The sequence below is a fragment of the Astyanax mexicanus genome, chromosome 9 (genome assembly GCF_023375975.1).
Source record: "Astyanax mexicanus isolate ESR-SI-001 chromosome 9, AstMex3_surface, whole genome shotgun sequence".
NCBI lineage: Eukaryota > Metazoa > Chordata > Actinopteri > Characiformes > Acestrorhamphidae > Astyanax > Astyanax mexicanus.
The window spans coordinates 40,400,024-40,525,000 of NC_064416.1; the positions used below are offsets into that span (position 1 = coordinate 40,400,024).

Below are 124,977 nucleotides of genomic sequence, written 5' to 3' on the forward strand. Positions count from 1 at the left end.
TTGGACTCACTCCAACAGTGATATTTGTTTTAAGAACCATATTTATAATATTTCCTGCTTTGCATAATGACAAAAATGGAACAAAATACATTTTTACCTTTAAAAATCTGTCTTAGACAGGAGTGTCAAATATGGGCAAAATGAGGACTACGGAATGACACATGACTTCAGTGGTTTGTGGTCTTCAGGTACCCTCCTGCACTGGTGATGCTCCTGTACTGTTAAACATCACCTATGAATGGTAGGCCCTACGAATACAGCCTCCATCTTTAATGAAAAACCTGGAAGGTTTTATTTAAGAAGATTAAAGAATTTACTGCTGTTTTGTGAAAATGTTCACCCCTTATTTTAAGTAAATATTACTTAAATTAAGTAATTATTACTAAATTCAACAGCTGAATCTTACTAAGCAATCTAAGATTTATTAGTATGGTACACAAAAGTTCTCAAATATATTTGATATTGACCTTTCACAAAAATTATTTTTATAATGGGTGTGTCCTTCCCCCTGCCTACCAAGGTTACCTTCCCTTGGGTATTGAGTTATATATTTTACACAATGGTTGATGTTTTTATATAATGGTTATATGATTGCATTGAGGATTTGATAGCATTCAGTGACAAGCGCGTGTTGAATGATCACAACCTTATCTCACACACAAATCCCCAACTCAACCCAAAAGTATTGTTTGGAGCTCCATCATTGCAGAGAACACAGTTTCACTGCTCCACAGCTCAATACTGATGGTCTTTATACTCCTCCAGCCCACGCCTGTCATTAGTTATGGTGCCAGTAGGTTTATGGTTATCTGTGCTAGTCCTATTCTACTAGCAACACTTCTCTACAGGGGACTAGACATGCTGTGTGTGTATTGGACCATTTGTGTCAGCAATAGGTGCAACATAAAAGAGATGAATGTATTCATTAGAAGGGCTAAACACATATGTTTGGACATACAGAGGTGTAGCATTTTCAAAGGATATTTTCTACTGAAAGTAAAAAAAGCTTAATTGGAAAACTGCCCAGCAGTGTATAGAGTGACCTGTGAGACAAAGTAATTAATACTGTTAATATACATTTTAATGTGAATGTCTTACTACTTCTTTCTCCAGTATTTATACATCATGGAACACTGATTATTACTCATTGTTTGCTGAAAGGTTAAGGGAATGAATAATGACTATTGACCTATAATGTCTACACATTACATTCTTATCTGCCTACATTAGTAATAGAGCTTCAGTTGTGACCAAAGTCTGATAAAACACTATTCAAAACCAGTTACTAAAGCCCTGTGCTCCCTGTCTGCCACGTTTCACTGTGTGCTGTGTTTAGTTACTCAAATAATATTAAAGATAATTTAAGACCTCTCAAAGCACTATAATAAATTATATTATATTATTCAAAGACCAAATAAGGGCAGTAAGAGTTTTTTGCAAAGCCAAAAGGGTCACTTTAAAAAGTTTTTTTAAAAGTGTTTTTACAATGCAATACAATATAGTGAACTGGACCAGAGAGATCAAGAAGAGTAACAAATGTAACAAGACAATAAATAATTCTAAATATGAACTATAATTTAATTGACCAAAATATAAAGTTTGGACACACCTTAAATTCATTGTTTTTTCATTATTTAAAAATGAACAGAATTATTTGCTAATAAAGTCTTTTAAACTAGGAAGAAAAAACATATAGAATTATTTAAGAAACAAAAACAAACAAGAAAATGTTTCATATTTTAGATTATTCAAAGTAGCTCCTCTAGTTTAGTCAGAGACAGTTTTGCACATCTTGGCTAGATTTTCTCAGTCAGCTTTATGAGGTAGGGTCACCTGGAATGTTCAGCTTTCAGTTAACAGCTGTGCTGAACTTATCAAGAGTTAATTACTTGAATTTCTTGTCTCTTAATATGTTTGAGAGCATCAGCTGTAAAGTTGTGAAGAGGTAGAGAGTCACAGATATACAGTGAATAATAGCTCTATTTGAGTGATGTTCTAATCCAGATGTGAAGCAACAACTACTCAACTAAATAAATAAATTTTAGAAATATAAAAAATAATTTAAGAAATAAAAGTCAGTCGATCTGAAAAAAAAGAAGAAAATCAAGAACTTTGAAAGTATCCTTAAGTGTTGCCACCAAAAAGACCATCAAAACATTATGATGAAACTGGCTCTCATCAGTGTTTCTTCATAGTCTGGATGACTTCAGTACGTATTTACAATGTAGGCATTAACTTATAAGCAGTTCTCACACAGTTCCTGCAGATTTTGCAATAGAAGTGGACTGTTGACCACTTGGATGTGATGTGTGATAAATCATTCATCTTCCTGCTGATCACAGTGCTTCCACACACACACTCCAAGACAAAAGCAGGACTTATCACTGAAGATGCCGTTTTGAGTCAGCCTCTTCTTAATCTAGTGCAGGGGTTTAAAACTCTTATTTGCGGCCAGTTTCCTTTTTTGGAGTGGCCGGCGAGGTATTTTAGAAATAAAATGAAAGTTTTCCACTATTAAGCTGTTTTGTTAACAATGTGATATTCAAAGTTTGAACGCTAGGTGTCGCTATAACATAAACCCAAATTAAAAACGCTCCTCATCTCCTTTGCTTCCTTCTTTTTGCCTACATTCACAGTTGCCAGGTCCGCGGTTTTTCCGCCAAATTGGGCTTGCTTTAAAAAAAACGGTCGCACAGTTTTTGGGCTACTTTTAAAAATTACAGCGGCCACCAAAAAAAAAATCATAAAAAACAAACAAAAAAAAATCACAATGTAACCAGAAATCATCAGAAGATACGTACCAGAAAAAGGATAAAAGAGGAGAGAAGAGAGTTCAGGAGGTGCAAGAACAGAAATGAGTAAGTAAAAGTCCGTGTTTTTTAAGGCTAATTATGTTACTATTATATGTTATTGACTGGGATACAAAACTGTTACAAAAGTACTAATAAATCACGAATGTTACAACATTATTAATACCTTTAAGATAAATAGCAATATTGTTAATAATTCTCTTATAAACAAAATACACAAAAGTCGTACACTTTGCCATTTGCTTCAAACATGTGAGAGACATATTTTGGGCTAGTTTAAGCTTCTGAAGGGAGGGTTTTAGACTGACTTTAGACTGAGAGTTGGATATTCTTGTTGGATCTGGCAACTCTGCCTACAGTAATGTTCCTCAGCTTTTAAGAAAACATGACAACTCCAAAGAAACGGAAAATGGACGGCGAATGCAGAACAGTTCAGAGGGAAGTGTGTTTAATATGTCAGGAAACAGTTGCCGTAATGATGAAGTATAATAATAATAATAATAATAAGAGATATTACAAAACGAAACATCAATTTGAAAAATCTTAGTTTACACAACACTGTCAAAGATAGATAAAGATAGTCACTCAAGTAAAATGATGAGTATATGATAGTAATCAAGAAAATGAATTATAAATAGTATATTTAATTTGTTTTATTACAAAGTCTGTGGCCCGTGACTGCACATATATTTCTCCATCTGGTCTCCAGCAAGAAAAGTTTGAACACCCCTGATCTAGTGTAATATAATATAAGATACTTCAGTTGATACTTAAGATTCTTCAATAGATGTATATATACTGTAGTGTTGTGCTTCAGTAAACCCCAGGAAGAACAGCTGCTGTAGAGGCAAAAACTAAAGCATCCATTGCATTTGAACATCTGTGACACACAAACAGCGTGTTTGGTCCCTGTAGAAAAGTACTGCCAATAGAATAGGATTCTCTGGAGCAGATGATCATGACCCTGTTGGTACCATGCCTACCAGTGCCTATCAGGCACAGGCTAGAGGGGTATAAAGCCCCCCAGGCATTAAGTTGTGTTCTCTGAAATGATGGAGCTTCATTCAGTATTTTTACATGTGGAACGAGTTGGTGGATAAGGTGGGGTGGTGATTTTCCAACATCCTGACTTTACTAAAGCTTTTGTTGAGAAACACATGGTATTTCTTCTTTATATCATTTAATAAAGCTTTTAAGCTTTAGTTTTAAGGCTTCAATTCAAATCCTGGGTCATGCTGCTCACCATCGGCAGCCTGAGTGTGAGAGAGCGCAACTGGCCTTGCTCTCTTTGGGTTGGTAGATGGTGCACTCTCCTTACATCACCCACAGAGAGGATGTTGGTCAGCACAGACGTCTGTTAGCTGATGTATCAGAGTATCACAGCTAGGGACTATGTTGGAAAAGAAAATCTACAGTACCAGTCGAAAGTTTGGAGACACCTTTTCTCTTTAATGTGTTTTCTTTGTTTTATGATTTTCTTTTTAACATTATAAATTTCATACTGAAGATTATATTAAAGATATACTGGAACATGCACAGAATTATTCTGTAAATAAAAAGTGTAAAACAAACCAGAATATGTTCTATATTTTAGATTCTTCTAAGAATCACATTAATCTTTGAGGACAGATCTGCTCTCTCTTGCTATTTTAATCTCAGTGTCTTCACGAGGGAGAGACACCTGGAATAGTTTTCTCAGCATCTTGAAGGAAGGAGTTTCTGGAGGTGCTGAACAATAGTTGCTGCTTTTATTTCAAATTGTGCTCAAGTTCATCATCAATGATCTATTGCAAATATGTAATTCAGGTTTAGAATCCTTAATTTATTTGACTTGTACAGTGCACTACATGAGGATAGTGTGTAATTTGGGATTAAACCCACGTTTTTATTTACTTCTTCATGGCATGTTGATGTCTCTCCTTATAAGGTACAATCACCCAAACAAGGTTAGGAATTACATATTTGTGTCGAAAAAAAAAAAAAAAAGGGGGTAGGGAAATCTTCATAATTTTTTAATATATCTGTATAGCTTTTATATACTAAATTAAATGTGTGAATGTTTAATGTTTTGAGATTTTTCCAATACAATAAGTGATTCAATTAAATAGAGAGAGAGAGAGAGAGAGAGAGAGGGAGAACAAAAGAAGAGACGGGTTGACTCCGTGAAGACTGGTTCATAGATATATATTTCTTTTATTTTAGATCTGAATATTAAAGTCAAAAATACATAGTATGATTGAAACATATTGCACTACGTCATAATGCTGAGCACGACAGGCGTCACATGTGCAGTAAATGAAATATCAATTTAAATATTAAATAACTGACAAAGTAAATATGTAAACACTAAGCTAGTTAAGATTCTTTTCTCTATTGCAACACTTCCGATTAAAGTGGTTCGGTAACAGTACAAAAAGAAAGAAATAGTAGAATATTACTAATTTCTTTTCCAGTTCTGGTGGAGGTACACAGTGCTCTATCCAAAGTCATTTATTCTTTCAGGGTTGATTCACTTGTTTTTTTTTTTTTGTAATTTATTTATTTCTTCTTGTCATTAGAAAATAAAATGGTCCGTGTTGTTGTATTTTTTTCACTTCAGTATATTCTCTCTTTGCAAAACTGCACCAAAGCTCTGAAAACGAGCTTCAAAACAGCAACAAAATTTGTCAAAAAAAAAAAAAAAAAAAAAAAAAAAAAAGAGAGAGAAAAGTGTCCGCTGCTGTAAATCGCTGGGACAATGAAGCACCGATGATCTGATGATGCAGGTTTTGTTCTTTTTTTCTTGTTCTTCACTTTTTATTTTATTATTCATCTTCAGAGGAAATGTGGCCATTAGACTGCATGTGTGTGTTTGTGTGTGGGAGTAAATCTATCTTTTTTTTCTTTAAATTTCCCTTACAAGCAAAAATAAGAGGGATTGTGATTGAGTAAGGCCCCTACGCTGGAGTGAGATTACATTAGGTCAGATCAGATGGACTGTGGGATTGGATTAGCATCTGGCTGAGAAGGGGGGGTCGGCTGGCGACTCTGTGAAGGATTTGAGTTCGTAGGCAGCACCACTGTCCACTTCCATGGATTTGCGTGAGAACAGAAGCCGGATGTCCCGATGGAGGTAGATCTTTCCAGATTTGGAGCTCTGGAACCTAAAAGGGATTAAAAAAGAAAAGAATAAGAAACTATTTGTTTAGATCAGATATCTCACATTAAAGATCAACTTATATAAATCGGCCAGCTGATTAATTGGGCAGATAAAATGCTATTATTGGCTGAAGGCCCAATGTTATGGCTTTGGGATGTGAACAGAATATTTTAATTTAAGCAATCGAGTGGGAAAATGCATGAGCATCGTAAATTGGAACAAAATCAGAAAAAAACGTAAGGCGGCGGTATGTCGTTTTGGTGAAACTTTCGACCATTCACGAAACCCTGTTTTTTTACATGAACAATTACTTAATCGAGTGGGAAAATGCACGGGCATCGTAAATTGGACCAAATTTTGCTCAGAGACAAAACGTAACGTGGTGGTATGTCGTTTTGGTGGAAATTTCGACTGTTCACGAAACGCTGTTTTTCCCCAAAAAATCGACTCAAATGAGTGGGAAAATGCATTAGCATGTTAAATTGGACAAAATTTTGCTCAGATATGCAACAAAATGCACTTTTCCATTTTTCACCAAAATCAGAAAATTACATCAGGACACGGTAGGTCATTTTGGTAAAAATTTCGACCATTTATGAAACCTTGTTTTTTCCATGAAAATGACTCAACAGAGTGGAAAAATGCATGGGAATGGCAAATTGGATCAAATATTGCTCAGATATGTCACAAAATGCACTTTTTCATTTTTCACCAAAATCTGAAAAATACGTCAGGATGTGGTAAGTCGTTTTGGTGAAAATTTCATAAAAATTCATAAAAACCCTGTTTTTTCCCAAGAAAAATGACTCAAATGAGTGGGAAAATGCACGGGCATGCAAAATTGGATCAAATTTTTCTCACAATTACATTCCCAACAGTAAACGAGTCTCCTCCTCTGATAATATCTCAGAACGGATATTTACTCACCTCAGGTGAATGAGGTAGCGCAGGGTCCGCCCCTGTCCCAGCGAGGTGAGGGGCTTCTTGTTGTTGTGGCCGTTGGATTCACGTTTGACGGGGACGGAGAAGGTCCTCTGCCTCAGGAATGTCTGATGGCTGGATGGCATTTCCCTCAGGTCATACATCACCACAAACATCTTCACCACCGTCTTATTGGGGTTGAATAAGGTCTGAAATTTTTAAAACATAAAAAAATAATTATAAAAGGTAGTACATACACTGTCCTTACGCACAAACAAAATCTGTGTACAAGAATTAGTGTAAATATGCAGTTCACAAGCTCCACCACCAGGTGGCGCAGTTTGGCAGCATAAAAAGCTTAGAACTTCATTCTGCTGCATTTTCATTCCTGACCATACTGATCCTAATGCAGACGACACAAACAGAAGACGAAGACGTCACTATGAATCTTGCAAACTGTCTGCTACTATCTGTTATCTGTGTTGCGAAACTGCACCATGTTAGGTTCTCTACAACATGAATTTAAATGTAGCATCTCTGAACCTGAAGTCAGTAAAAGAAAGCTGCAATGCAGCCTTCCATAATGAAAAGAAATCTGATATAGAGGGGTGCCATATCGCATCGTATGCAATAATATTGCAGACATTTTTGAATATCGTGAACGATACTAGAGCCTAAAATATCAGCCACCACTAATTATCACATATTTTTTTGCTACGTTTAAGAAAGAAAAATGCTCTCATTGTTTTCACACTGCTCTCGTTTCCCATTACATATCTACTAGAGACAGATTATATCTGTCCAAAATCATTTATTTTACTATAATCCTGGGTATATGGAGATATAGCTCTGGAAAAAAATAAGAGAGCACTTCAGTTTCTGAATCAGTTTCTCTGATTTTTTTATTTATAGGTTTATGTTTGAGTAAAATGAACATTGTTGATAATTCTATAAACATTTGTCCCAAATTTCAAATAAAAATATTGTCATTTAGAGCATTTATTTACAGAAAATGAAAAACGGCTAGAATAACAAAAAATACTTTTAGTCCTCAAATAATGCAAAGAAAACAAGTTCATATTCATAAAGTTCTAAAAGTTCAGAAATCAGTATTTGGTGGAATAACCCTGGTTCCTAATCACAGTTTTCATGCATCTTTGCATGCTCTACTCCACCAGTCTTACACACTGCTTTTGAATAACTTTATGCCTGCACTCCTGGTACAAAAATTCAAGCAGTTTAATTTGGTTTGATGGCTTCTGATCATGTATCTTCCTCTTGATTATATTCCAGAGGTTTTCAACTTGGTAAAATCAAAGAAACGCATTATTTTTAAGAGCTCTCTTATTTTTTTTTCCAGAGCTTTATATGGAGTGCGTTATTAGTATCATGACATTCTGGATCATTGACTTCTGTTACAAATCTAAAAAGTCTTGTATTTTGTTTTATATATCTCATTTAGGGGTGTGCCATATCACATTGTATGCAATAATAAATACAAATTTTTATTTTGTTGCAGTAGTGTATTCCTGAAATATTTTTTTATTTTAGTCATGTTGTTTGGTCATACCACCAAGAGTATCGTTTTAAGTAAAAATACCATATATATCATGACATTGTTTTGGGCCATATAGCCCCAAAGCAATAAAGGAAAATCTGGATAAAAACAACTGGTGTAGAGAATATAAATGTTACTCTTACCACTTGAATTGTTCCTGATGGAGGCACACGGTAGCCCCTTTTACCCAGTGACTCCAGGTTTATGACACCCTGCAGGAGGAGGACATGAAAACATGGTCTGAGTTTTATAACTTTTTTTAATAGAGCTTATTTTTTAATAAATACCACTGGACAGTGCCCAAAATCTAACTAAAGAAGCTATAGTATGAGCTAGAGTTTTAGGGTATATTTAGCTTAAATGATCAAAGGGTCTTGAAGGCTTCATTTTATTAACAAGCTGTCAAAAATCATATGTCATTTTGACACTAGAGGCCATTTTATTTTTTATATTTTTAAAACTTTATTTTAGTTCAATCATTTACCTTTACGTCTTTTATTTCTTTATTGTGTTTATATTTTATTATTATAATTAATTTATCTCTTTATTTTATTGCTCTACATTTTAGCCTGTCTGTGTACCCTTTTATTCTGAATTATTTTATTTCTTCTTAATTAAACCTTAAAATTTAATTTTGTATATGATTGGCTGCATTGAAAATGAGGGTTACCCTTAATGTATTACTGAGTGGAAATAAAGGTCGACTGATTGATTGATAAGTTGCACAGCTTAATGCACAGCTTATCAAATGCTAGGTGATGCAGCTGTCTGTTGCATCATTTAAGGTAGGACAGGAAAGTTGTAATAGCTTGCAAGCTACTGAGACAAATTACAAGCAATGTCGTATGCTTGTTATGAAGAAAATGGTCATAAAAAAAATAAAAAATACACATAAAACTATGGTTATATATCTAGCCAAGAGACCATTTTATTTTTTATATATGTTTTTACTTTATTTTAGTTCATTCAAACTTAAACTTTGTTGTTTTTAGTCCTATATTCCTTTAATTGTGCTCACATTTTATTCTTCTAACTATTTATCTTTTTATTTTATTGCTTCACATTTTAGCCTTTTATTCTGAATTATTTAATTATTTTATTGTTTGCTTGGTTTTATAATTTAAACTCACTTTCAGTCCCTTTAATTTTGTAAATGCTTGACTGCATTAAAAATGCATGCTCAATGTATAACTGAGTGGAAATAAAGGTTGATTGATGATTGATTGATTACCTTACCACCTTAATGCACAGCTGACCAGATGCTAGGTATGTTGCATCATTTAAGGTGGAATGGAAAAGTTAGCTAACTTGCTAGCTACTGAGATTAACGTCTAGTGATTTTTTGTAGGATTATTATGAAGAAAATGGCCATAAAACATTGAAAATACACACAAAACTATATAGCTATTGGTTATCGTAATTTTTAACTACTTTTTAATACTCAAAAATAACTTTTAAAAAATACTTTGTGGGTTACTTTTTGGGGTCGCTTGTGCCCCCAGCTTCCCAGTGATTCTCATAACCCTCTGTTTGGAGTGTGCCTCTGGAAAATTTCAGTTTGAAGAGACATAATCACAGTATAGTTCATTACCATGTACGGGGAAGGAGCGTTATCGTCTGAGACGCTGTAGAACGACACATCCACTGGGAAGGTCATGTGACTGGGGCAGAAACTTCCACTGGCGCCGACCTCAGCAGTGAACCCTTCCACTGTGCCCAGCGGCTCCAAACGATAGTTCAGAACACACTCCTGCACACACAAATACACACACAACAGTGCCGTATTAACTACAACAGCCAAACGTACTTCAGACATAAGCAACAGCTTCTGAAGTGATTCACTCTTGAGTAAGTGATTCACTGTGTGAGTCAGTAAGTGGTTCATGATGTGAGCGAGTGATTCAGTAACAGAAGGTGTGAAAACAGTGAGGTCGACCCAAGAGCTTTGGAGCCCCAAGCAAAATGTGGTGTGTGTGTGTGAGTGTGATTGTGTGTGTGTGTGTATCAGTGTGTATACGGTACCTCAAAGTTTCCCAGAAGGCTGAGACTGGCGGGCGGGGCACTGGCACTCAAGAGCTGCTGAGGTTCATCTGCATCTTCAGTCTTCTTCAGACACATTCTACACACACACACACACACACACACACCGGTGAGTTAAACAGTTCAACATTCAATAAATAAAGAATTTTAAAAATGAAAATACAGCAGTCTCCCCTTGTGGCACAAACAATATTATCCACTTCAATAAATGTGTTTAAACTGATTAAACTAATAAAAGTATTGTTTTGTGTGTTTATATAAAAGGAAAGGTGCTAGACTAGTATTGCCTGCATGCTTTTCAGTTAATTAATATGTTAAACTGGATAAACTGTAATAAAAAGGTTAGCCATGGTGCTGTTGGTTAATTTTGATGTGTTTTTTATTAAAAGGAGAGGTGCTAGACTAGTACTGTCTGTATGTGTTTCAGCTAATTAATGTTACTAAATAATAGAAGATATGAGACAGGACTGATATGATGAGACTGATATGTCCTTTGTGTGTGTGTGTGTGTGTGGCCATGGATGGTCAGTCAGCCATAGATATTGGGTTATTTTTCCAAAATAAATAGCAGGTTCATGTTCTGATGAGAGAATAAGGTAAAAAAAAAAAAGTAAATGTTGGAACTTCATTGCCCAATGTGAGCAGGTGCCCTGAAAAATCTAGTTTTCCTAATGTTTGACTAAATTCCAGCTTTTAGCCATTTAAATTAGATCAGATAACAAAGAACGCAGCTAAGGTTGGAGGGATGTTTAATAAAAAAATATGCAACAATGTGCCATCAACTGTTTTATCTTCTTATCTGCTTAAAATATGTTTAAAATGAAAGTAACACACCTGTTCCCTGTACATAATAGTGAGCACCCCTAAACCTCTGATCCCAGAATCACCCCTGGTTACAATGTAGGCCATCAATGAATAGTTCTATTAACTAATACACACGTTAATAATGCCTGTAATATAAAACATCAGACATTTCACTCTTGTAACACCCCTGTTCTCTAACAATGCTTCTGCACAGAGAGCATATATTCACACTGCATATCCTGAGCAGCCATTTTGAGAGAGAATTCCCCTCTGAGGGCTTTTCAAACTACAGCAGAGTGTTCAGTAGATGGCACTGTGTGAGAACGGGCCTTAAAATAAAAACAGACAGATAGAGAAGCTGGCAGACAATCAGACAGAGAAAGCACTGAGGTCATACCTCTTGCTGGCAGCCCATGGCACTCCTTTGCAGCGCAGCAGAGACGTGTCTAAATCAAAGTAACCCGTCTGGCTCTTCCTCTGTGGAACCTAGACGGAAAAAGATAAAAGGGGGTCAAGCTTGGCGTCTAGCTCAGGGTCTCAACACGAGAATATCATCTTTGTCTAAGTTTGATGCTCTCTGATGGCAGAAGCTACAGGCATGAAAATAAGGCCTTGTTCTACTGCCCTGATCAGTAGAGAAATGTCCAAATCTACAAAACTCCAGATCTACAGTAGTCCAGGGTGCACTGATCTTAATTCAGAGTTAAAGGAGTGGTCCGGTATAAATTTAATGGCTGAGGAAATTGTGATCATAGGCCTCCGAGTGTGACCTGTTAAAAACCTGAAGAGCCTAGTTAAGAACTTGTTAAGGTTAATGGTCTGTAGGAGTTTGAGATTATTTGGCTTCAATGATTCTCTTCCTAGTATAAACGACAGTACAAGGGCCCTATTTTAGCAATCTATAGATAAGCCATCAGTCGCACACCATGCAGCTTGATTTAGGGCGTGTCTATGTGTCTTTGCTATTGTAACGACGGGAAAAGTACACCTTGCACTGCTCAACAAACGCAAAAGGCTTGTACTAATTCTCTTAGTTAATCACGAAGGTGTTTTGGGAGTAACATGAAATAAACCAATCAGTGTGTCATTTGCCATTCACTTTAAAAGCCAGGTGTGCTCGGACTTAATAGGCTCTCACGGGCGGATTGCTATTTCAGGGGAGCAGCTACTGGACATGTCTAATGCATCTCAGCAGAGGAAGCTGACCTGCTCGTTCACGCTCAACCATTCTGTTTATTGCTGACGATCGACTTCTGCCTAAGTTAATTTCAGTCAGTGTTTCTTGGGTTTAAATATGCGGTGTGAATGAGCAAAGACTTTCTTTGTCTACCATTCTTATATCTTTAGGTTCACAGTAGCTCTTGCATAAGCACCATGGGACGTGCCTGAGCAATAACTGCTTTATTAAAATGGTTTTATATAGCACATCAGGGGCTTGCACTTGTGTCAAAGAACCCTTTTTAGGACACCACATTTTTTGTTTTCCAAGAGTGCATTTTTAAACCATAGGAGCATGAGCGACTAGTAATTGAGTGCAAGCTGTGGGTCTTTTTTGTCTTTCTGAAAAAAAAAATGAAAATGAATAATAACAATTAAAAAAGATAAATAATTGAATTATCTAGTTGAAACCAGCTGTCAACTAACCAACTGAAGTACATTACCTACAAAACCACTCACATCAAGCCCATATAAGCTTCTAAAATTCTTCATTACAGACCAGAACTGTGAGCAATTTCGAGTAACTTTAACTGTATCAGTAAACTTCGCACAAGTCTGGAAAGTACTGTCCAAACTCATTACACCCAATCAGGGGACAGGACAATGACTACAGTGGCTGCAGTGACCCTACAGAGCAGTATATGAATGTAATAAATGTTTATGATGCACCCAGTACAAAAGAGGCTTTGATTCAGATGCTGATTTTCTAAGGAGGCCATGATGATCACAGGCTGTGTCAGCGGCAGGAGCTAAAACACAGAGCAGCTGACTTGTTCTGTGTGTGTGTGTTTAATAATAGCAGATGTGGCTCAGAGGAGGAGGAAGTGGGCTAATCCAGCCCATAATACTCCCATCAGAGCGCTGAGTCGCTACCGGCAACAGGAAGTACACACGAGAGTCTGGACAGCATTAGAGACATTGAGGAAGTGAGTCAGAGGCAGGTGAGTCACATGACACACACACATGGCTCTGATTGATTACAGTTCAGATGATGTTCATGGCCTGTGATGCAGTACAGTCAAACAGATGGGGAAGCCTGAGGGTCTCTGAAGATCTCTGGGACTGCATTTCTTTTAAATGAATAAAATATTCACGATGCTGGTTTTTAAACTCCCAAAAGGAAACCGGTCGAATCTGGAAAGAGAATACGGTTCTATTTGGTATAGAAGTAGAGCTCTTTCATTGGTTAAGCCTTCAGGAGCACGACTGAGAGTCTTAAAGGTCAGATTAACCACCCATATTATAAGATGTTAAATATTCAACCAATCACACATTGATTTCTAGGCTAATTTTTTTAAGTAAAAAGGAAGGTCACTCTTGTCCTTCTGGACATTGTAGACTCATGAAGAATGTTAAGCAGGATTACTTCAGTCATAAGACATTGGAAGTAGCCGGAAGCAGCTTTCTGCAAGAAATGTGTAAAATTGCCTTTATATTAGCTTAAATATACTGTTGTTGTCATGCAAAAACCAAAATGGCAATGAGGAAGATATCTTTTTAGCTTTCAATGCAATTTAGGGTAAAAATATTTTATTTCAGGTCATTTTGGAAGACTATTTTGGTCTATTCACTATGAAATTTTGATACAATACAAAAAAACAAAATGTAAAAAAAAACAACAAAAACAAAGGAACAAAATCTTACCGGGCTGGAGAGCAGGGGCAGGCCGGTGCACGGGTGGAAGGCTTTGGTTGCCGTTCCGTCGATAGAGTGCCTGTTCTGCTTCTTCCAATTACTGCATGGCTTCAGTGGGGAGGCGGGGCTTCTCTGTGTGATGAGATTAGCATAAAATTGATTTTCTTGCTATGAACAATTAGCTATTAGCAGGGCTGCATGTTTAAGTCCAGATAATCCATTACAATTTCTTTGTAAAAACACAGGTATACTTCTGTTATTCCTCACATACAAAAGAATACAGTTGAATTAAACTGAGAGAGAGTTGGTATATTAACCCCAAAGAGAGACTCACCAGCGGGGTGTGTGCGGTGCTGCTATGGGCTGAGTCGGGGCTTGGGGTTCGTTGGGTAAGGCTTGTAGGTGTACTGGACAGAGAAGCCCAGGGGTCCTGATTTTCATTTTGCCCACACATGGTGGACTTGGCTTGGCTATGCTTCTCTCCTCTTCTCCCACGCATTTCCTCCTGTCTGCTCTGGGGCTCGCAGAAGTCTTCAGCCCGGATCGCCCCATTGAACCTACGGGAGGTCTTGGGGCTGGTGGTGTTGATGAAAGAGTTCCAGGGCTCATTTTTGGCATTGTGTGCATGTTGGTGACTGGTCTGCATTAGCGTTCTTGCTTTAACAATGATAGGCTCTTCAGGTTTGGAGCAGGCAGCACTCGAAGACCTAGAATCACTCCTTCTTCTGGCATCTGTGCAAATGTAAGGGTCTGTGCTCAAGTCGCCATTGGAAACATCTGTGGTGGATTTGGGATGGGGTGGGAAGACGATGCCGTTAGCTTGGCTAGCACAGCCAGTGTTGCTGCCACTTAGCTGATAGTTCTGCTTCTGGCTGTTCTGTTTCTGGTGACTCTGGAGGTTCTGGCCTTGGTTCTGGTTGTTTGTGGAAGGTTTGGTGGTCGATGGCTCATGGCACAGCTTGTAGGTAGAGTGCAGGAGCTCTTGGGATTGTTGGAGCCTCTCCTGGATTAGCCGTGAAATATCCTGCACGGCTTCTGCTATCAAAGACCCTTCCTTCGGATCAGTCAACAGCAGCCTCCGGCAGGTTGTGGGTTTGGCCCTGGAGGTCCCGGACTCTGCCGAGTCGGCCTGGTCCGCCCTTGCTCGGCTCCTGGGACTGAGCGGAGTGCGTAAGAGAGAAGTCCGGCTCCTCTCTGGGTAGCCCGGGGGCTCTAGGTGCTCGGGGTCCTCTGGACCAGTTCTTTCATGTGTCTGTGGGATTGGGCAAGAGATACTTGGGTCTTTGGTCTTTTTGAACAGCCCCTCATCCCTGGTAGAAGAGTTCCAGGGTGTTTTGGGTGCCAACGGGTCGCAAGGTGCTGAGAAAAGAGCGTCTGGCAGGTGCGGCGCTGTAGGATCGCAGAAGTTAAGCCTCTGAGCAATGCGGGCAATGACTTCTTGTCTTTCCTGAAGCAGAGAACCAATCAGAGGGTTGGTTTCACCCCCTGAAGTGGGGCGGGGACTTGAGCTGGGAGAGCCAGAGGGATCAATGAGCGAGAGAGATTTGAATCCGCGTATGGGAGACGATTCTGTCTTTGCCAGGCTTTCCGCCCCATTAGTGCAGGAGCTGTAGACTTCGGATGACGGTGGCACACCCAAGCCATTGCTGGTTCGAGAGTACAGCCACTTTACAGCTTTGTTGGGTGGGACGGGCGACTCTGGGCGCTGGGGGCATTTGCGGGGGTTCAGGGGGCTGCTGCTTTTCTGAGGATTAAGAGGGGTGTTACTGTTGCATTGGGTAGGCAGTGGGGAATGTAGAGATCTGCAGAACAGAGGGGATCCCTGTAGACGGAGAGGGTTCGGAGGGTCTCCGACTGGCTCGAGTCGACGGTATGCTGCATCTCCAGGGTCGAAGGTTCGCTTACCCAAGAAGGTCAGGCCAGAGTGGATGCTGCATTTAAGAACGGGGTATTTGGGCTGGCGGGGCAGTGACTGGACCCGCACCTTAAGAGCCACACTGTGGGACACATTGGGTACGGGGAAGGCATGCTCAGAGGGGGTCTGGGAGAAGTTCCATATCAGCTCTTCATCAGCTGCACTTATTCTAAAAATGGAAACAGTGGAAATAGATGATGGACAAGCCCTAAAATAAACACATGCATTGCCAAATGCATAAGAAAACCATGTATATCTTGTGATTTGATATATTTGATAATTTAAGCTCTACACTCATGCATTCAGAGGGGGTTAAACAAATGCGCTCACCTGTAAAGGATGTTTCTGGGGACGATGCCGTGAGAGGCACTGAGCCAGGCGCTCAGCTGCGAGAAAAAGACGTAGGAGCGAACAGCCAGTAGAAGAGTTTTCTCCTCAATAAAACGATCACCACTCCTGCAGAACACAAACATGCAATTGGCTTAATCAACTGTTTTTAACAATTAATGAATTTTTAATAGTTCAATCACAGTTTTTACAATATTTACAATAAAACAGTTTGGTCTTACTTGTTGCCTGCTGCTCACGCTGGCTAGCATTGCTGGAGCAGCATTAGCATTAGCCGCTAACCACGCTAAACGCTAACTCTTTTGCAGTTCAGAATTGAGTATTCTCGGACTCTAGCCTGGAAGTTTATCGTTTTTAAAACATGTGCATTGTAAAACTTGTTTGCGTTGAGTGTGTGTAGCGTGCCTGCGTTGACAAGATAGCAATGAACATCTACATATTGTGACTGCTGAGGGTTTTAATTACTCAGTGGTGTGCCTGTGTTTTCAGGTGCCAAGATAGCAATATGGCAGAAATCTAGCTGAACCTTACTTCCAGACCACCACGCCTATGGGCAAAGATATATTTATAAGTACAGGTGCTATGTAAACAGCACAGGCTGTTAGCGAGGTGTAAGATAGCAATGAGCATCGCAATGCACCTTGCGCAGAGTGTAAGATAGGTCCCTATAAGTCCATAGATTTGGAACGGAGAGTGAATTAAATCATGTGGAGGTGTAATATGTAGGTGCCCCAATATTTTTAACCATTTAATGTACACACAAATCAATGATTTGTGTGTTAATACCAACTTTTGCTGCCATTCATACAGCTTGTGTATTCTTGTTTAAGTGGAGGCTCTTAAGGGAAACGGGCTTTTTCCCGTTGCTTTTGTTCATTTGCAGCGGTTAATCTGTCCACAGCTATTCCCCTGAGAGTCATTCAGAGCAGTCTGCTAAAGGTACTGCTTTAAAAGCCACTTAAAGGCTGGTTTTAAACCAGAGTAGCTACAACTGCGTATTCGCCATACAGGTAAACAGCACACAAGCAGCTGGGTTTTAGCGTATATATTACTACAGATGGGTAGATTGGTAAATAGATTAACAGTGTTAAAGAAGTTAGACATAATTATTTATAGTGTCATTGTGTAAATGTGTGTTTAAATGCAATACTGCCATGCTGAAGTGCTGAATTGAGTGTGTAAATGAATGGGTGGATTATACGTGAATGCATGTTTGAGTGTTTAGTGTCTTAGTAAATGCGCACGTGTGTGTACATAAGTAAACGTGTAAATGTATGCACAGGATTATTGCATGTGTATGTGAAGGGGAGCTTTGTACAGTCATACAGTGGGGTACATACATGGAAGCACATGCCTGCTTGCGTGTGTGTGTGTGTGTGTGTGTGTTTGTGTGCTGGTTTACAGACATGTGCACTTAACATGTGCTTTCACTATTTTCACATGAATTGGTGGTGTGTATGAAGTCTTCTGCTGGGGTGTGTGTGTGATGTAAAGCATCTGTGCACTGGGACAGGATGTGGGCCAGCACCTCTCCTTTTTTTTTCAGAAACAGCGCTGAAAACAGTGTCTCTGTTGAGGTTTCAAGGGACGACACTCTGAGATGCTTTTATTCACAGAGCCAGTAAAATAAAGAAGTTATACAGCACTTTATATCAAGGCTGCCCTGATTACTCAAATTAACTCAGAACCATCTATTAGCTGACATATACGACGCTGTTAACTTAACGTATTACATTTTAATGATTTTTTTTTTTTTATTATAAGTAATTTTTTTCCTATGTACACTATAAACTCAAGATCGCCTAGTTCGAATCTCTGATCATGCAGCTTGCCATCAGCAGCCGGAGTCAGAGAGAGGATAATTGGCATTGCATCTGGGTGGGTAGATGATACTATCTCCCCACATCATTCGGAAGGTGATATCAGTCGGCACAGTCATCTGTTAGCATCAGAGCTGGGGCGCTGTTCAGTGATTCTGCGTCAGTGACAGTGGGGGCATTCCTAATCAAAAATGGGAGTCATATTATGTGGAAAAACTCAAAAACAGCAAAAATCAATAAACAAGGTTTTTCTGTAAGCGCGAAGATATGCTTTTAAATTATATATTAAAAAAAGTCGCCTCAATTAATCATCAAAATAACTAAAAAGAATAACTGCACAACATTTATAATATAGGTACACATGGTATGTAGGTATATTAATCTAGGTATCTTCTCCATGCATGCGTAGCCAACACAATAAAGGTGTACCCTAAAAAATTCCTCTCAGTCTGGCATCCCTCAATATTTTAAAAGAATGAGGAAAAGTAACACATACAAAGTAGTAATACGATATTTTATGGTTTAAGGTTAATACATAAGGTGCACTGGATTATAAGGTACATTCTAAATGACAATAGAAAGGAACAGGGGTGTCACAATGTTTCCCTTCTAATTCAGCAGGTTTGCTGCTGGGTGGGTTAATTACAGCTAAACTAGGCAAAAAAAACTGTAATTCTTAAAAAAAAAAAAAAAATTTACAGTCAAACTAGTGCTAGATGTTAATCTACACAGATTTCTCTCCTGAAATCAGTTTATTTGCGTAAATAAAGTGCTTCCGTTTACTTACAGTAAGCCGACAGCACTACACTGAGAAACCCTGAGTGTTTTATCCCATATAGCTTGTTTTAACATGACTCGAGTCTGATATACTCACCTCTGAACAGTAAAAAAGCTAGCGCTGCGATTAGCGGTTAATGCTAATACTGCTCCAACCTCATTACAGAAGAAACTTCACTGAAACTCCTGTATAACGCTGGACTTCAGCGGAGTGGCTTTACTGCTCCTTAATACCTGATCGTTAGAATTCATACACAAGACGCACCAGATTATAAAGTGCACTGACGATTTTTGGGAAAATTCAATTATTTTAAGTGTGAAAAATACAGTACACATAAAAAGCACCTAATCAATGAGATGCGATTTTTTTACTGCAAAAAATTGTTACTGAAACCAGGGATCTCTAGTTAAGAGATGGTTTCTGTTTTGTGAAAACTCTACACAGTTACGGAGGAAGTGCCAAAACCACAAATGAGGGGACTAATAATAACCTGAGTTCAGACTGACTGCAATAATCAGACACTACAATGCTCACTAGGGTTTAAGCTGCAGTACTGGGAACGTGTGTTCTGGAAAAATTTGACAAGATATGGTTTGCGGGCAAAAACATGATCTTGTTTACAAAAATTCAATTATTGCTATAGTTGGTGGCGTTATGCCAAATCTATTGATTAAAAATAATCAGTGGTAAAATTGTAGGTGGATGGGTTTTAATAATGACAGAAGGGCAGAAGTGTATGTGTGATTCTGTGTCTAATACAGTGGCTGTGTTGTAATGACATATAAATGTAAAATATCTGTAATAAACATAATAAGTGGCTTAGAGTACCAGTCAAAAGTTTGGACACACCTTAAATTGATTGTTTTTTCATTATTTTAAAATGTTCTCTTTGGTAGATTAATATTAAAGTCATTCAAACCATTAAGGAAAAACACGTGGATTTTTTTAGTAAACAAAAAACTGTTAAACAAACCAGAATATGTTGTATATTTTTTATTATTTTAAGTAGCATTTCTTGCTCAGATGACAGTTTTGCACATCCTAGCTGGATTTTCTCAGTGAGCTTTATGAGGTAGAGTCACCTGGAATGTTCAGCTTTCAGTTAACAGCTGTGCTGAACTCATCAAGAATTAATTACTTGAATTACTTGTCTCTTAATGTGTTTGAGAGCATCAGTTGTAAAGTTGTGAAGAGGAAGAGTTACAGGTATACAGTGAATGTTCTAATCAATATTATGTCAAAAAAAACTCAACTAAGTAAAGAAAAAGGAAGAGCAAGAGTTACCTCTGCTAAACAGGATAACTTTATCAGAATTACCAGCCTCAGAAACTACAAGTTTACAAAACATCAGATAAGAGCACCTAAATTTCTAACCTAAAAAGAGTTTTATGGTTTGTTTAACATGTTTAAGTTACTACTATGATTCCTTACAGTCTGGACGACTTCAGTATTCATGTTCAAAGTAAGAAAAAATTAGAAGAAAAAAAATCAACCATTTAATAAGAAAGTGTGTCTTTAACTGGTAAAATTAGTTTGTAAGGGTCTTCAAGCATGTTGTCCCAATTTATTTCATGAATAATGATAGAGAATTAACTAAATAAATCAAATAACTAGAAACATCAAAGACAACTGGTAAGATGGTCTATTTCATTACACGTGGACAATGGCTGTGTGTATGAGTGTGTTTGAGTGTGTTTAAGAGAGTGAGCCTGTGTGAGGGCATACGAGGGCTGGGTGGGTGTTTGAGGATGAGCCTTACTGTCTGGGAACAGGCTGCAGGGTCCATCTCTCCAGCAGCAGAGCATCCTGCTTTATCGCCGGGTCGTTCAGGTCTGTGCCATCTGTTGCCAGGCCCTCATCGCTATAGCAACAGTCAGGAAGCAGCATCACTTCGATCATGATGGGGATGTGATTCCGCCACAGCAGCATGACCTCCGACCTCGTCCTCCTTGCCTGACGACACTATTATCACAACAAACAAACAGAAAACAAAGCAGTGTAAACAGAGCTACGATGACTGATTCACTGATTCACAGCTACACTGGAACATTTCAGTCAGGAATGAATCCTATTATTCTGCTTTTAGCTCTAGACTCTCACAGATTGTCAGACGAGCCTTACCTTGGCTTAATCAAGTCTATGTGACATCACTTAACACAATCACAAGGTTTGAAGCAAATGTATGTCATTGTTGGGGTAAAAGCTTCCATTACCTGGTAGCTACATATGTCATACACCAGGCAGGTCTGGGCTGAGGAGTCACTAAATATGAAAAGGGTAAATTATGTACCCTTTTAAGTGCTTGTGTTTTTTGTCTTTATAGTTTTAGTTTAAGCCTCATTAGCTAAAGAATTTAGCTCTGTAGTAAACAAGGCCTATCCATTTTTAGATTAAAAAGAGGGACATAGAGCGGCCTCCTGTCTTAAAGATGTGCTTTATAATCAGTACCTTGATTCCTTTATACAGAGGTGTCAAGTAATAAAGTATACATACTTTATTACCTTACCTAAGTAAAAATGTTGGTTATATAAACTGGAGTACATTAACTTTTTTACTTCTACTTTTTACATTTTCACACAACTATCTGAACTTTCTACTCCTTACATTTTAAAAATAGCCTCGTTAATCCTATTTCATTTCAGCTCGTTTTCATTCCGGCTTCTCATCCTTCAATAAAACCCCTATCCAGATAAATCTCTCCTTTATCCAGATAGAGTGAATCTGATTGTGATTGGAGGTAGAGAAGTACAAACATATATAGCTACATATAGCAGAATATCAGGAATCAATCTAGACTTATGGTTAAAGTCGGGCGTTAGCTACCTGTGGCAGTTTGTCGCTGCACTCGTGTTTGGTCAGCACGGGCATGCCAGACTGGGCGGGTGGGCAGTGAAGCCCCTCTGTCCGACCCTTCACAGAACATTCTGGTGTTCGTCCCTCAGTGATCAGGAGCGTGAGGGACACCAGGAACTCCTCAGCGTCGTACTCGAAGAACTCCTCCGCCACTTCTGGAGAGCAGAACACAAACACACATCCAAGGTCAGGCACAAATTGTAAATAGACAATATATGGTATACTATTAATGCCAACCTCAATGCTACTGGCCAGCAAATACCAAAAGTAATTGATCAGCCATTATAAAAAAATAGGTATGTTGAAGTTTCCTCCTCTGGTTTTTCCACTAGAGCTACAAAGCTAATGGTACTAAAAATTCTTTAAATTAAGCTAAACAAGTAACTTGTGAAACTTTGCAGCTCCAGTGTAAAACTAAAGAGACAAAAACAAAGTACAGACATCTTCAACACAGGCATGTATTGGATCATCTGATTTTTTTAGACAAGCTATAATGAATACGTAAGGTTTATGTCAATTATATGCTCATTTTAAAATTAGGCAAGCTGTGTTTTTTTTATATCATTTTATTTATTTATAACATTTTTTTCCCATTTTCTCCCCCTTCTAAATGGTCAATTACCCCCTATCACTAGTGATGCTCCAACACAAGGAGGGTGAAAACTAGCACATGCTTCCTCTGATACGTGAAGTCAACCACCGCCTCTTTCTGAGCTGTTGCTGATGCAGCATTGCCGAGTAGCATCACAGCGCACTCGGAGGAAAGCGCAGCGACTCGGTTCAGATACAACAGCTCACAGACGCCCTGTGTTGATCTGGATAAGGGCCACCTTCCCACCGAGAGAGAGCAAGGCCAATTGTGCTCTCTCAGGGCTCCGGTAGCTGATGACAAGCTGCATGGCATGGATTCGAACAGGCGATTTCATGATCATTGTGGCAGCGCTTTAGACCGCTGGACCACTCGGAGACTCTAAAGCTGTGTTTTTTAATTATATCTTCCAATAATCGCCCAATAAATAACAAAATTCAGGCAGTGGCACACAATCCTCAACTTCTGCACTCATTTTTATTGGAGTTTAGTGGAGTTTTCCAAAAGCTGTAATAACTCTGTCTTATACATTTACTTCAACACTCAATCACTGGCTGAGAATCTGTTGTTTTCATAACACACACACACACACACACACACACACACACAAGCAGAGGCAAAACAGCTGATTTCACACTTCCAGTGAAGCCAACATCACAACATAAAAACATCTCTGTGCTATTTGGAATGAGGCGGCCTCCGGCTGTTTTGAGTAAACACACACGCCCTTCGTAAAAGTAGGAAATGTGTAAAACTAAGCTGAGAAAATAGGCCATTTTACTTGTTAAAGGTCCTCTGCAGGAGCATTTCCTTTCTACCACACCTGGCGCAATGGCCTTTGCCCATAGCTATGCAGCAGCTGAGTGGCCTCAGGTGTGTTGGATCACCACTGCAATGGGTGTACCTGCAGAACTACCCGATCCAGCAGAACATCTTTAAAACTAGGCAGAAACATTTCTGAGGAACATCCGCCAGCTCATTTTCATACAGAGAACTGGTAACGTGGGTCACTGCAGGGTTACAGTCAACTCCTTGTTTGTAGAGGTGTATCAATATGCGCATTTGTACCAAACTGTACAGTAGGAGTATACACTGTGAATACACAGCGTTCAATATAAATGTTAAACATGATAATTTCCACCTAGAAATCTTTAGCTGTAAGCCGCGGGATTGTGGGAACTGTAGTGTTTAAGGAGAATTGCTATGTAACTGTAGTCTTGTTTTTCCCTGCTGACCCCCTCTTTTGCTATCGTGTTTAGAGCACCTTTCAGGGCCTTTAATAAAAACTGGGCAAAGATAATTTTGTACAATTGTTTTTTACAATTATTTTTTTAAATGAGTATTGAGTATTAAATGAGAAAAGAACATGAAAAACATATGATATAAAAAAGAGGAGATTTTTAGCAAACAATTCATTGGTTAACAGCTTACAGCTGGTAAGCAGCAATGAAAAGAAACTAAGCTTTGGATTTTTTTTTTTTTTACTTGACTTTTGGAAATGGATTTAAAAAAATAAATAAATGAACCAACTTGTCTGGGCCACCCTGCACTGCTAATAAACAACCAAAAAAGCAGGGTTCTTCTAAAACTTTTGACTGCTAGTGTATTTCCATGAACTCTTGTGCTGGATTGAACAGATATGTCAGCATTGTGTGTTGTGGCAATGTTGTAGTTATTAGATACAAATTTTAAAAAATAGTTTGTTGGAAAATGTTATATATGCTGTGTTCTCATGAATATGATGTAAATGAATGATGCAATTTCTGTAACGTATAATAATAAAGTTTAATAAAATTCGTTTTTAAAGAGGCAAACAATGCATCTAGAAAGCTCTGCTCAAAGCTCTATAATAAAAAGTATTTCAGAATTTCAGAACATAATTTCAGAATGTTTGGTAAATGTTTGCAAATCTTTCACACTGAATCTGAAACTGATGGACTGCGACGTCTGCTTTATTTCAGCTGATCTCGTTCAGAGCAGAACACAAAAGCTCATACTGTATGACGAGCAACATGCTGACAAACAAAAAAAAAGGAGATATTAAAGAAAATAAATAGAAGGGCTGCGATGAAAGGCTGGGGAATAATGGCGAGTTCTTTAAAAAGACTTTATGTAGCAGTTATTTATATGTAAGTTGTCTGCGTGCATCCTTGGTCTGCTTGTCCACAAAAACTATATCCTTGCTATAGGGAAGCAGAGAAGTGGAAATTTTTTAATTTAAGGAAATTTATAAAACAAAAAAAACAAATCGGACTTGATGTGCACAGGCCTGTGAAAGGTCTTTACATTGATATGTAAAGCAGGTGGAATTAACCTTGAAGCACCTGAAGGTTTTGAGTGCTGATGAGTGCTGATGAATGCTAACACATCACAACAAGGAAGAAAAATATGTAGCTTTTGGCCTGCAATTTTTTTGCACCAGTGATATTATTCTCCTCCAAATAAATCTGATAAAGCATTACTATCATATTACTGTAAATCAACATTTAAAAAAAAAAAAAAACAGCTGTTTGTATTCAGACCTGCTCAAACATTATTGACTGGTGCTGCAGATCTGGTTTAAAGCAGCACGAAAAACCAGCAGAAATGCTGAGATAAACAAGCGCAACAAGCACAACAAGCTACACACACACACGCATATATAGTATCAGTCCTTTCTACAGAGAGATTATGACCTGACCTTGCCTTTCGAGATGACTCACTGGATACACATTCTTCTGCATCATTACTCCAGATTGTTCATTTGATGGATAAACTTGCTCAGAACTCGATAACCTTCATCTAGATGTAGTGGAATGTGTGATGGAATGCAGTAGGCAGGCTTTTATGATCATTTAAATACATTAAAAAGCTTTTAAAGCTTTAAATAGCAGCCATACATGTGAGAAAGTCTAACTACTGTCACTCTGAGGACTGGTATATAGTGCTGGCTTTCAGACGTGGCGTTTACTCAGCTCAACTCATTCATTTATGACTAAACTGAAGAAATGATTGGCCGAAATCTCACATGTTCAAGACAATAGTGGTGAAGAGCAGCAGCCTGGTCTATTTCGGTAACGTGTTTGTGTGTGCTCCACCCAACCCAACATGACTTAAACAACTGCACATTAAGGTCATCAAACACTCCCTGCAGTGTGTACTGGGTTGCATGTGTGTGTTTGTATGGTGTTTCCATGGTCTTCTGCTTTTGTGTATAGTATATAAATAGTGCATAAATGCCGGCTATCTTCAATCCCAAATCATACAGCCTTACAGAGACTCCCCATTGACTTCTGCTATAAGTGAATTCTGAGTCAGCAGGTTTTCTGCCCGTTTCTAAATTCAGGAAAACACTTCAAAAGGAGCGTTTATGGAAACTGACCGCAGACGAAGCAGATCTAAAGTTGTAAAATGTTCCGACGCAATGAAGTATCCCTCTAATCCCAGTTCCCAAAAGATTATCTTTGTTTTCTTCTATTAAAAGCTACAAATTTTGTTGTGGTGAAAAAGTTCTATTGGAGAGCAGCCATGGACATGGAACCACAAATATATCAAAACACAAAAACATACCCATATATTTAGCTCTGGAGAAAAATGAAGAGACCACTTCAGTTTCTAAATCAGTTTCTCTTATTTTGCTATTTAAGTTTATGTTTGAGTAAAGTGAATATTGTTGTTTTATTCTATAAAAACTATGGACTAATAAAAATAGTCATTTAGAGTATCTGTTTGCAAAAAATGAGAAAACAAGTTCATAGAAGTTTAGAAATCAATATTTGGTGGAATAACCCTATTTTTTAAATCACATTTTTAATGCATCTTGGCATCATGTTCTCCTCCACCAGTTTTACACACTGCTTTTGGATAACTTTATGCCTTTACTCCTGGTGCAAAAATTCAAGCAGTTCAGTTTGGTTTGATGACTTGTGACCATCCATCTTCCTCTAGATTATATTCCATTATATAGGTTTTCAGTTTGGTAAAATGAAAGAAACTCATCATTTTTAAATAGTCTCTTATTTTTTTTTTATCAGAGCTCTATATACACGCAGTACAGCATGTGGATGAAAGTGTCCACTTTTTCAGTTCCACCATTCTGTTAATTTCAGCTGGTAAACGTCAGCTGCTCTTCACAGGGGCGGCCGTGTACACAGCGGGACTAAAATAAACCAACACACACACACAGACACAGCCAAACAGTCACACACCTTTCACTCCTTTAACTCTGTGTGAAGAGTCAAGTCCCCCACAGCACCAAAAAGACACAAAAGGTAACTGTGAGACGGGGTTTGACCCAGTTTGGGTAACAAATATAGAAAAATCTTATTAGCCTACAGTTAATATCATACTTTTGCCACAGGGAGGCACCAATATAGTCGAATATAGGAATTGTGAGCCATTACAAATACTTTAAAATCATAAAAATCTGAAGATACCATTACTTTAATATTTAAAAATGGTATAGGCTAGTCCATTCACACTAATTATCAAAATTAAAAACATTAAAAACATTATTTCTATGAAATTAATCTAATAAACGATTCTAATCAGCAACCTTTGTTATTAACACACGTTATGTGTGGAAAGTTGCACCAAGATCCTTGCAACATCTTTAAGCATAACTATTTCTTTCTTGTTTTATTTCTTGTTTTCAAAGCAGAAGTCAGAACATTGTCTTAATATCTTTGTCTATTTTTATGCTAGACAGGTTAACCACAATGCTAACTGCCTAGCTAGCCCCCTCAGCTTAGCGAAGCTAAACACATAACCTAGCTATCTAGCTAGCTAAATGTTTCCCCCTGTTGCCAACCACAAAAACATAAAAAAATCTATGTGAAGGTAGACAGTTTACACTTATCTGGCTTAATTATATATTAGCCTGTTTTTACTGTTTTTCTGTAATATAATAATGTTTTACTGTATCTGTGTTTTTATAGCAGTTGCTATAGCAGGGTGTTGCTTGCTGCATTAGCGCCAATCTAAGCTCACTTACACAAAATCGCTCCACTAGACAGATAACGATAGATATATTATCAGTCACAAAGTACTAAATATAGTTAAAGAAAACCCAGTTAAACAAATAAGACAAAATTAAATTAGAGTCGCGTGTTTTCAATCAATGGGAAGATGTGGCCGTTTTATTTAAAGAACATGGATCTATCAAAGATTTCTGAAAGGGTTGTTGATGCTCATCAGTTTAAAAAGGTTAGAACAAAACCATCTCTAGAGTTTAAACTCTACCAATCCACAGTCAGACAGACTGTGTAAAAATTGAGAAAATTGAAAACCATTGTTACTCTCTTCAGGAGTTGTTGACCAACAAAGATTACTTAAAGACGTGTAACAGTCAGTGAAGTCACAAGAGACTTCTTCAGTTTGGCTGTGGTGCAGGACATGTCAGGACATGTCAGGACATGATGCCAGTCTTTTTGGTTCACTGCTACACTGCTAATCAATGTAACTATTTAATTAATTCATACACTATTTTTTTAAATATACAGTACCAGTCAAAAGTTTGGACACACCTCTTCTCCTTCAATGCATTTTCTTTCTTTTTATGATTGTTTCACTCTGTAAATTCAATACTGAAGACTACGTGTAAAGCTGTACAGGAACACATGCTTAATAATTATTTAGTAAATAAAAAGGGTTAAATAATAGAACATGTTTCATGCTCCAAATTTTTCTAAGTAGCTCTGTTTAGCTTTGAGGACAGATTTTCTCAGTGGCTTTATGAAGCTTTAATGAGGTAGAGTCACATGGAATAGTTTTATCAGCATCTTGAAGGAGTTCCTGGAGGTGCTGAACAATAGTTGCTGCTTTTCCTTTACTCTGATCACAGTAGGGTTTAGGTCAGGTGGACTGTGGGCAGAAGACCATTATGTCTTTAATATTAATCTACAAATGTAGAAAATAAGTTAAATAAAGAAACAAAGAAAAACATTAAATGAGAAGCTGCATCCAAACTTTTGACTGGACTATACAGTACAGGCCAAAAGTTTAGACCAGGGGTGTCCAAACTACAGCCCGCGGGCCATTTGCGGCCCGTTTCCTTTTTTGGAGTGGCTCGCGAGGTATTTTAGAAATAGAATGAAAGTTGGCCCCGCTGTTAAGCAGGTTTTTATAATGTGAGATTCAAAGTTTGAACGCTAGGTGTCAGAAACGGGCCAAAGAGTCGGAGAGGGTGCGCATTTCTAGCGCAGAAAAACAGGGCAAAAGTGTCTAAAAGCGGAGAGAGTGCGCATTTCTAGCGCAGAAAAACGGGGCAGAAAAGTCTAAAAGCGGAGACGGTGCGCATTTCTAGCGCAGAAAAACGGGCCAAAGAGTCTAAAAGCTGAGAGAGTGTGCATTTCTAGCGCAGAAAAACAGGCCAAAGAGTCTAAAAGTTGCCGTAATTAAGGAGTTTTATATTAAGAGACATCATGAAATTAAACATCAATTTGAAAAATCTTAGTTTACACAACACTGTCAAAGATAAAGATTGTTAGTCAAGTAAAATGGTGTGTAAATGAAATAATCAGGAAAAAAGTATTATTTAAAGTGGTATATTTCATTATTTGTTTTATTACAGAGTGTGGCCCGTGACTTCAAATATATTTCTCCTTCTGGCCCCCAACAAAAAAAAGTTTGGACACCCCTGGTTTAGACACACCTTCTCATTCAATGTGTTTTCTTTATTTTCATGACTATTTAAATTGTAAATAGCTAAACATCTCTGGGAACTCCTTCCTTCAAGGCTGTTGGAAAACCATTTCAGGTGGCCACCTCTTGAAGCTCATTGAGAGAATGATGCCAAGAGTGTGTAAAGCAGTAATCAGAGCAAAGAGTGGCTATTTTGAACAAACAAGAATATACATTTTTTTTGTTTAGTTATTTCACCTTTTTTTGTTAGATACAAAACTCCACATTTTCATTCATAGTTTATATGCCCTTAGTGAGAATCTACAATGTAAATAGTCATAAAAATAAAGAAAACTCATTAAAAAAGTGAAGGAAAGTCCAATCTAGTGGCCTGAACTGTATATTTTATATCAGTTTTAATTCTGTAATCAGTCAATTACTACTAATAATAATTATAACACCAACAACAACAATAATAACATCTCTGATGTTTCCCAATCAGTTGCAAATAAGACTAAGCTTTAAATGTACAATTCCACTAAAACATTATCTTAAAAGCCACACAAATGAGTGTAACAAGGTTAAAGTCACAGCTGTTCAGTGTTGGGAAACTCTGAGAAAGGTCCTTTGAGTGAATCAAACAGGCTGCCCTCGGGAACGCTGATGTGTAGGAGCCTTCAGAATGGAAGCAATGTGAAATCCAGCTGCTAGCTTGAGGTAGCTGACAGCAGGGCATTATGCTCCTGCCTGCCTGCCTGTGTGTGTGTGTGTGTTTGTGTGTATGCATGTGTGTGTTGACCTATTCCGCAGTCATGTGGCTGTAGTTGCCAATGGCCAGTGGTGGGAACAGCTGAGCCTTGTTGTCCAGGAGACAAGAACACTGTTCAGGGCCAAACAGGAGGCTCAGAAAAAAACAACCTCGTCACCAGGGGGCGCAGCTGAACATCTACAGACCTACAGACACGGACATGCTCAGCAATGCCAAGCACATATTTACCGAGGCTTTGCTTGAGTGCTATAACATGGACATATACACTGTATATACTGTGTTATGCTTCCTGTATACTGTATTAAAAAGTCTGAATATTGATCACAGTTTTCATGCATCTTGGCATGATCTTCTCCACCAGTCTTATACACTGCTTTTGGAAAACTTTATGCCTTTACTCCTGGTGCAAAGATTCAAGCAGCTCAGCTTGTTTTGATGGGTTTTGATCATCCATCTTCCTCTTGATTATATTCCAGAGGTTTTTTAATTTGCTAAAATTAAGGAAAAACGTCATCATTAAGTGGTCTTATTTTTCCAAAGCTATATATTTGAGGACACAAATATCATTAATATGTAGAAGAATTTTCTCACTATAAATACCACCTCAAATCAAATCAGAATGAAAAAAAAAATTCAACCTGTAAAACAAGCCAGTAAAACTAAATGTAAATGGCATGTCACCACAAACTGAAGCACCAGTTTTAAAACAGGCCAAAGGTCAGGTCAATACCCTCAGAGTCTCACATTTTTAGCTCGGGTGATAAATTTCACACAGGTGACTGCCGTTAGTCACTGAACAAGCAGAGACACTGGTTTACGGTTTATCCACGAAGCTGATTACAGGTCAGCTGCTCAGCTCCTCTGCTCTTTGTTCAGCACAGACTTTGGCCTTTGTGTTTTTCTCCATTCAGGGCGTTCCTGAAGCTCCAGAGGGCTCCAAGCACCAACAGCCCAACCTGCCTCACACAGCTCATACAATACACCAACAATGACCCTCAGTCTCCTACACACTCTTCAAAAGAGGCTCTTTACTAACACAGCAAGGCTTCTATTTACCACCATGAAGACTCAAAGAACCACATGAATGCCTACATGTTTATTTGCCTGGTTACATGGTTCTTTTTCACCATGAAACCCTGCTTCCATGTGGCTCTTTAAATCCTTTTATTTATTATTTGTTTACAGCACCCGAAAGTGTTTCAATATTGTTATAAGCTAAAGAATCGTTTTGTATTTTTTTGTTATGTTACACACTTCACAAATAAAAAACATAAAAGACTTCATATCATGTCTACATCATTATATCTTTTTGGACATGATGTCTATTATGGCTCTGTATTTCAATGGTATAAATACAACAATAACGGGCAAGTTATTTTATTTTATATAATTTAACTAATGTAATCCCACTGTAATTATAGTTTTATAGTTAATCATTATAAAGATTTTAAATGTTATAATATTTAACTATTATAACACATTTAGATATTTTATAACCATGACACCAAATAGTGTTTTCAGATGTTTTGATTAATATGCAGAATGTTTTCTGTTCAATTCTTTTGAGATTTGAAATATTTTGGAATTATATTTATCTGATTGGACCTTCATTCTTTAAGTTTTGCAGCTCAGTTTTTTTTTTTATCCTGGACACGTCTTACAATGTCTTAATTAAACCTTAATTATAAATGTGAACATTTCCTATTGATTAAATTAAGCTCATCTAAAATTATCAATGCATTCTTTTGCTGGCATGGTTTTATTTTATTAAAACATTGATTGCAAGATTTTAAACACCGCTGTAATTTTCTGTTTTATTCAATTACCTTTATTGTATTTGCCTGGTTGTTATTTGTTTTGATGTCCGGATAGTCACAATATCGCTTTTTCTGGAAAAAATAAAGAGAGCACTTAAAAATGATGAGTTTCTTTGATTTTCCCAAGTCGAAAACCTCTGGAATATAATCAAGAGGAAGATTAATGATCACAAGCCATCAAACCAAACTGAACTGCTTGAATTGTTGCACCAGGAGTAAAGGCATAAAGTTATCCAAAAGCAGTGTGTAAGACTGGTGGAGGAGAACATGATGCCAAGATGCATAAAAACTGTGATTAAAAAACAGGGTTATTCTACCAAATATTGATTTCTAAAACCTTATAAATATAAACTTGTTTTCTTTGCATTATTTGAGGTCTGAAAGCTCTGCATGTTTCTTGTTATTTCAGCCATTTCTCATTTTCTGCAAATAAATGCTCTAAATGACAATATTTTTATTTGGAATTTGGGAGAAATGTTGTCTGTAGTTTATAGAATAAAACACCAATGTTCATTTTACTCAAACATAAACCTATAAAAAGCAAAATCAGAGAAACGGACCCAAAAACTGAAGTGGCCTCTTAATTTTTTACAGAGCTGTATATTCTTGATGTTCCGCAGCTCTTTTCTTTATTCTGGACATGTCTTACAATCAATGGGAAATGTTGAAATTAAACCTTAATTATAAATTTTAACATTTTCCATTAATTAGTTGAAGCTAAATAAAAAAGAATCTATACAGTCTTCTGCTGGCATGGTTTTAATTTATTAAAACATTCATTGCAAGCTTTTGAATGATGCAGTATTTTTTTATGAATGTGAGAGAAAAGAAATGGATAAGGAATTCCCTCCTTGTAAAAAAGATTGAAGAGATAATACTAAAAATCTTTTTTTTTTTAATCTAAGAACAAAAAAATTAATACTACAGAATGAGTGTGACAAAAAGCTAATTTAAAGCTCTCAGATCATGATAAGGAAATGCTGTGTTCTGAAACACATGGCTGACGTTTTAAAGATTTGTGCAGGCGCTGGTGATTATGCCTTATATCATACACAAGAGACAAAGATGAGGATGAGGACGAGGATGGCCTAATTTGTTATTTTTGTGCGACAACTGCATTAAACTGCAGCAGTGTTGCAAAAGACTGACTGACTGCATAATGTACCTGCAGAAGAGCAGAAAGAAAAAGAGACTTCAAGAGTCTTCTTAATGATTAATTCTTAATATATATTCTGTATTTTGTTGCTGGTTTTGTTATGACTCTGATATTTTACTATTTATCAATCGTTCTCTGCAGCTCCACTTCTGTTGTGGCTGTGGAGTTGCTCCTCTCTCTGCACTCTGCTCTGACGTCACTGTGCTTTGTACCAGATTCCCCCAGCACCAGCAGAGAAAGCTCGCTCAGCTCAAGGGCGGGACGTACCCCGGCTCTGGCCAATCACACGGGGCAAAGCTGCTGCCAACCATGTGAGGCAAGCTGGAGGAGGAGCTGAGCCACGTGCTGCCCAAGTCTCGGCCAGAGCGATCAGCTGATGGCAAATCTCGTGTGGTTTTGCTGAACAAAGAGCGAGAGTTGCTCAGAGACAGAGAGAGAGAGAGGGAGAGAGAGAGAAAACTCACAGTGGCCATGTCAGAGATAACTGTGTTTATTCCTTGTTTATTCCTGATTTTGATGGAACAACAAGATAATTCATGTTTACTGTTTGGCTCCTCTGAGTTCGTGGACGGCTGGATTCTGAGGATGAACAAATTAAACATATTTAGGGTTTTGCTGCACTATGCAGAAACTAGTGTGCACTTAAAAAGAGACCACTTCAGTTCCTGAATCAGTTTCTCTGATTTTGCTTTTTATAGGATTATGTTTGAGTAAAATGAACATTGGTGTTTTATTCTATAAACTACAAACATTTCTCCCAAATTCCAAATAAAATATTGTCATTTAGAGCATTTATTTGCAGAAAATGAGAAATGACTGAAATAACAAAAAAGATGCAGAGCTTTCAGACCTCAAATAATGCAAAGAAAACAAGTTCATATTCATAAAGTTTTAAGAGTTCTATTATAATATTTTGTGGAATAACCCTGGTTTTTAATCACAGTTTTCATGCATCTTGGCATCATGTTCTCCTCCACCAGTCTTACACACTGCTTTTGGATAACTTAATGCCACACATATTCTAATCACATATGGGTATTTACATATATAAATTATGCATATGTAACATATTTTCGGAAAATGTGTGCAGTTAGCTTTGCTATATGATATAAATATAAATTGTGTGCGCGCATCAGTGCTTACTGCACCTCCTAAAAGAGGCAGATTTGTTCTGTAGCCAGCTGATGCAAACCAAGTCTATACTTGGTAACTCCCTCAGCATGTATTGGAGTGTGTGTGTGTGTAAGTGCTTTTTGTAATGTACTGTGGCTTTCTTTTGTGTGCTGCTGGTGTCACTGTGATATGTGGGGGCCCAAGCGTAGGTATGTGTGATACATGGTGAGTGTGTGTGTGTGTGTGTGTGTGTGTCAGGCAGAACAGTCACGCACATTCTTCCAGGGAACTCCTCCCACGTGCTGCGTGCACGTGGAGCAACTACATCATTCAGAGAAGGGGCTGTGTGTGTGGGAGTGTGTGTATGTGTGAGTGAGTGTGTGTGTGTGTGTACTTTTTAATGAGGTTTAAAATTGATAACAGTGTTAGAGATAGAAAAAGGCTTTATCAGAGAGAAGAAAAGAAAATGAGTGTGGGGGGCAGAGAGTAGGGTAAAAGGGGCACAAAGGGGGGAGACGCTGCATAAAAGGAGATAAACTACACTCACACTATGCAGACAACACACAAAAAACAACATACAATCTCAGACTCTCTCTTTCTCTCTCCCCCTCTCTCAAGCAGTTTTTGTGGGCACTAAAAGTTTATTTTTATCTGTACTCGACAGCGCACAACACAACACCAATCCAAACCCACTGTTGATATGCTCTGCTTATGGTAGAAGGGGGGAAAAAAACTTACTTTATCAAATTTAACTGTATTTTTCACACTGTAAAGCGCACTTCACATCATTTAATTTCCCCATTTGCCTTATAATCTGGTGTGCCTTATGTATAAACTGTATCAGTCAGGTTGTAAGGAGCAGTAAAGCCACTCTGCTGAAGAACAGTGTTATACATAAGTTTTAATTTAGTTCTTCAGCACCAAGACTCAAGAATGGAACAGTATTAGCATTAGCTGCTAACAGCGCTAAGCGCTAGCTCTGTCGCCGTTCAGAGGTGAGTATTATCGGCCTGTAGCCTACTGCTATCCCCGGATAGCACTGTTCGAGCAGTGTTAGCATTAGCTGCTAGCCACACTAAGTGCTAGCCCTTTCACCATTTAGAAATGTGTATTATCGGCCTGTAGCTTGCTGCTAACCCTGGATAGCACTGTTTAAGCAGTATTAGCCGCTAACCGCGCTAAGCACTAGCTCTTTCACAGTTCTTTCACTGTTTGAGCAGTATTAGCATTACCCGCTCACTACACTGAATGCTAGCTCTTTTGCTGTTCAGATGTGAGTATTATCGGCCTGTAGCCCCTGCTTACCCCACATGGCACAGTTTAAGAGATATTAGCATTAGCCGCTAACTGTGCTAAGCGCTAGCTCTTTCACCGCTCAGAGGTGAACACGCAGCTGAACACCGGGACGAACCACTAGCTAATACCTTCCTGGGTTACCGCCACATTTAGGGTTCCGCTAATGCTGCTGGAAATCTAAGCTGACTGTGAATAAAAGAAAACTCTTTACTTACACAAATAAAATAAAAGTTTTCTGAAGAGAAATCTGTGCTTATTAATATCCAGCGCTCGTTTGACTTTGAAAAAAAAATGTTTTTTTAAGAATTACAATTTTGTAATTACAATTACAACTTAGCTTTTGCTGAATTAGAAGGAAAACATTACAACACCCCTGTGCCTTACTAGTGTTGTAATGCGCCTTATAATCCGGTTCACCTCATGTATAAAAATAGACCAGAAAATAGATGTTCATTGACAGTGTGCCTTATAATCCAGTGAGCGTTTATAGTGCTAAAAATACACTAAGTAATGCTTGACGCTACCAGTTCTCCTGTCTTCAAGTCTGCCTCTCCTAATGACCCTGCAATCAGTGCAAGCACACACTGAGGGTACCCAAACATTACCAGCTGACCATTGTGCTGCGGGTCAAAGTGTAGCTGTAACGTCTGCATCTGAGCTGTGCTGGCGCAGCTTATGTAAGCGCGAGCTATTTCAGGAAGCGTAACAGAAGCAAATCTGTATTATCATTTGTGTATATGTGTGTGTGTGTACTGGAACTCAGCCAGCAGATCAGCTGGTACACCAGAGTGTGCCCTTCACACACACACACACACTGACAAGCACAAGCACACACAATATAATCACACACATGATCACATGACAGGGGCAAAACGTTCTGCTGTGATTTGTACGCCAACACCCAGCCAAAGGAACAGCCTGGCGTGTTTGGCTTCACTGCCTTGAGTACACTCATCCATCCAAACACGCTCGCCGAGTGTAAACTGAACCCGTGGGGTCGACCCACAACAGATTTGATGAGGGCTGGACAGAATCGCCACATGGTGGTGACATAACCAAACAGCTTTATAGCCACAAACAGAAAGGTCAGAAACACAGAGTGACGGCATCACATCGTAAGAAACAGCACACCGTATAAATACATTAACCAGATAAATGGGTCACTTAATGATGCAGCATCATGACAATGTCCTGTTATGTTCATATGATCCATGATGGCATACAGTATGACAACTGATTTATTTATAAAGTGCTCAATAATGCCCTATCATGTTCATTTGATTCACAAAGTCATTCTGACAGACTGTAATACACTACAGGAAATCTAGGGGGCGCTGTATAATGTTCTATAACTTTAATATAATCATCATGGACATTCTGACAGACTGTAATACAGTACAAGAAATGTAGGGGGCGCCTCATAATCTTCTATAACTTTCATATGATCCTTATGGCCATTCTGACAGACTGTAATACACTACCAGAAATGTAGGGGGCTCTTCATAATATTCTATTACTTTCATATGATCATCATGGCCAGTCTGACAGACTGTAATACAGTACAGGAAATGTAGGGTGCACTTCATAATGTTCTATAACTTTATGCTCCTAATGGTCATTCTGACACACTAATTACATTAAAGGAAGGTAGACAGCTCACAGACGTCTTGTGCTGATGGACATCACCTTTTGGAGTGATCTGGGGAAAGAGCACCACCTACCCACCCAGCAAAGCCAATTGTGCTCTCTCAGGGCTCCAGCAGCTGATGGCAAGCTACATAACCAGGAATCGAACCAGCAATCTCCCGCTCATAGTGGCAGTGCTTTAGACCGCTGGACCGTTTTGTGCCTGTTTTACAACATTTTTGACCAACCCCTATCTAGGTTAATCTCACATGATACCAACAGAATGTTAAGATGCCACCACATATTTCCAGGCTACTTCTAACGCAGCATTATCAGAGCTCAACACGCTCACAGAACAATAACTGCTTAACTTCTTATGAATGCAGACCCCTGCAAAACAGAAAAATCAGGTCTGAGCTGGAGTAATATTAGAGTGAATATTATTAACACATTTTAGATGTGATGTCAGGTATTGTGATGTATTATCTGAAGTGGAGCAGTTTCCCATTAGGGCTAAAAAAATGATTTTTACCAGCATTCGGTATATCTGAAATTCCTTTTTGTAAAAATGTTTATGTAGTGCAGGGGTTCATGCAGGCTTTTCCTCAGCAGTGTCTGCACTGGTGAATTTGGTTCTGGCTGTGTCCCATTTGCATTGGGAAAGAGCTGTGGCAGATCATGTGCCAATCAAATCCAGTGATTACAACCTGTGAGTGCACAGGCTGACCCAGCTGCTCTTTCCCACAATGCTCTGCTGTGTGGGTCCGTCTCGCTTACTGGGTCAGAAAACAGGCCATGTTTGGACACATACATTTTCTCACACACACACACACACACACACACACACACACACACACACACACACACACACACACACACACACACACACACACACACACACACACACACAAACACACACACACACACACACACACACACACACACACACACACACACTTCCCATGTTTATTACAAAGCGTTCTATCCAAGAGCTAATCTCGCTGGTTAATCTAGCTGTGCTGTTGACACAATCAGAGCCCCTTTTGTGAAACTGCTCGGGTCGCTAATGCTGATTTGTAGCTGTGACAGACAGATTGGAGACCGAGGCTTGCGTAACTTGCGCCATGGGGTTTGGAGGAAAGCACAAAAAGCCCAGCGATGCTTCCCTGCATTTTCTGTCCTCTCCGTCAGGACTGTGCATCAGGAGACAGCAGCACAGCTTGCTTTATGTAATTATAAGGATGATTTCGAGTTAATCTCCGCTGGGCGGGAGCTTACTGGACTGTGGCGTGATTGGGTCAGTGACTGAACTCTCCATTACTAGGCCTTTGTGGCTGGATGCTTGGCTGATTGGCACAACCATGCAGTGAGATTGCGGTCTGATGTGCAGTATGGGTGTGAAGCACTAAAATTTAATCACTGAAAAACTCTGTTTGTTTAAAATTTGATTTGTCAATCGTTTAATTCCTAGACATGCCTGGTGTTTGAATTGACTATAGTTTTGCACTGTAGCTACAAAACTAATGTCCATCAGCAGACATGTTGAGTTGGGTCAACGATAATATAGCAGTAGAGGGTACACCCCACGATGTGGAGATCTGAGCAAGTGCAGTAGCCATAACAAGCCATTTGGAGTCATCTGGAGTGGTTTGGTGTGAAATGCTCCATTCTAGGAAAACTTCAGCAAGTCAGAACTGTTCTCAGTGGTGGAAAACAGAAACAGAAGCCTGAAATGTGTAAAGCCTCTAAATACTCTCTTACAGAACTTTATAGTTCTTACAGTAAACTATTATAAATATACTGCCTAATGCATTAGGCATGGTTTTACCATAGATCTGAGCAGAATACAGCTCAAAACTAATTTCTAAACTATGTTTATGGTGGAGGGATACATGCATAGTTATGCCTTCTTCACAAAGAGCCAACCAGTTTGGTGGAGGTGGGTCCATGATACTATGGCACTAGAGGGTTAACCTTCCTGATAAAGAGATCTGAACAACTGCAGTAGCCACAACAAGCCAACAAATTATTGCATAATATTGAGCCAATTTCTAAAACAATTCATGACTTCTCTGTTATTTTAAATAATTTTTTAAATGTTATTTGACCTTGTCTCCCCTTTCATAGAGATCAGACTGCCTGGTAGCATTGCAATTAATTGATGAATGAATAAAGCATAGGCTGACATGCCACATATCATGAGACATTATTTTGTGTTCAGGACTCACTTGGTCTTCGATAAGTCATGCTGCCTTGCAATGTGCACATTGGTCAGTTTTTAGCCTTACTGACAAGATAACACCTCACAACTTATGCCAGGTTCCCACTACACAACTTTTTGAGCGGTCAGTCGTTGTGCTATTTACACAACAAGACTGGTTGTGCTGTAACCGCAATCCTTCAGTTGTTGAGACTTTCACACTACATGACTGATCGGGAACACAGGGTCAAAAATGACACAATTTCTCGTTGCAGGAAATTGCAGACTCACCTGGCTGCTCTCCAGAAACACATTTCGTCATGAGAACATTCTAGATAAACTGAAATTTACAGGCATTAAATTAACAGGCATTAAAGTAGACTCAGAACAAGTACTTCATTATTATTTTAGCTCCATTTACCCCAATTCATAGAGGACTCACTTATGAGCTCCCTCTAGAGTTTAACAGTTATTTCATGATTTAAGGAGGAGGAACAGAAAGTGGTCAGATTCTCCATAAAAGGCTCCACGTTTTGGACCCATTGTTTTTTCTTTCTCCATAATTCCATTGGCAGTATGTACCCACTGCCCGCAACTCCCAGTCGCTGACTGGGACAGATATCTAGCAGAGCAAAAATTTGCCAGGCACCTGCATCTAGTCAGCAATTAGTCTGTGATGAACCGTTGAGCGTATTTCAGTAGTTCACACTACATTATTGAGCGAGCACCAAGATCCCCGATTTGCCTCAGAGTAGAGTTTTTGTTGGCGATCAACAAAAAGCTGTCTGCGACTGAGCTAAAAACTGGGCTAAAATCGTGTAGTGTGAACCTGACATTATTACAGGTTACAAATGAGTTCTGAAGAAATACCTCCTGATCAGTTTTCACACTGCTGTCCCATGACTTTTGCTGGGTAACATTTTGCACCAAAAGCCAAACTGAGCACTCATTATAGATTACTGATAAAATACTTAGTGACCGATGAGAACTTTGGCCAGTGTGTGTGTTTGATGCATTTGGTCCACATGCTGAACTGGCGCAATGGCTTGAGATTACAGGGAAAGCTGCTTACTCCAGGGCACTTAAGATAAATTTAAATGGCATGTGTATCTGTGTGACACACACACACACACACACACACACACACACACACACACACACACAGACAGACGTACATACTGAGCTTATCACGAGCCTGCACACAAAAGGTGCAGAACATGAGGAGAACATGGGCGGATGCAGGATGGAGCTTATCACGAGCCTGCACACAATAGGTGCAGAACATGCGGAGAACATGGGTGGATGTGCATGCTGATAGCTGGAGGTGTCTGTGGTCAAACAGCCACAAAAAAAAAAAAACTACAAACAGTCTTGCAGCAGAAAAGAGAAAAAGATAGAGGTAGAAAGAAAAGAGAACTGGAGTGGGGGAGGTGGCTCCATTAGCATTTTTTGCAAACTGGCCCAAAAAAAAGAAAGATAAAAAAAAAAAAAGAAAACAAGCGAATAATGCACGTTGATCTCTACCAACGCTCACCCACGCATGCACGCACAGCCCCCTGTTCACGTTCTAGTGACCTAAAAGCATGGCTCACTTTTTCCTGGATGATATAATTGTCTCTATTATTGGTTCTCTGCTGTGCGGCCTGTCGCGAGGCTATGCAGGAGAGCTAGCGTTAAAGAGGAGTTCCAATGTTCCCCCAGCAAATTCCTGCATAATTTAATGGCTTAGATGTAAACAGAGTCATCTGGAGTGGTTTGGTGTGAAACACTCCATTCTAGGAAAGCTTCAGCAAATCAGAACTGTTTACAGTGGTGGTGAATGCTAACAGAAGCTTGAAAAGTGTGAAGCCACTAAAATTTCTCTTACAGAACATCCTTACAGTAAATGATTATAAATATACTCACTGATGCATTAGGTATGGTTTACTATAGATATGAGAAGAAAACAGCTTAAAAGCTCATTTATAATATGTGTTCATGGTGGACGGCTACATGTATAGCGCTGTGCCTCACTGGTTGAAATATGAAAGGAAGTTCTGCTAACATTCAACATGGCATCTGTTTACAGATAAAGTCCCTCCCCTAATTATAAAGAGCCAATCATCTTGGTTTAGATTACATCGTGAGTTAAAGTGGGTCAATGATACTATGGCACTAGATGGTAAATCCCCCCCAATGTGGTGATCTGAGCAAGTGCAGCAGCCACAGTGGTGGTGAATGAAAACAGATGTCTGAAGAATGTAACAGTAAATGATGCCTAATGCCTAATGCTTTAGGCACGGTCTTACCGTAGATTAAAAAAAAAAAAAAAAAAAGCTTAAAGCCCATTTCTAAAATTTGCATTATGAGGTCAAGATGTTGAGATCTCATCCTCTACTCTCCAATTCATACCAAAACTATTGGATGGAGCACCATCATTCCAGAGAACACAGTTTACTGCTTCATAGCTCAGTGATTGAGGCTTTATACTAATCTAGCCCACGTCCGGAATTAGTTATGATTAGAGGTGGGCAATATGACGGTATTTTATCGCATTGTGATACATTTTGGTATCGTTTATTGCATCGTAAATTCACTTTTTTAAGCATATTGAGGGTATCATTAGTGCTTAATAAGCATTTACCCAAGTGCAAATTCCATTAAAAGAAGGATACTGTGTTGTAATTGTTAAGGATTAACTACTGCTGCATTTTGACTGCAATAAGGTCATGTGTGATGATCAATATCGTGCACTGTGCAAATATTCTACTGCCCAGTCCTAGAAGACCTGCCAACCTTGAAAGAATTTTAATGAGAACAAATTTCGACGTTATCGGCTCAACGGGCGAAAGAGGACCTACTATCTTGCAGCACTGAACTGGACACCTATTTCCAGTCATGCAAGACCAGCCTACTCTCAGTTAAAATGGGGACTGACCAAAATACTCTAATATGAAATCATAATTACCATGTAAAAACATATTTTACATCACTAATATATTCTGATAAAAACCTTATTGTTGGCTTGTTATAGCTACTGTGCCTACGCACATCTCCACTTCCACTCTCGGTAAAAGCAGCAAGCTGATTGGCTCTTTTTGTTGAGGGACAGGACTATATCCTTGAATGGAACACCATGATTAGCGTTATGAGAAACCTCATTCATAAAGCAATGGGTCCCAGCATTAATAAGGTATCTGACTAAAGCGTGAAGCTAGGAGGGGTTTGCTGATTGGATAAAATAAAAGAACTCTGCACACCAGTGCATCTCCAAATAATTTATATTGTTGAAATTATTAACCCAAAAATCAGTATCTCAGAACACCTCAATATTATATAAGACCAAAGCTTTACTTTTTTTTATTTATGTATTTATTCATTTATTTTAAATCAGTAAGATTTTCCTGAATAGTGACCTATTTATTTCCATTCAACCTAAAAAAAAAAAAAAAAAAAAAAAAGACTTAAAATACCTTAAGAAATCAGTTCCCTATTTTTAAAAGGTCATGACTGCTGGAGAAAATCCAGTTTACAGACTCGGGATGGCCTGAAAATGAAACGAGAGCTGTTATTAAGACTTACAGTCTGTCTTTCTCCCTGGCTTTTACACTAGTCAGCGAAAGGGGCCATGCTATTAATAAATGCCACAGAAGCTGATCACTGCAAAAAAAGCGGGGGCTTACCCATCAATCTCCTGTCCAGCGAAAGAACATGGAGACCAGCAACTTTGACCTAATGCTGGATCAGATGGCAAGCAGGAAAGCTGTCTAGGGACATCAACACACGCTCATGTAAACACTCGCTTCTATTCACGTGTGTGTGTGTGTTAAATGCATGGACTGTACGAGGGAGGAGTGCGTCTGTGTGTGTAAATAGGGATAGAATAAAAATACTCCAGTGTGTAGGCTGGGGTTAGTTACAGCCTTACACACCTGTTTAAGGGCCAACACTCTAAACCAGTGACTGTATATAGCATGGATTTTTATAGCATCCATTTTTTTAGCCATTCTTTAGAAATGAAGATTAAAAAGGATCTGTTTTATATGTTTTCAAATGTACAACCTGACTGTGGCAGGGCATGTCTCAGACTGCCTTCATTTAGTTTACAGTGCAGCCTAGAAGCAAGGACCAGAAGCAAAAAAAAAAAAAAATCAGATAATTTGATCAATTTTATATGATCAATATTAGCATGATTAACTAGCTAGTTGCCCAAAGGCACAACTAGAGCTCTCGCATTTACTTTGTGCAACGAGGGTAGTCTACCATAATTTTTATGGGCTAACTATAAGCAAGATGTTACAGATTTTTTTTATGAAATAAAAAACACAAATAACGTTACGTACCGCGAACAGTAGGGCTGCAACTAATGATTATTTTGGTAATCGACTAATCTGACGATTATTTTTTCAAATAGTCGATTAGTCAGCGATTATTTCTGCCATGTTCTCCATCTCTAAAAACAATAAAACAGCTAAACATGAGATTTAAAATGGCATTTAAATGTCTAGATGTTGTTTAAACGTGGAAAGTACTGATATTTAGTAAGTAAATATATAATAAGAGTTGACTTCAAACTGTTTGAGTGAGCCATTTACCATCCCTTCTGTCCCCAGCACTTTGTGTAACGCAGGACTCTTACAAATTAACAATTAGTCGACAATGAAGTTTGTAGTCGACAAATTTAAATAATCAACATTGTCGATTGTATTGACTAATCATTGTAGCCCTAGGGAACAGTGCTTCAACACGGCTGGTTTAAAATCAAACAAACAAACAAAAAAACCAGTCTACCAGGAAAAGTCGTAATGTTATGAGAATAAAGTCGTACTAATTAATATTAAAAGAGAAAAGTATTCTATTTGGGTGCCAGTTTAAAAAGCTCAGAGGTAAAGAAACATTTTCCGCTCAGGATCTGTTACAGGGCTGCTGTGATTTACATCATTTAGCTACATTCATAACCTGCTGCTTATTGATGCTCTAGTATTACAGTTAGATAACACAGTGTCCAAATTTTGCTGTGGAGGTGATTTTTGAACATTTGTTAGTTCATAACTTTTTAGAAAGGCAAGCCATCTTTCACACAGAATGAGTTTTTATGAGTGAAACAAAAACTTAAAGTTATAAAAATGTAATCGACAAGCTGATAAAATATAAAAATGTGGAATGTTACATGGTGGAGCAGAGCTGAAATTCTCTGAACAGTCAGCTGAAGAGTGAGTTGTTTACAGCAACTATATTAAGCCATTTTTGTAAACTTTTTTTTTTTTTTTTTTAGCTTTTCTCGTGAATGACACATGAGAAGTAAAAGAGAGCAGAAAATGAGAGCATAAAGCAGACAGGGAGCAGAGAAAAAGAAAGAATAGAAATTTATGACTTGGTGTGAAGGTTCCACTACGCAAAAAAAAAAGTATCCATACTCATGTATAAAAGGGCCTTTAACCTATTAAAAAACAAGGAGGCACCGAGTTCCACAACAAAATCAGGGCAGCAAACTTTCGTCTGTGCCACACTAGAGCAGCTGAGCTGCGAGTTCACTGGATCAAAGCATCAGAGAGTACGTAATCTGCTGACACCACGTCCTTCGGAGGGGTTCAGCTGCTGCGAGTCTGTCTACAAGCACAGATTGTTCTTGCTTCTTTCCCCAATCGCTGAAGGTGACACGGGTCATTACTGCAGTGGTCATTACTGCACAACAGACAGGAACAGGGAGGGAAGGAGAGAGAAAGAGATAGAGAGCGAGAGGTGTGTAGTGTCCTCACATAGCTGCGGATGATTTGACAGTATGATGTCAGAAAGCATGCCGTGGAAAGCAGAATAGCGGTACTGCAGTGGGTATGTGAGCTGAGGACACTGGGCTGCCCACAGGGTCGTACGGTACGCTGCTCTTGGCCTGGCTGCCACAGAAACACACACACACAAAAAAACACACACTCAAAAGTCCCACACAAGGCCATTTACATTGTAGTAATGGATGCATAGCAACGAGCAACCCAGCAAAATAAATTTAGCAGTGGTCTGGCACAAGCACGAGCATGAACAGTCCAGTGCTTACAAACGTCTTGCTTTTTACCTTACCGCCACCAGAAGTGGCAACCAGCCCCCCCAAACATCTGCCAGGACCAAATAGTTTAGTTTTACTCCAAACGACCTCACCTAACTGCTCTAAATAAGGCTTTTAAGAGTGTATACACTAAATTAGGACTAAAATTTGCCTTTTTGCAGTGTAAACTGAGTTTGATTTCTCAAGGTTTCAGTCGGTGACGCTGAATCAGCATTGTAACTAAAGCAGCACATTTCAGACACCAAACATCTGTTAGCTAATCAACTACATTGGAGGTACAAGTGGAAAACCACATAAGCATAAGCATGATTTCTGGCTGAACTTTCACTCAAAACACGCTTTGAATACAGCCTATCATTACAGGCACTTAGGAAATAACACAGGGAAAGGAAAAAAACAACAGTGTTGGGCCACCGTCCATAAAGTGCCATGTTAAAATGTGGACATCCCTCATCTAAAGTTCTACTAGTTGAGAAAAAAAAAAAAAAAAAAAGGGAAACTGAATTGGCGATTTTATTTGAGCTGCCAGAAAACCTTAATAGAGCCTTATAATGGACTCAAGTCCTCAGACTATAATAAGCATGTTATGGCTGTAGCTAGTTCACAATCATCTTTAGGAAAGGCTATGTAATGCAAACATAGATAGATTTAGAAGTACAACAGTCATGTGCACCTCTGAACAGATTTTTTAAATAAAATTGACGGCCACCTGTTGCCAGACAGCTTAAAAAAGATAGAGAACAGAGTGGTCCAGCGGTCTAAAGCGCTGCCACTATGAGCTGGAGGTCGCAGATTTGAACCCCCACTCATGCAGCTTTACCATCAAGCTGCCGGCACTCAGAGGGAGCACAATTGGCCCTGCTCCCTCCGGGTGGGTAGGTGGCGCTCTCCCCCCACATCACTCTTAGGGTGATGTCCGCAGCACAGGGCGTCTGTAAGCTGATGTATCAGAACAGAGTTGCTGGGCTTTCCTCCGAGCGCACTGAGATGCTACTCGGCAATGCTGCATCAGCAGCAGCTCGAAAAGAAGCGGTGGCTGACTTCACATTTGTCAGAGGAGGCATGTGTTAGTCTTCACCCTCCTGGTGTGTTGGGGCATTGCTAGTGATAGGGGGAGTCCTAGTGAGTGGGTTGGGTAATTGGCTGTGCTAAATTGGGGAGAAAATGGGAAAATAAAATTATATTTATATAAAAAAAAGACAGAGAATTATTTTAAATCAAAGCTTCAGTGAAAGTTCTAATGAGAGATTTCTAATAAAAATATATATATATTTTTAAAGCTATTAGCCTTTAAAAGACCTCTACTGACAAGCCTACTTTTACAAGCCTTTTCCTTCCGTCCTCACCAGGGGTTTTGCGTTGGGCTACAGTGGTAGGTTTGCCGAAGAAGTATAATTTGGCATTTCGTTTGTTCCCACCCATTTGTCCAGGGGGGTTTGTTGCAGCCCAGCCTGCAGGATCTGCAAGGGTCTTGATGTTAAACAACTTAGCCATGAATAGATTACAATAGAGCCTACACCAAAGACTTTTTAGACAAAAAAAAAATATTAACCTTATTGTACTTGCACACTTGCTTTAAGATTGCTTTGAAATATTTAACTGTAAAATACTCTAGAACGGAGGTGCACTATTCTACTGTGCACCGCGAAAACATGACCTTCACAGAATAGGCAACAGAAGGCAGTGTTTCCTCTGTCCTCGCCACAAAACAGCCCAGGATATTTTTTAAGGAATATCTTAACAAGCTGAATGAAGCTGACTGATGAACTTAAAATAGAGCATTTTGTCTGCAATGAATGATGGTTTGTTTGGTGAAAATAGGTAAAAAGTCATACAGAATTTCATGAAAAAAAACATTCTATTAGTAGAGGAAATAATTCGCAAATCCTCTAGGGGTGTATGACAAAACAGTGAATAAAAAAAAAAATCAACAATACACGACTGCAACAAAATGAAAATTGAATTTTATTATTGCGTACAATATGATATGGCACACCCATATTAAAAATAAAAATACAAGAATTGTATCAGATTTATACCAGAAGTCAATGATCCAGAATGTCATGATAGTAATAATAATGCACTCCAAATATCTCTATATATCCAGAATTAAAGTAAAATGAGTGATTCCTGACAGATATAATGTGTCTCTAGTGGATATATAATGAGAAATGAGAACAGTGTGATTTTATTTTATTTTTTTGCTAAAAACTGCAAAAAAGTAGTACCCTGATGTAATAATATGGTGCAATTTTTCAGGGCACAATATCGTTCACAATATACAAAAAATGTTACGATATGATATGACACACCCCTAGTGTACACTATGTTCTCTTAATTTTCTTTGCATAACTGTAGTAGATGGAAACTACTATTTATTTTACATTTTTCTGCCGAAGGTTTACCATTTCTCAAGGGGTGACATGGCTAATGATATTGTTTGTGATGAGAGAAAATGCAAAAAGAAAAAAAAAAATCATTTCAAGAGTATACTAGTGCAACAAAAGATTTAATGTAAGTATAAGCAGAAACAAAATCTTTAACTTTTTGTAAAAAAAAAATATAATTAAAGCTGCACAGTAAATAATAGGCTACTTTTAAGTCAGAACACTGCTATAATCACAATTTGGATTTTTTTTTTAATAATGATATGGCTACACTGTACTGTTGGTAACGGATAGTATAGTTTTTTTTTTGCTTAGCTATTCACAGTAACTGAAGTTCTGACTAGGGGTGTCCAAACAGAGACATGTAACTGTAAACAGCGCTGCAGGAGGGATTCTGGCTTACTGGACATCTGTACATTAATAATAGGTCCTGTATCTAGAGCAAGAGATTACCGCATGGTGCCACTCAACGACAGCCCAGTGCTCACTCACAAAGGACTCAGTGACGTAACGCAGAGAGACAGACCAAAGACCCGGCAGCACGCTCCTCTGCACGGCTGAGGGGACGGTTTAACGGAAACTACCCAAATTCCAGGACTCCAGCACATGTTCCAGACAGAGGATGACGAAGAGCCATATGCACTCCCTCCCTCCCATCTTTCTCTCTCTCTCAATGAGATATGAAGGGGGCTGGTCTACAGCAAAGGCGGGGGTGGGTCCTTCTGCATATGCACCTGCTGTAAATGACCTTGGACTAGCGCTGCACGATATTGGAAAAATATAATCACGATATTAAACAATGCAGGGCTCATAACATCACCAGCCCCACCCCACCCATGCTCTGTCCCATGTCCAGACCAAACAAACTCAAAACCCGAGGAAAACAGCAAAACAACAGTAATCAATCCTTTAATCAGAGCAGAGTTTTTCTGGGATTAAAAGAATGAATTCAGCTGTGACTGGAAATATCTGCACAAAACTGTGCTGGACTGAGGTGCACAGCTTTCAACACAGGCGTTTACAAGCATGTGTCCAACCATGTGGATGGAGGCCATGCTCGTGTTATCTCGTGTTTACTCTGTGTTTTATTCTTGCATACAATATGATATGGCACTAAGATAAAAAAAAAATACAATATTTTTTTATCAGATTTTAACAGAAGTCAATGGTCCAGAATGTCATGATACTAGTAATGCACTCCAAAAATCTTCATATATTAGATTAAAGTAAAATAATGACACAGGACAGAAATAATCCGTCTCCAGTATATATAATGGGAAATGAGACCAGTTTGAACAAAAAAGTATAAAAATCAGTACCTTAATATGATCATTAGGGGTGGGTGATATGGCACGCTATTTCAGGGTATAATATCGTTCGCGATACTCAAAAATGTTGGCGATATTATCACGTATGATACGATATGGCACACCCCTAGTGTAGACCCTGTATAAAAGTATTGCAAATAGAATAGAACCCTCCTGAGCAGATAAACTCAAACATATTGGTACCATGCCTAATTTCAGGTACAGGCTAGAATGGTATAAATCCCCCCATCATTAAGCTGTAGAGCAATGGAGCTGTGTTTACTGGAATGATGATGCTCGACCCAATACTTTTGGGATGAAATGCTGGTACTTGTTACATGCTTCGCTGGTGCATGTCAGACCTTTTCAGTATCAGTAATGCAAAGGCCAATATTATCATAACCACAGAACAAATGGTATGTTGTGTAGGCTTAACACACACACACACACACACTCAAAGGCCAACAGACCGTTTCCTCATATTCCAGAGAGATAATGAAAGAGTATGCATGAAAAACAAAAGGGAAAAAAATAAATAAATAAAGACAGGCCAGCTTTACCGGTTGACCTAAATACGTGCTTATAACTACCTGCTATAACAGGCTGTGACCAGAAGCTGACTAAACTCTAGAGGACACCGGATCCACGGCAGAGGAAGAACAAAAGGCCTGGCATCAATCTGCGTCTGAGAGTGTGTGTGTGTCAGATTGTCCTGTACAGAAGCATCGTGGCCTTTCTGACTAAGCCTCTGTGCGCGGGTCAGTAATTCCCACCGGCTGCCATGAAGACTTTGTTCACACTGATTAAATACAGAAACACAAAGAGGCCATTACACTGCCATCTACAGAGCGTTTACTGTTCAGAGTCTCTCTCTCACACACACACACACACACAAACACACACAAAACACACACACACAAACAAACTTCTCTTGGAGAAACCTAAAATCTCTTACACTAAAAGCCTTTAGTTTGTCTCCAACCATATATTTAACTAACATAAGAGCTAAACGTGTCTAATGCATGTGTTAAACAATTTCACAAGTATGATGTGTTCCAATTGAGTTCAGATTTCCAAGTTCCAAGAAGAAAATTCAACAGCAACATCAGATTTCCTACTTTGTAAATCAGAAGAGCCTCATCATCCCAAAGGTCAGAATCCAATATGGCTGCTCTGCACATCAACAGTAATAAAAACAAGAGAATTATACAGTTTATCATCACTTCTATCTATGTGTGTCTCATTAAATCAACACTATCTAAAATAGTGTTTGATGCCCCAAATACAGTACAATAAACTTTATAATTTAAAATAGCTAACAATGCTAATCTGAGATCGTACTAAAATTGAAAACCCATGACATTATACAAATGGTTTGATAATCCTTTGCTTGTGTTTTATGCGAAATCTAACCTAAATATGTCCAACTATTGTTACGTTGGACATACTGGATTTTTGTTATATTCACTATAAAATGCAAGTCAAACCAGTTGGAGGAAACTCCAAAATCTTTACCAAACTGTTTTTGGAGGTGTTTTAAGATGTTTTGAGTGTAAAAGTTGTATTTTAGTGAGACACCCAGCACCGGCTTTTGATTTCCAAGATAAATGAAACGCACCAATACACAGAAATACAACCCTTAACATTCTCTTATAGATAGATAGATAGGTAGATAGATAGGTAGATAGATAGGTAGATAGATAGGTAGATAGATAGGTAGATAGATAGATAGGTAGATAGATAGGTAGATAGATAGATAGGTAGATAGATAGGTAGATAGATAGATAGGTAGATAGATAGGTAGATAGATAGATAGGTAGATAGATAGGTAGATAGATAGGTAGATAGATAGATAGGTAGATAGATAGGTAGATAGATAGATAGGTAGATAGATAGATAGATAGATAGGTAGATAGGTAGATAGGTAGATAGGTAGATAGATAGATAGATAGATAGATAGATAGATAGATAGATAGATAGATACTTTATTGATCCCCGGGGGGAAATTCTTGAATTCACATATTACACAAAAAATATAGTTAGCATTATAATCTAGATAGGGTTAGCAGCAGGCTACAGTCCAATAATACTCACCTCTGAATGGTGAAGAGCTAGCGCTGCGGTTAGCGGCTAATGCTAATACTGAAAAAAACATTACTGAACTTTATAACCAGCACTTTAGCGGAGTTGCTTAACTGCTTCTTACAACCTGACTGGTGGAATTCTTAATTAAGGGGCACTAGATTATAAAGCGCACTGTTGAATTGTTGGGAAAATTAAAGGTTAATAAATGCACCCTATATTGCTAAATATACGGTATGTCACAGCAATATACAAAATAATAGAAAAGGAAAAAGGTAAGCGAGACTTTTTATAACAAATCTGAATCCCATACCGCAAGTTAGCCTTTTTGCTATCTAATTTTCCTACGTTTAACTGCAGTTTCTGAAAAGAAATTTGGGTAATAGCTAAATCATGTTTTGAATTAGAGTTGATTGGGGTTAAACAATCATAAACACCTCCCTCAGACACACTTTTAAACTTTAAAGGAGAAGTTAGCTTCATTGCTGCTTTGCCTTTTAAGCATATAAGAAAGCAAATGGCAGATTATGGTATTAACATAAATTTCATATCAACACACTTTTATTTACTCTGTTAATAACTTTTTAAGGAAGTCCAGGTACCACAGCGGTACACACACATACAAACCCACACAAGAAATATAGTTAGCTAAACTAGGAAACTGATACGCTTAAACAGAGTTCAAAAGAGAACAAAAGTTCTACAATTGAGACTCTAATATTAGGCTTATTAAGCTTATTTGCTTACTTAATCTAAAATATAAGAAAGAAGAACCTAATGTTGGGTCAACTCTCAGTTTTAACAGTTTAACATTAGCATTTTTTCCTCTGTTGCTTCTTTACTTCTTCACAGTTGTCTGTGAAAAGGCTGCAGTCTGAGTGCTGTGGTTTCAAAACAAAGCCATCTCGCCCTGATAGTTACCTCCCAAAAACTTTCCACTCACTACAGCTACAGCGGGGCAGACTGTGAACCCACATAGCAACAAGCCCTGCGCTCTGATTGGACGGAGGGCTCTTGCCAGAAACCTGAGAACAGTTTCCTGTCTGCGGGTTGAGAGACGGAGAGAGTGAAAGAGAGAGAGAGAGAACAAATGCTCCTTCTGCTCTGAGTGTATCTCAGCTGCTGTACAGATTACAGAAGTCCAACGGCTGGAGGACAGACAACTTTCACACAAACAGAAACACACACACAAAGCACCAAAAAATTATGGTCCAACTTTACTACCCACTATTAATCTCAGTTCCAGCGAGGACTTTTCTGTTTTAATCAAGCTGATCAACTCTCGTTCATTAGCCGCAGGACCTAGAAAGCGGGATGCCGTTTACATAATTAAACATCACTGTGAATTGAGGAACGGACGGCTCTCGCGGGAGTGAGCTCTCACACACACACACACAGCCCTGTATGGCCTCTAGTCATGGGTGTAATTATCCTAAGAAAAGTGGAGGAAGTCAACAATAATGAGTGAATGGGTTGGATCCTGAAAGCTGGATCCGCCAGCTGACAGCACTGATATACCTATATACAAGCAACCCAACACAAAAAGGCTCAGACAAGTAAATGCCAGAATCAAATCCCACTTGTTTCACTTAAGTAAGCAAGTAAAAAAAAATGGGAAATGGCTAAATATTCTAAAATCTGCACAAAAAAAATTTAATTGCCTATTTTTAATTCATCAAGGTTGTGATGTTACATAAATTTGCAACACATGATCACCTGTCCAGCCTATAGATATTTAGCTATTGAGTCTCATGTTAGTGTCTAAACTACTGGCAGCAAAAGTGGCCAAATTGTGCCCAACATGCCATTATTTTGTGTGGCCACCTTAGTTCTCCAGCACTGTCTTAACTCTCTTGAGCATGGAGTTCTCTATAGCTTCACAGGTGGCCACTGGAATCCTCTTCTACTCCTCTATGATGAGATAACAGAGCTGGTGGATATTAGACTCAAGCTTCTCCATCTTCCCTTTGAGGATGCCCCAGAGCTGCTCAACTGGGTTTAGTTCTAGAGACGTACTTGGCCAGAAAAAGGCATGATAAAATATTTCAAAAAATGTGAGGGATTAAGTCCCACCCTCTCAGCCTGCATCAGTTTAGTCCAACTGATTCCGCTTGAAGCATTTTAGTCCCAAGTATTTAGATAACAGTTTAGTCCCACTTACGAAGCCAGCAGCAATTTAGTCCCACCATTCGTCTTGCAGCTGCTTATGCTAACCATACAGTAGATGACTTCGAAAAGACTCTAAAAAGACTTTTAATAGATTAAAGTCTGACACCCTCTCACACTTTTTTTTAATTATTACATCAAAGATACACTCTTGTTCACTCCACGGCTTCACCAGTAGCTCCTCATTTTTGAAAAACTCCGGGAGAACCACGGTTTCCGAGTCATTGCTGGAGTCTCCTCCCTGTCCAGTTCTGCAAACGTCCCCACGCTTGCCTTGTGGCTTCCTGTAGCTCTCCGATTGGTTGTTGACATTGTTCATGTCACTATTTGCGTGAGCCAAGTCTTAGAAACGTAATATTACAATTTAAACAGGGTTTAAAACAATAATATTAATCAGGATTGATTTTATCTGAAAGCAAGGACAACAAAATGTCTTAAACCTTCAAACCTAACCACCTTACACTAAACGATCGAGATGACGCAACCACAACTCGACTCTAGCAAGACTCAGTCTTGCAGCAGCAGTTTTGACACACCCATTCAGCTTGAAACTTCTTAGTCCCACCCATTTATCTTACATATGCCTAGTCCCACCCATTTAGCTTGCAAGAGCTAAGTCCCTCCACTCAGCCTACAGTAAATTAATCCCACTCATTTCATCTTACAGCTGCTAAGTCCCATTTACAGAGCCTGCAGCAGTTTAGTCCCACCCTTGCTGTGCTCAGCTGCTTTGTTCCACCCATTCAGCTTATAGTTGCTTAGTCCCACCCATTCCCACTGTGCTGTCATTACACATAAATTCAAAATCTAGGGTATCTAGGCCCATATTTTTCAAACACATCACGGAGATGTTATACAACTCTAGGTCACAGCAGCAAGCCGTGCATATGGCCTGAAATCAGGGCTTGCTCTAGTCCCGGTCACTGGCCATCAGGCTGCTGATCCTGTTACAGCTTTCAGAGTGGACACGATGCACAGTGACACCTGACACAAACCTGCCAGGGCCAGAGATGCAGGAATCATTGACAAGCTCGTTTCTCTCCCATCTGCAGGTTATATAACATCATTTTAGCCTCTGCTGGCTCTTTCTGCTACAGAAGTGCAAAAAGCAGGGACAGCTCAGACCTTATGGATGCTTGCTTACTTACTTAACACAGTGGGGCAGCAGCAAAAAAGTAGATTGGCTTGTGTTAACCTCGTTTATATCTGCCATTAAAACTGGATCCTAAAAAAGTGAACTTACAGTTCCCTTTCACTCAACCTCAGAGACAACCAGTAATTTAATATATGCTATACTAATGATGTATAAATCATGGAAGCCATGGGCTCCACCATTTGCAACAAGAGACTTCTCAGTGGAGACAAGAGGTGAAGCCAAACATGGCTACTAACATGGCTGCACGATATATTGTTTAAGCATCGTCATTGCGATGCGCGCATGCACAATAGTCACACTGCAGGACGTGTGATGTCACTTTTGTCACTCAGGCAACACGTCATGTTGCAAAGTTTTGATTCTTGACACAAGAAGTAGATACACAGCGCTGTCTCTGTGTCTGTGTGAGTGACAGGCTGCTGCAGCCTGAGAAGCATAAGGGGGAGGTGGAGCAAAAAAGCTTGCACCTCAATCCAGCACAGTTTTGCGCAGATGTTTCCAGATACAGCTGAATTCACGCTTTAAATCCCAGAAAAACGCTCTTCTTATTTACCTTTTAAAAAGCCATTTCATGTGAGACAGCCCGCGGGTGGGGGCGGGGCTGGTGACGTCATGGGCCCTGCATTGTTTAATACCGCAATATTTATGATCAAAAAAAGAACATTTGCAATGTAAAAGTTTTCCTATATTTTGCAGTATTGGAAAAATGGTTACTTGTTTGAAAGATCTGCCCCCTTCCCCTAGACCAAGCGTCTCAGACTGCCTTCATTGAGTTCGCAGTGCAGCCTAAAGGACTGTCCTGAACTGATATAAAAAATGTATTGGTTCTCCTGCATAGATTAACTGCTGCCAATTCACAAATAAATTTGATTGGTTTTGAAGCTGAGCTTGACTGTCCATCTGGGGGGGTGAGATGGGATTTTTGGGAAGCAGCCTGGACTGATTTTAAAGGTAGTGGGTCATCACTCATGTACTTTAAAAAAAAAAGTGATGAAGCAAATGCTTGCACAGTTCTGTGATCTAATTATCTAAATAACCAATGCATTCTTTTTTACCTTTTTACTTCTTTTTTTTAGTAAAAAAAGAATATTTTATGTACTTTTGTTAAACTTCTGAGCTATTGGCATTTCAAAGAGATGTTAAAGAAATAAATAAGTAATGAAGTTTCGATACGGCTGTGTCGATATAATAAAATACGTAATAACACGCTGAAGGACACTTGTACAGTTGACATTTCTGCTGCTCTTCACATGTTAATAGGTTTTTAATAATGGGATTTTGCACACTTAACCCCCATTCCAGCTAACTCCATCAACATCTCAACTCACCAGGGAGAAACCAAGGTCAGTGGAGTTAATGAATCAGGCCCTGAGGAAGCACCATATATATACCCTTTACTCCACAGATCACTCTCTCTACCTCACTCGCTAAGCAGAGTTTGTCCTTCAAAGTGTCAGAGCGCTTTCTGGGCACTTACAGCAACTGAAGCATGGCCAGTATGATCAAAAAATAAAAATAAAACAAAAACAACAACAACAACAAAAAAACACAACCAACGAGCATCAACAAAGGCTTTAGCCTGATGACCTCCGACTCATTCAAAAAGCACCATGGGAAATCATCCTATACAAATTAAATCCCTCTAGGGAGATTTCTGTACTGCCTAGCCTCAGGGCTAACACAGAGAGGGATCTATAGAGAGCGGGATTCTATTTATTGTCCCACTAATGCCCATTATGTAATAGGCTCAAATCCAACAGCTCCAGTACGAGGAGGAGGAGGAGGAGGAGGAGGAGTGTTCAGAGCTGCTGCACCAGTCAGAACAAAAAAACACTGCAGAAAGTCGGTGGGGGTGGACAATCGACAGAGAGAGAAAAGCGCGAGAGAGAGAGAGAGAGAGAGAGAGAGAGGGAAAGAGAGAGAAAGAGAGCAAAAAAAGGGATGAGGACTGACTGCAAAAGTTTTTTTTATTATATTACTACCGTTGGCATTTCCACTGGACACCAATACTAGTACATGAGTTATTACAAAATTAAGGTGGTATTTAGTCTCTGTATCCCTTAAAAAACCTACACTATATATATGATTAATATGTATTAATCAACTATCATCAACATGTTATTTACAGAAAGATGGGTTTAACAGTAAACCAACTTGAACTGAATTTCTGCACAAACTGCAAGAAATTACATGAAGTATCTTTACAATAATTACATTATTGACTTATCATACAATAAATTGATATGATTTCAATCATTTTTGATAATTGTTATATGGTCTACTGTGTTTATTTGGTTCATTTGTGTGTTTGTTGTATATATATATATATTTGTATATATATATATATATATATATATATATAAAAATAGTGAACAGTATTTTAGACGGTTGTGCTTCAATTCCCGTTTTCACTCCACAGTAAAAACACACAGTGTGCACGGACTGCAGTAGGTGAAGAAAAAAGTATAGCTTTACCAGTTACACATATTTAGTTGTCTTTAAAAGGGTGTAGTTGGCCTTGCTATGCTATTCTGCCATTACAATATGATTGTAATTTAATGGTCTTAAAAATAATATTATAAACTTTATTGCAATAATTTCTGGGACGATATATTGTTATATTACATTACATATTATGATATTATTAACTGTAGTTTATGTTTTTTTTTAAAGGGTTCTAAAAAGGGTTTATGAGACTGTTCATTGAAAAATTAACTAAAAATAACTCACAATTACTCACACGATTTCATAGAAAAAAAAAAACCCACAAGCTTTTTAATTGTTAATTGTGTTAGTGTCAATCTAAAAAAAAAAATCTGGGGTGGCAGAAAGCAGCCAATCAGATCCACTTCTGGCTAAGATGTCACCCGGGCAACCAATGTCAGAGCCATTATTCTGAAGGTCGCCACCCACGGCTATGTAAGAAAGACAAAAATCTAAGATTTTTTTCTATTAATTAATGCCAATTAAAGTTACAGCTAGGCTTAATTGCTAAGTTGACAAGAGAAAATTTTTATTATTTTTTTTCCTAAAATGTTTTCTTTTTGCTGGAAAGAATTCCTTGTTGACTTACAAAGTTTTAATACCTTTCAAATACAAAATTAAGCCAAAATTGTTCAATGAAAAGTTGAGGTGAGTACTATCCACACTAGCTAAAAAAAAAACAAGTAAGGAACATGATGCAGTTAATTAAATTACCTAAATGACCTAAAAACTCCAACAAAAAAAAAATGTTTACAGCCTGCAGCATTTTTAAGACATTTTGGAGATGTCTTTACAACATTTTAAAAGAAGTTAAGGCCTTTTTTTATACAACAAAAAAAAATTTAGACCCTCCAGATTTCCTGCAAAAGATTAGGAACGCAGGTATGTAGCCTTATGAATGATGTCGCTGATTAAAGTGCTACAAAATACACATAAATATCCAGCAAAATCAAACAAAAATTAATACTGTATCTTATATTAAGTGCCACTAATTATTTTTGTCACAACTGTGCAGCCTACACAGAGAGGCCATGCGAACACACACACACACACACACACACACACACACACACACACAAGCACACACACACACAAGCACACTTAAGCCCATCCAGCAGTACTCTTTGAAATTCAAGTATTAATCTGAACACGCAGAGCTGCTTTGATCCGGTTTGTTAAAATATGCTTATGTAATGTCCCTAAACACCACTGGTTTTGTTTGCTGCCAGCCAAGACAGTTCAGGTTAGCCCCATGAGAGGACTATTGTCTTGCTGTCTAACAGACGAATTCTAGGTAAAATCATTAGTGAATCAAATTACAGCCAACTGCGTCACACTGAATTATTCCCCAAAAGAGACTAAATGGAATAGCCTCTGGGACAGTCTCAGATAAGAGAATGTTTTTTTTAAACTTTTACTGGGAAATGGACCAGCAAATAAGCACTAAAACTGTACTGGGATGATTTGTTATAAAGCACTTATTAGGAAATAAATAAAAACATTAGTTTAAATAAAACAAAGTATTCTCAAATATTCTTTCTTCTCTCTCAATCTATTAAACACCAAACCTTTGTAAAGCGAACATGCTACCAGATATTTATATGTAAAATATAAAAGTATGTAAAATCAGTTAACAAGTAAATAAATCTAATCCTATATGGCTGCAGTGCATGTAAACAGTTAATTAGCTCTTTTTTATATTTGTGTTTCATTAAATCACTTGTACACACAGTAATGTCCAACTTCTGCCTGTGAAAATGGTTTAAAGGTTTTTGGATACACAAAATACCACAGAGTGTATCCTTATCTACAATATATCTTATACAGAAATCGCTAACAGCACTAACCTGGGACAAAAATGGGAAGTATTTTGTTTCTATTGCTCATATAACACTGGTAAATGACTGACAAAAATGAGTTGTGGTAAACTCTAAAGTTTTCAAAGCTAACAGTTTTAGAAAGGTTTAGCTCACAAATGATGAAAACGTCCCAAAAAATACACCCTGTAAAAAACTGGATTACATCCCTAGATCCCTAGATCTCCACCAGGGCTGTGAAAAATTCAGATTTAAATTCAATGAATGATGATGTTGAATTGAATTTGAATTGGAATTACAGGACATGGAATTGAACTCAGAGAAATGCATTCTTATTATATCTGAGTTAGAATGTGACACTTTTAACATAAATATTTTTCTTCTAAATGGAAATACAGATGCTAAAATTAAGCATACATTCCCTTAATGCTGAATAATTAGCAATATCTGCATTTCAAAGTAATCAAATGCAATTATTAAAGAACTTTACATGGTAAAGTTGTTTCATATAATGGCCACGGTTCCTCAAATGTTTTGTCATTGAGGCGGCATAGTTCTGCTCTGAATATCTGAATATGCCTGCCACATAAAAATATCCTCTCAACAGGTGCAGACGAAGCAGGTATGAGCAGATATTTACATGCAAATACAACAAGATTTGGGAATTGTTTTGTTTTTTCTTCCAGAACAATAAAGAAACATTTTATCCTTTGTGCTCAATCTCTCAATCTGTGCTCAAGCAAACTGGGAGCTTCTGATATGTATTTAATGTTATTTTGTGGTACATACAATAATATCTGTATGAAATTATTGTTGAAATATAACAATGTAATATAAAAATGTAATATAAGCTATAAAGCTTCATTGTCAAATACACATTAATTATGTACTGAATAATGAATGAAACCCCCAAAATTGTGACAACTGGAGGGGCATCACGCTGCTATCAGTACCATCTAAGGTCTTCTGTAGGATTTTACTCGCAAGAATCGAGTCCGCTATTGATCAAGAGCTACGACAGGAACAAGCAGGGTTCAGGAGAGGAAGGGGTTGTATAGACCAGATCTTCGCTCTGAGGAACATCATCGAGCAGAGTGTAGAATGGAACACTCCCCTATACATCAACTTCATCGATTTCCGCAAAGCCTTTGACAGCCTACATCGTGACACCCTGTGGAAGATTATTAGGGCCTATGGAGTTCCTCCGAAACTGGTCACTCTCATAGGGACATTCTACCGTCACTTTGAATGCAGCGTCATTGTTAGTGGTGAGCCATCTACATGGTTCACTGTGGAGTCAGGTGTGCGGCAAGGGTGCACTATTTCACCCATTCTCTTCCTGATTGCCATAGACTGGGTTATGCGGAATACAACTGACAGACCCAGGGGTATTCAGTGGACTTTGTTCTCCCAACTGGAAGATCTAGACTTTGCCGATGATCTTGCCGTCCTTGCATCAAAGTACATTCATCTGCAGGAGAAAACTGATAGACTAAACAAATTTGCCCAACAGGTAGGACTGAACATCAATACGTCCAAAACCCAAGTGATGTGCATAAATGCCACTCCAGACGCACCAATCACAGTGAATGGGCAGGCTCTCGATTATGTGGATGACTTTACCTATCTGGGAAGTCTTGTCAGTAAGGACAATTCTGCACAAAAAGACATTAGAGCAAGACTCGGTAAGGCACAGGGTGCTTTTGCTAGTCTAGACAAAATCTGGAAGTCTAAGCAATATAGCTTAAGAACAAAGGTCCGACTTTACAACAGTAATGTGAAATCTGTATTGTTGTACGGTTCGGAGTGTTGGCGAGTAACATCAAATGACATGAAAAAAGTCGAAGCCTTCCACAATGGCTGCCTCAGGAAACTCTGTCAAATCTTCTGGCCTGAAAAAGTATCCAATGCACATCTATATAAGAAGACCAAATGCAACAGTGTGGTGCTACAGATCAAACGCAGCCGATTCCAATGGCTTGGGCATGTTCTCAGGATGGATCAAGACCGTATTCCCAAGATCGCACTACGATGGACTCCACCGGGGAAGAGGAAGCAAGGCCGGCCCAAGAACACCTGGCGGCGTACGGTGACAGCTGAGCTAAAGGAGATGAATTTAACCTGGTGCGAGGCACAACATGCTGCTCAAGACAGGTCCAGATGGAGGCAGATCGTCGAAGCCTTATGTCCCATCTGGGACGAAGAGGATTAAGAAGAAGAAGAATAATGAATTTCCAATTCCAATCATTCCTGCAGTTTTACTTCCATTTTGCAATCTCCTGAGTTTTAGGGTTCATTCTCAATTTAGATCTGAATTTTGTACAACCCTGATCTCCACAAATGCTAATTGTGAGTACTTGCTAATTTACATTACTTGTAATAATTACTACTAATATAATTATTACTTAGTTATAGATATTTACCTCAAACTCCAAAGCAAAGAAGCAAGTTTCAGACATTAACTACAATGACAAAATCTGGAAAATCTATTACATTTCACCAATTTAGCACATTTGGAATAACCTCATGCTGGGGTTCAAAAGGTGAAGGTCCACCTGTTAAAAACCTGCACAGTCAGCTCATTTAAACTAAGCTGGGTCCACAAGAGCTTTGTGACCTCAGATATTTCCAACACACACACACCCACTCTCTCTCACACACATACACACACACACACCTGTGTGACCTCCCATGGCTCTGGTCTGTTGCCATGAGGACAGATTGAGCAATTTCAGTTAATCTGGAACAAACTAGTTATATGAATGCAATTTGGTCTGATGTGGCCAGTCTGATGAACTTTGCCTCTGTTTAGCTTCTCTTTTTGCAACCCACTTAGCAGACTTAGCAGTACACTACAGAACCTCATGCGATCACAAAAACACGCTTGTTTTTAACATGCATAATGGCTGAAAACCCATTTTTTGTATTTACATGAGTTTTTCTAGAATTATATCTATTATTATGAATTACTCTTATTGTAATATGTTTTTATACTTAAAAATAATTTAAATGTTGTTTGTTGGTGTTAAAATATTTTCAAGTGGGCTTGCACATTCATTCAAAGTGGTATTTACCAGTGGAAAACTCAAAACTCAGAATACAAAACGACACTAAAGTTTACTAGATGTGACATGTCCTGCAACTTATTTACATTCTGTATGCTTTTAAATTTAGTATCAATATGTTTAATTACCTTCCAACACTAAGCTAATGCTAATTCATTTTGTTTAATATTTTGCAGTGTTTGTTCACCATGCTTAGTGGATACAGTTGTATATATGTAGCTTACCCCAGGAACACTTCCAATTAGCATTCAGCAACATGAATGGCATTGGCTAAACAGTAAAAAATGTATTACTTTTAAAGCATGAAAATAACAACTAATTTACAAATTTCCATATATAAAGTGTACAAAATAGAGAGGGAATATTATAAACTTTGAATAATCAAACTGTTTATGCTAAACGTGTTATTCAGTGAAACAGGCCCTTTAAAAGTGAACTAAAATCAAATTAAGCATGCAATCTTCTGCTGGGAAACAACCAAAATAAGCCACAAACTAAAGAAGCTGCTTCCATTTAATTCTCAATTTATCCAACATTCAAGACCCTTCAACCCCTTTCTATCCCACACCAGTCTAGGGACATTCCTCAGCCCCTCTCAACTTCTCTCACATGCATTTTTACCCCTAAAATTAACTCATCTTCAGTCACAAATCACCCGCAGGGTCATTGGGTGAAGAGCCGCCACTTCATTTCAACTCCACTTAAGGAGAGGTATGTGTGTGTGTTTGTGTGTCTGTGTGTAACAGTGTCCTTTTTCCACTGCACACAATCAGCTGATTAGGATCTGGGAGTGTGCGCTCATATGTGTGTGTGTGTGCGCTCATATGTGTGTGTGTTTTGAGATGCTGCCAGAGCAAGACCTGTGCTGAATCCTGTTGACAATGGCAACAGAAGATCCATGAACACACTGGCCTTTGGAAGAGTCAGCGGTCAGCAGACCACAGATAAAAAAAAAAAAGGCAATATTTTAAATACAAAAAACTAAACACTGTGATACTTGATATGCATTATCATATTGAACTTTTCTGGTGTTTGCAAATGAGTGAAATGGAATAAAAAAATCAGTGAACACAGTTTTAAAAGGCTACACTTCACTCCCTGTAAATGGTAACCAAGCTAAAAAAAATAGCTTGGTAACATGGGAAACAGGCTTTTTTTTATTTATTTTTTTTTTAAATCAGCCCTCTATATTCGGGTAAATGGTTTAGCCCCACCCAAACATGTTCAAATTATCAGGGGGTTCTAACCAGAATACAGCAAAACGCAGCCCTGCCAATCAGGCCAAATTCACAATATAAGCTTGATTAACCAATTCAGATTTTTTTGTTTAGATCAGACTTTTCCTTATAGACAAAAACACCCATGAAATCTTTATCAAGTTTATGTATATATCCACTAAAATGCCAAAAGTATCCGTTCGCCTGAGCTGTTCATCCATGAAAACCCATTACATGAAGCTCTCTATGCTCTACAGTTCTTAATTAAAGCTACATGAAGTTTGGAGGTCTGTAGCGATTGACTGGAGAAAGTTGGTGACCTCTGCACATTAGTGCTGTGTGATATGACTATAAATATCGTGTCCCTATCGTTTCTACAGTAATTTCATCAATTATTCATGCAAATATATAAAGTAGGCTACGATGAAATGTATTGCCGTAGTCACTTTGCATAAACTCGGTTTAAATAAGTGATAATAAAGTAATCTTCTCAAAAAAAGCTTCATAATGTGGTTTTGAGACATGACGCTGTTTTACGTTTTTTGACAGACGCGCGCGGACACGCCGGTTTGCGTCATGCTTTACGGTATTAAACTCATGAGAGCTGAACAATGGAGACGCATTGTTCTTTTAAAAAAATTAGCTACTGCATCTACCTCATCTGTTTTCTTTTGATACATATATATATATATATATATTGCTGCACTAAAAGGTAGTAATTCTCATTTGTGAAAGTTGGGTTTAATGTCACTTTGAAACAAAGTTGGAAAAATTAAGCAATGATATTATTTTGTCATTTTTTTGAAGAATAACTGAAAATGTACTTAAATGTGGTATATCATGATATATATCGTTATCGTGATATAAAAAATTCTATATCATGATATATGATTTTTCCCATATCCCCCAGCACTACTGCACACTACGCTCCTTAGCATCTGCAGGCAATGCAGATTTGTCCCCAAAATCATCATTAAGATGATTGTCTATACCGTTATTTGCAAGTAATCAGATTGGATGTGTGTGTCTGGCTACGTTTGGATAAGATTTGCATTGGAAATCTAGATTTGGCAATTTGACACTGAAAAAATACAAATCTGATTTGGAATGACTGATTACAAAATTGCCACAAACAACCCTGAAAAAGTTGTATCTTTGTCACATTACAGGAAATAATCTGATTTTAGCCTAATGTGAACACAACCACACAACCTTCTCTGTTTCTATGTATCATAGAATATGAACCCTTTAAATGTAAGACTGTTTAAAAAGTAACAATAACTAATAACTGATACAAACAACTAGTAAAATCATGAGTTTTCCATGATTCACGCAGGTGTTGAGTGTTCCAAGTACATGATAATAACCATTACAAACTCCAAAAAGACTACCGTGACGTCATTTATCACAAAAAAATATAACCTGTCCTCACATCACCCCACCCTTGGAGGCTCCTCAGCTTTACAGCAAAAACACAATGCAGTAAATAGCCATAATTATAAGTCAACAGCTGACAGATCAAGGTTAAGGGACGTTACCCTCAGGCACCTACAATCACACACACACACAAACACATTTACACTCTCCAGACGCTCTCAGCTTGGCTCGTGTGTAAACCAAAGCTGTGCGGAGGTTTTGCATAACAGCAGCAGCGAGAGAACATACCAGGTGTCCAGTAACACCAGGTCTAGTTTTACCATCCCGGCAGTGCTATTCAGAGCCTCACTGACCTGCACGAGCCTTCAGCAAGACAAAACAGGCCGAGTCCTGAAACAGACAGGGGCTGGCTCCCAGTCACAAATCAATTAACAGCACCTTTATTGGACTCGGTAAAGCAGTAACACACGCACAGACAAGTTGAACAAGTCAGTCAATGCCAAATCAATGGCAAAAAGGCCAGATTCCCAGGGGAGTCGTAACCAAGCCTGTCTGAGATAACTTTACCAAGACAGGCACACGTCCAAAAGCAGAACATAGAAAACAGAGAAGTTTCCCTTCCTTTTAAAAATTAGCACTGTTAATTTGTTTTTTTTTACAAAACAAGGGAATCAAAGGGCTATGAAATGAACTGGCTTGTTTGCCCATTTTTAGTTTTCTCCATTGTCTGAACCCTGTAGCTGCTCTCTGCAATTTCTCTATTAACAGAAATGTTCAACAGAAATGTTCTATTGTTTTCAATTACTGAACTTTTCCCAACATTTAAGTTTCAGTACACATATAGTTGCAGCATCATTATCATAATGTACACATAAGCAATATTCACATTGCAGTACATGCATGCAGTGTCAAACTAAACGGAATTAAAAGGAAAATAACGGACACTGTTCTACTACTAGAAACAGAATATATCTACTCAATATTATTTATGTGACTTATGTATGTATAAATTCTACAAGTCAGGTATTAAAAAGCAGTAAACCACTTTGCTGAAGTACAGCATTACACAAGAGTGAAGAGGCTGGAGCAGTATTAGCATTAGCCACTAACCACAGTGCTAGCTCTTTCACTGTTCAGAGGTGAGTATATCAGATTTTATTCTGTGTGTTTACTGTGTTAAAACAAGCTATGTGGGACGAAGTGCTACCTAATAATCACCCTAGGTTACCGGGACATGCAGTGTTCCTCAGTATAGTGCTGTCAGGCGGCATTTACTAGGGGCTAACCACACTCAAATACTGGAAATCTAATCTTTTGTTTACCTAGGCATCCTCTAGAAGGGAAACATGGTGACACCCTTATTCCTCACTACTGTCAGATTTTTTCCCCGATATTATTCCGTATGGTACAATATGGAACACTAGTGCTGGGCAATTTGGGAAAAATCATATCACAATATGGAATTTTTTATATCACGATAATGATATATATCATTATATATCACATTTAAGTATGTTTTTAGTTATTCCTAGAAAAATATGACAAAATAATGGTCATTGCTTACTTATATCCAACTTTATTTCAAAGTGACATTAAACCAAACTTTCACAAATGAGAATTACTACCTTTTAGTGCAGCAATATATATATATATATATATATAATATATATATGTATCCAATGAAAACAGATGAGGTAGATGCAGTAGCTAATTTTCTTTTTAAAAGAACACTTGCGTCTCCATTGTTCAGCTCTCATGAGTTTAATAAAATAAAGCATGTCGCAAACCGGCGTGTCCGCGTGCGTCCGTCAAATAACGTAAAACAGCGTCATGTCGCAAAACCACGTTATGAAGCATTTTTTGCGAAGATTACTTTATTATCACTTATATAAACCGAGTTTATGCAAAGTGACCACGGCAATACATTTCATCGTAGCCTACTATATATTTGCATGAATAATTGATGAAATTACTGTAGAAACGATAGGGATCTCCACAATATTTATCGCCATATCGCACAGCACTATGGAACGCCACTATGTATTTATTTTTTCAACTATGTATGTATGTACTATGTATGTATTTTTTTTTTCAAGTTGTGCGAATGAAGGCTTTATCACAAGTCTGATCAGAGAAGCTATTCACATCCAACAAGTTCCATCACCTTCTGCTCTGGATCAGCTGGAGGCGTTCACTAAAAAGCTGATTGGTCTGGACGTTTTCAGGGTTCCTGCGACCCTCTCCGTTCCTCATCTAGAGATCTCCCTCGTTCTTAACAAAGCTTATCTAAAATTGAGACAGGGATGAGGAAACAGCTGACGGTACAAGAGTCATCCGGAGTGAATGATGTTTACCGAAAGCGCTCACTGGGGTGAGAAATTAACATAAATGTAATCCCTCTAGGTGCCTTTAAAAACCTGCTCCTCCTAAGCGGAGATGAAAACGCTTATTATGACAAGAGCAACAAAGCTCGCTCGAGAGAAAAGCCTTTATTTTGGTCAGAGGAAGTGAACACCCAACAGTTCACCTCTAAAAACTGGAAGAGTGGGAATTTGGTGGACGTCTTCCTTTAAGTGAAAGAGCTGTGGGTGGCTGCTGTTTTTAGGTGTACCTGGAATAAGGCTTCCTACTTTACAGGGGAAAATGCAAAATACTGAGGAAATTTAGTGGAACTTCCTTAAGTCAAACAAATGCATTGACTGTATCTCAAAATCTGATGAGTCAACATTAGAGTATAGTACACGAGGCCTGTCGCAATAATAACACACTATCAACTTATCATACTATACACTGTGTTCCAAATTATTATGCAAATAATATTTTCTCAGATTTACCAAAATTACCTATATGAATTGCAGTTATTGTAATTTTCCAGTCATCAACTATTATAGTACAATTGAAAGATTTTTGAACAAACTGCCAATGATAACAGTATAATTAAAAAATAAATAAAACACTCAAATTGCACTCAAAATGCATGTTCCAAATTATTATGCACAGCATAAGTTTTCAACCTTTTCATTTTTATAAAGAACAAAAAATGGTCATTTGTGAAATTATAAGCATTAGCAGGTTATTACAAACTGAAATCAAACAGTTTTCCATTCAAAACTTTATTCTAGTTGATGTTACATTTGCACATAGGACCCCTTGTTCGAAAGGATCTTCTGAATTTTCTCGTTCATTGAATTTGTCAGGTTTTGCATGGTATCTGCTTCAATTGTCTTGCATGAGGACAGAATACCCTCCCAGAGCTGTTGCTTACAAGTGAACTGCCTCCCTCCATCATAGACACTCCTTTTGATGATGCTTCAGAGGTTCTCAATGGGGTTGTGGTCAGGGGAGCATGGGGGCCACACCATAAGTTTGTCCCTTTTTATGCCTATAGCAGCCAGAGATGCAGATGTGTTCTTTGCAGCATGAGACGGTGCATTTTCATGCATGAAAATGATCTTGCTGTGGAATGCACGGTTCTTCTTCTTGAACCATCGCAGGAAGTGCTGTTTGAGAAACTCCACATACATTATGGAGGTCATCTTTACCCCTTCAGGGATCCTAAAGGGGCCGACAATCTCTCTCCTCATGATTCCAGCCCAAAACATTACTCCACCTCCTCCGTAGCCTTGTTTGCATGGGGTGTCCATCAACCAGCCATCCACCACTCCATCCATCAGGACCATCGATCGTTGCACGGCACTCATTGGTGAACAAAACAGTTTTGAAGTCAGTCTTCATGTATTGTTTGGCCCACTGGAGCCATTTCTGCTTGTGTGCAGTGAATAGAGGAGGTCGACAGTATGGCTTAGGCACAGCTGCAAACCTCTGAAGGACCCTGCAACTTGTTGTTCGGGGGACGTTGGAGGCACCAGCAGCTTCAAAAACTTGTCTGCTGCTATGACGAGGCATTTTTGCAGCTGCTATTTTAACCTGACGTAATTCCCTGTTGGAAAGAGTCCTCAATTTTTCCTTATCAGCATGCACACGTGTGTCCTCTGAATCAGCTACATACTTTTGGATTGTGCGATGATCATGATAAAGTGTCTTGGCAATGTTGATTGTAGTTATGCCTTGACCTAAACACTCCACAATTTGTTGCTTCCCAGCAGCCGACACTTTCCTATTTTGGCTTAAAATGTAGGCTGCTTAATAATGTGGGACAGCCTTCTTAAGTAGTCTTGCCTTTAATTGGACACGCCTGCCAAACTTATTAGCACAGGTATCTGCAATTGCTTTCAGTGATATAAAGAGCCCTGACACACATCACCATCAATGAGTTTAACTGACAAACAAAAAAAATATTACCTTATCACTCCTAAACACTTTTTGCATAATAATTTGGAACACAGTGTATATAGACACAACCTCAATTATTTTTTGCTGACCTCTATATTTATTCATATCCATTATGTTTTACTTATCAAGGAGACACCATTAATGTGAATAACTGAGAATTCTGACTTGGTTTAAAAAGAGTGAAGTTATTTTTCTATTTAAGTTCTATTTATTCAAATATAAATTCCAACAGCAATGTCTGAATGTTTTTAACAAATAAAAAAAAAGGTTATCACTGTTTAAAACAGCCTTTAGGACACAAGCAAACACTGCATTGTGCCTAGAACCACTTAAATAAAACATCAATAAAATAGCTACATTTCCCCAAACGCAGTCAAGCCAAATGGGGGGTGAGACTAAGCAAGAATCAGCAACCCCAAACCTCCCCATTAACCGAAATTTGGGTCACTGCTGAGCGGAGTAGAGACACGTGAATCTGAAAACGGACACTGATTTAGAGAAAGGTTCTGAGACTCTGATCCAGCAAGGTTGCAGCACTGCACAGTGAGCCACATCTGATTCGCAGTCATAATTAATTTACAGGTTGAACCAGGTGTAACGTAGCCTCAGCACCAGATACCAGGAGTTCCACAGGGGTAATGTAGTATGTACGGGGAGTCGAATGTACGGCCATCTGTTTGGCTGCAGTAATGTCCGTTGCTTGTCAGTAGATAGCCACCCAGGCAGCCTTTCCCTCACATAAACCTCAGTATCAAACCTGGTTTAACCTGGATAGTTAAAATGTATTTAAAGTCACAATCAAAGACTTTGATGCTGTGGTTTGGAAATCTGTTTTGCCAATTTGCCACCAGTCTGTTGATACTCATTCGGTAGAACAATCACCTTTTTTTCCCAAACCAAGCTTTGTGCACACAGTTCATCTTCATTGAGTTTAGAGCATTAGCTGATTTTTCTCCTAGACTCTTGATTTACTGGTTTTAGGGCTGCACAATATATTGTTTAAGCATAATCATTGCGATGTGTGCATGCGCAATAGTCACAAGTCGCAAGACGTGCAATGTCACTTAAGGCAATTAAATCAAACACATCATGTTGCAACGTTTTGATTCTTGACACAAGAAGTAGATACACAGCGCTGTCTCTGTGTCTGTGTGAGTGACAGGCTGCTGCTGCCTCTACGAGAAGAGTGAAGGGGAAGGGGGAACACAGGAGTAAACACAAAGTAACCGCATGGTCTCCATCCACATGGCTGGGCACGTGTTTGTAAACGCACATGTCAAAAGCTGTGCACCTCAGTCCAGCACAGTTTTGTAGTGCAGATATTTCCAGTTACAGCTGAATTCAAGCTTTTAATCCCTAGAAAAACGCTCTTATTTACCTTTTAAAAAGCCATTTAAAGGCCTGATTAAAGGGCCGATTACTGTTGTTTTGCTGTTTTCCTAAGGTGCTCGGCGCTGTCTTAGCTTTTGATGGGTTCGGAGTGGGGCTGGTGATGTCATGGGCCCTGCATTGTTTTATATCACGATATATGTTGCTGAAAAAAGAACATTTGCAGTGTAAACATTCTCCAATATCATGCAGCCCTAACTGGTTTAGAAGAATAAAACAACACTTAATCTAATGTTCAATGTCTAAACAAGGTGGTTTTAATCTCCTTTTTAACTTTGACATTACACTCTTTTGTACTACATGCGCCTGCACTGGATCCAAATAAACAAGAAGTCATTTGTCATTTGACCCCAGTATTGTGCTTATAGTTGTTTTTATAGAGAGGACTATTTATGCGCCCAACACTCTGCAAACACATAAGAAATTACACATTTTTTCAGACATGTTTTGAAATGCTGTCATTGTCCATTTATAGCTCTATTTAAAGTGTTTACACAGCCTACTGTATAATATATTTTAAAGATAGCTGCATATAATTTCACAACGTCTACACACAAGCATCCTATTTACCTTACAAACTCAGTGACAAGCCTGGTGCCTATTTAGGTGTGACCAGACTGATATTTTGGGAGCGGGTGGGTGCTCTGGTGTGGCAAGGCCTTGCCCAGTGACACGGCTTCTAATAAAAGCATGGCACAGCGAGCCTTTGTCTCCAAGAGCGCCAGAACCAACAGGCCCAGATGGTTCTTCATCTGCACGCTCGGCTCCCTGCGGAAGTGGCACCTTTGAGTCGGGGGCTCGTCCTGGATCTGCTTTCCTTGCACTCATCCTTTCTGAATAATAAGGAAGGTATCTGCAGAACTGTTCTGAGATCAGCGAGGGTGAAACAGCAGGCGCCAGAAAGATGCCTTAAAGGCCAACGGCAAAGATCATGACCACACAGGAAGTGATGTCAGCACCCCCCTCCTCCAGGCTGGAGTGCCAGAAATGAAGAGAATGGGAGAGAGATAGAGAACGAGAGCAAATGCCATGTCCTGGTTGAGTGACCCTGATTAATTACGCAACCGCATCACTGAGAGCACCACTGAGAGGAACGTCAATTTCGATGCAGTTTCCAGCCTCAGGTCCTGTTCTACACTGGCATACTCTCGGACATGGCTAAGCCCTTATTTTTTAAATCTGTCCCAGCCCTTGATGTACAAAAATACACATCATTTAGCCTGTAGACTCCATAGCACTGGTTTCTGCTAAACATAAGGTCATATAGGTTAAAGACAAGAGGTCAAACATTTTGGTTTCCACCCTGTCCTCAAGACAAAATGTTATATATTAGACTTATGGTAACTGTAGTTATTGCTATTTGAGTTTTCATGATAAAAACATTGGAAGAGTCGCAAGAACGCCTTAAAAAACAGCAAAACCAAATTATGCCGTAGCCTTACAAAAGAAAAGTAGCTTTGTGTTGCAGCATTGCAGATCACAGCAGTTCACCAAGGCACGAAAATAAACCCTCACAACAGTGTGGGCCAATTGCCCAAACTAGACCATAGTTTGGGCAATTTCATTGACTTAGTGAAGAAGTATAAATGGGATTTTAGCCTGGGGGCAAATGAATGCATGCAAGCCAAGTGCTGTAAAACCATTGAGAAATTTAAACTAATTCAGGACTTTAATTTGTCATCACATCACATTGTGCCCAAAGCCCTAGTGTTGGCAAATGCGCAGGATTTCACATTCAAAATGTTTAACCCTTCAACCTATAGCAGTCCAGACTGACTTAAATCAGTGAATCAGAGACAGCACAAGTATATGGAGGTATTTTGAGGTGTGATACAGTAGCAAAGCCTTAAATGGGCACAAGATGAGGGCAAGGCACCATGTCACATCCACCAAACATGTTCTACAGGCCTTTACCAGGCTTTTCAGGATGCTACAAATGTCAAGATTGGCCTTTAAAAGTAATTATACACCTTCCCGGATTCTTTCAGACAAAGGTTTTTACAGGGCTGACCGTGTGGACGTTAACAGCTGTTAACACATCAAATCCAGTCGAGCGAGCAATGTGTGAGTGTGTTTGGAGGAGGGGGTGAGTGGGGCTCCCCCCAGGGCTTTTAGCTCAGGGAGGAGACCGAACCAAAACAAACTCAAACTACACCAAAAACTACGCCCAGAAACTAACAGCTGACTGCACTGTACTCCAGCCAGTTCCTCAGCTTTGACTGAACATGACATCATCTTTGTGTGGAAGAGTGCACGTTTCCACATGGTGTTCATTTCTCGGCATTAAAGAACATTCAGAGTGTCACTTCACAGTCAAAGACTCTCCATTGTTCCGTGCGAAGCCGAGGAACAAACATCCTACACGCTCTTGCTCAACGACTCGAAAACACTCAAGAAACACTCGAAGGCGACAACCGTCAGGAACCGCGGAACCAGAGACGCTTTTCGATGACTGATGTCAGTCGCTCGGCTGTTTCAGTCACTCTGTCCGGATCAATGCTGGCGAGAAAAATACGAGCTTGTTTACTATGTCGAACACGAGATGTTTATTGGACGCTGCCCTGGCCGAATTGATTTTTTTCGTCTCTGAAGCGGGATTCCAGAGGAGGCCGCATGATCCTGTTACACATTGGGGTTTATTGTGACTGTCACCCTGGTGCTACAGACAACACATCACACAGCCTTAGGAGGCCACGGCTATGGCAAACATCATTACCATACCAATCCCGAAGCCACGGCTATGTCCATACATCTCCCTCTGAGAGTGAGAGAGTACTCATGCATCCCAGCTTAAGGACTTTTTTTTTTTTTTAAAGAAGCATGCCAAATTAGTGTGAAAATGCTGAGTACAATGCAGTAACCAAACACACTACACATACACATATGAAACACTAAAGGAAAGGGAGAGGGGGTGGAACGAGAAATAACTTAAGAGTGTCTGCTATTTCCATCAGTGGAACAGTATGTTCTCAATAACAATAGCAAAAAAGAGGCACCATGCCATATGTGCTGTATCTATTGCTGTAGACCTGCTTTATTATTAGTGTCCTAGAATGGAAGCACTAGGTTCCATTTATAGGGCTAAAGACTAATAACTAACCTACCTTATCTGGGTGAAACACTTGGATACTAATTAATTAAATTAAGAAAGATTAGAAAAATATGTATTATTGTCATATATTGTTATTTCAATGTGAGCACTACAGAGATTTCACCTACAGCCCAATCTTTCCCAAAATTATTACTAGTTTCACACCAATGACAATACCCATTGTACTGGTGCCGATACTGGCACTTAGGTTGCATTCACACCATATTTGGTTGGTAATTTTGGACCTTTACAGTTTGGTCTGAAGCAAAACCAAAAGGAGATGTGAAAGGGCCTCGAGATTGCTTTGATCTAGACCAACTGCACCAATTTGTTTTCATCAAAATAAATGTACAGGATGGGAAAATGGTTGTATAGGCATGTAATTCTAATTACCATGCAAATACAAACAGGGTTTGGTTTTAATAGTACTGAAACTTTTGTACTGATGAGTACATTCAGCCCAATCTGCATCACCACTGTTACAATCCAGTGGTTCTTCATGTTTGCTAGACTGGGGACCAAAATATTGCCAGACTGGAAGTACTAGCATTGGCCATTTTCAGTACACCCTTGTTTGTTTTTTAGTCTCTACCAGAAAAACAAAGCTAATATACCACAGTTTCAATGTTACATTTGCATCAGATCTTTCCAAGTAGTCTAAATACCTACATTCTAATGAAAACTAATGTGGAAGTATAAGCGGCAATCTAAAGTATAATAACGTATTATAACACAATCAAATACAATAATGTGTGTCTTATGTTTATGTTGTAATTTGTTGATGCTCAGTTTGTTCGGACTATAAATAAAAAAGTATTTTCTATTATTGACAACACTGTATGAACCATAGAACCAAACGGCCACTGGCTGTACTCTGTAGCACTACCTACTTCTACTACACTAAAACCTTAGACTAGCTTAAACTTGTTGCCTATGGTTAGCCTGAATTAGCCTGAATCAAACCCTCAGCTAGGATTAGTCTAAATTAGCCTAAACTACACTTGTCTACTGGATAAGCTAAATTAAACCTAGCACCTATGGTTTGTCTGAATTGAGTTATCAGACTGAAACCTTTTAGCTAGAGAAAGCTTAAGTTATCCAGACTGAAACCATTTAGCTAGAGTCAGCTTGAGTTATCCTGACTGAAACCTTTCAGCTAGAGTTAGCCTGAGTTATCCATATTATGTGATATGGCCTACAGTGTCAACTTATTTGTCTATGTACACACAGTTTTACTCATCATAGCACACCTTAAAAACTGTTTAAACAAGCTGGGCGGATTGGGGCCTACAAATAACGTATGTATTAATGTCATGCTAATTTGCACTGTATGGCCATGGATGTAAACCATGTCAGCATGCTCAACGAGTCAAAGTCTCTCCATGTTGCTACACAAAGACTCTCTGTTCTCAGATTGATCCTTTAATGATTTAATCAGGAGAGGCAGAGCCACTTAATCATACTGACTATACAAACCCTGAACAGAAAACCAACCCCAGACGAATAACCAACAGCCTGAAACCTTCAGGAGTTGCTGAAAAGCTAAAAATTATAGAATATCTAGCCTGCAGTGCACAACCAAAAAGAACATGCCATTTTGTCTTTTGTCATGTGACCGAATTTGTACTCAGGAATCATAAAGAGGCATACAGGTGAGAGCAACAGGCTTGGGTCAAACATAAACAAAGGAACAACACACAAATGCATTGTATGCCTGCCTTTGTGGGGTGTTCCACTGTGTTCTGTGTGACTGTAGGTAAATGCTGGTGTGCTGCACAAAACACAACACTACAACAGCTAAAGCAAGCAAAATATCAACTCCTTCTACAATGTTATTTAAATGTTATTATTTTAAAGAATACGGGCACATTTGCTCACAGGGCAGTGCCAAATGTCACAAAAAACACACACAAAACAAGGAAGTTGCACCATTGTGAGACATTCCACTGACTTGTGCCTCTTCCAGGTAATGTTATACCTAAACCTGAGCCTAGTCGCAACCTCAAAAACCAAAAGGCAACTTTTGGACCTTCCTGGGAGGTGTTGCAATGTCAGTAGTATGTCTTTTAGAAAGTCTGTAATGTTATGGTTTCAGCTCTGTCTGAGATGTTTTGTGGTATAAACAGCTAAATTCTTGCAAAATACTCTCATTCATGTTTCTCTTATTATAATGAGCACACACACACACACACACAGTATGAAGTAAATCTGCACTGTACAAACACAAAATCATGATCACACAACAGCAAATGTTGACAAACAAATCTGACATTGCTTTTAATAGCTTTTTAATGTTTGTCTGTTGTTCTTTTAAATGCTTCATTTTTTTTGCCACCTTGTGTTATTACGCCATTCCTTGAGCTGCAGTCTAAGCATTAACAAAATACACAATAAAGCATTTTAAGTTAGATTATAGCTACTATAGCTATGTTTGTGAGGACGTCCACTGACTGTCTCATACCAAGACATTCTAGCTACACCAGCACATAAGGCTAAACCTGAGGTAAACGATACTTTTTGTTTTATTTGGAGAAAAGATCAAAATAGCAGCAAAATACACCAACTTTCAGATCCGTTGTGTTTCCCTTATTACTATGAGGATATCTGGTCCTAACAAAGAGTTCCACACACACACACATACACATACACATACACATATACACACACACACACACAGGATGAAAACAATCTGCACCATACACTAACAAAATCAGGATTATCTTATTAAATGTTATATTGTTAAATGTTTAGTTTTAGCTGACGTTTGTACGCCGTTTTTCAAATTGAATGTTTTTTGTTACCTTGTGTTATGAAGCCACTCTTTGAGCTGCAGTCTATGTGTTAAAAACATACTACATAAAACACATTAAGTTGTTTAAAAAATACATTATAGCTATATTATAGTTATATTCATGTTTATGAGGACTTTCACTGACTGTCTCATGCCAAGGAATGCTAGCTAGTCCAGCATATAAGCCTAAACCTGAGGTAAACAATACTCTCAGTGTCTAAAATGCAATGGTTTGAGTTTTCAGATATATTTAAGGTTTGTGTTTTGTGGTGAAAGCAGCAAAATACTCTAATTTTTTCAGATATATCGTGTGTTCCTATTATTATGAGGATATTTGGTCCTAACAAAGAGTTCCACACATACACACACACACACACACACGCGCAGGATACAAACATAAAATCTGCACTGGCACTGTACACAAACAAGAAGCGCCCTTCTGCGATAGAGGGCGCTGCGGAGCATCAACTCAAAGCTATGTAGGACGCTTTGTTCCTTTGCTGAGATGGGCAATCCAGGTCCGGCTGTACAAATCCAGTCCAGGGTTTTGGACCAGCTGCCTGGGCGGCTCAGCTTTAGCTTAGCTGTTGCGGAGCCGCACAGGCAGTTGGAACAAAACCCTGGATTGGATTTTTACTGCCTAGACCTAGATCACTCATTCCTAACCTTCTGTAAACATTACAAAGCCTGAAACAAACACACACTCTTAAGAGGGAGAGAGAGACACAGACTTTGCCCCATTCGATCACCTCAATCACTTGATAGGAACGTTGTTATATATGGCATTATTTACATGTATGGTATAGCTTTACTTTCCATGTTAGTCAGATCTGTTGTTATTATTATTATTTGGATCATCTTCATCCTGATGATCATCATCTCCCTCTTGATCTGATGGCATCTGAAAGCTAACAGCTACAGACAGCCCGTGAAACAAGCGAGAAACGCATAATTATGGTCAGATTAAGGGTTTTAGACAATGTGCTAAATGTTCTACAGCTGAAAATAAAGCTTTACGGATTATTTAGCTATAGTTAACCTAGCTTACCTCGGTCAGGTTTCATGTTGGCCACCGTGACGTCCTCCAGGTCGCCTGGCTTGTTCTGGGGTCTTCCTTCCTTCCAGTCTTCCTTCTTTTCCAGTCTTCAGTTCTTAGAGGTCTTGTGGTTGTGGTGTTAAAGACCTCTCTAGTAGTTCAGCTTTAGCTTTAACTAACTAGTCTCAGACAACCATTTAACCACCACCACCTCCTCCTCCTCATCCACAGTTCACTGCTACTGAACTAGCTAGGTTAACTAGTCTCCTAAGCTAGTCCATGAAGCCTGAACCTCCCCCCTAAAGCACACCACCACGACCACCTCTATCTCCAACAAGCCAGCTAGCCACCTTTTTAAATGTGTAGATTATGTATGCAGCTATGAAACCAACAAACACCTTTGTTTGGCCAACTGGGTCACACTCCACCTCCAAAGCTGCTGCTCTCTGAGCCTCCTCATGCCCCCATTGCCAAAGCAGGCCTCCCAGATCCAAGCTAGCTAACCTAAGCCAGGTTACCTACCAAAAGAGCCTGAGGGACACTGACTGCTCCTACTAACTAGCAGGGCCAGACAACTGCAGCAGCAGCAGCAGCAGCAGACCCTTCTGGACCATCCCAACCAAACCCCTGCTCCAACCCAGCAAACACTGGTCAGGCAGGCAGCTAGCTAGAGCTAGAACTAGAATAATAAAAGGAAAGCTCCTTTAACACAGTCTGGGCTGATGCAGCAGCAACAGAAGTATCAGGGGGACACCCAGTCCAAACACAGACGCATGTCTCCAGCTGCAAGCTGCCCTCACCATCTCTACCCTTACCATTGCACCATCACAGCACCATCTCTCTCCTCTCTCTGTCTGTCTATAAATCCGAAATAAAACAATAATAAAAAAACACAGATCAGATCAGCTGATCTGTGTGGAGCTTCTTCAGCTTCAGCTGCTGCTGCTGCTTCTTCTTCCCAGACGTTCCACAGGCAACTGGTTAGTTAACCCAGCTTAGGTTAGCTAGAAGTTGACGTTAAAAGGAGTTTGCGGATGAAGATCCACACGAAGAAGACAACACTAATCTAGCTAACCGCCAAAACTTCTGAGCCTCGCTTCTGAAGAGTTAGATCGACAGATCGCTCTGATGTTGACTAGAAAGCTGATGAACGGGACTGAGCTGAGCTAAACTGAGCTGAGAGCCGAGCTGCTGCTGGTGGATGACGTAGGAGAGAGACCTCTCTCTCTCTCTCTCTCTCTCTCTCTCTCTCTCTCTCTCTCTCTCTCTCTCTCTCTCTCTCTCTCTCTCTCTCTCTCTCCTGTCTCTCTCTCTCGCTACTTGTCAAAACACATATGAGGAGCTGCTGAGCGCTGAGCACGTGACTTGCACAGGCCCCGCCCTCCCCGGAACATCACTTCCTCAGCGGGCTGTAGAGAGAAGCTCCGCTGTTATTTATTATTGTCTTATTTTATTATTTTACTGTTTTTTTTTCATTGTATTTTTGTACTTTTAATACAAGGGATCTCGATTCGATACTTTGAAAATGCAGCAAAAAAATATATTTAAATTAATTTGTAATTATTGAAACTGTATCAAAAATGTGTACTGTGAAAGTCTTGTATTATATTTGTAAATCTAATTATTGAGGGTTCATAGCTGTTTACTTAATATATTAATGGACACTAAATAATGTAGGCATATTAAGGCAATTTCCCCCCAGTGCCAATATCAAACAGGGCACATCATGTAGCCTTCCAGCTTTAAAGGTTTGGTATTAAAAGGTATTTAAATGTAAATAAACGAATCAGTGTTTGTTTCGAAGGGCAACATTTATTTAAATTATATTTAAGTGGTGTCAGTCGTTTAAAAAAGGAATGTATTAATCATCACAATAATAACATTGACATTCCCTGTATTGGGTGGAGGGAGAGAGTATATTAATAGCGTATTGTTGTTTAGGCCTAGCAGATTAAATTAAGACTAGATCCCTTTTTACTGTATTATAATATTTCAGCGTAGTTTTGATGCTTTTGCAATGATAACATCCCATATCTGCACTACTGCTATACTCGCACTGTCATACACACTTTAACTCCCCACAAAACTGTGAACTTTAACAACTTTACAAACTCATTCACTTAACCAGCCTTAAGCTATTATACCTATGTGAACTACTGCTTATATGGGTTCTGTTTATACTTGCACTGTCATTCCATCTTAATCCCACCCGCCCCCCCCCCCCATCACTATTGCACTATTGTATTGTTTTTCTTGTCTCACGTATGTCTGTCTGTATCCTTGTAGTATTGTAAATATGGTGTCTCCCATTCTTTTATATTTATCATCTTATTTTCTGTACTTGCTGTAATTTTTGGGAAGGAGAGTAATGTACAGAGTCCTGTACATATGCAGCATTGACAATAAAAACTACTTGATTTAACTAGACTTGACTTTTTTCATTTGAGTCCAAAACAAACGTGTACTCTGCTCGTTAAAAAATAATAAATCCAACTACCAACTAAGCTGTGAACGACACATTCCTGAAAATTAATATGCCCGATCGCGTATGGCTGTGTGCAAAGCCACAGGAGCTGTGGCAAGTGTCTTTGCTAAGCGGCATGTATCCGTTTCTGAATGGCAGATGCCGCTAGCGAGCGCCGCTGGCCAGTAGCGTTCGTGGCCAGTGCCACTCCTGAAAGGCAGGTGCCAGTAGGTGTCACTTCCTGTTGCCAGTTGCCGTTTGAGGATCAAACCCCCTCTCGTTTTAACCTTTTAGCTCCATTCACTCTGATCCATGCAGGTCTCTCTCGCAGGCTCCCTCTAGCGGTCCGCGGTGATTTTCAGATATAAACCTAAACCTATACCAATAAACACAGTAACGCAGATTGAAATAATTTCGCCTCTCTTGTCATGTCCATAATAATAATGAATTAAAAGAAAGATTACATAAATACAATTACAACAGCAGAACTTATTATTATTTACAGTATTAACACTTATATTTATTATTAATGATAATTAAAATGAAAGGAAAAAAGAGTGTGTGGACTTTATAAATGTGTAATAATAAGCAATAAATCATTAATATTAGAAATTAGTTATAATAATTTATATTGTGTAGTATCCTGTTCCTCTACAGGATCTTTGCGCTGGTTCAAGCCTCACGTGACTCACGCTGTTACCAAGGCGACCAGTGGCGTCTAAATAAAGAGAGCGTGTTTCTGCGGAGCCGCTTCAGCGAGTGGAGGAGCCCGGAGAGCTTAAAGAGCTAAAACTCTGATTTACAGCAGCGTAAAACCCTCTGTACAGGATGTTCCTTTAATAATATACAGTAATGTAGCGAGTTTCTGTAAAAAAGCTAAGAAAACGGGCCTATTTATTTTTATATATTTTGCTCAAACAAAACAACAACAACAACAACAACAACAATAATAATAATAATAATAATAATAATAATAATAATAATAATAATAACAATAATAATAATAATAATAATTTAGGTTAATCTGCAACTGAGCTTTATTTTATCTAAAGAAATATTTTAAATACAAATTAAATCATACGGCTAAAAACCAGTTTATCACTTAAAATGACATATTGAATGCAATGTTTTTTATTTTACTCATCTGGTTAAATAAAACAATCAAAACATATGTTTGTGAATAAAGCTGGAAAATCAGTTGTCATAATGTACATATTTCGGATTAAACGTGGTTTTAACGGAAGAAATTATGAATACATTTTTTAAATTAAATTTAGTGTTTTGATTACAGAGGTGCAATTAATTAAAACAAGAAAAAAAAGTAGCTTGTTAATAAAATTACTATAATAAAAGTGCTTTGGAAATGCGGGGCGCAGTCCAGCTGTTCTCTGTTACAGCGCTGACACCTAGTGGTGATTCGCCTGTATTACAACTGAGGAGAGAGTGGGTTTTTCCTTCGAACTATAGCTTACATATATCATCTATTAATAGATGATACAGTTACTCCACTATATATATATATATATATATATATATATATATATATATATATATATATATATATATATATATATATATATATACTAACTGTATTAATCTGTCTAGGAGTACTATGAGACGAGGGCGTGCAGTGTAGAGACATATGGATTTTATTTAAATTATTAGAAAAACGTGCGTGGTTTATTAGAAGGTCTGTTATCAAGAAAAAGAAAAGTATATAAATTACATATAAATATAAAAATATATATTGTATGTGATTTAACTTTTACTTGAGTCCTTTTTAACAATTCTTAATTATTTTGTATTGATGTAATGAAATCTCAGCCAGTACATGTTTGTAAATGGGTTATAAAGACAGCGCCCTCGAGTGGTCATTATAGTGAAGTTATGACCCTGACAGGGATGTCTGGCAGCAGATATTGATTTGAGTTATATGTATTTGGCAAATTTCTATTTTTATGGAATTAACTCATTTTAGTGTTACAAAATAAATGTTTTTGTTTTAATATAGAGTGATTCTTTAACTGTTGGTACGTTTTCCAAATCTCACAGATAAACCTAATTTGTTATTATCTTTATTATATTAGCTTTAAATAATATTAATGATTCAATACATTTTTTCACTATTAATAATGCTCTATTTTTTAAATAGTCAGTTTATGCAATAAATATTAACTGAATTACTTCGAGAAGGGCACACTTTGTCACTTAATATTTTTATTTTTTTATTATTTAAAATTCTCTGTGAAGAAGCTTTAAATGATTCTTATCTGTCGTGCTGTTAACTTGCGGTTTCTCAGTGCTAAAGAGGTGCAACTGAGGTAACTCTTGTTCTTCCTTTTCTGGGTCAGTCCTGAGGAGAGCCAGTTTCATCATAACCATTTCGATGGTCTTTGTGATTGCTCTTGAGGATAAAGTTTAATGTGTTACATATTAAACACAATGTTTTTATTGCACTGATCTGGTTAAATGAACCAATCTGAAATTTTGTTTGCAAATAAAATCTGAAAATCTGTTAAATAATAATATAAATAATACTTATTAATAATTATTAATAAACCTTTAAGCTTGTATGTTTAGCTGCTTTAAAATGTATATATGTCTAACTCCACCTTGCCTTAAATTCTAGAGTCTGTATGCATTTCTGAATAATATACTAGCATTATTCAGTTTTAAGTATTGTTTTAAAGTAATAGTGGTCACTTAAAATTAGTTACTTGTGGAATAATACACTCCATGATGATGAAATTGGCGCTTTTGGAATGTCTTTCAGCCAGTGACACTACATGGTTAGAACTGACTCTGGTATGATGGATAACAGGCCTACAGTTTTTATCTCTCAGTTTTGTGTCCGTATCAGTGATGTCGATGTTAATTCAGGAACTTTTAATGCATTATTTAATGCATTATTTTAGTTTATCCAAATGACTCATGTAACCAAGTTTACAGAGCCTGGTGATGCACTAGCAAGTTTATTTAGCGATAGGACTATTACACACTTTCTACTGAGAAGGTGTACATTTTTATATAGTATTAAATCTACCCTGAGATCATACTAGTGCATCTCAAAAAAAATAATATAATTGAAAAGTTACTTTGTTTCAGTAATTTAGTTCAAAATGTGAAACTCATATATTATATAGATGTATTAAACACACAATAATCTATTTTAAGAGTTTTTTTTTCTTTTATTGTTGATGATTATGGCTCACAGCCAATAAAAACTCAAAAATCAGTGTCTCAGAAATTTTGAATATTAGATTCTGTAAGACCTGTTGGTACTTTTGGCAGTGTGGGCAGTGTGCCAAATCCTGCTGGAAAATGAAACCTGCATCTCATAAAAGTTGTCAGTAGCAGAGGGAAGTATGAAGTGCTGTAAGATTTTGTAGGAAAACAAAACTGCACTGACTTTAGACTTGATAATAAAACACAGTGGATCAACACCAGCAGATGACATGACTCTCCAAACCATCACTGATTGATGGAAACTTCACACTAGACCTCAAGCAGTTTGAACTGTGTGTCTCTCCACTTTTCCTCCAGACTGTGATGTTTTGGAGAGTCATGCCATCTGCTGGTGTTGATCCACTGTGTTTTATTATCAAGTCTAAAGTCAGTGCAGTTTTGTTTTCCCTTAAAATCTTACAGCACTTCATACTTCCCTCTGCTACTGACAACTTTTATGGAGTTGTGGATTTTCCAGCAGGACTTGGCACACTTTACAGCATGCACAATGTTTCTGACATCATTTTGTCCACCTGTCTGACATCTGTTACATAGTATATCAGTGAAAACTTAATTCTTCAGGATATTCCAAATGGTTGTACTGGCTATGGCTAATATATGAGCGATGGTTGATTTGATGATCTGATTGATTTTTTCATCTTCTCTTGTCTTGCACAATTGTTTTCTTTTATCCTTAGACAGCTCTCTGGTTTTCATGTTGGTTACTCAACTAACTGTAAATCTGTAGGCATTAAATGTTATTTATTTATTTTTAATAATCAGTTTATCAGGACACACCTGAACTGATTCAGAACTAATGTGTTTAATGTGCAATTAATATTATTAATTACCGAACATGCAGCAAATGTCTTCAGACTGCTGAAAATAAAACAGTCTGTTGGTTGTGATGCCACTGATGTCAAAGGGTTACGTTCTTAAAGGGACGGGGTGATCCCAAGGTCACTAAGTGGACAGAGAATTCTTGGACATGTTTAATAAGTTTGACATTTTTATGAAAATAGGTGAATAAATAACTGAAATGTTTAAATTACTTTAAAAAAATCTTAATCTCAAAATTTTAAAGAAGCACTGAAAACATGGCGAAAAAAACTCACATCAAATAAAATTGTATAAAACCAGAGGTGGAAAAAGTACATAAAAATTGTAATTAAGTAAAAGTACCTTTACTTTGCTAAAATTCTACTCAAGTAAAAGTAAAAGTACCCATCTAAAAATCTACTTGAGTAAAAGTAAAAAAGTACTTAACCCTATCAGACCTGAATTATGTTCCAGTAATTAAAAAATATATATAAGACTGCTCTTTTATGTCAGTAATGCGCAAAACTATTCAGTAAATAAATAATTAATTGTAATTGTATATAATTAAAAAACAAATATTTCATGTTTGTAAAAATTTATATTTTTGTTAACACTTTATAATAACTTTCGTTAATGTATTTTTAACTAATGATCAGTAGAGGAGAACAAAGCATCAGTTCATCAGAATTTGAATATGAACAAATGCTCACACGTGACACTTACTTATTTATCAGCATGGAGTTTCATATTAAAAGTGTAAGCAAATCATTATTCGAACGTTAATAAATCGCTAGTAGCCTAAATACGAATTTTAAACCAGGTATATGTTTATCAATTGCAGTTCATTTTGCCAATGCGTTGATTAGTTTTTACAAATGTTATAGCAACTTTTTAGTTTCTTAAAATATGAAATATAAGTTACTGATCATTAGTTAATGGCATATTAATGAAAGTTATTATAAAGTATAAAGTGTTACCGTATGTTATGTTCATTGCAGTGGAATCATTTGTTCAACATTTTGAATGAATTTTAATGTTTTTTTTTTTTTTACTTTTTTACTTTTTTTATTACTTTTTATTCACAAATCATTCCTAATTAGTAAAAAAAAAAAAAAAAAAAAAACATAACATTACTCTGCCTTCTTGGCTGGGATGCTGATATGCTTTACTTGTATTTTACAGTGTATAAATGTTTTTTTTTTTTGTTTGTTTTTTTTTCTCCCCAGTACAGTGGGCAGAACTAAGCTGCTGTTAAATTGATTGGCTGATAAATGTCTATTCTGATGGACAAACAATAGATCTTAAAGTGCAGGAATGCACAAGAAAGAAGAAAACACATAATGTCCATTGCAATGAACACAGGGTCTGAAGGGGTTAATTTAAAATGTACTTTGAGTAAAATTTACATAGTTACTTTTAATTGTTTGATGTAAAAAAGTACAAATCATAAATTAAATAATTATTAAATTAAATAATTTGGACCTTTCAGGCAATATTTGTTCATATCACCCCATAAAACATTTTTTAAGAACAAGTGGCATAGGTTTCTATGATCCATTTTTTTTTCTTTAATGTTAAAAAGTTATGGTCATATAGGTGATATTTAGGTAAGATATTTACATGTTTTTTTTTTTTTTACTTTAAAAAAGTTCAGCTGCGCTGCCATGGAGAACAAAATTAATTTTTTATTTAATTCAAACAAGTTTTTTTCCCAGCATTTAATTTTTTACTCAGTAATGAGGAGTTTTCCAAAGTAGTGAAGTAAATTACTTGTGTCAAAATAAACTTGAGTAAAAGTAAAATTACCTAATTTAAAAACTACTTTAAATATTACAAATTACTCATAAAATCTACTCAATTACAGTTATGTGAGTAAATGTAATTAGTTATGTTACACCTTTGTATAAAACATACAAAAGTTGTTGACCCTTATGAAGAAGGTGATAAAAAGAAAGAGAAACTGGAGTCTGGATTTGCTGTGCTGGAAAACCCAACTTTTTTTATTTTCTACACTTTTCGTGACTACAGAAATGCTGAAACATTTCAACACTGAAAAAAGCATGATGACATCATCACTTGCTTCTCTTTTTTCTCTTTTTTCTTGCTTAGCAAACACAGTAGATGATATTGCACGGCAGAGGGAGAGAGAGAAGGAGAAATAGAGAAGTAGAGAAAGAGAGAGAGAGAAAACAGTAGCAAAAAATCAGAGGAGAAAGAAAAAGCACGCAAGTTCAGTTAAGTTAAAGCAGAATGGCAACTTAAAGCATGAAGCGTTACAGAAACACAGCGGGAGAGGGAGGCCTAAGGCTTCGCTTCCCTTTACCAGACATACAGTATAGAAAATAGCACTGGGTAAGATGTCTCTGATTCATAGTCAGAGAGAAATAGAGAGAGAAAGAGAGAGAGAGAGAGACAAAAAGAAAATAATTTAAAAATAAAAACATAGGAAGTGCTGGGCTAGTCATGGTAACACATTTAGAGCTACTGCTTCCTTTAGAAAAAGAAAAAAAAAACAGCATTTTTTTCTCAAGTCAAAAAAGCCTTCCAGCCTCTAAATATGATCATCGCTTGAAGGAAAAGGAAGATAGTAAGAGAGAAAATAAATGAAAGCATGATTTTTTGTTTGTTTTCCAGATGATTGTCATAGGCGCTCTAAATATTGTAGGGCACACAGAGCCAGGCCTTTCGTATCAAACGGAAACTCCTTTTCCACGACAACCAACTGGGACGGGTAGAAATGATTAGAGCAAAAATCCCAACATTCACGTACAACGAGCTATCTAAGAGACGCACTACAATCTGCCAGGACGGGACAGAAGGATATTTCATAGGGGAGGAAGGGAGGGGAAGGGAAAGGAGGAGGCGGATCCCGGGGAACCGTGCTTTGCCTTCTGCAATTGGTTGGACGTTACGTCTTGACTGTCTCGCAGCGGAAGTGTGTTTAACCCCTTTAGTTACTGAATAGTTAACAAAATCACTTTTATTAAATTTTAGTTTAATCAATCTTAATCCCAGATTTATATTTCAGTTTAAGGGGTTACATCAGTGGTCATCAACCTGACCAATCCACCTTCCTACAAAGTCAACTTCTAACCAGCTCTTTCAGAGACTAATGCTGAGCTTTGGTTTGAGAGTGAGCTTCACGAGAACTTAGCAGGAACTCTGTGGATCTTCCATCAAAGTGGTTCACCAGAGGAAACAGGGGCAATGCACTTTAAGCAAGGTATTGTGTGTGTGTGTGTGTGTATGTGTGTGTGTGTGAACACAGGACTAAACTGAAAAGAAACAACAATCACTGCCACCAGATAAAGGTACTGTCACTGCTCAAAGAAAAAAATAATTCACACCACTTTTGCCGAGAAATCTGTGTAAATAAGACGTTAAAAGAACTCTCTGTTGGGTAAAGGCTCTGAGAGGATCCTTTAAAATGGTAAAGAAGCTTTACACAAACAGAAACATTTTTTTTCAGACATATTTCCTTAAAGAACACCTATGGGTTCATCTATGGCATTGCTCAAAGAACCCAAAAAAGTGACACAGTGTTTCACAACCCAATCTTTGAGGCCCTTCCAATGGTGTTTTGCTCTAACCTCGCGGGTTTTGATCTGCTTTGGAGCAAAATTTGAGAAACAATACCATAGAAGAACCACTCTAGGGTATGTTTTCTGTGGCCTAATTGTTATATTTCCATTACAATAGTGACTAATACCACATATTGTTCTGTGGAGAGCACACTTGCATTAAGTGGTAATGTTCAGATTTTCCAGAGGACATTTTGTGCTGTTTTGAAGAATTAGCTACAACAATACAAGACGAACTAGCTTGCCAGACGCATCCAATGACAGCACAATACGCATGATTATTAGGAGACCCCATGCACCTTCTGGTTCTTATTTAGTAACACAGCAAATGGAAAAAGAAACCATAACTGGGTCACTAACGTGGAAAGTACGGGCCCACCCAGCAACTCCAAAGGAGTAGTTCTCAAACTGGTCCTTAGAGATCCCTATAGGAATGTTTGTTGAGCAGAACCAACAATCTGGGGAGCATTTTGAGAAACACTGTTGAAAAAGAGAACCATGTCTGAAAAAGAAAGAGTTTTAAACATTTCAATGGTTTAAAAGATTTACATAGCGTAGATGTTTTAAACCATTGAACTGGATCTTCCTAGAACCACTTTTGTGGTTCTTCACACCCGTATCTTATAATTCTCTAAAGAGCCATCGATTGAACTGTAAGTGGTTGTTCTATGGCATTGTTCCAAAAACCTTTCTGGTGAGAGATGGTAGTAGGGAGCTAACCCAATACAATTAAAGAAACATCAGTAAAAGTCAATCACTCCACACACACACACACAGACACACACACACACACTGATTTGTTGGTAATACTTTCATTCGCAGGTTTATTACTTTGCTCGTTTGTCGCCACACGAGTGTTCACCGCAGAACGGAACCAGACAGCGCCACCACGTCAAAAAAAAAATAAAAAATCAAAAAAGGCGTCCAGTTGATGTGGCTCCTGTCCCGGCAGACCTGCTGCCTCGTCTCGTCTCTATCCATGTATTCAAGACACAGCGAAAGAGTGTAAGGCTACACACAAGCCTCAGATTGTACACGTTCACCAGTAGATTCGTCTACAAAGTACCTAAACACACCTTCTACCCTTCTATACCCGTGCGGACTCGATTCCAAGCCTGCCTCACAGATGCCAGTGCTTTTTCATCACACACTTGCGCATATTTTCTGACCATTTGGTTTGTATAAATCTTTGGATGTGCAGTTATGTCCATGGAACAACCGTTCATATCAGCGTATTTCAATCTTTGCCTTGGGGTACGGCTGTCTGGCAAACGTTTAGCGCAGCAGTGCACCTGATTCAACTTGTCAGCTCTTTGGCAAGTATTAGTGCAAGGAAACACTATAAGTACCCACAGCAACAGTAAGCCAGAGCAAGGACTGAGAGACGCTGCTTCATGTCAAACAGAAATAGGATGTATGAACTAGTAACGATAACGGAAATCATAGGACACTGCTTTTTTGGTTAGTCTGTGGAGTGGCGGAGAACGTTCTACGGAAGTGTGTGTTTGTGTTTTCCGGGGTCGGGGGCAGGGCGGCACAAACGCCGACGTGTCTGGCAGTGTTTTCACGATGCAGAACGGAGTGCCAGCCGAGACACAACCCACCACACAGATCCAGTGCGTCTGCACTTCCAACGGAAGGCCGTAACATAAAAACGGAACGTCCTGTTTTTTTGGTCTTGTTTGTTTTTCTTTTTCTCATTTTTTTTTCAAAAAATCCTACTATATACAAATCTATATTTTCTACAAATACATAAATTAAGTGATACAAAAACTCAATTTAAATTAAACGAAAATCACAAACACGGAAACAGAGAGAAGAGAAAAATAGAAACACAGCATCACAGCAGTTGGTTTTACCCTGTAAAAAAAGAATAGTCTACCATCCTTATAGCATCGGAATAACACAATGTCTTAATAATAAAAAATACGTTTCTCTTTTTTCCTCCCTGCAAGTTCCCGAAACCCGCAAACTTGTAGAAACTTGCCTTCATTGACCAGAGCACTTGAGCCAAACCTTCAAAATAAATACTCATAAAGATATTTTTTTGTTTGTTTGTTTGTTTGTTTGTTTAAAGTAACTCAACATTTACCAAACTAGGTTCTGCCTCAATCACATAGACTTTCTATACAACAGAACTGTAAGAATTTATTACTATGAGGTATTCAGAGACATCGGTAATAAAGATATACACGGCCCAAAAAACGGTGGACACGCCTACCAGGTGATGTGAACAACAGGGGGGGGGGGGCAGGTGTTGGGGTGGGTGTGGGTCTAGATTGTGTGTTGTTTTACGGGGTGTGATGTAAAGGGGAAGAAAGAAGGAGGAGCTTTGGTTTATCAGCACAAAGAGGTGGAGAAAGAAAATTCCTTTGGTATGTTTTCATTGCATGGCTGCACTGGCAAAAGCACCACGGTGAGAGAGAGAGAGACAGATAGAGAGAGAGCGAAAGAGAGAAAATAATTCCGTTTTTTATCATCTTCATCAGTGGCCCCTCTAGAGGCTGAGGTATTCCAAGAAGGTGAAAGTAGAGAGGTCAACAGCGGTTTAACACTTTGGTTCAAGCAAGGCACTCGTCCTGTGAGTTCGACAAAGTCTGCGGGCGTGTCTGCAGAGGGCGCTGTCACATGAGCACGGATGATGAGAATGGGACCACGCTGCGTGAAAGGGAAGGACAAGGTGGACAGGAGGGAGAGGGGGAAAGGATGGGCGTCAAGGAAAAGGGTCATCACACCATCTATTTATCCACCACTTCATTCATATAGGCCGTGCAAAAAGAGAAAAAATCTTTGGTATTCTTTGGTATCATTAACGTGATAGAAATCACCAATGGAAACTGAGTGAGGTAGCATCTTTGGTTCGCACTATAAATATCAGTAAGTCTTAACACACGTTTCGTCTTTTTTTTTGTCGCTCTTTTTTTCATTTTTTTCTTTTGCCTTTTCTACACCATGAAGAAGAAGCAGCATACTTTTCTCTTCGCTTTGCTGTTGGAACACATCCAAAATGGGTACCGAATATATGTACTTCTTCAGTTTAAAGCTAATCAAGCCACAAGGGACAACAAGGCCAGAAATCTTGTGACAGAGCTGGAGTGCCGTCTATCGACTGGGCCTCTCCACGCCGAATACACCACTCTCGCCGAGAACCTGCAAAAGGTCCTAGTGCTTTCTTCCGAACTGCGTAATGCATAGAATCTAGTTCTTTATTTCCGGTCTAAAGCCTTGTGTAAACCATGTGCGTTATTTCAGTCGTTGTGGCTTTGATACAGGACTTTCAGGACTTTTCAGACTTTTTTTTAGACAGTCCACTTGGACACTGGCAACATTGCCGTATGTGCTGTTTGAGAATTGAGCATTGGAGGAGAAAAGCTTTGGACGGACTAAGACCCTGTTTATACCTGGTCTCTTCATGTGATTAGTATCTGTGTTGTATCCTGATAAGATTTTAACCACACAAGTGTAATGCAGTTACACTTGTCAATTATATCTTTGGTCAGCTGGACTGAGGTCCCATTCTTGTTTAGAAAGGATTGTGCAAATTTGGGTTTTGCACAGAGATTACTACCAGTGTTTGGGGTCTGACGGTTAACTGTGTCTCAGAACACTTCCTAAAGATTGGAATTTTATGAGTTCCTGATACTCAAGACACTCAAGACGTATGAAGTGACCAGGCGTAAACGTGGTCTATGTGAAGATGCTCAATACCAATGGCCAAGAATGATGGGTTTAGAAGGAGAGGTGAACACCTCCCGTCTATCACTGCTTGTCGCTTTGATTAATCCTTTGCAGTCCAGAGGAATGAAGTCCCTCCAGGGCTATGGAAACTTATGATTGGTTGATTATATGCTCTAAGACACTGATACTGCCCTGTGAGGTGTAAATCTTTGGTGTATAGCTGCTGGCGTTGTTTAAATATATTTACGATACAAAGCATGTTAAAGCTAGCAAAAGTCTCCCTGAAGGACAAAGGTTTGGATGGAGTCGACAAAGTGTGAATACTTGTCTTTGAAGTGCTTTTTGTATGATATAAATAGTAACCTGCTCGATTAAAGCTTCAAGGTGTTTGAGGCATGTCATCTATGCGACACATTGTTCTGGATTGCGAACTAAGGTTTAGTCACTGTCTGAGCTTGACGACTAGGCTGGAGATGAACGTTTTCTTTGGAGCAAGACTAAAAGGCATGTGGGAAACATTTCATTTGGCCCATAAGGGTTTCTTTGGTTACATGTTTCATATGATTGCTCAATGTAAACTGGTTTAAGACGATGAATGCAAACACAAATGTGTAAATAATTGGTTCCTACGTTCCCGACAGTTAGGAAGAAAGCACTACAAGGGAGTGTGGCATTCAAGGACAACTTGCTACAGATGCTACAGCTTCATGTTCACATCCACGAGCCCCACAGATTTTTTTTTTTTTGGTTGGGAGCAACGTGGGGGTGTCATAGGGGCTTGAAGCACACCCAGGTGTATTTGTTTGATGTCGTCACACCTGTGCTTGTCTCCACGGGCCAGATTCTTTAGATTCTTTGGCGCCCGTTTGGACACAGTGCTTAAATTCATGTGACGTCACACGCCTCAAATCACATATCAAGCAATAAAAAAAACAAAAAACAAAAAACAAATACAGAACAATCACTCCAAGGTGGACTCAGTGTCCAATCAGTGATGAGGAGAAGGTCCATTAAAGCAACGAATCACGTCAAAGGAGAATGACCTTAGGGGTGCGTGTGGAAGTCGTACAACCAATGATTCGAGAGTAACTCTTTTTTTGTTGTTTTTTTTTCTTTGGGGGATTTTTTTGCAGTATGTCAGACATAAACGAACAAAGTCTTAAATACGCATCAAAGAAGTCTTTGGTTTGTTTGTTTTTTCTTTGGATATTATAAATATCAGTACTGTACAAGTTTTAAGGGCAAAAACTCTGTCCAGAAGGTCTCTGGTTAAGTTTTCTTTAGTTTTAAAGCTTTTCCACCGAAGGTTTGACAGTCAGTCAGCAGCCGGATACAACTCCGTCACGCTTTGGTACAAGTGCTGGAGGAGGAGTTGGCAGGGTTGGAGCTGCCATCATCCAGCCACTTATCGAGGCTCCGTCGGCGCGCGTTCATGAAGAAGTTGCTGACGGTGGCGAGCTCCAGGCCCAGCTGCTGAGAGATAGTGATTTGTAATTCTTTGGACGGGCGCTTGTTCTCTTTGAATATTGCATGTAAAGTCCGTCGCTGGACGTCGGTGAAGACCAGCCGGGGCTTCTTCGAGATGCTCCCTCGCTCACCTTTCCCCTGCTCCTGCTCCTTTCTTTTACAAGCTGGAAACAAACACAAGGAAAAGACCAAGTCAGATATGAACCAGTTGCATCATTGAGAACTTATAGAAATTACTGCATGATGATGAATGGCGTCATGGTCAATAATATGTTAAATATGTCTAACACCGGTCAATGACGTGCTCAGACTTAGCTTAAGAGTTTAAACTCAGGCTAAATTTCAGATGTAGACTTAAACTTCACACTCTAACTCAGACCTAGACATGACCTAAAATGTAGACTTGAACAGATGCAAATCGTATATTAAATCTAATACTTTATACACAGGTCCAAGAAACAGAAACAGAGATTTTGGACAGAAAATAAAACACCTATCTGGACTCACAATCACAATACTAATATATAGTCTACAAATAAATATGTCCTGGTGCTAAAAATCAGAAATGCAACCTACGTAACTATGTGCCATGTCAATTCTATTTAGTCTATGCACATACATTATTTGGTCCTATAGACAGTTACAGTGTGCCCACTGTTTGGATCCTCAAAGAGGTGTGCTATATGTCCAAAAGTTGGTAGGGGCCACCCAAGAGGAATGTGTCACCCCTGATAACTGCAGTAATAGTCTTATTTGTTTAAGCAAGACGGTACAGCAGATAGTTGGTTCTCAATCTGCAATTTTCATTATTTTAGTTTTTGTTTTAAATGTTTGGGCCATTAGACCCTGTATGTAATCACACACTTCAGTTGTTTTCTCCAGTGACACATTTCAGTCTACACATGGAAGTATATACACTATGGGCCAATCCCATTTCACCCCTTGACTCTGTTTAGCATCCCAATTCTTGTTAGCTTGGAGGGGTAGTGGGAGAGTTAGGGACACATGACCCTTCAAATGGAACACTCCAGAAGGCTGTGAATAACTGGCAAGATGGCGGCTCAAGCGACTGAAGAAACACACAAATTTAAGAATTTTCCTTGTTATAAATTATGATAACCACTATATTTCCATAGTTTAGGATGTGGTTTCAATGTTTTATGGCAGTTTTCTTCATAACAAGCATAAAAACTGCTCGTGGTTGTCTTAGTATCTAGCTAGCTAACTTTCCCATTCCACCTCAAATGGTGCAAAAGATGGCAAAGGCTACAGTTTTTAAGGTGAAATGGAAAAATAGAACAAAAGTTAATTAAAGCTAATGTCAGCTCCCCTTCACAGATGAATTACGAAATGGATAATAATGCTTAATTGCTGCACCACCTTTCTAAAGACATATAATGTTAGGTTACTAAACTTTGGCGCTCCACTGCTATGGTTATTTGTATCGGGTGCTTAAAGGATTATCCCAATTCTTAAGGGGGTAATTTTACCCATTCCCCTTTTATCTCTAATCTCAAAAACAAGGGGTAGGGGTTCAAAAGAGAAATGGGACTTGGTCGGTATGTCCAAATATTTGTGGACACCCATTCTAATTACTTAATTCAGCTACACTGAGTTGCACCCATTGCTGACACAGATGTACAAATGCACACACACACACATACACACACAGCTTGACTAGTCCCTGCAAAAAAACATTGCCAATTGCCATTGGGATAGCACTCGTTGAAACAGAGAGAATATGAATACTGATATCATGCTTAATTGCAGGCATGGGCTATAGGGCAATGAAACCCCAAGTATTGACCTGTGGAGCAGTGGAACAGTGTTCTCTGGAATGGTGGTGATCCATCCAATACGTTGGGAATAAGTTGGGTAGATGGGGATAAGGTAAGATCTTGATCTTCCAACATCTTGATTTACTGTTCTTGTCACTCACATCAAACGCAATCAAATGCTCACAGCAACACTCGGATAACAGACACAAAGCAAATATCTGGACCATCTGACAATCATTGTCCTATAACATAAATTCTGAATTTGAGTTGTAGTTCCAGACATTGCCACAGGAGGGCAGTCACAGATTGATACAGAGAAGATGAACATCGTAATAAGGGCAGGAGAGGACAGATCTCAACTCAATTAATTATGTGAGAAACTGGGACACCACTAACATTACACTCAGCCAACCTGCATGTGAATTTGTAACTACCTACACAGCATTTACCAGTGTTAAATTACCTGTGTACATCATATAAACTTAGACTCAGACTGAGTTTAGAACTAGGCACAGTTCATAGTCAGACTCAGACCTAGTCAGGCTGAGCTTAGATTCTAATTTAGACTTAGTCAGCGCTTGGATTCAGACTCACGCTTAGAATTAAACAAAGTTCACTGACATACTCAGACTTAGACTCCACATTCTCAGAATCCACACTTTTTAAACTAAACCTTAGTCTACTTAGACAATGATTTAAACTAAAACTAAGACTCAGGTCAAAATCTACAGAGACTAATTCAAAGTCTTGACTAATATAAAAATTTAAACAGACAAAGAGAGATTTTGGACAGAAAATAAAACATTATTCTAGACTCAACACACAAAGACTAATATACAGCTCTTGAAAAAAATAAGAGAACACTTCAGTTCTAAATCAGTTTCTCTGATGTTGCTATTTATAGGTATATGTTTGAGCAAAATGTAGATGTAATTGTTTTATTCTATAAACTACGGATAACATTTCTCCAAATAAAAAATATTGTCATTTAGAGCATTTATTTGCAGAAAATGAGAAATGGCTGAAATAATAAAAAAGATGCAGAGCTTTCAGACCTCAAATAATGCAAAGAAAACAAGTTCATATTCATTAAGTTTTAAGAGTTCAGAAATTAATTTATAATATATATGGTGGTATAATCACAGTTTTCATGCATCTTGGCATCATGTTCTCCTCCACCAGTCTTACACACTGCTTTTGGATAACTTTATGCTGCTTTACTCCTGGTGCAAAAGTTCAAGCAGCTCAGCTTGGTTTGTTGGCTTGTGATCATCCATCTTTCTCTTGATTATATTCCAGAGGTTTTACATTTGGTGAAATCAAAGAAACTCATCATTTTTAAGTGGTCTTTTATTTTTTTCCAGAGCAGTATGTTGTCTACAACTGAATGAGTGAAAAAACATGGGTTATTATAGTTTTTTCCCAAATGTTTAAATGCATTTCTAGAAACTTAGCTCAGTTTCTCAAAACTCTAAACACAAACTGAAAATGATGAACTGCTTTGTTGAAACTCCACAAATCTCTAGCAAAACTGATTCAAGATAAATTCAGACAGACAAGATGCATTCAGACAGAGCACTATTATCAGAAGTATTTGGTTATGTTTTTGACTTCATGAAGCCACTGTACAAATTTAAATGCCAGTCCATGGAAGTCCATGGAAATATGTTGAATTTCTGTTCTTTATATTTATTTAGTATTTAGCATAGTTCCACATTGTGGGTGTATCCAATGTGGAAAAACTGTAAACCAGTCTGCTCTGTCTGCACTGATGTGTGTGAGAGCTCAGTGATAAAGTGCTGAGTGAAGGGCAGTGAAGACCTGGAGCTCCTGGTGAGACTGCACTGGCTGAATATTAACACAGCCCAGCTTTATTTTACTTAACACCGCCATCCTTCATCACTGATACTGTCCACCTGCTAATCATTGACACACCACTGATAGAGCAAACCTGACATTACACAACCCCATCATAGACACACACACACACACACATGGAAAAGGCATAAAACTGAAACTAAACGTATGGTCTAATACAAAATAGCAACAAATAATAAATAAATATTGAATAAATATATACATCATACACGTGTTTGCACAAGCATGCGGGAACACATGCATACAATTTAAATGCCAATCAATACGAGTTAGTAAATAATAATAAATAAATAAATAGTAAACACTCAATGGACTTTCACCACATTATTGCATCAGAACACGCGGGCGAGCACGCATATATGCAGTAGTTAAATATGCTGAGGTCAAACCAATGCACTGATTAATGATGATTGAATAAACAATTACAATTATAGCAAGCACTGGGAGATTTCCAACACATTACTACAATCAAGCATACACACACACACACACACGCACGTTGGGTTGCTGAGAGGTCAAATTAAACTAAACACTGCTTCTAATAAATAAAACATTAATACTTTGAATTAGGCAATTAAGAAACAAATTATTAAGATGATTTGAATGACTTATTAAATTAATTTAAATCGCATAGCGCACATATTATTTAAAAATAAAACACATATACGCACCGCATTCCTTCCTCACATACATACATGATGGGTGATCTTTCAACTGATTAAATCAGATTACTTCACATAAATAAACAAATATATAAATAATTACACCTTTTATAGCAACCCACATTTTGCACATCAAAAATCACACTCTTCCTGTTATGTTTTCGAATTTGATGCGATGGAGGTATTGCTTCGTTAGGGTATTATATTAATGTAACTAAAAACTAAAGAAAAGTCATTTTTTGTATATATTTTTTTCGTGTTAATATGCGTAATGTTAATGTGTGTGTACTGTTTTTTTTTATTTAACATAAAAGAAAATACATCCGAAATCTAAAGCGGTTTATTCTTGACCGCTGGCGCTTCTTTTTTCTTTTTCGTTAACTCATAATAATTTGTTATAATCAGAGTCATGCAGCTGAATTTTAGTTTTCGGATAGAGTCAGATTCGCAGGTTCTCCTTCTTTGATCTCTCACTAACAGTGATTAAATAAACAGCACTTACAGAAATATACACACAAAAACGAAAAATAAAACAAATTGTATAATCCAACACAATGCTGCCTTGAGCTTTCAAATGGAAATAAAATCATATAAAATTAATAAATAAACGACTCAGGCAAATTTTGCCTGAAGCTGAATGAAAAAGGGAAATCTGAATAATCAATATTTCAGAGCGGATCAATAAAACCCTGCAGCTCGTGCTCTAAAGATTTACTCTACAACGCAAGAACATAACACATTCTTATTATTAATCACACACAAGATAAAATACCAAACTTCATTACTGCAGTTCATTATATACCTAAAGAACTAGCAGATTTTTGTTCTCTAGTATAATAATAATAATAATAATAATAATAATAATAATAATAATAATAATAATAATAATAACAACCATAACAATAATAATAATAATAATAATAATAATAATAATAATAATAATAATAATAATAATAATAATAATAATAATAATAATAATTTGTCAGGGACTTAATTGTATATAAATGTATTCTAATTATTAATATATTATTAGACTATAAATGCTGGGGTTCAAACATTTAACCATTCTCACGATAAAAAGAAACAGAAGTTCTTTAAAAATTGTACACACTTTTAATTATATATTAATACTATTGAATCTAATTATATTAATAAACTTTGGTGATTGATATGTACACCAATATCGAAAATAAATATAACTTAAATAAACGTATAAAAAACAAAAGCAAAAAAGAAAGGCAGGGGGCAAAAATGTTAGTTCTTAAACACACGCACGCTCGCTTACTCTGCTAGTTAATGTAAATAAATAAATACATAAATCAATAAGTGAAATAAATAAATAAATAAATAAATAAATAAATATGTGTGTACTATGGTCTTTATAATAAAAGCGCGGACTCTATGGACTTTCACCACATTATTGCAGCAACACACACATACACACGCACACGCACACACACACGCAAACACACACTGCTATATTTGAATTAGCTACTGCTCAAATAAGCATTAATCCTAACATGCATAATGTATTATTATCATCATCGTTAAAATAACAGGATAGCGTCAGTGCTGGTATGTTTCATTGCTAATTACTTAATTTTAATGGAAGTGTGTCCTTTTTCTGACTCTGTGCTTTCCCATGTCTCGCGAGACGCGTCAATGGAATCCTAATTAATTAGCTAATTAAAGATCATTCTGAGATCCTGAAGATCTGAAACAAAACCATTAAATATCCAAACGACACATGGACAGCACAAAAGCCACCCAGCTGCACTTCACGCGCGCACACACACACACACACACACACACACACACACGCACACATAAACGCGCGTGCCACTTGCATTATGTCCCCACTACAAAATCCAAGCACTGTTCTTTGAGCGAAACCACCAATTACACAGCGATGTACATGGAAATAACTGAACACACAGAACAGGATTGAGACAGGATTGAGACACTTTTCTCTTATATCAGCTAAAAAAATCCACAGATCCACCACAGTGATTGCACTCCAAGAAAAACGGTTTTACATTTGACTGAACAAGGTCAGAATCATAACTACACTGGAACCATTTATGGTATTGTATACAGACATTTTCGGAAGATACTGTATGGAACTATGTACAGAAGATTCTGCAGAAACAAAAATGTTTAGCTTGGCAATAAACCACTGAAATATGTATATGCTTCAGTGAATCAGTCCCTATACACAACTGGGGTACAACCAACACAAACACCTGAACTCGAACTTTACAAATCACGGATAAACTAGAAAAATCACAAACACCAGAAATATTATATATTGCTCCAGCTGTGAACACATATCATGACCACGGGGTACATCAGGGCGCAGAGCAGAAGGGGTTTGCGAGAAACAAAGCCTGGGGCTTAATACACCAGTGCACCACTAATAGAGAACACAAAGACGAGACCCTCAACTTCAAAAACCCACACACTGCACTAATCCACAAAACGTGTTAAATAGGCAAATAGGTAAAAAATATCTAAAATAACGAGACTGTTGATGTTCTAATCACTGGTGGCACTGAAAGATGGTTGCATAAATTAATGGATGGGATGCTGAGAAAGAGAAAAATCAAGGATTCATTACCTATTGCTGGCTCACCTGCGAGGCGCAGCGCGGACATCCTCTGGAACTCAGGCTCCTGAAGCCACTTCCACATCCTGCGGAAGGTCTCTCGACCTGACTTGAGCTTGCTCCAGGGTTTGGGGTTGCGGAGGAGGTCGGACAGGGTCCCTTGGGATCGACACAGCACCCTCTGAGCAAAGATGGCCTGCGGGATACTGTAGCGCTTCAGCTCTGTGGTGATCCTCTGTGCCACTTCTTTGGTGTTCACCTCCTCCACTTGTCCTGGGGTACCAGGAGCTCCAGCGGAACCCACCTGCGCACCGCCAAGAGGCTCCCGGGTTGACCCGAGAGCAGAGGCGTGTCCTGGGTTGCCCAGGTGGGCATGAGGGTGGTGTGGGTGATGGTGAGGGTGGTGGTGGTGGTGGAGGCCGTTGAGCTGGACCATGCCAGCCGCCGCCACGGCTGCTGATGGGCTTACGTGTTGGTCCCCATGCCTGGCCAGCACAGCAGGGTGGTGCGCTGCCTCAAAGCCATTGGGTGCAAGCATCTTGTCAGCACCCGGGTGGGCATATGGGGGCGGTGGAAGGCCCTGCTGGGTGCTGTGAAGGCTTCCCAGCCCAGACCCAGTCAGAGGGGACAAGCTCTGGCCCATAGCGCCAACATCTTTGTGGTATGGTGCGTAGAGGTTGTTCATGGAGGCCAAAGCCCGGTCATCTCGCATCAGGGTGAAGCTCCCACTGACGTTGCCCGGAATCCTCTGGTGCGGGTGAGGGGGAGGTGGCGGCGGAGGAGGATGGTGATGGTGGTGGTGGTGGTGATGGTGATGGTGGTGGGGAAACTTGTCTGAGACGGTGGAGATTGGGGGTAGAGGCTGCAGGGGAGTGAGGGTGGTGTAGGTGCTGCTCATGCTCATCCCAGGAGGAGCCTCGCAAGCCATGGTCATGGCAGCGTGAAGGTGGCTGGCCAGCCCTTGATGCTGCTGAGCCTGGGGCTGCTGGCTGTGGTGTTGGTGATGTTGGTGTTGTTGGTGGAGGAAGTCGCCGCCCTCCATGACCACGGGCCGACCCATCCCGCGGTGGGTCCGCTCGCCCGGCAGCAGGTCCGGATCATGGCTCAGGTCGCCCATGTTCTCCATCGACAGCTGAGCGTTCATGGCGCGCTGAAGCTTGCGGGCAAATCATCTATCTCAATGGCGAGGTGCAAAAAAACAAAACAAAACAAAACAAAAAAAAAAAAAAAATAAAAAAAATAAAAACACAAAAGGAGGGGGGGCGTCCAAAGAAGATGAAGATGATGATGTAGGAGGTGGAGAAAACGATTAAGTCCTCACATGCGGTACAAGTTCTGTGCGCTGTTCGCTCTTGCTTTTCTTATTTTTTAATTATTTATTTTCATGTTTGAGTTCCCTTTATGTTGTCGCCTTCATAAAAAATGTTCTTTCAGTGCGTATAGATCTAAAAATCTTTTCCAGTTTTTTAGGTCCGTTTTCCCAGCGTATCCTTCGCTTTGGTTATAAAAATGGAAAAAAATAACGTTAAAATAAATAAAAAATAAAACAATTTTAAGGCCCCCGTCCGTTCAGCAGCGCGTGATCGGCCGTGCTGTCCGTCCCTGTCCACTCCTCTCCGTCTTTAGCCATGGCTGCTGCTGCTCTCACCGTTTCTTCTGCCCAACTGCCACACCGCTGCGGCGCTCCTACACCGCGCATGCGCACTTCAGACCCACCCCCCTCTCGACCACCCCACCTCCCGCCTCTGACGTCATGTATTAAGGAAGTTACCCCAATCGCTATAAAGCAGAAGGATCAACCCCAATTACTGCATGTGTCCAGTTTTAATGACCAGTCGTGTTTAATGGGGCAGTCTGGCTGCAGCGATTGAGTTCTGTAAGCGCGCAGGATGGATGCGCTTTTGCTGAATACTGTACCTGCAGTCTACAGCGGTCAGGGCTGCAGGAATGACCATGTGAGCAAAACACATGCAAATAGTGGCTATTTGAGAGCCTCCTTAATAGAGAGAAGGCGTACATCCGGGTTCACTTTGAGGTCTTTGTAAACATTAATAAGCACGTGGAGAGCTTCTGAGAGAGGTGTTTACATGGGTGCGACCACGTCATAGGCTTTATTTAGGGTTCTGGTTTTAATTTCTAACAGTAGTTCAACCATTTTAAGATACTATACGACCATGTCAATGCTCATTTACCTTTCAAATAAAAAAAAACATCTATGTTTAAGAGTGTACTGAAAAACAGCAACACACCAAACCTGTATGCTCAAAGTCATTGACGACATTAAATCTAGAGTTTCTATTTAGCATTTACATGTTCACATCAAAATAACCGAATCCATAAAGATATGAATCATATAAAGAAAAATATGCATGTAAACAATTAGAGAAGTGTTCAATGCCTGAATGGAACTTTTAAAGGGCCCACAGGCTGCACTTTCTTTAGAACCACTGATATTTATAAGTGAGTTTATGTACCAAAACATTTTTAATGATATTTGTAAACCTATTTATAGAACCTGAAACCGAATTATGTAATTGGGGTTTTCTTATATAAAAGCCCTCTAGGCCTTAATAAATCCCAACAGGGAAGCTTATTTTCTATATTTCAGGTCATTGTTTTTGTGATGTCAGTTGGAGCAGTTTAGCTCCACCCATTCTTGTAACATTGATGTTACAAAACGTGATTTAACCAAATGAGGTACAATAAAGGGCAGCTAATCAGAACATATTTAATTTAATTATGAGTCTATAGGGCAAAGTAAATGTCTGTTTTGCTTTGAATAAAAAAGAGAGTTTGAAAATGAGAGCAAAAATAAATTACTACTAGTACATAAGGTGAACCTTAAAGCAAAGACCATGGAAGGGGTAATACAGAAGTATTTACACGTTTACTTCCAAAAAAATTATATGTCAGGTGGTTAAATGTAACAAAATTGGGGTTTGTAACAATTTAACAACGTTTTTGAAATAATTAAGTAATTTAATAAAATGGCTGAAAACAACACACCTGTCAAAATCGACGTGTGTGCTTTTTAACATGCAGTCTAACAGCACCCCCTCATACAAAAGAAAACATTTCCTCCGTTTTACCTCTCAAACATTCACATTTGGTCCGTAAATGAGATATGGATTAATGGAGGGGCGTTTGAGGCCTGGCCTGAAGCTCGAGGCTGCGGGGACAGATCGTTTTCGCGCGCGGGTAAGTGGGGCAGATGTGTCCATTGTTGGGTTATTAGCTAAGAGTAACGAACCAAGCTTAGCAGGGGAAACCCCGCCCTCGTACCCCCACCCTGTCCTCTTCCCCCCCAGCAGCACATTAAAGCTGCTCGAGTGAACTTCATTCAGCACTCACTCATGAATGAACAGAGGAGGACACGCTTCATGAAAAACTCCCGTTTATCAATATCAAAGAATCATCCTCCTCTGGAAATGACAGTTGATATTTACATCCAAGAAGATGAGCAGTTGTTCTTTTCGTTTTATCATAGCCATTTGTGGGCTACGGAAATTTGTAATTAAATTAAAATATTTGATCAAGACAAGGTGTGTAGAGATGTGGGCGTGGTGTTGGATCAGGTAAAGTCTATCAGGTGTATATTATAAATAGACGTTGATATAAGGCCTACAATTTCACACTAGAACAAAAGTGGAAAAATAGGTGCATTTCATTTTTTAATTAGCTGCGAATCGCTTGTTAACAATGACAGAATTTAAATTTGAATTTGGATATCATAGTGACAAAAAATGTAGAATTTATGGAGCAATAGAACCATACAGAACAAGTAGGTTCTATATTTTAACAAAAATATAGAAGAAATATATATTTATTTTAGCAAACACGTAGACCCATTTTAGGTGTATTTTTTATTTATATATAAAACATATTACCCATCCAATCGAAGCTTATGCAATCAAGCATTGAAGTGCTTCTGAGTTTTCTTGGATTCATATATAACCGATACCTTCACTAAAGAACCCATGGAGTTTAAGGATGAGTGGCAAAAGAACACAAGATAGGATGAACAAATGACAGCCGGCAGCTACATGTTTAGCGGTTAGCATGCTGCTGATTAGTGGTAATTAGCGAACTTATTGGACAGTTGGCGCATGCGTAGTTGGACAGCTGGGTGACAGCTTGGCACGGTGAGTGTTGGGGCCTTCATCACTTTACCCCCACCCGTAACCCCCCACTCACTAGTCCGGGACCCCCAACTCTGCCACATGTCAAAGGTGAAGCTTCAAGACTCGCGAAGCCAACAGCTGCTCGCGGAATGGGGGGGCAGATTAACTTTTGGAGAGTTTTTTTTGTGTGGTTTGTTAGAGACCTGCTCACATCTGTTGGGGTCAGCAACAATGGCCGTGGCTTTCCCGAGTTAAATAAAGTTAAACTGTCACTAATTATAAGTCAAGGCGACGTTGTGGATTATTTGATTGGTAAAGATTCGCATTGTTCGGGAATTGATTAAAAAGGCGCACTGAGGCGAATCCAGAAGGATAGGGTTCAAGTTTACATGTGTAAAAATACTCAATAGCGAAAGAACCAGGCAGAACAGAGGTGTAGATACAGTGGATTTATCTTTATTTAAAACATGCTTGTATTCACTTCCAGCACACAGCAACAAATAACACATTTCGGCATTACGGTTTCTACGCAATAATGGCCGAGCCCACCGGTATGGTCAGCAGTGTGATGGGATTGGGATGAGTGTGAGGTAAATGTGATATTCAGGCAGGAAATTTCAGCAAGCAGTCGCATCTGCGCGCATTCTCATACTGGTCGATATTTCTCATTCACACTCGAGCCTCCATGACTCGAAAGGATGTGTGTGTGATGAGGGGGGTGGTGGGTCTGAAACGCGAAGCCTCTTCCTCAAGGTGTTTCAAACTGCAACCTTAAAAGATACAAGGCTCGAGATGTAATTAACAGGCCTCAGAAGAAGAATACACCTCGCTTTAAATAATCACATTAACAAAGTTTACAGACTTTGAAAAGTGTTCAACACAACAGCCTAAATTCCCAACCTAAAATACATATATTTTTAAATATTCATATATTTTTTTAGAAAAGTATTTGTAATATTAGCGCATGTATGCTGTGTATTTGTCTAATAGTTCTATTGTTCTGGCAATGTGTGGAGATCTGTAAAATAAATAAGGAACGTACTTTTCTTCTGATCAAAAGGCTTTTTTAAATCAATTATTTAAAATGTCTCAGTTCATGATTATCATGATTTATGTTGGAGATTATTTCAAAGCTAAAATTAAATTACGGGTTATTTTAATCCATATGAACCAAACGTTTTTACAGTGAATTTTATTTTACAGTAATTTTCCTGACTGTTAACAAATAGCAGCAATCTGTAAACCACCAAATCAAAAATCCATCACTCCCTGTTAAAAGTTAATAAAAAACAACACACCTGCATTATTTCAGTTTTTTAAAGCTAACCCCGCGCCTGCTTCTGTACCAAGTCTGTATTAAACAGCGAGTTTCAGCGTTTTAAATAAGTAAGATATGCAAACCTGCAGCGCGCTGACCATTCAGACACTAACAAGGCCAGTGCGACCAATGAGATGGACACATATTAAACCATTAAACACATACACTTATCTCAGCTCTCAATACCTGCGTTTATATCACATTCCGAGCACGAATAGAACATTTCCTAATAAATATGAGCTTTTTCCTGCTCAAGTTTTGCACTCAAATGTGGGAAACAAAGCACGCATTAAGCAAGAAACGAACTCTAAAAAACGTTAAGCAACTTTATTTTTGTGCTTTATTTTTTGCCGCATTTTGTGTTATGCTTAACTCAATGAACGAAAAGTGACATAAAACGATCAGATTTTTATGTATATGTATTTACACAAATATATGTTTTGTGCATATGTTTTTGAATATAAATATGCATTATTAAAAAATAGCGATAATAAAACAGGTGCGTTAGAATCGAACTGAAGGATTCAATTTCGAATATTTGTCGAAAATAAAAATACACGTCATATTTTCGGCGGAAAGTTATCAGTTGTGTGTCTTCCTCTGTGCGACAAGCCTATTACTAAAATGATTACAACAAGAAACAATCTTTTTACTATGCTATTTTAAACGAATATTGGCAACGGAATATTGAGGCGTTTTCAACTATATTTTAATAGCCATTATTAACGCAGAGTAACATTAATTAATTTCCTTTTTTTCAGCACATTCTGAACGAAAAGCTAAAACCTTAAAATAACACATATAATTGGGTATTAAATATAGTAACGAAATAAAAAAAAATGAGTATCTTTGTGTATGTTTTTGTGTGAGTAAGCGCGCGTGTGAAGCTGATGGGGGTGTTGGAGAATGATATATGCGCCAATCGATAGTGGACTACATTATCCTGATCAATGAGTTTAAGCTGAAAGGAGAGTTTAAAGACACAATTTCAAGCCCACTCCAGTCTGGCTGAGCAGACTAACTACTTAATAGATCCATTGATTGCTAATTGATGGTTTCTGGAAGTTTGATTGGAGTTTCAAACCTGTAAACGACCCAAAGGAAAACACACACACACACACACACACACATAAATAATACATATTTTTGTTTATATACACAATATAAAAAGCAATATTATCAGCTCCCCAACAAATTAAATACAGCACAAATGAAAGTAAAAATACATAAATTACATGAAATAGAAAAACAAACACTGAACAAATTAAATTCTAATAATATCAATTACATCTGTTTGCTGAATTGGCCAAATGAAAAAAAAATATGCACTTCATAAAACAAAAAATACATACATGCATACATATATGACTTGTACATCAAATTTTCTGAAATACATTTAACCAATTTAACCAAAATAATATTTTTTTATATATATAATTACAGTGCATATTAATTATTCTAGGTAATTTGCAGGGATAGTGCTTGAGTTTGACCTGTATGTGAAACAGTCAAATCCCCCAAAAAAGGCTAAAAACAACACCACAAGATAAGACACTGTTTGCTTTTCCCAAAGTCAGTTAATTCAAATTTAGCAACCTTTGGTCAACGCAAATACAAACAGACTGTCTGAACCTTTCTAGGCCTCCGTGTTTAGCATTCCTGTGTTTAAAAGGGAACAGAATCACGATGGGAAACAGCGGTAAAGCTTGTTGCCTTCTGACCACTTCTCTCTAGAAAAAGAAACAAAGAGTTCTGCGAGCTCCCAGACATTATTCAGCAATCCTTTTGTAGACTGATCTGTCTTGAAAAAATATTTAAAAAAATAGGAATTAGAGCCAAATATGTTGACAAAGTTACTACTGTAAGAAAATGCATTATGTAGGTGTGTGAGATTATCAGCAAATTTGTGACATAACACTGACTGTGGCTGTGATATTAAAAGAAAAGTAATAACTAAATAATACAATTTAGTATTTTATTTAAATGCAATCATTCCATAATAAACTGTGATTGAAACTTTAGCTGTAAGTGAAACCAGTGTAAATCTAGTTTAAAGTGGATCCAAGCAACGTTCGTCCTTTGTTCCAGGCTGTCCAAGTGAAGCAAATCCTCTAATAGCCCATCCAGTAGGCTGCTTAAACCCTCACTGAACAACAGTATCAAGATCTTAAGAGCTCAGCACATAATACTCGTGAATTGTTTGAACAGCCCATTTTGTTGGGTACAGTTCAGATGAACCTCAGGTCATGAGCTCTGGTTATGCTGCTGTAAAAGTCTAAAATGTGACTGACTAACGGTATAAATATCAACAGTGTTTTGATCTATTTGGACCTGAAATGTTTGTTCATTCAACTCAATTACAATATATTCAGCACAATATATTCAGGTTACTCACTGATCTACAACTTGAACAAATTACAAAGTGGATCAAGATCAGCTGGACAATAAACACAATAGGATTCAGGTGTAATTTTGCTATTTTTGATGTTGCATTGGACCCACTAAGCCCAACTGGTAGCTGATTACATGTAATTTAAGTATCAGAAAGTACATATTTTACAACATTACTGCAGCTTTGAGGCCTGTGCTGATGTGCTTTATAGTTATGGTTAGAGTCTTTGAGTAATCAAAGATATGAATAAAAAATAATAAACCTCCCCCAGTGAACATAATGCACTGCACAGATGATGTTTCAACCAGCAAACCCGACACCACATCCGCCCAGCTCAGAGACACTCACTGCTAGTGCAGCGTTAGTGAAAAAGATATACACCAGTAAAGATATACTGTGTAGGAAAAAGGTAAATACTACTGTACCATTACATAAAATGCAAAAATGCACAACTGCATATTAGGTTCAAGAATAAGATTTAAAAAATAAGGTGTTAATAATAAACTTAATCAAATAACAATATAGCAAAAAAAAAAGACACTTACTGATTTAGTACAAGTGTTTCATGTAAATTCGAAAATGCAACAGAAATGTCACATTGAAATTTCGATATAAATAATAATGTTTTGAAATGGAAGAATTCAGTTTAACAGTATCATAAGACACGTATAAGACAAATACTGCTAAATAAAACAGCATAGGATGTATTCATCTAGATGTATAATATATAAGAAATAGTTACATAGTATATAGTCTAAGAATAGACTATATTGATAATAACATGCTAATAAATGGTATGAACCAGATATATATAAATAGACAATTTTTTATGAAGTATAAAGTACAACACATGTAAACTGTTAACAGGTACAGTATAGTATATAAGGTATATGTATACATTATGTGATGTATATGAATAATGCATGTACAGTGATATGGTAATAAAGCATGCCAGTAAGTATATATATTTTTAATACTATATAATAAATAATAAATAAAATACTAAATAATACTAAAATCTAGTAATATAGTAAAATTATTCATTTTAAGCATGCCTTTGCACAACATGTAACTGAGACATACTTAAATAGTAAATATTTAAAAATAAGATTTTAATGAATGATCTATATAAAAGCTTACATAGAATATAATAAATATAACATACAGCATAGAAATATGGTGTATACTAATATATTAGATGTAAGTACAAAAATATTAATAAAAAATATAAACTGATATAATAATATAATAAAGTGCAAGAAGTATAGTGACGTGTAATGGTGTCATGGTACTAAATTAGATATACTATACATATATAACATATCTACTGCTCTAATAATAAAAAAACAATGTTTATTCAGTAAAGAAATATAAAGTATATATAATAGCATGTACAAATAAAGAATAAAACATATCCTATATGCAAAATAAACTATAAACTTCTGTAGTAATGAATAACAATAATATCAGTATGAATAAAGTGTATGCCTGCGTAATAATATAGTAATAATATGTTAATAATGCACATGAAAAGGGCACAGTGATAAAAGGGATTGACAGTCAGTGAATATACAAATATACTATTCTTAGTGCTATTGTAATTGTAATTGCATATGAAATAGGTAAATCTTATAATAATAACACGCTGTCATGCAGTAATAATATAGTAACAATATGTTAATTACACACATAAATAGGGCATACAGGGATGGTACAGATGCTCATCAAATATACAACTACAGTATTTACTGCTCTTGTCATTGTAATTGCACATGGAGTAGATAAATCTTGTTTTAATCATTCTGTAATTGTGTTATAATATAGTAATAATATGTTAATAACGTGCATGAATAGGGCACATTGTGACTGTAGAGACTGATGCTCATCACATATACAACTACAGGATTTACCTCTCTTGTAACTGTAATTTTTGCTATAATAATACACTGTAATGGTGTAATAATATAGTAATAATATGTTAAAACTCACATGAATAGGGCACAGTGATGTTTGAGACTGATGGTCATCGAATATATAACTACAGTATTTTCTGCTATTGCAGTGTAATGAATGACAGCATATAAAGCATATTAAGCTTAATATAATAATGCAGAATATAGACTCAGAATATAAAATATAGAATTGAAAAGAAAAATTATGAAAAAAAATAAAAAAGCATAAAGTAAGTATCTGTGCTCTCTGAGTGCTGCCTGCGCTCATCACAGTTACTGCAGCTGCCCCACCTCCCTCACACACACACACACACACACACCCCTCCCTCGGTTTTAAACCTGTCTGCACATCTCCAGGTCTCTGCAGGGCGCCACATGTCACCGCATCCGTCCAGTAAATGTGCAGCTCGCCCCAGGTCTCTCCCAGCTCCGCGCGCACCAAGCTCATCCTCATCCTCATCATCCTCCTTATCACCATCATCATCATGGTGCAAAAACAACATCAACAAAAAAAGAAACACCCAACCCTGATCTGCAGATAGAGGCTTTTTTCTTCTGCAAAGCGATCAGATTCCTTCTTTTTTCCCCGCACGCGCTTCGTCCCTTGCTGTCCCTGCTCGTCCCGCATCTTGCGCATCTTCTCCTCCGTATCCCCCTCGTCCTTCTCGCGCTCCTCCTGAAGCTTCCCTCGCGCCGTTTCCCGGCCGTGTGTGCTCGGCAGCCCTCCGCGCGCTGGAGTGGATCAGCATGCAAATTTGGCTCCACTTTCAATCGAAACCTTCGATCCGCGCGAGCTGCGGGCTGAGCGCAGCGCTCTGCAGGACAGCGAGGAAAAAAACACACACGCGCGCACACACACACTGCATATGCATTTAAAAACACAGTATTAAACACATGCAATTAAACGAGGACACAGCAATGCAATGCACGCGTTCAAACGCGCAGCACGTTTTCTGCATGCTTGAGATGAGCACGCGGTGAAATTATTTGCAGGAATTTCATGCATTATTTTAGAGTTTTTGCGTTTATTAATTTATTTGTTTGTTTGTTTATTCAAGCTGCGAAAACCAGCAAGAATAGTGTGCTGTGTAATCAATATCTAAAATAATAATTAAAAAAATATTGAAGGCCTGCGCAAAACGTAGGAATCTTAAAAAGATTTATTTGACACAGAAAAACATCAGATGCTGGTGCGTTTAGGATGTGAAGTTCAAAAAAATTAAGTAGGAACCATGCTACTTAATAAAACGATCATTGAAAAACAAAAGGCCTTGTTAAACCCTAGCCTATAAATTATAAAAACATTTAAAATATAGATTTTTATTATTATTTTATTTTATTTGCTTCTGAACGTTTATAATACTGTTGTTTACACAGTTAGGCCGAAGTTTTATCTAGACAAATGTTTATCACTTTTAAAATGCCGATCACTATGAATATGAATGTCTATAAGGATCGAATAAATCCAGTATTTTGGAGGGTTTTCACATTTTAATATATTTTCAGGCGGAGATCCATATTTATATCTAGTATATTTTGCAAGAGTTCAAGCTCGTTTTCGGGCTGTTTTTTCCTTTCATTGTTCATATATTCAGCTCTGTCTTCTAGGCGTATTTCTCCCATATTCATTCAGCGCCTTATTATTCAATATGAAATCAATATTGAGCTCCGTTCTGTGGTTTAAGAGAGCGAGGAGTGGGAGTGTGGAGTTTAATGGGTTAAATTGGATTTGGCAAGAAGAGAACGGCTTGTGAAAATCACCTCTATCCACCAAATCGTGACCAAATATTTTATTGATTTTTTTTGTAGAGGAAAGGTGTTAAAATTCAGAGAGAGAGAAAGAAAAAAAGACGGAGGGGGATGGCATTAGGTTTCGTATGATCTCACAGCGGCAGTAAGCACATAAATACTGTATATAAGCAAACACTATTCATACCATGACTAAAGATGTTTCTGCAGGGCAGAAAGCAGCCGGTGTTGTGAAATGGAGACGGGGTCCAGCAGCGTTTCCTGTCCTGAAACCCTGTTTCTGGTTTGGAAACCGCAGAACATGGAGGACATGGAGGCCTGATGGAGTTTTACAGGCTGATGGTTCAGCATGAATAATGAATGAGGAGGGTGTGTGTATCTACAGCACTGAACAACCGGTCTAAAGAGGCTCATCAGTGGCCTGATAATATAGATAGAGCCCAACACAGCTTCCAATCTCAGTAGGAATTTGGGAGAATAGGGTTTCTTAATACTAAACTCCTCTTTAAACACAAGGTGAAAAGATTTTTTTCTTCTCTAAAGAGATGTGTGAGTAATAAGAACGAGCTCCTAAAATACTTTTTATAAAATTGCAACATCTCAAGACATCTGTGTGTTTAATTGCTTCTTTGACGTGTTAATAAATACTATTTGCCTTTGATGAAGAACATTCAAAAATGTTCTCTACAGGAACCACAAGGCCTTCACAATTGCTCATGACTCAAAGAATGATCTTCTTTAGGTTGTCTGTTTCTCTGCCAGGAGTCCTATGGAGCACAGTTGGCCTCACTCTCTCTGGGAGGGAAGGGTGGCAGCTCTTCTCTTTCATCAACTTAATGCTCAATGAACTATTGCTAGTCTGTGTGGGTGTTTATTACACTCTGAAAAAATAAAGATGCTAAAAATTCCATAGAAGAACCATGGTTAGTTTCATGCAGAACCATTTATGTATTAGAAAATATGTAGGAGGAGTAGGAAGAACCATCAGCAACCATCAAATGGAGCTTCTTGTAGCCTTTAAAAAGATGGGTAACTCTGACATATCCTTTACAGACCTGGTTCTTTATGGAACCAAAAATGGTTCTTCTATGCAAGTCTGGGCTGAAGGATTAATCTGCAGATTGGGTTGTGGTAGGTAATAATTTGGATGATAACTGGATTAAAATGAAACAAATTAGAAAGATGCATTGAAATGAAATTGTTTAAAAATAAAGTTAAACTTTTTTTTTTACTTTAACTCAAATGTAGTTGATACCTCAAGACACATTTTAGCTTTTCACTGGAGCTTTAAGACTGACTTAGGAAACCACTAAGCAAACCACAATTAGCACTAATAACTTTAATGCTATGTGTACACTAAATCCCACATTGGCTGACTTCTAGAGACATTGATTTGTTTAGTCTGTACATAAACAATATCCTAAGAATAAATTTGTGTTCAAAAAGATAAAATATTTATCAAATTGGATGTATATTTTAAATCAAATCAAGCATTGAGTGGAAAATAGCTGTTTGTAATTTTGAAATGTACATTTGAGAAAAAAAAGACTAGAGGTTTGAGATCATTGGGCAACAATACCATAAAATTTCACAGTTCCATTCCTCCATCCCTTCTGTTTTATTGAACTTAAGCCAGAATTGGATCCCATGTTGTTGTCAAACAGCAGTAAAGACCAGAGGGGGAGCCAGGCTTGCCTACTCATGTGGTAGACCCTGCCCTTCTCCCAGACCACCTTTATTGAGCTTACGATGCAGAAATTGAGATGATTTTACCCCAAGGTAAATGAAACACTACAATGAAAGCTACTCTCATCTCTTTAATTACTAAACTAATGTGTTTGTATTGTTCATAATTGTGCCATGTAAGTGCCATGAATCAATGTTTTAAAAATCTCCACTCTCCACTCCTTTTAGTGAACAAAAATAAAATTTGAACGAGGACAGGAAGCCAAAACACAGGCAAAAACCTAAAAATATCTGAATACGGACATCGGACCTGTTTCAATCTCAAAAACTGGCGGAATGTCTCTTTAAAGCTCAGATGTCAACACTGTCACATATCTTTTCTCAGATTTGGCTCTCTGACAAACTAAAACAACATCATGAACAATTAACCAAGAAACCTACTGTGTAACTAATCTGTGCAGCTTCTAAAGCTTGTATGTGTGTGGGTAAATACAGCTCTTGCTGCCTATCAGAAGAGCCATTGTGTCGCACTGTTGACCAAGTCTTGTTGCTGGTTAAATCATTAGCGCTGTCTCTGAGTGCCGTGTAAACACCATTGCAGTATTTACCAAGTAAAAGTTTCTCACACATAAATGAGGATGAAACCCACTATTCTGGTTACCTAGAATTAACATTGGAACAATGAACATGTTAAGGGGGTATTTTCAATACAAAATTCTACAGATTTCTTAGAAATACATGGATCAATTCCACAGATCTAGAAACCTTTACCAAACTTTTCATTTTCCTTGAATGTGTAGGACACAGTTGCTGACATCAATTTAAAACCACTATTACAGCAATGGTGCACTTTATAGTGTGTTAGTCACTTTGCAATGTTGTAAAAATCTTCTTCACACAAAAAGACTTCACACTCTAGTTTAAAACTGAACCCCTTAAGAAATGTTTATGTTCATTTCATTTTACAGCAAATTGGAACTTTTAGAAGTCATGATTTGTACAGCTTTAGTGTAAGAGATTGACAGATTTTATACATTATGTCCAAATGAATCTTTTAATAAATGCATTCAACTACTTTGAATGCACCCATTTCTGATGGAGATATAAAACTGCACGCACAGCTTACAAGACAACTTATCTACTCATCTTAAGTGTTGCCAATAGAAAAGACTCTCTGAAGCAGATTAACATGAACCTACTGTATGGCTACTGTACTTAATACTATGGAAAATGGACTAGATAGGTATGAAGCCCCCCGATTAAAGTTGTGGATCAGTGGAACTGAATTCTCTGGAATGTTGGTGCTTTATCCAGTACTTTAGGGAGAAGTTGGGGGGCTGGGGATGAGGGGGGGTGGATATTATCCAATATACCTACACCTTACTCATGCTCTTGTGACTGAAAGCAACAAAATTCTCACAGCAATGCAACTATACAATAATAACAGAAAGCTTTCTCTAGACAGAGGAAACAGTTACTCAAGCAAAAACAGAAAATAAAAATCTTTTTATTTTTTAAGGCCCTTGAAATACATTTTAATGAAGCAGCAATTGTGAATGTAGTTTTTTTTTTGCTGAGAAGTAAATCTTGCTACATTAATTAAAAAATGTATTCTTTTTTTCGATACTTCTTTACCTTTTTGGCCTATCTGGCCTGAATCATTTAGTCATGCTCCAAATACTCGAAAGGAGCTGATAACACTAGAACGGACCTAAAAGGTATGTTTTCACACATTTCTGTCCATAAAATGATTAAGTCTATATAGTATACACAGCCTCTTTTCCCCCAACAGAAATGTCAACATATTTATTAAACCTCAAGCGCACATTCACTGGTTTACTGTGCTGCACTGGTTTAGTGCTGAACTTAAAAATGCAGCAGGACGTCTGTGTAAAAGCAGACAGCAGCAGCTCGTTCAGATACACGCTGAGTGTGTGTGCCTGGCTGTCTTTGTGCTCACACCGAGGGGGTATTTTCTTCGGCAGGAGTCGCAAAGCTAATCAATAACCTAGTGCAGCGTTGCAGCCATGCAGGAGCAGGGTGTGCTTCAGGGAGCTGGCTGTATTATGAGGGACCATGGAAACTAAATCTGAAAAATATAAAAGAAAAATGAAGAGCGTGAAATATTTTGAAGAATTGCTTTAGTAGAATAGCTGATTGAGCATCAATTAGGGCTAATCCTATAACATGGTATCTAAAAAAAAAATCTAGATTTACTCAAATCTTTCAAATTCCTCAAATTCTGAGAGAAAGCTTGTTGTATACTGGACTGGACTGGATTAGCCCTCCGTGCTCATGATATCCATACCTGTCAAGTTTTGGATTTAAAAATAAGGGATATTTTCCTCTGTCCGCTTAAAGCCAGCCCAACGAAGGTTCAGTATCCTTGCATTTTAAGACAGGTTTACAAAAAATCTAAAATAACCACATGTGAACCACTTACACACTACAATTAGATTATCTGATAATTAGATAATTAGAATCTGATAGGTCTACCTCTGTTGACACTGAAATGTTGTGGACATTCCTACATATGTCATTCTTTTAATACAGCCAAATTAAAAACCCTTTAAATTGAACAAAGGGTGCACAAATTCTGCAAAATGACTGTTGGTGATCTAAAAATAGTATTATGAGGTTTTACTAAAAGGACAGCAAAAATTAATCCTAAGGGGCCTACACAATTACTAATCTTTAATTGATATTTCTTTCTTTTGATCACTAAACCCCTGATCAGTTCAGTTTGGGTCTTTCCCACACTGACCCTCCTCTGCGCTCCGCTGATTGGCTGTTTCTTCTGAAAGGCGGGACTTTCTCCTTGAACCGGCACCACGATTGGTTTAGAGGCACGCCGTGGTCAGTGCCCCGTATCCTTAATAATATGGTTTTTTAAATTTCAATATAATACGGGACATTTACGGGAAAATACTAATACGGGAGGATGGCGGGAACGAGGAGTAAAATACGGTAGTTTCCCGGCCAAAACGGGAGACTTGACAGGTATGATGATATCATATGTGAACACTGTCTTGTGTAACTGTGAATTCTCATTTCCGTAGCCAGGCTTTTATTTTTATTTTGCCATAATATTCTATTTAATGCCCAATTGCACCAAAATAGCCAAAATAATACATGCTTTCAAGGACCCAGATTCTTTTATTTTTATTTTTATTGTATTGTATTCCCCACTGGGTTTCACTTATGACAAGTGCATGATTTTTACACCATAAATAGTGAAATCCTCTCAAGTCCCTCTTTATCCCTTGGAAATGAACACGCTGCTTTGTTGCTGTGTCTTTAAGACACAGTTTCAATGTTTGTTTTTTTATTTGCACATATGTTTAATAAACATATGTTTATTAAAATGCTTGTGGTGAGGCATAATATTTTACTCTACAGCAAGGTTACATAAAAATAAAATACAACATAAAATAAAGTATACTAAATACACAGTCAGGCCTGTCACAATAACTACATTATCGACTTATTGTACAATAATGGACGTGACCTCAAAAATATTTGATATCGGGATATTGTCTATTGTGGTTATTTGTATGTTTGTACACATATATAACAATGAAGCGCATTCTAGCCAACAATAACAGACCAATGCTTCAATAACTGAGACTCCATACACACAGTGTGGACTGCAGTAAGAAAAAATATTTATTTCCAAAACTATAATTATTAAAATTTTGTTGTAAAAAAATATTTTTGTTATGATATTCTATTATCATTATATCAGTGACATTAAGTGGTGTTAAAATGACAATATTGATTATCACAATCATTTCTGGGACAATATATCAGCCACAAAAAATTCCTATCATGACAGGTCTATATACAGTAATATATGCTTCTACATATACAAAATAAAACATAAAATATAAACTATATACTGTATATAGAAACATACAGAAACATGAAAGTCCTAGAAAACGCAATCCCTTATACAAATATATTAGACTAAGTAATCTGAGAGCCAAAATATTTATAATTTAATAAACATTTATATTGGTATGCAGTAGCAGCAGTAGTTGAGTAGTTGAAAAATTAAGAGTTCAGCAATCTAATGATAGGGAAATCACTGGTTCGAATCGCGGTCATGCAGCCTGCCATCAGCTGTTGAAGTTGTGCATGTGCTGAAAGACTGTCTACAAACATTTGGACATGTAGTGTACTTTCCTCTTAGGTACATTTGCACCTGCATTTTTATGTGGTTAATACTAATCTAATCTAATATGTGACGTATTAAACAAATCAAACAAAAGTACAGCAGTAAAAAGAGAAGATTTTATCTGATTATATCTGATGACTTGACAGTTTTCTTTATCTGATCTATTGTTAAAAGCACAGATTTGAACGTTTTTTGGCCCAAAGATGGTTTAAATGGTTTGAAAGGTTTGAGCGCTGATGTGCCCTGACATCATAAATGCAGCCTTTGGCTTTATTCCCATGGTAGAAAACCATTAAAGAAAAGAAAATATCATACATAGATGTTTCTGACTTGCTCCAAATAATCGAGCCAAATATACTGAAGGCAAAACCTCAGATTACAGATAATGCAGCTTGATGGACGGAAGAAATCAACTAAATAAGATGGATATTTCCGTGAGAGCCCCACAGGCAGGACACTGGAGGAAGGTGTAATCACGAATAGCCAGAAATGAGAGGGTGGCCTTCTGAAGTGACCCTCCATCCAGATCCATCAACCACCATCTATTAAATCTGAAGGATATCATTATTTAAGCAAACGATTATATGGGTACGTACATTATGCTCTGAATGGCCAAACCCAGCAGTGAACGCGCAGTATCGAGAAATATTGCCTAATAAATCCCAATTCATTTGAAAGTGTATCCATATCTGACTTATCCTGCACTACTGCAAACAAGTACAACACATAAACCTCTCACAAAAAACACACACAGCTGATTATCCATCATCATAATGCAGCCAGTAAAAAGGCTAAGCTCACTCGCTGGTGACGGACTGGAGAAAGTGGATCATCCATTTCTCGCCCCAGGGGGCAGAGATGGCCCTCCCAGTGGTGCTCTGTCTTCCTGCCTGAGTTTCCCCTCCCTTCACGCTTTCTGCTAACTGCCCCAGGCTGTGTTCCAATTCTCAAATCAAAGCAGATTCTAGAATTAGCACTCCAAAACCAAAGCTCCAACCATTTCTATCATAAGACTACAGAGGCAAGCATACAAAAAACTCTTGAATTTTAGAACAAAATCTTGATAACTTCATAGAAAACAATATCTGAAGTAAAAGTATTTGATTTAAAGTAAAGTGTTTCCCATTTCCCCCTTCGTCAAACCCAGGCCTTGTAGCTTTTGGACCCTTACAGATCCTGATGTACGTAGAAGTTAGTCTAGAGTCTCCCAAACAACTAGACATGACCAACCTGGCGGTGATGGAGAGGATGGATGGAGACGTTCACATTTAAAAAAAGAAACAAGATGAATGTGTGAATAAATCTCAAAAGTGGAAGCTGATGATTGATCAAGGTGGAGGTGACATAGCATTAACTATTGAGCCTCCTGGTTGAACTTTCATTTCTTGAATAGTGATTCCGAGCAGTGGGTTCCTTGACGCCATAGAAATAATCATTATTATCATGTTTTAACAGGAGAAACATTTGCAGGTTTCAAAGGCTTTCTCAAAAGAAAAACCTTTAAACATCTAATTTACAGAAACTTGTTTATAAAGGACTATAAGCTTTAGTGCTAGTTCTAGCAGGAAACTCCAATGCTCGTCACTAGTGTCTTATCCAATCATCAGCTTCCACCAGTCTTCTCTTCCTCCCCACCGCCTCCAGTTTGGTTCCTTCGACTGTCCGGGGGTTGGCTCTACCCCTGCCTTCTACGTACAGTAGGATCTGTAAGGGTCCAGAAGCTAAAAGACCTGGGCTAACGAAGGGGTCTGTGCACAAAACTTTACTTAAAATCAAAGAATTTTGCTTTAGATATTGTTTTTTTTTATCAAGTTGTTAAGATGTTCTAAAATTCAAGTCGTCTGGTAGAAGTGCTAATTTTGGAGTGCTAATTCTAGAAACTGCTTTAATTCAGATTAACTAACGGAATCAGACTAACAATACATTAAATGATGTTATTATTAAAATATGTTTTTATTGCACGCTTGCCTCTAGAGTCTTTCTGGTAGGACTGAATTTATCCACTGAAATCTTATCTTTTATAAAGAACCCTGTAGAGTTCCTTTATTCCAGCAGTGTAATGATGAACAGTGATGTTACAGTGTCATGTACAGTGTGAAATGTCCTATTGAACTCATCATGCTAGCCACAACACAATAATGCATACAACAATGCACTTTTATAGTGTATAGCCCCAATATATCACTATTGTTGCATTCCTTTTGAAGGTATCTTTTCTAAGATTCTGGCTTTCTTGTGACAGATCAAATGAAATATTAGTATTAGCACATTCTCTCATTGTATTTGGCTCTCATTTTCCACCAGCCAATGCCTGTAAGTGAAGTATAACATTTTTTGAGGCCAGATTAGAAATATTTAACTGCCCCATTTTCCCCTAACCCCCCATTAACCTTAGTTTGCCCTTCATATCAACCCACCTTTATCACAACCTTCGACCACCACCACCACCAACAACATTAATAACAAGCCAGAATAGAAGTATTCAACAATTTATTCACCCTGTAGTGAATAAAATAGTAACCAATTTATGTTTGTTTTGTTATTGAGAAAAAACGAGAATTCAGTATTTTTTCATTTTTAAATACATCACAGTGCTGAATCTCTCACCTGAATCACCAGAGCATCAACTTAAGCCAATCACATCTGACATAGTGCTTTACCACCAAAGTAGTAGTGTTTTGTGAACCTAATTTTGAACTGTTTCACTGAACTGCTTCATTTCCACCAACAAAAGTAGTTTTTGGGAACCAGGAATGTTTGTTCGCACCGGGAACCAAAGAATACTAGTTTCTTCAGCATGAACCATGTTAACCGCCACTGTGCAGCACCCTCTGTTGGTGATGTATGATTTGATGTTTTGACGGTTCCTTTAAAGTAGTTTTTATAAGCCCGAATGGAACTGGTTCAAGAACCATAGTTCTTTTGGTGGGAAAGCGCTACCAGCAGTGTTGGGCATGTTACTTTGAAAAAGTAATTTGTTATAGTTACTAGTTACTTCTCCAAAAAAGTAACTAAGATTACTAACTGAGTTACAACTCTATAAAAGTAACTAAATACCAGTAAAAGTAACTATTGCCTTACTTTTATGTTACTCGCCCCCGTAACCCCCACCCCCCGGCCCTTACCCTCTCAGAGCGTGTTTCATAGGCCAAATGAATAGAGTGCACGACAGCAAAGACTACAATCATTGCTTAGGTGGTTATCTCATCCTCCCCTCCCTTGTGACTCACACACACATTACACACACACTTGCGCCTTTATCTGTATGCGCAAAATTTTAAATAAAGTTAATTGAGCGGCTAAAGTAACGTGCAGTAACGGGGTGTCGGAAATGGTAACTGCATTATAGTTACAGTCAGAGTAATTAGTTACATTACTCCTTACTGAAAAATATATAGCGCCGTTATTCCCATCACTGGCTACCAGAGTGATAAGCGCTTATCACCGATGCATTGCCAGCTGACCAAGGTCATGACCTCTACAGCACCTCAGAGGGGGTGCATGTGGACCTATTAGCTTCTTGCAATGATATAACCATTTATGAACAGATGCTATTAATTAAAAAAGACTACTATATATAGTTACACTGAAACACAGCCATCACAAAGATCACAAGTATTCTCACCATAACACTTACCACTAACCCATTCACTGGCCTGCTGATGGAATGAAGAAATCTTTACACACATCAAAAAACTAAAAAATGTAGTCTCAATTAGTTTACGGAGGAGTCGCGATAGTTACTAAATTATACACCACACAGATCAGACACTGCAAGTAGCCAAAGAATCAGGCTCTTAAAAAATTATAATAATAGTAATAATAATAACGACATATTAAAATAAAAATATGTAAAGCATGTTAATAGATATAAGCAATACAAAAGTAACATATGTGTTTTTAAGGTCAGAATTTTTTTTATCTATTTTAAGCGTTTATTTATTTTATTGTTGAGGTTTATGGCTTACAGCCAATGAAAACCCATAAATCAGTGTCTCAGAAAATAATCTTACAGTATATATTATATAAGACAAACTGGTACTTTTGACAGTGTGGGCAGTGTGCCAAGTCCTGCTGGAAAATGAAATCCGCATCTTCATAAACGTTTTTTAACCTCAATTTTAACTTGATACTTGACCTTCCAATAGTTTGCACAAATATGTAAGATTAAACCAGTTCAGTTTGATGTTGTATTCTCTTCAGACAGCTTTTTTTATTTTTTGTATCTTAAAACAGGTATGTCTGTATTGCTGATGTTACTAATGCCTCCTATTGGGAGTGAGGCCTTAACCAGTTAAACTTAGTCAGTGTGGTTGGAGGCAGTACATTTGAATTAGTAAAAGGAGACAAACATCTTCATAATGAAGATCCAGTGGAAGAGAGGTCGGGTGAGACAGAGATAAGGATGATTTTGTGCTTTGGAAAGAACCGTGTGTTCTTCACTGAGTAATATGGAGGGATGGTCACCCGCGTGGAGTCTCAGTCAGAGTGTCCAGGCGCAGTCGTAAAGCTGCCTGAGCCGTTTACTCCGGCTCTTCTCTGCTCGCTGGATGTGATCAGAGATGATTAGCTGGAAGAGATGATGCCGGCGGCTCTGAGTTCATACGCAGAGCCAGGAGAGTCCTTCTGCTGATTTAGAAACGCTCAGAGAAAACCGCTCAGCAAATGGCTCCTCATTACAGCGTAACAGCTCATATCTACCCTATACTAGATCACAGAGTGTCCCCACAAATAAACACACACACACACTGCAGATAAGAGCTTCAGGGTGCTTGTGCTACCACAAGTGGGTAAAAGGGAGGTAAAAAGAGAGAGAGAGAAAAATGGGAACATAGAAAAAGATTGTAAAACAAATGGAGACCAACAGAGTGAGAGAAAAAGTGAATGAGAATGAGAGAGAGAAATAGAGAAGGAGTTTTAGTGACTAAAAGAAAATGAGGGAGCGAGAGAAAGAGAAAGAGCAAAACAGAACAAAAAAGAGATGGAATGAGAAATAGGGAAATGAAATTAGAAAGAAGGAGAAATTAGGAAGAAGACTAAAAAAACAAAAGAGAGGGAAGGTGAAAAAAGACAGTGAGCAAAAAAGATTGAGAAAAAGCGAGAAATTAAAAAAGAGTAATTGCAAAAGAGAAAGAAGAGTAAAAGGGTAGAAAAAGAAAGCGAGAAAGAGAGTAAACTGGGAAAAGAGATGAAAAGAAGGAAAAACAAATCGAGACCAACAGAGGGAGAGAAAAAGAGAAAGAGTGAATAAGAATGAAAGAGAGAAATAGAAAAGGAATTTGAGTAAAAGTGACTAAAAGAAAATGAGGTAGTGAGAGAAAGAGCAAAACAGAACAAAAAAGAGATGGAATGAGAAACAGGAAAATAAAATTAGAAAGAAAGAGAAATTGGTAAGAAGACTAAAAAAGCAAAAGAGAAGGAAGGAGGTAAAACAGAGAGAGAGCAAAACAGATTGAATGAGAAATAAGAAAAAGAAAGTGAGAAAGAGAGTAAGAGGGGAAAGAGAAAAATAAGAAAGAAGAAATCGAATGAAGACCAACAGAAGGAGAGAAGAAGAGAAAAGGTGAGTGAGAATGAGAGAGAGAGAAACAGGGAGTAAGGGAAAGTTAGTGAAAGAAAAGGAGGGAGCAAGACAAAGAAAAAAAAGCAAAATAGATCAAAAATGAGATGGAATGTGAAATAGGTAAATAAAATGAGAAAGAAAGAGAAATTAGGAAGAAGACTAAAAAAGCAAAAGAGTGGGAAAGAGGCAAAAGAGACAGCAATTTAAAAAAAATGGCAAAAGAGAAAGAAAGAGAGTAAGAAGGTAGAAAAAGAAAGTGAGAAATATAGTAAGATTGGAAAGAGAAAAAAGTAGGTAAAATAAATAGAGACCAACAGAGTGAGAGAAAAGTGAAAGAGTGAGTGAGAATAAAAGAGAAGCAGTAAAAGTTAGTGAAAGAAAAGGAGCGAGCAAGAGAAAAAGTAAAACAGAGATGGAAAATAGAGATTGAATGAGAAAAAGGGAAATTAAATTAGAAAAAAAAATTAAAAGCGAAAGTGAGGGAAGAAGGTATAAGAGAGGGAAGAAGGCAAAAGAGAGAGAGAGAGAGAGAGAGCAAAAAATATGGAATGAGAAATAGAGGGGGGAAATTGAAAAAAGAGAACTTGCATAATAGAAAGAAAGGGTAAAAAAAAGAGAAAAAAGGAGTCAGAAGGGAAAAAACGAGAGAACGAGAGAGAGAGAAACAGGAAACGAATTTGAGACTGACAGGAAGTAAAAGAAAATAGGTAGAGAGAGAAAGAGAAAAAGGAAAGCGTGAGAGAAAGAAAAAGAGTAAAAGAGAACAAAAAAGAGACAGAATGAAAAATAGAGAAATTGGGAACAAGACTGAGAGTAAAATAGAGGGAAGGTAAAAAGAGAAAGAGCAAAAAAAGAGAGTAAAGTGGTGAAAGGGAATAGGAGAAATAGGGATTGACTTTGAGAGTAGAAGTGAGTGAATAAATACGACAGAGCAAGAGAGAAAAAAGGAGTGGGCAAGAGAAAGAGTGAGAAAGAACAAAGAAGAGATGGAATAAGAAATAAAGAGCGAAATTAAAAAAAGAGAATCTTGATATAGCTGGAGAGAGAGTTAGGAAAAGGAAAAAGAAGATGAGGAAGAATGAAAGATAAAGAGAAAAAGTAAGAAAAAGAGTGAACGAAAGGGAAAGAGAAAAGAGGGTATGAGAAATACAGAGTGAGAGAGACCACAAATAATGAGAGAAAAAAGAGGAAATTTAGAGAGAAATGAGAAGGAGAAAGTAAGAAATTAAAAAAATCAAAAATAGACACAGAGATAGATAACACAGAGAGAGAAAGAGAGAATGAGATTTAAAATAAATATATAAAGTTACATTCTATATATGATGCGATCATGAAGTGTTACTTCAGTAGATTGCTTGGGAATGCCCACACCTGTATAAGTTGTGAGGTGTTATCTTGAGAGTGAAGCTGAACATTAGCCAGTGAATTTTCACCCCCCCCCCCCCCATCCTGCAGCTCAGTGCAGCCTGATCTGTATGTGGATGACAGACGAATAAAAGAATAACAGAGAGAAATAAGGTAGGAGAGGCAGGAAAGAACAAGGAGAAGAGAGAGAGAGAGAAAGAGAGAGAGAGAGGCAGCAGGGGTGGGCAGGGAAGGGGGAGGGTTGAAAAGCATCTTCAAAATGGAAATGGACAGCTGGTCATCCTGCTGCCTGATGACCTTAAAGGTCAATGTCATTGACCGGAGCAAGGATATGCACACACGCCGCTGACCAATGGCACACTGACCGCATGACCAGATGCAGGGTCAAGCTCACATCCCACTATCTGTCTTTCATTGGAGGAGACAATGAAAGAACGAGTGCAAAAACAATAAAGAAAATAGTAAAAAGAGAAAGAGGAAGATCTATCTATCTATCTATCTATCTATCTATCTATCTATCTATCTATCTATCTATCTATCTATCTATCTATCTATCTATCTATCTATACCATTTAAACGTTTAGACAGCTTCTCATTCATTTTTAATTTTAAGTGTTAAACAAACCAAAATACTCTGTGAAGAAGCATTTAGATGCTCTTATCTGGGGTTAAGCTGTTAACTTGTGGTTTCTGAGGCTGGTAACTCTGATAAAACTTATCCTGTACAACAGTGCCAACTCTTGATCTTCCTTTATTGGGGCGCTCCTGATGAGAGCCAGTTTCATCATAACATTTGTGATAGTCTTTGAGACTGTGCTTGAGGATACTTGCAAAGTTTTTAAACTTTTTCAGATTGACTGACCTTCATTTCTTAAAGTAGTTTTTTCTTTACTTAGTTGAGGAGTTCTTGCTTCTCATAATCTGGATTAGAACATTACTCAAATAGAGCTATTCACTGTATACCTGTAACTCTACCTCTTCACTACTTTACAACTGATGCTCTCAAACACATTAAGAGACAAGAAATTCAAGTAATTAACTCTTGATAAGTTCAGCACAGCTGCAAAGCTGTCTTCTAAGCAAGAGGGGCTACTTATAAATATAAAACATGTTCCGGGTAGTTGAACAATTATTTGGTTTGCTAAATAATTAAATATGTTTACTTCATAGTTTGGATGACTTGTAACTAGTATTAATCTATATATTATAAAATAATGGATTTTTTCTCTCTCTCTCTCTCTCTCTCTCTCTCAATAAAAAATAAAAATGGTTTAATGTCATTATTATTTATTTATTTCTTCTTCTTCTTCTTCTTCTTCTTCTTCTTCTTCTTATTATTATTATTATTTATCTGTCATGACATGGTGTTTTTTTAAATTATGATTTTAACAGCTTAGAATGATTTTTACATATAATTTACATATTATTGGTTATAATAAAGTGTTGTCAAAAGTCAAAAAAGTCTCTCTCTCTCTCTCTCTCTCTCTCTCTGTATATATATATATATATATATATATATATATATATATATATATATATATATATGTATATATACATACCTATATATAAAACACACTGTACATGTTTTTTTTTTTGACATAGGAATGACATAGGATAGGATACAGATAAAGATGGCCAGGAACAATAAACTAATAATTTTTTTTGTATATTTAAATCTATTCCAATTGCTTTTTATTCAGCAATCATAGGAAATATTTATTGAGATAAACGTGACAATGGAGTGTGTAATGATTGTCTAATGCAATGTGCCAGCTGTTTTAGCATGGCAGAGTG

General features: G+C 38.0%; 2 protein-coding genes across 3 annotated transcripts; both read right to left on the reverse strand.

The window, feature by feature from the left end:
- Positions 1-4,983: 4,983 nt before the first annotated feature.
- On the reverse strand, positions 4,984-77,913 carry fam214a (family with sequence similarity 214 member A). The gene is made up of 12 exons (XM_049483607.1): positions 76,716-77,913; positions 21,810-21,994; positions 20,746-20,948; positions 16,371-16,496; positions 14,460-16,209; positions 14,135-14,257; positions 11,670-11,758; positions 10,451-10,547; positions 10,020-10,178; positions 8,572-8,640; positions 6,877-7,079; positions 4,984-5,953 (listed from the first exon to the last, which is right to left on the reverse strand). The coding sequence occupies exons 1-12, from the start codon at positions 76,729-76,731 to the stop codon at positions 5,800-5,802; spliced, it is 3,174 nt and encodes a 1,057-aa protein (XP_049339564.1). The 5' UTR covers positions 76,732-77,913; the 3' UTR covers positions 4,984-5,799.
- Positions 77,914-85,183: 7,270 nt separating this feature from the next.
- Positions 85,184-100,508, reverse strand: onecut1 (one cut homeobox 1). 2 transcript variants are annotated; one of them, XM_007251872.4, is made up of 2 exons: positions 98,888-100,508; positions 85,184-92,101 (listed from the first exon to the last, which is right to left on the reverse strand). In XM_007251872.4, the coding sequence occupies exons 1-2, from the start codon at positions 100,002-100,004 to the stop codon at positions 91,812-91,814; spliced, it is 1,407 nt and encodes a 468-aa protein (XP_007251934.1). In that variant the 5' UTR covers positions 100,005-100,508; the 3' UTR covers positions 85,184-91,811. The 2 variants fall into 2 exon arrangements, with proteins under 2 accessions (XP_007251934.1, XP_007251933.1); XM_007251871.4 differs by having other exon boundaries at positions 98,873-100,508.
- Between the last annotated feature and the right edge of the window lie 24,469 nt (positions 100,509-124,977).

Bases quoted from the DNA above. Each gene is read 5' to 3' on its own strand.
- onecut1 (XM_007251871.4), bottom strand. From the start codon at position 100,004: ATGAACGCTCAGCTGTCGATGGAGAACATGGGCGACCTGAGCCATGAT. The intron at 92,102-98,872 runs GTAATGAATCCT...GTTTGTTTCCAG, and splicing joins CGCAGGTGAGCCAGCAATAG to CTTGTAAAAGAAAGGAGCAG.
- fam214a (XM_049483607.1), bottom strand. The intron at 16,210-16,370 runs GTGAGCGCATTT...TTCCATTTTTAG, and splicing joins CCCAGAAACATCCTTTACAG to AATAAGTGCAGCTGATGAAG. The intron at 10,548-11,669 runs GTATGACCTCAG...GTGTGTGTGTAG, and splicing joins CCATGGGCTGCCAGCAAGAG to AATGTGTCTGAAGAAGACTG.